This window comes from Suillus discolor, assembly GCF_016758755.1.
Source record: "Suillus discolor strain FC423 chromosome Unknown F5147scaffold_100, whole genome shotgun sequence".
NCBI lineage: Eukaryota > Fungi > Basidiomycota > Agaricomycetes > Boletales > Suillaceae > Suillus > Suillus discolor.
Genome location: NW_024541347.1, coordinates 14137 through 148252, shown reverse-complemented (window position 1 = coordinate 148252; position 134116 = coordinate 14137). Strand labels below are relative to the sequence as shown.

Genomic DNA, 134116 nt, shown 5'->3' with positions numbered 1-134116 from the left:
TGGTAGGTTTCAAACCTGCACAGTTCAAGAGAAACAGATTTTGACTCTGGTGACAACTCAACTAAGACCAATGAAGATCAACATTTGAGATGCTGTCTTTGAGCAGATATTCAAGACATGTTCTAATACAAAAAATGCATCACTCAACAGGTTTCAAACCTATAGACTTCAATGGAAACAGATTGTGAATCTATTGTGGCAATGACATGGCTAACATCAGTTGAGATCAGTTTTTGAGAAAATCACTCATGAGACAATTGTTAAGATGTGTTTTCATAGAAAATAAATTTTATCATTGGCAGGTTTCAAACCTGCGCATTCCAAGAGAAACAGATTTTGACTCTGGTGATCACTTGACAATGACATCTTTAGCAGGTTTTGAACCCACACAGACAGATTTAGATTCTGTTGTATCAACTGCTTGGCTAAAACCAGTTAGATTTACTTCCAATGAACCCAATGATTCAGAAGTGAGTCCTCGAGGTACATTTATCTGCATTTTGTCTGCTTGACTAAGACCAGTGAGATGCACTTCCACTGGACCCATTCACAAGTGAATCCTCAAGGCAGTTCTTTCAATACTATGGTCACCATAATTGATTCTTAGGTCTGTTTATCTAGCAATTGCTCTGAAAAAGTGCTGATAGCAGACCACCACAGTAGGCCAATGATGTTTGTGATGGAGGCATTACCTTGAGGGAAACCCCCACCCTGTGATAGTATTCACCGATCACAAGAACCTCCTTTATTTCCACTCCGCCCAGAACCTCACTCGCTGCCAAGCACGCTGGCAACTAACCTTGAATGAATTTGACCTAGAACTCCACCACGTTGCAGGAAGCAAACTAGCCACCCCTGACGCACTCTCCCACTGCCCTGACCACTCCACTGAAGCCTTGGACAACAGTGATGTCACGCTCCTCCCTAACTCCCTGTTCGTCTACATCCTCGACACCGACCTCGCCCAGTCCTTGAAGGATTCTTCCCTGACCCTCTCTGATCCTATCATCCTAGCTGCCCAACAAGCCCTTGATGGGCTGAATGCCCCCCCTATGAAATCTGCACTCACAGATTGGAAGATTGATGATGGAACCTTATTCTATAAAAACTGTGCCTATGTCCCTCCATCACTCTGTCACCAGATCTTGTCACTCCACCACAATCACCCAACTGCAGGACACCCCAGCCACTTTAAGACGGAAGAACTCATCAAGCGAGACTACCGGTGGCCTGGTGTGAAGAAGTAATAGTGACTGGCCAGCAAGAAAGCTAGAGCACTAATAAATCCAACTGAGTGTGGGTGCGCTATCTCGACCCAAGAGGATTGCTATGAAGCACTTCCTTCAAGTAATGTGTGAAGGGAGCAAACACAGAACGGAAAAGAACTAAGTCGACCTTGGAAAAGCGAGTTCGCTGGTAAGAGCGAAAGCGAGACCGCAGGTCCAGTGAGTGCGCGATGAGAAATGACCGAAAACGAGAGGATTCTAGGTAAAGAGCGATGGGTTTCTAGGTAAAGCGGGGTTCCGCAAGTAGCGGCTAGGTATAGATGAGGTTTGAGGCTGAGGTATAACTAGGTATGAAAATGCTAAGTCAGAAACTGAGAGCGGTTCGGATCCGCGCAGAGTCTAGGTAAGGAAACTTAGAGGCACGTTCTCAGAGCGGTCAAGAACACACAGGTTCGAAGTGAGAAGTGAACAAGGCTTGTCAATTGATTAATAATACTAGGAACGTCTAAGTGACTCTGCAAAACAAAGGTAGTGTCTGAGGGAAGGGAAGTAAAGTACTGTATGTAGCACACGAGATTTTATCCTACTGCATGAGCATCCAGAACCCGTAGGTGAGAACTGTAGCGATGAAACGAGGCAGATAAGTAATATGTAAGGAGAGAGAGTGTGGAACGGAATACACGGTTACATGTAATAACCCTTGATAGTGTTTAGTCAAACTGAGAGAAAATGAACATGCACCAACGGAGATAGGCGGACACAGAAAGGACATGGACAGAGGACAGATCTGAGTGTGGGTGTATGCCAGTTGGCTATCGGCCGAAGGAACTGCTAGAGTAGGACTGGAATGACATGGATCCAACTGAGTTTCCATAGACCTTGACATGAGTATCAAAAGACACTCGTTCCTGCTCAGCGTGGGTCTGAGCGTCACATCTGCAGGAGACTCAAATGCTAACCGTCCCCGGTTAGTGCGTACACGGGAAATAGACTTGGTGAAATTTTCGTTCGAAGGAGCACATGACCGTGAGATCTGAGAATGGAAACGCGCGTTGTGGTCTCTAGGAAAATAAGGTTTGTGGTGTGCGTGGTCAGAAATTAAAATGGAACAATGAGAAGAGAAGTGTGGGCACATTGTGGACACAGTCGCGGTTCCCTATAAAAATCCCCTCAGCCCTTCCATCTTATCTTTTCCTTCATTGATCTAACCATCATCATGCCTTTTTCTTTTGATAACATTGTTACCCCACAGGATGAAAAGCTCCAACACGCCTTTGCTGACCTTCGGGTCCAAATGGCTTCTCTCGCAGACACTATTCCTGAGGATCGCATCGAGTTGGTGATGGAGAAGGAGGAATGGTGCCACTCATGGGAGTGCATCATGGTATGTTCAATCACTTTGTTTCATATCTTCGCAACTAACTCTTCTTCCCTAGTGCGACCTTGACCAGTGCTCAATTGACAGGGAAGACCTTTGGTCTCTCGTTCCCATTGAGTCCTGAAGAAGCCGGGAAAGGTCGCCATGGTTCCGAGGCCTACAACTACTTCCGTGCGCAACTTCACATGTTGAGAGCCAAAGCCAAGTGCCAAGCTTCCAAGCATGCCAAAGAAGAATGTTGCTGTGAGGAGACTTTAGCAAGAGATGAGGATGTTAGGATGTCTGCCGGTGCCAATGACAAGCGCACTGCTGAGGAAGAAGGACCTGCCAAGGTCAACACTGGTGAGACTGGGGCTGAGGATGAGGAGGAGGAGAGTGAGGATGATGAGGAGGAGGAAGAGGAGCGCCCTAAGCGCGCTTCGCCTAAGAAGGCCACGGTTCCAGTGAAGCAGGTGAGTAACTTTCCTTTCTTCTCTTTTTCCGTTTTTCTGACTCAATTCTTTAGAAAACACCGTGGATGAGTGTCGCTCCTGCACTTGTCATTCACCAGGACCGATGCGAGCAGTGTGTGAAGCAAGATGTCTGCTGCCAAGGCCTGCCTGGTATGGTCTGCCAGAACTGCAAGGCCGCTTGGCAGGGATGTAAGCATTCAATGCATAAGGGAAAGGTATGTTTCCTTCAGTTAATCATTCCTGACTTTGCACTAACTCTTCTGTCTTAGGTCGCGCAATTAAGCCGTTGCCGCGGCCGAAGGCCATGTACTGCCTCAACCAGCGGAGTCCATGCCCGTGCCCGGACCTTCCAAGGGGGTCCTTATCCGCTGCCCACGCGACACCATTGAAGTTTTGGATGAGGAAGATGCCACGGATATGTGAAGAGCCATAGGTAAGAAGAGAAGGGAAGAGGTGGAACCGTTAGGTGATGTGGAGGACATAGATGCGGAGGATCTGGAGACCGAGGCGCTAACATGCTCCATCTACGTGCAGATGGCCACCATCCAAGCTATGATGGGTAAGGTCATGAATGATGTTGACCTTCTCAGCATCCGCCACAAGAAGCGCCTGCCGCCACCAGTAGATACCTTTCCTTTCCCATATAGAATACCGCACATTAAATGAACTCTTGGTTTGGCTGTAGTGCGGTTTGATCCTAAGTTCCAGGTTCCTTGTCCATGTCCATCGTCCAGTGTCCGGTCCTAGCTCTGCTGTGTGCCTAAGAATGAGTAATGTAAAAATAAGCGCGTGCGCATTAGAAGTTGAATCGGGTAACAATACTAATGTTTGCAGAGTACCGTCCGACTTGTCTTCTTCGGTGTGCGTCTTCCTTCCTCTATTCCTGCGGCCGCAGATGGTTATGGCTAGTGACTTTCGACATAAATGGGCGTGGTGCGCTACCTGCGTGTTAGAAGAAAAATGTACGGTAAATCATTGGGTATGCAATATAGTCCTTTGAGTCCTTTGAACAATGTCTTGTGCTTTGATATATAATAAGAGTCTTATGCACGAGGGCGCGCATAACATAGGTAAGTATCGGAAAGGGAAAGGATGAGATCACCTGGCCGAAACCTGGGGTAAAACTGAGGCTATCGTACTAAGGTATTGTTTTTGAGTTTTTCTTTTGTATTTGAATGGAACTGAAAGTAAGTAACACAGATAAAGAGTGTGGGTGATTGAGTGAGTGTGCAGATGGTAGGGAATGCGCGGGTTAAGCGTCGAACTCGGTTTCTTCATTGTTGGGTTCCTCAGTGTCTTCTGCTGCTAGATTGTTCAGTGCTTCATCTTTAGACCTGTGATACTCGTAACTGATAGTTTAGCTTCGCTGCACAGAAAATAAGGGATTAAGCGGAAAGCTGCATAACGAAGTTTGGACACAGAGCCGTCAACTTCCACTAAAAGGTATGATCCGCCCTTCGTGCGGCGCAGGACGACCATGGGTCCGAGATACCACAGCTTTGTCTTTCGATTCAGCTCATACTCGATCCTGGCGTTGCGCACTAGCACTAAGGAACCCGGTTTGAAATCATAATCCTTGATTGAGTCGTGGAACCTGCTCCTCGAAATTGTGGATTGGCTTATACCTAGCCTTTAGGACTTTCTCCTTGATATCGTTGAGGTCTTCCTGTCGCTTCTGAAGTTGACATGTGCACCATGCAATAAGGTCCATTGTAGTGAACTGAATGTGTCTGGGTAGCACTACTAGGAATGTTCCTCCACAAGGTCGAACTGGAAAGATCGGTTCTACACCTGTGAATGGTAAAGTAAGGTGTTAGACCCGTCGCCTGATGAACTGTAATGTGTTCAGGCCCAAAATACCAAATGCGTGCATTGGTACCATCGCGACTCATCCCCTTCACAACTTTTCATGATGGCCTCCCAGACATCGTAGTGACGTCGTTCTACTATACCATTAGCTTGAGAGTTGTAGGGTGATATGCAGATAGGGTGTATCCGATAGCGCGCGGCTAACTCGTCTACGGCCTGCTATGAACGTGGGCCCGTTGTCAGTAACGATCTCTGTAACAGGTCCCCACCTGCAAAGAATCTCCTCGAATATGAACATGCCAAGGGTTTTGGTGTTTTCCTTCCGCAACATCCGCCATTCCAGGGTATCCGGTGAGTGTGCAGTGCGCTTGAACTATGCGATCGAATCTGCCTGCTTTGGGCATCATGATGCTGTCAATGTGCACTTTCCTAAAGATTCCGCCTGGAATGGGCACGGTAGGAGGTATCTTTAACTTGCGCAGTTGTCGGATTTGACATTCATGGCATGTCTGGTTGTACCACTTGATATCGTCAGTAATCCTAGGCCACCAGAAGCGTAAAAGAAGGCGGTTCCTAACACTGAATACTCCCTTATGTCCGAGATCGTGGTGCGCTTGTTTAATGATCTGAAAGCACCGCACTTCTGGTACTACCAATTGATGCTTGCCTAGGAAATGCTTCTGCCATAGGTTGTTGTCAAATAGGAAAAATTTAACCGCGTAGGATACGAAAGTTTCAAAACTCTTGTCCGATAGGTCAGTGGGTCTTTTCCGATCTTCTAGAAACCGTTGGACCTTTGGTTATCCTTTCATCTTGTGCTCGCGCAGCTATCAGAGTGAGGTATGCACGGTTCATTGGTTTGCGGCATGGAAGCTAGACATTCAATGATACAAGGTGAGCGGGTTAGCGTGGATGGTACGGGTACGAGGTGCAGTACACAAATGATGTCCATCCCCACGGATTCCACTTTGTATATCCTATCGTTCAGGATTTCAAAGGCAAAGGAATATGAGCGGTCAAGCCAATCCTCATGGTCATCATCATCGGATGGATCATTGTCAGTGCGCGGTCTCCTTGAGAGTCCTGTCTGCTCCGGTATGCTTGGTAGCGGTACGTGAACAAGCATAAAGGAAAATAGAAGGATACCTGCGATCCACCTGTTGATGGTTGCATTTGGCTGGAGGTCCGGATTATTGATCATTCCTTTAACATACTTCGCATCGACCTCAACCGTGAAGTTGGTGATGCCGAAGGTATAAACGCACACCGCGCGAAACACGCAGAACAAACTGTAGAGTTCCAACTTGGCTTGTGAGTAGCTGCTTTCGACTTCCGTGAGCGATATGGATCCAAAGCGACTGGGGTAGTGCTTTCCGTTTTCTCCGACTTGCATGAGAATGTAACCTATAGCGATGTTAGAAGTGTCAACAGCAAGGATGACCTCAGTGTTCACAGGTATAATCAATCGGAAGGAGTGCGGGAGACTCAGATACTGCATCCTTCAACATCTGCATAGCTAGCTGTTGTTCTTCGCCCCATTCAAAGGGAACATCTTTCCGGGTAAGGTTAACCAGTGGCCGTGCTATCTTGGCAAAATCACGGATAAAAATGCGCAGGATTCCGCATGTCCCTAGAAAGCCGCGTACTTGCATAATGGTACGGCATTCTGGCCAATCGCGGATCTTTTGCACCTTAGAGTCTTCAGGTTCGCATCCATTTAAGGTACACTTATGCCCTACTATGACAGCAGTGGGCATGGCTAGAATGAATTTACTGGCGGATACGGTTAGACCAACGTTTTCAAGCCTCTGCAAAATGCGGTTAATAACTTCTAGGTGTTCCCATATAAACTGGCGGATGCCTGGATTCTCCGGGATGGTTTCATAAGAGCCATCAGCTCATTGATACCGAGTTTTAACCGATTTGACTGGAACATCATCGATGAACGGAAAAGTATGATCCAGAATCTCATCCTGTAGAACGAATGCGGTATCGCCTTGATATACTTGGACCGCGTTAGCGTGACCCTGAGGAAGTGTGGTTAGCCGATGCGGACCCAAAGGCATCCCGAAGGTTGTTAGATCGCGCGAGTCTATGTGCAGCGCACGCTGATCATACCCTGCCATTAGATCCATAAGACCAAATACCACGCATCCGGCAAAAAGCGAGGCTAAATGTTTAACTAGGGGAGGAAGCGATGAGTCTCGGATGGTTACTTTGTTTAGCGATTGGAGGTTGTGCACTAGGCGCAGTGACTTTCCATCCTTCTTGACTACACAGAACCAGCTGGTACGGTAGGCCGTGGTTGACGGTTCATATACTCCGGAATGAATTTTCTCTCTAATGATATGGATGACTTCGCCATGAATTGCGGGCGGGATAGGGATGTTGCGTTCGGACCAGGGGATGTGAGGGATGGTAGGAATCTTGTAGGGAGGGAAATAGGTTTCGTCGAGATGACCAGGTTCAGTTGTATCCCATGCAAATGCCATTTCGTGAACCCGGACGAGCCAGCATACAAGCTTAAGCTCTTTGGGCCATAACAAATTAGCAGGGTCTAGGTCTAGGCTATCCACGCATTCTTGAGTGAAGCAAATGCCTGGAACGAAGTCAGGCGGATGGGTTGGCAGTGTAGGGATGCCGGCCAAAGGATCGTCCGGTAAGTGCCGTATTATTCTATATTCCGCGGGCATAGAGGTTTGTACTGTACGGACCTTCTTCGCGACTGGTTTGTATGCCAGCGCGCATCAGGCTTCATTGAAAGAATATACACTGGAGAAAGCGTCAAGGGATGCGCGGTTAATGACAGAATGGGTAGAAACTAGACGAGTGTAGTCTGCAGAATAACGTGGGACGGAAGGATGAAATGAGAGATTATTGCTCCGTGAGAGTGGTTGATGCGCGGATAGTGCGAGACTAGGGTTAGAGATAGGTATAATATAGTCCAAATTGTTCGGAGAGATGAGTGGGAGAGAATTAGTCCTTGTGTCTCCCTGCGGGTTATGCAGATCATTGATACCTAAAAACCCTTCTTGCGCAGACCCGGTGGACTATGCGCGCCGCTCTTGCATCCTGGGCATTTCTTCAACCAACAATCGGTAGGTATGCGGATCATCTTTGCCGTGTTCGGGTCCATGAGTGTGATGTCTTGATCGCCACTAGGCAGATCCTCCGTCTTGCAACTGGTCAGCATAAAAAATGGGTGTCCTAGTAGAATCTTGAAATTAGCGCGCGGAACCACTTGTACCTGGAATAACATCTCGCCCGCACCAAAATCTAGCGGTAGATTCTCGATAATGCCTAGTGTTTCATTCGCACAAGGTATTCACCGATTCCATTACCAATTTGTGATCAGGCCGGAGTGGAATTCCTGCCAAGCAATTGCCAAACCGATCTCGGCATCACAATACATTCCGCGCCTTGATCAAGCATGCAGGTAAGAACTTGCCCTTGATGAGTTACCACTTTAATGCACCGTAGGGACTCAAAGTGTTCTGCAACTATGCAGCTGTCATTGCTCCTTCATAGACATCCATCGTAACACCGCAAGATGTCCTCCACCTCCAGCGTACTCGACAATTCATTGACCGAGAGTGCACCAACAGTGACACGCTTCATCATTGTCATGTCTTTGAACACCTTCCAGACATCTGTGGACACAGCGATGAGATCACGCATTGGTATGCTGATATTTGAATCGAGCATCCAATCTACCACACGCTTATCTGCGTCCTTGTCTTCCAACAGGAAGGAATACCGGTATTGGGTCAAAGAGGTGTTGGTGGGCTGAGATGCTGATGAAGTTGCGGTGGCTGATGATGAGGTACTAGGTGTATTCGTAGCGGTCGTGGGTTTTAGTATCGTAGCACTTGGGTTTGGCGGGTTGGCTGCCTTCGATCCAGAAGCTTTTACCTGAGGAGAAACTACTTCTTCAACCATGTCAGTTGTTTTGGAAGACAGCCCCGGCTTAGTGCACACGGGCACATCAACGCCATCAAACTGTACATTCTTTCCCTTGTCGGATTTGCGGGCCGCGTGATCTGTTTTGACCGCAGCAAACACTTCTCACGCTTTGGTTACCTCGTGTTCTAGGTGTTTCAGTTCTTCATCTTCGGACTCTTGGTTGTCTTCCTGGTGGCTTGCACATGTATGCATAAACATGGGTGAGTCAATACCTAGCGCGGATTCGACCGATGGCAGGGCTCGGATGAACATACTCCCTAAAACCGTTGTGTTGGCACCTGTAGCGGGTCCTTCACGTATGAAATGGTCTATGCGCTGTTGAAAGTTGCTGTCTTCCCTTCTATATGGAATACCACGGCCGTCAGGCATGACGAGTTTACCGTCCTCATTCCACTTTACTTTACCATCTTGTACATATTCCTTGCACGCTTGACATTCGCGGACGAAATGTTCTCTGCCGCAGAACTAGCAGTTGGTGCTCCACTGCTGGACACTGTACTCCTGCTTGACTATTACACCTTGACTAGGTTGTTGAACCGGTGCGCTCTGCGTAGCTCACGGCAGGTACGCCGGAGACAAGGTCGTTGCATGCGGTGTTGAGGTCAATATTGGGACCGTGGTTGACATGATGCTAGGTAATAAAAAGATAGCTGCTGCATATACATTGGAGAGCACATAAGGGTCATCTGGGTGATGCGTAGTTAGTTGAATCTCCAGCCTACGCTTGATAGCCGCGTTGGCCGCAGCATGAATACCTTCTAAGAACAGGCAGTCGCATTCCAGATCCGCTAACCTCTTATTGGTTATCAGGTGCTGTGAGATCTTGAAGAATTCTTGGTAGTACTGGCCAAGCTCCTCCTGTGAACGCATAGGAATGCGCGCATTCTCTCTGCAAAGGTTTTCAAGATCAGTGCGCAAAAAGCAGCGGTCACTCTTGCATCCGGGGTACATCGCTTTTACTTCTTTTACAAACTTGTCCCAATCTGCTCCGGAAGCCAAGGGTAGGAGGGCCCATATCTCAGTTTCGCTGGTAGACGTGTATCGAAGGGCTGCCTTGATGGTATTTGTCGGATCAAGGGACATATATCCTGCCAAGATTTCGACTTCCTCAAAATAAGGAACTAGGCACGCAGGTGTGCCATCAAACTTGGGCGCAGATTCTGCTCCCCTGAGAGGCATCCTGAAAACTGAAGACATCTTTGTAGTTAGTGCGGGTTGACGGTTAACAGTAGGAAGAGGTGTGGAAGGAAGCGGAACGGTAATAGCAGGTAAGGTATTGAGCATGGGACTTGGTAACGTAGGTGGGAGCGTGGATAAATGTTTATGTGGGGACGGAATAGGCATGGACAAAAGAGGTGTGGGTACGAAAAGGGATTGTCTTTCAGGGGAAGGTTCGTGGGATGGGACTAAGGGAGTTTCCATAGGGGAGGTTTCTAGGGTAATGAAAGGAATGCGAGGGAGGGATATATTAAATGCTCCAGGGAACGGGGAGTCCTTTTCTTCTACTTCCTGGTTTTCTAATGATGAATGTGCAGAGTCAGGGGAGTCGGAGGTGAGATTCTGGAGTACTGATGCCTCGGATGATGAACAAGAGCACAGGTTGGATGAGCCGGCTTTGGGTTCTTCTTCTATGATATCGGGTAATGCCAGGTAGAAAAGATCTTCTTGTGATAAATCCAAAGCGCAGAGATTACGGGTTTCCGTGGATCTAAGTGTTCTTGGTTCCAGCTTCAAATAACCCCCTCGCGGTAGGCTCCAATTGACAAGAAGTAATAGTGACTGGCCAGCAAGAAAGCTAGAGCACTAATAAATCCAACTGAGTGCGGGTGTGCTATCTCGACCCAAGAGGATTGCTATGAAGCACTTCCTTCAAGTAATGTGCGAAGGGAGCAAACACAGAACGGAAAAGAACTAAGTCGACCTTGGAAAAGCGAGACCGCAGGTCCGGTGAGTGCGCGATGAGAAATGACCGAAAATGAGAGGATCCTAGGTAAAGAGCGACGGGTTTCTAGGTAAAGTGTGGTTCTGCAAGTAGCAGCTAGGTATAGATGAGGTTTGAGGCTGAGGTATAACTAGGTATGAAAATGCTAAGTCAGAAACTGAGAGCGGTTCGGATCCGCGCAGAGTCTAGGTAAGGAAACTTAGAGGCGCGTTCTCAGAGCGGTCAAGAACACATGGGTTCAAAGTGAGAAGTGAACAAGGCTTGTCAATCAATCAATAATACTAGGAATGTCTAAGTGACTCCGCAAAACAAAGGTAGCATCTGAGGGAAGGGAAGTAAAGTACTGTATGTAGCACACATGATTTTATCCTACTGCATGAGCATCCAGAGCCCGTAGGCGAGAACTGTAGCGATGAAACGAGGCAGATAAGTAATATGTAAGGAGAGAGAGTGTGGAACGGAATACACAGTTACATGTAATAACCCTTGATAGTGTTTAGTCAAACTGAGAGAAAATGAACATGCACCAACGGAGATAGGTGGACACAGAAAGGACATGGACAGAGGATAGATCTGAGTGTGGGTGTATGCCAGTTGGCTATCGGCCGAAGGAACTGCTAGAGTAGGACTGGAATGACATGGATCCAATGAGTTTCCATAGACCTTGACATGAGTATCAAAAGACACTCGTTCCTGCCCAGCGTGGGTCCGAGCGTCACACTGGCATGGGCACTTTTATCCAAAAATACGTAGAGGGTTGCGCCCTTTGTCAGCAAATGAAATCCAACACGCACCCCTCCTCCCCACCCCTGAATCCCATTCCTTCAACTGCGCTTCGCCCCTTCTCGCAGATCTCCATAGACCTAATCACTGACCTCCCAGAGTCTGGAGGCTATAATTCTGTCATGGTCATGGTAGACCATGGCCTTACAAAGGGGGTAATTCTTTGTCCCTGCAAGAAAACCATCACCGCTGAAGGAGTTGCCCAACTCTTTTTCAAGAAAGTCTTTCTTAGATTCGGCCTTTACGACAAGATCATCTCTGACAGAGGACCTCAGTTTGCCTTGAAGCTTGCAAAAGAACTGGGAAGGCTCCTCGACTATGAAGTCGCCCTATCCACCACCTATCATCCCCAGATGGACAGACAGACCAAACATCTAAACCAAGAACTAGAAACTTATCTCCACATCTACTGCCGATCCACACCCTCTGAATGGGTCAAGCATCTTCCTATGGCAGAATTTGTCCATAACCACCGAAAACATGACTCCCGCAATGCCTCCCCATTCTTCCTCATAATGGGCTATGAACCACAAGGAATCCCTTATGCCTTCCCTGAATCTTCCATTCCTGCAGCAGAAGACCAAGTCAAGCACCTCCAGAAGATCCGAGAAGAAGCAATATCATGTCACAACCTTGCTATGCAATGCATGGCTGATCGGACATTTGGAAAGAAGTTTGTACCCTGGAAACCTAAAGACAAAGTTTGGCTATCTGCTGCGCATCTCATCACACACCTCCCCTCAAAGAAACTCGCCCCTAAACACTATGGCCCTTTTGAAGTCGAAGCCGTCTTGTCCCCTATCACTTTCAAGATCTGATTCCCTCCCTCCTGGAAATCACACCCCGTCTTCCATGCCTCTGAGTTATCAACCTATCAAGAAACAGAAATCCACAGACCCAATTACCCTGAACCTCCCCCTGACCTCATTGACAGACATGAAGAATATGAAATAGAAGCTGTTCTTGCCCACAAGGGAAACATAAAAGGAAAATGCCACTTCCTCGTGTCATGGAAAGGATACCCCAGTCTTCCTCTTCCTCCTCCTTCTCCCTCAAATCTCACCGCTCTTCCCTCGCCCTCTGTGATAGACAAGCCATCGTCGAGGCAGCCCTCCTATCATGCAATTGCATACTCCCTTTCAAATCATTTTTCTCCGAAGATCTTGACGCACTAGCTCAGATCACTATTTTTCGCGCTGCAGACCTCACCACCGCCTATACCAACACCATGATGCTCAATGACAAAGCCAGACTCGTCGTCTCCCAGCAAGTAAAAGTTAAATTCCTTATCCTTGCCTTATGGACAAAGGGATCGAGACCGCAATGTCTCTCCCTGACTTCCCTAAACCAGATGACTATCTCCGCTCCTCACATTATTCCATCACCTGTTCCCCTGAACTGCTCACCCAAACTGTCCCCGTTTCCCCCTTGTCCTCCGACGATGATACCCCCATTACAGCACCCCCTCACTCCCAGCTCGCTGTTCGATCCCTCAGAAAACCCTGCCAAGACCGCAAGAAGAAGAGAGAGACCCTCATCTTCGGTACTGGTTTATCCCATCCCATCTGCCCCACTCCATCTCTTCTTGACGAAGACAAAGAGTCCTCCTCTGTGTTCATCCGTGCACCCTCCGAAGAAACCTTTCGCGACTGCAACGGCATAGATTATTCCACCATCACTTGCCGCTATTGCAGCGAGGAAGGGCATCGCCAGATCAAATGCCTCAAATACTTCTGCTGTGTATGCATGAAGCATGAACCACACCATCTCTCAGCTAACTGTCCTGACCTTCATGGCACCAAGATCATTTCCGCCAAACCAGGCACTCATGCATTCCATTACCAACTTAGACTATGGGAAAACAAAAGAGACAATGAGGCGGACGAATACGAGAACCAATTCGCTAAAGATGCTGATATGGACCCAGAGCTCCACCAAAATTGTGAATGAAGTCGGAGACTTTAGACATTGACAGGGGGGTAATGTTACAGTGACCCCATCATTTTCCCATCATCACCTGCAGAACTACTCATGTACTATACTTCTTGATCCCCGTTTTGCTTCTAGCCTTCCTCATGTAGACCATGAGGATACTTCCCTTACATATATAAACCCTAGCTACCTCTTGTATTCTCCTTAACTTGAATCTACTCAGTTCTCCTCGATACTTGACTAGGACCTGAGGGTGCCTATTGATCTGGCTCTTCACGAAGAGACTAGCCTTTACTCAATCACTTCGCCAGAGTTCTACCTCTGGTCATTGTCACCCAATACCGTACTCTTGATCTCCTTTATTGGAGTTGTTATGGAAGACTCTATCTGAGTTTGTAACACGTTCGATGCATCAAAGAAGATCGGCCTTGTCTTGTTAGGCTCGGTAGGAAGATCAAAGAGGTTTGTAAGACCTGTCCTGCCTGCGAGGACAAGAAGGTCAAATGTGTAAGGCTAATTCCCGAGGCCGAAGATGCTTTGCGGGATATAGTAGCAAAGAAGAAGGCTGCAACCACATCTAAAGCAGTGGCTAAGGAGAAGAAGTCCCACAGCCACAAACCTGCGAAATCAACGGCACCATCGACCTCCTGTGTGCCCTCAAAGAGATTGGTCGGTCGTGCAACTCGTTCTGGAGCGAGGATGAGGATCATTTCTCCTACCAAGACTGATTTGGAGGGTGACGTCAAGGTTGGTCAGTCAGCTGATGTTGATATCGATATGCATGCTCCAATCCTGGAGCCCGGGAGTACCAGTAAGTTTTATTTCTGGTTGGAACTCCTTGACACTGATGTTCTTCAGATGTTCCTATTCCTGCTGATGTTGAGCATCCCCTCATTGATATCAGTGCAGAAGGTCCTTTTGATGAGGCCAGGAACAGTGGTAGGTCTTCTGCCAAATACAATCAATCAATACTGACTTGACTCAGATTTGCAATTTCCTCTGGCTGATTTTGGGGTTGAAGCAGACACCCCATTAATCGACCTCATCACTCCTTTGGAACCGGAGGTACCAGTCCCATCCATTCAACGTGCTCCTATGGATCCTCCGGCCGATGTGCCAATTCTTCCTTTCGGTGGGGACGTTGAAGATACAGCTCGCCCGCCCACATCGGTTGATGCCCCTCCTGCTGCTGCACACCCTCCTCCCATTGTTCTCCCTCAGGTCACAGCAAGAGACCTTCTGCTTGGTATGGAGGCGCTCGGGAGGAGAATGGATGACCTTCAGGTGTCCAACAACCAGGCCCAGGCTTGGCATGCGCAGATGGGCAAGCGGGTGTCTGCATTGGAGCAGGACTGGGAGAAAAAGTTTGCTCTCCTTGAGGCCAAGGTCAGCAACCTGGAGATCAAGACTCTGAACAACTTGATGATATCTGGTAACTTGGCTGGCCTCATCAACTCCATCCGCCCACCTAACAACCCCAACCCATCCTTTGCGCCTCCTGCCATCGCCGGCAGCAGTACTTCTCCTTATGGCACCCTCCCCCCATCTTGGTTCCCTGGGAATCCTCCAGCACCTGCTCCCACAGATGAGCCATCGGTGTCACATGTTGGTAGAAGGTACACTCATGCTTGGGATGAGTCGCATGTGTCGCCCAAGACATCAGACCCAGCTGGTCCATCAGATTTACCTGGTACTGCTTCGGCATCACCATCCAGTACAAAGTAGTTACATAGTTTCGATTATCTATTTAGTTGTACAATATTAGTTCATTAGTAGTCACCTCAATGACCTGCGTCTTTCTGTACATAATAGCATCATGTATTGTATCTTGGCTGCAATGGACAATGTTAATGCATGTTCCTGCCGGTATTTAAGCATTGGTTGCAGAATGTCCCTCTGCACCACAATATCAGTAGTATCAGTATTTGGGTGCAGTTCCTATGCAATGTCTTTTAATAGTTATAATCCCTGTTTGATACTTGACTATGATACAACCTCGGTATATCAGCGTCAGGGAGCATATGGCCAGGCTGATGTAATGAAGGTAATGTGAAGATGTAGATGAGCTCTAGGTAGCTTTGGAATTTGGCATAACTTCCTGTCATAGTCGGACTGCTTCTTGCTGAGTTAGCTGTGTTTCAGTTGTATAATGACACCGGTTGGATGCACTGAATGGTTGAATACCCTCCTCTCCTACATGTGAGACCCTGTTGAGCATGTATAATTCACGGAAAGTGGCCATCTTGGGCAAACCTACCTCTACTGCTATATGCACTTAGATATATTGCATGGTCGTCAAGTGGGCAGTATGTGTATCTCGGTAGGAAATGATCCCGGCTGCATATTCATTTAGGTGGCATTGGGTGAATACATTCCGGTGGGAACCTTCATAGATCAATCACGGTAGCACAATTTATTCGGCCCACCATCAATATACGTAGTACTATTGTATGGGCCCAACTGTTCACCTCAGCAGCACTGTTACCTGGGCCCGTCCCTATATCTCGGCTTGTCATCTCGGCCCTACTGTTAATGATTACAGGTGGTACAATTGTATGGGCTGAGCCATTCACTTCGGTAGCACATTTATCTGGGCCCATCCCTATATATTGCATTGTCATATGGGCCCATACATCCATTTTGGCAGCACATTTACATGGGCCCATCCCTATATATTGCATTGTCATATGAACCCATACATCCATCTCGGCAGCACATCTACATGGGCCCATCCCTATATGTCACCTATTGATACGGGCCCTACTATCCATCTCGGCAACACAGGCACCTGGGCCCATCCCTATATCTCACCTACTCATATCAGCCCTGCCATCAATATGGATACACTTATATCACATACTGGGCCCACCCTAAGGTATGGACCACTAGACCATACCTTGGGCCCACCTCAGGTGACCCGTCTCACTGGGTGGATCATCAACTTCGGGTGGCCCTATATATCGGAAAAAAGTTACTGTAGTATGTGTTATTAAGACACACTGCCAAGTGTCAGAAATGCTGCGTTTGTAAATTATAGATAAAAGTCAGGAAAATGTCGAGCCCTACATCATCGCAGATCTACGATCTCTAGTAGGATGTCTTTCATTTGCACATGCCCCTTGTCTGCGTCCTAAACAACTAATCAATAGCTGCGGATGAACCACTCCAGAAGCTACGCACTGTGTAGATTGGCACCTCTTGGTGTCACCATCACGGTCACCTCACATGTGTGATGGCATACCATATTCTTCTTGTGCTTCAAGAAATAAATTGAGGACTGTTGCAGCACAATTATTTGTGCTTATTCTTAATGCAACCACCTAGATAGTAAGTTATCAGCAACTTCAACTCGTAAATTTATAATTACATACTGTTCTGCAGTAGCCATCAATGAATCCATGAATGACAAACCCCCACCGAATTAATTTATGGTGCCCATACAGATGCCAAAGAGCATTAGAATGTTTAACTTTATATTTCCTTCTTCAAATGATTTGTTGGTGTTTGAAGTGGTGTCCAATTCTGTCAACTCATTGTATTGATTGCCATATTCACCTATGTTGTATGTGGACACCTTGTTGTTGAAGAAAACCAACCAGGTACCAAAAACCAGACTCTGGTCTACGACATTTGAATATCTTCACTAGAGCATTAAGGTCACAGTCATAAAAGTTAGAATAACACCTTTCAATACCATGTTGACACATGTAGCACTGTAGTGTTACTAGATGAACATTGACAATCTTCATAAGCTCAACATGCTTGATGTGATGTTGAGCAGAGGTGGCCTCCATCAAGAAATCAAGATCTATTATTTTTTGGGCCATCCTTGTTTTCCTGTGTTCTCAATTCTAGTTAATTCTGGTATATCAACATTATGCTCCTCTCTGTAAGATCCTGTGACAGTATCCATGGACCATATTTCTATCAAAAATTTGACTTACTCCTTGTTTACAGTTGTCCCTAGGTGTTCCAAATGTGAAACTACGCAGCCAAGTATTGTGGCTGTATTAACTAGCCATTCAATTGGAAGAGACTCTGACAAGTCAATGTCACTGTCTGGTATGAGTGCTTCAAGGATTAGAAGTGCATTTAATGAGATAACATCCACATAGAAAGCAATAGGAGTGGGGTCAGCTCCATCTGCTCAAAGAACTTAGATAGCATGATTATAAGTGCATTGGATATTCTCATGTGCAGCTTGGATTTCTGCTGCCCAATTTTTGGTTTCAGGAAGAAGCGGGAGTGACAATGGCAATAAGGGACTGTTAGCATCCATCATTTTTGTACTCCAAGTCAATGTCCGAGTCAGTTAGAAAAGTAATCATTTAAAAGTTCCACTGTGATAGGCATAATCTGCAGGTGATGTGGTTTGGGTTTAAGGCTGCATCACTCCCTGTGTCTGGTCTTATTACTAACTTCAACTCACTCAGTCCATCTCTTTGAAGCTGTTATATTCTAGTCAGCCTTCAAATTATCACAGTGATCATTCAATGACTACTTGACACCATCAAATGATCTACTTCTCAGATGGCACTCATGTCTTCCAGATGTGTGCACTGCTGCTTCACTATCTGAATAGCTTTATGATGGATTAATGTACTTGTAGGCAAGAAGTTCACTGTTCAGAGTGCATGCAAGCATTCTTGGAGATAAATCACTTGCTTTCTGAAATATGTTTGCTGCAAGCAAGGCACACAACTCGAACAGGTTGATGGTAGTGCTGATGACAAGCCTATTTGCATGCCATCACAAGTAAGTGAAAGTGTGTTCAAATTGTTTCTTTCTGTCTGTTATGACAAGTGAGAGTCATTTGGGTATGTTTCACAATAGACTCTAGGTTTGACAGCTGATACTATTATGCAGATGGAAGCCTGATGTCCTCAAAATTCCCAATGACACTGTCATTCAGCTACTGGAGCTTACACCTGAGACACAGCCAGAAAAGTTCTGTGAACAGATGTGATACATATCTTGAGAAAAATTATGCATGTTTCTACCTATTTGCCTATTGTGCAGATGATGGAAAGTTTCTGGATAAAATCACAAATATGCATAAGGATCAAATTCAGAGTAAGTTCGGAAAAAAAAGGAAAATTTGTTTTGTAATCTGCATACATTGCATATTAACTTCATTTCCTAAATTTAGTTACAAATATTAAAACGTCTCCAAGGATACAATTGTTCATGCATATTTCATGTGACATTTCCAAGGCCACAGGGAGGATTAAGGTCACATCAAACTTAAGGTCTGCCCAACTGATAAGCCCGCAAACAAATTTAAAAAATTATCATTATCTGTCAATGCAATAAATTTGTGTATAATTTGTAGATATGTTGAATATATGTACAAGTGGCCCTCTGAGTACCCCTCTGAGAGGTTCACTCAATTTAACAGGGGGACCACTCACCAATTCAATAGTCCACCACAGTATGATTACAAATATTTAACATCGACCACAGTATCCAGTTCACTACTAATAGTCAACAGATACATATGTTTTTGTCTATCTCCTACGACCATCACATCACTTTTTGATATACTATCTCCTACAACTTGCAATGACATGACCCGCACCCCAATGCAGCCAAAAGCCCACTGATGGTGCACCACCAAAGGTCAGAACATTCGCAAGGATGTCAGTCGTGTCCAAGAAAAAGCCAAAGCCCCAAGGAAAACAGTCTGTCACAACAGGCCAGTCAACACGCAGCCTGAGGATCCAGCCGACACCCTATTGTACTTCAAAACTCTGGTGGAGAGAGTCAAGGAAAGATGGAAGGCGAGAGATGATGATGTGGAGATCGTAGAACCCACTGCCAAGAGGGCACTTACAGTAAAGGACAGGGCCGTGAATGAGGAACATGAGGTAGAAATTGTAGAACTTCCTGCCGCCAAGAGGGCGTTTACAGGAAAGGAGAGGGCCACAGATGAGGATGATGAGGTGGTAACATCTTCATCCTATAGCTTGACCCCTGCCAAGCTATTAGCACACACAAGGACTTACTGTAACATCTTCTTAACACAATATGAGGGATGGAGTTTAATTATATTGGTATGGAACATTAACACGAGGCAACAAAAAATTGAGATTAAAGTGATGAGTGGGGTGAATATCAGCAGCAGAAACTAACTGGGCAAATATTGGAGTGGGGTGTGGTATGCGATATTTGTATAGACAAGTTGGGATGTCGGGACAAGTATAGAGCAGGAAACTGACTAGAATATGGACTATTGTGCAGTTAGACCTCAGTTCTCCTTGGCTATATCATATGTAAGACTCATGGTTCATTTGATTGCCTTCGTTGATAACACCTGTTCAATAAACATGTTCTCCTGTCAAGAATAAAAACAGTAGTAAATCGAAGGGAGTAGAATAGAGTAAGATGGGCTAACCGTGGCGACATCCGCATCAATGTCCATACATGAGTCCGATTTGTCCTCCAGCTCAAGTATTTCCTTTAGCGAATGATGTTAAACTGGATCACAAGGGTAGAGGGAGGTGAGGATACCATTACGACGTCCGCATCAACATCCACATATCCATCTGATCCCTCCTCCAGGTTAAGTATTTCCTGTAGTGGTTGAGATTAAACTAAGCCACACAAGTAGAGGTGAGAATACCATCATAATGTCCCCATCAACGTCCATACATCCATCTGACCTTTCCTCCAGCCTGAGAGGTATCTCCTGTAATGAAATTAGATGGCAAAAAGTAGGGTAGGTAGTCAAACTGCATGAACAGTTATGACATCCGGATCAACATCCATACTCCAGACTGATTTCTTTTCAGGCTTCGGCACTCCCTGAGCGAAAGATATCAAACTTGATTCACAAGGAGAGAGAAGACTAAGCTGTACGGACCACATACATTGCGCCTTCAACCATTTTGTATAGTTAGCAAGGACGGGAGATGATGTTAATTGTAGAGGTAGAGAAGTTATGCAGATTCTCAAATTCAATATCCAAGTCTAGAGCAAAGTATCAAAATTGATATTCAAGTCTAAAGCTAAATGGACATGGTAGTTGTGCAGATAACAAAGTTGAATGGAATCCAGGTCCAAAGCAAAGGTAAATGGTGGCAATGACAACATGCACACAAGAAATATATGGGGTGTGATATGCTGGACGAGAACATCACATTCATAAGTCAAAAGTGAATGCAGTTTAATTCAGCATCGAGCTCCCCTGGGTTCATTCCCCACAGATTTATCTTCATCCTATACCTTCTCTGGCGAAGGCTCTATCCCACCAAGTCAGGCCTAGCGCTGAGTTCAGAGAGAGCTGCAACTGTATGGTTGTATAATCATACCTTGCTAACAATTGAGTGATAAGATTGTTGAGAAATTATTGGATTCAGTACACGCAAATACTTGCATTTTATAAGGTCTTGCAACAATTGTATGAGATTCTTGGGTTGGCCAAGGTAGATTCTTGAGAGGGACTTCATTCTGCTTTAGAACAGCGATGGCGACTGAGTGAGATGTTGAGCTTGTCAGAAAGAGAAAAGAACCCACCATGTTCAAATTTGCACTTGCATTGCATTGTTGGCATCAACCAATAGTGACAAAGCTGCCAGGAAAGATTCTTGAGGTGTTGGCCCTGCTCGAGGTATGATGCTACTTTGGTGCACACCTACGGAAGGGGTTAGTGAAAGGGTCAAACAAGATTTGATGTAATGAAAATAACTACCTTCTGAGTTTTTGTGGGTGACTCAGTCTCGGCCAACAAAAGGCTTTTTACCCCTATATATGCATGTTAGTGTTAGCACTTTGATGTAGAATAAAAAAGACGACCTCAAACTTGAGGTTGACTATGGATGGAATGGACTGATGAGGGAACATGCGTCGAATAGGCCCAGAGCAGCCCAGTCATGACTTATTAGAGGAACTTGAACGGGGGTAAATGAACTTACCACCATGATCAATAGGAGATCGTATATTTGAGTAGCAGTGCACGATGCCAATCTGGCACGCATCAATTAATTGCTGGCAGGATAATGCACAATGGTTAGTTTCACAGCGTCACAGTGGTTGCATTTGGACTCACGATTTGGGGTGAATACAAATCCATAATGATGGACTTGTTGTTTTCATGGAGCAGGGACTACAAGAACATTAATATTGATGCTACACAAACCTAAGTGAGTGCTACAATAGCATTGAGATTGAGACTCTACATCAAAACTATATTAAGACTATACTATGACTACCATTAAAGTGACGAGACAACAGAAAAAGAAAATCTATAAAGTAAGGTTTGGAGTATTAAGTAGTGAACAGGAGAATTGGACTCCGCCGGAGATACCCAAAGCAGCTGAGGGGCTGGTCGGCTGAGTGGTTGAGCAGCTGTCGGCAAATTACATCAGAGTTTTGACTGACTCGAATTCACTACTTACGCAGAGAATCCCTGTTTCCTTGCTTTCTTTTCCCCTATCACAGTTGTAGTACATGCCTCTGAAGTACATGTATTTGTAGATTTGTAGTACTCGTAGATTTGTACATTACCTGTATTATTGTTGTAGTGGTTCTCAAAGTGCTGTTTGGTGATAAATCAGAGTTCAAGATGGGATTGTGTCATATCCTGTATTCCGGACCTACATCCAACAATGTTCCCACGCCTCATCCGGACCTCCGGACCCCTGTCCATGTCCTTTATCTGTCCAGATCCCTGTACCTTTGTATATCCACACATTTGGATCCGAAGCTCGGACACCTAATCTGTTATCCACTTCTCAGGATCTCCAGATCCAGCCTATGTTTCATATCCAAACCCAAACCTTAAATCAGTGCTCATCCCCTTATGGTAATCACCTGTCTTTGGTTTTTGGTTATCTCTGTTTCCATTTTGCTTATTGATCCTTGTACAAGTTTCATCATGATCCGTCTCTCTTACTAATACATTTCCACATGCTTGTACATAGCCTTACCCCTCTGCTTACTGATCTGCACAGACTTGCCTCCAGTATATGAACTCCTGTAGAAACTCCTGTATTTCCTTAGTCTGAATATTACACATATTAGTCCTCGCACTAGACCTCACACTCAGTCCTCATACTAGTTCTAGTCCTCCGACTTAGTCAATATCCATCTCAGGCCTAGGGAGGAATTCCCTAGGCCGGAGCTCTGCTCCTCCACTCCTCCTATCCTAAATTCCTCCGAGTTTCCGGAAATTCCTCAGGAACTTTCCCGCAGTCCTCCGGACCTATTCTGCTTCGGACTTTGTCCCTGCAGCCTTTCCTCTGTTTGTTTCTACTCAGGACTTGTCCTGAGTAGCCATTACACATATCCATATCAGGATGAAACCTCATTATAATTTCTGGAAGTTCCTCCAGAACTATCCCGCACTCATCCGGAAAGTCTTTCCGAACTTTCCCACACTCCTTCGGAAGTCCTTCGGACTTCCTTGGACTTTCTTTGGACATCATCTGAAATTACAGGCATGTACTCAGGCAAGGGGCGCAGTGCACGAGCTGAAGCCAAGCCCTTCGGAACCAGTCCTACCCTCTGTGCATGGTCTTAACAATTTGCAGAAAAGAAACTTCATTGAAATCTCCCAACAAGCCTAGTGATATATTGTACTTGCCCCTATCAGTCTAGAATCTTGTCCAAAATTTGATTGGGTCAGCTGCTGCCAATTAGTGCCTCCTTCAGTTGGTAATTGGTTTCATGGACAGTGGAAAATGTTTGATATCTGATTGAATTGTCAGTGTTTGTGGAGAAGATGAGAGGTGAGAACACTCACCGGCATACTGTAATGTGATTACTGCAGAATTCATGGGTGATCTGTTCTTCGAGCAAGTGTTCTCTAATCTAGCCATTGGGGAAACAGTCTGCGGGATCGCATCCATTCCTGAATAATGTGCACTTTACACACACTAAAAGGTGTGAATTTCAGAGGTCAAATTTGATAATTTGTTTAGCATTGTGTGAGGACAGCACATCTTTCTGATTGATGGTTCATCTACTTACTATACACATCTACCAGCACATAGATATATCTGTAAATAATCTAGCGAGATCCCAGCCATAAGGACAGTGAAACATAAAAAAGTGACTGCCAGCACGATGGCTGTTGCTTGAGCTAACTGGGAATAGGGCTGCAAAGTCCCAACATGAATAAGGGGGCATGGGAAGAATAGCTAAGACTTGCACTTCGTAAATTGACGGGCCTTTGGGCAACTTTGAGTTGACATGCATGAATGTCACAATAGTTGTTTGATTCGTGCATGCGGCTTCGACGCAAAATCAAGTTTGGAGGCTTCTGTTCAACGTGAGCACAAGGCTTGTACCAGAAGAATTAGGTTACTCACACGACACAGAATCACTTGCAACAATGTGTGATCCATAAGATATTGCACTAAAACAGCAAACATTCCTGTTAAAATTCAAACACCTTAATGTACTGAGCTTTCCTTGTGTTTGGAAATACAATGATTGTGACACAATAAGTCTACAAAGTCGTTAAGACAATGGTACTAAGTGTCAATACAATAACATCTTCAAACCACTATTAATCAATCAGAAATCAGAAAGTTCCGCCAGTAGGGAAAGTTAGACTCCACCGGAAATTACCAAAGCGGCTGAGTGATCATATCTGAATTGGCCTAAATCTGGTCTTCTTCTTGGTCATGTTACAAATTGTTATAGAAAATATACAAGGGAGATTTATGAAGAGCAGAGAGACATGCTGAATGAAAAGACCTTGCTTTCATTACAAAACCAATGAACCATTGATATCTTTCTTCAAGTGTGTCCAAAATATATCTTCACCATCGACACCAGACCCAACAATGTCAAAGGAAAGGCCCAAGGTAGAGGTAAGTCACACAGCAATGTAATCTAATGCATGAATTTAGCTAACAAGTGGAGGGATAGGATGATGAGGACCTTGCTAGAAGCATCTTCCATTTAACACTGGAAGACAGGACACAGGACGGGCATGTTACTGAAGCGATTCAGGTGGACAGCTGATCCACATTAGATGATACCACTAGAGCTACAAGGGAGCGTTCAGCGGAAATTCAGGATAAAGCATCGGAAGATTACTGAACAATGTCAATGATGAAGCTAGAGGAACTTCTTCCGAAGGAGGGGGCTTATCAATTGCATCATGATACACCCATGCATTGAGGATCTCCTCTATCTCCTCATGAGTGACACCATCACGTGTCTGATCAGCATCAGCATCAAGGAGTCTGTAGCGCTATGCCTGAACTAAATCCCTGACTCCACCAAAGTAAGTGGTTGTGCAATTTATCAACTCATTGTCGTGCCGTGGCATGAGCACCAGCCCCAATTTGTATGGAGCAGCCGCAGCGCCCATGCCCTCAATGACTTCACCCCACCGGTCTGCCTTCTTCAAGTCTGTTCTACTGCCCTTCAGCCCATAGAATGAGGTAATGAATTCGATGAAAATGTAAAATAGGGACTCAAGGTCATCACTGGCAGTTTGTTCCACCATCATATTTCCCAGACCCTTGTCTCTTGCAATTGCAGTTATTGCATAGAGAAGGTGAATAGACATGTATGGTATGGTGCCCTTCTGACAATGAGATCAGCCAATCATATCATATTAAACGTGGAATCTCAACTCATGGTGCCATTCAAACGAACACTGGTGCTGCCTTGTGTGATGATCTGGGTGTGGTCAAAATCGATGAAGAAGCCGTGTCCTTCATGGATAATAATGTTGTTGGGACTAAGGTCTCTGTGTAGGATGTTCCTCCTGATCATTGCCTTGTGTGCTAAAAATCAATATAAAGATCAATCAAGCTTAATTCAAACACTTGGAGAAGAGACCCACTGACTACGAAGTCTCGAAAAGCGCTTATGAGTTCTTTTTTGGTCGAAAATGTCAACAGCAGCTCTCCACAGGGGGTCAAAAGCATGTGTCAGTGATATTTACAACAAAAGCCAGGACTGAATTTGCTGTGGCAATTATGGATGCGCAATGTGGAGTCAGACTCTCCCTCGTACTTGACATCCCAAGCAGCAACAAGAGTAACTACATTAGGAATGCCCCAGACGATCTCAATAATCTTTTCTTCATGATATTTCTTTGCCTCATCCACCCAGCAATCCTTCAGTGCATATTCGACTCCATCCTTATCCTGAATGTGATAGCAAATGGTTCCGTGAGAGAAAAGACCTTGGCTTCTCCACAAAATGGCAATGATCAATAATTTCTGCCTCTGCTTGTCCTCTATCCAGCCAATCACCTGGTCCCCCACCTCACATTGCATATTCTTGCAAGAATCATTGCACATGTGCATGGTGGGATCCATGCCATAAACTTTGCTGTTTCCCAGTGACATGGTGTTTAACATGTCCACAAGATGTGTCGGATTTGCGGTGATTAGGATGAGACATGTGATAGCGAGGCCTGAGCGAGCCATGTAATGGGCGCAAAGACAGTTTGCTGCCAGGCTGAATAGGACGACAAACCAACACCAGGGTTGTTCTCACATCATGAGATAACCTTTAGTGATCACACCGTTGAACAATGGTATGCCATGGTCTGCACCAAGATCAGATTCAGTGATCTCCACACATGTGAGGATGTGCCCCCCAGCCTTTCAGTTGAACGTTGCGATCAAGAAGGACTATATCAGGCTTCTGGATATTGGTCGCATCCAGAATGGGAACATTGCAAAACTCCGGTGACCATTGCCAATGTGGGCATTTGAGATCTGCAGGCTTGAAAGGGTAGGTGGGTGAGCGATGAGGGAACATCACCTTATACGCCATGTGCATGGCCAAATAAAGGGTATTGAAGAGACGTGCCCATTTTTGCTCTGGCGTCCACTTCAGGGTCAGCTTTCTGTTTGGATTATCAGGGTTATATCCCTGGGAGCCCCAGCTCTGATCACTGGTGTCAGCTGTGGCTGATGAGGAGGAACCTTCACTGGTGTCAGATGCAGCTGACGCAGAGGAACCATCACAATCTGTCTCCAACTCCTCCGCATCTGAATCAGTATCGTCTGGTGCTTGCATCTGTTGCTGTTTCTGCTTGTTCTGATGTTTATTGAGTTGCCACTTGCGATCAGCCAATATCGGCACTCCAGTTGTGTAAGTAATTTCTTCAATCACTGATCTATGGATACTTGATTTTGGAATGATGAGATCCATGAGAGAAGAGGTGGTGGAGGGGAGATCAGTTTCTTCCCAAAGGACGTTACCTAGAAGATCATTACTCAAGAGCTTGCCCATGTGTGGCTGAAGGCGCCATATAGGAAATGCATTAGATGAGCTGACAATTGGCAAGATCCCAGATGTGGAGGTGCTCGTCATGATGATATGGCAGATATCGCATGAGAGGCTCTTGTCCACTTTTATGTTTGTTTTTATCTTGGGAGAGAAAAAGCAAGCAATATTTGAAATGATCAGTGCTTTGGACCGAGTGATTGATGTTCCAGAACTCACTAGGCACTCAGCACTAGCCGCAAGCAAATACAAGAACAAATAATACTGTTTAATCTGCATCATTGCGGTAGAACCTGTCATGATCAGTTCCAAGTTTTTGCCTAGACAACATATTATGTTTAAAGCCAGTACGAATAGGAAAACAGAAGTTGACGTAGTTATACACACCCTGTGATACAATGAAGAAATGACCAAAAAAACTCTCAGCAGATACCTTCAGGATAGGGAGAGGGAAAGTACTTTAACCTTAGGATAAGTCTAAGGACATGGCAGCATTAAAGTATGGAAACTTACCTGCTATATCCAATACAAAAAATGATATCATTATGAAACAGGGTCGCAGGCGATGCAATAGTTAGTGCTAGGAGTCTGGCTGCATGGGGGCATTCGATTGGATCTGCATGATGACACCTTAACATTAGTTTTATGCACCAAACGAAATGACTACACAACAGCATACGCGGGGTATGCACTAGACTTTAGTCACTTTCAAGACTTGAGTAATTTCAAACTTGGAGATGAGAACCGCTACAACAATAATACAGGGGACAAAGTCCGAAGCAGAATAGGTCCGGAGGACTGCGGGAAAGTTCCTGAGGAATTTCCGGAAACTCGGAGGAATTTAGGATAGGAGGAGTGGAGGAGCAGAGCTCCGGCCTAGGGAATTCCTCCCTAGGCCTGAGATGGATATTGACTAAGTCGGAGGACTAGAACTAGTATGAGGACTGAGTGTGAGGTCTAGTGCGAGGACTAATATGTGTAATATTCAGACTAAGGAAATACAGGAGTTTCTACAGGAGTTCATATACTGGAGGCAAGTCTGTGCAGATCAGTAAGCAGAGGGGTAAGGCTATGTACAAGCATGTGGAAATGTATTAGTAAGAGAGACGGATCATGATGAAACTTGTACAAGGATCAATAAGCAAAATGGAAACAGAGATAACCAAAAACCAAAGACAGGTGATTACCATAAGGGGATGAGCACTGATTTAAGGTTTGGGTTTGGATATGAAACATAGGCTGGATCTGGAGATCCTGAGAAGTGGATAACAGATTAGGTGTCCGAGCTTCGGATCCAAATGTGTGGATATACAAAGGTACAGGGATCTGGACAGATAAAGGACATGGACAGGGGTCCGGAGGTCCGGATGAGGCGTGGGAACATTGTTGGATGTAGGTCCGGAATACAGGATATGACACAATCCCATCTTGAACTCTGATTTATCACCAAACAGCACTTTGAGAACCACTACAACAATAATACAGGTAATGTACAAATCTACGAGTACTACAAATCTACAAATACATGTACTTCAGAGGCATGTACTACAACTGTGATAGGGGAAAAGAAAGCAAGGAAACAGGGATTCTCTGCGTAAGTAGTGAATTCGAGTCAGTCAAAACTCTGATGTAATTTGCCGACAGCTGCTCAACCACTCAGCCGACCAGCCCCTCAGCTGCTTTGGGTATCTCCGGCGGAGTCCAATTCTCCTGTTCACTACTTAATACTCCAAACCTTACTTTATAGATTTTCTTTTTCTGTTGTCTCGTCACTTTAATGGTAGTCATAGTATAGTCTTAATATAGTTTTGATGTAGAGTCTCAATCTCAATGCTATTGTAGCACTCACTTAGGTTTGTGTAGCATCAATATTAATGTTCTTGTAGTCCCTGCTCCATGAAAACAACAAGTCCATCATTATGGATTTGTATTCACCCCAAATCGTGAGTCCAAATGCAACCACTGTGACGCTGTGAAACTAACCATTGTGCATTATCCTGCCAGCAATTAATTGATGCGTGCCAGATTGGCATCGTGCACTGCTACTCAAATATACGATCTCCTATTGATCATGGTGGTAAGTTCATTTACCCCCGTTCAAGTTCCTCTAATAAGTCATGACTGGGCTGCTCTGGGCCTATTCGACGCATGTTCCCTCATCAGTCCATTCCATCCATAGTCAACCTCAAGTTTGAGGTCGTCTTTTTTATTCTACATCAAAGTGCTAACACTAACATGCATATATAGGGGTAAAAAGCCTTTTGTTGGCCGAGACTGAGTCACCCACAAAAACTCAGAAGGTAGTTATTTTCATTACATCAAATCTTGTTTGACCCTTTCACTAACCCCTTCCGTAGGTGTGCACCAAAGTAGCATCATACCTCGAGCAGGGCCAACACCTCAAGAATCTTTCCTGGCAGCTTTGTCACTATTGGTTGATGCCAACAATGCAATGCAAGTGCAAATTTGAACATGGTGGGTTCTTTTCTCTTTCTGACAAGCTCAACATCTCACTCAGTCGCCATCGCTGTTCTAAAGCAGAATGAAGTCCCTCTCAAGAATCTACCTTGGCCAACCCAAGAATCTCATACAATTGTTGCAAGACCTTATAAAATGCAAGTATTTGCGTGTACTGAATCCAATAATTTCTCAACAATCTTATCACTCAATTGTTAGCAAGGTATGATTATACAACCATACAGTTGCAGCTCTCTCTGAACTCAGCGCTAGGCCTGACTTGGTGGGATAGAGCCTTCGCCAGAGAAGGTATAGGATGAAGATAAATCTGTGGGGAATGAACCCAGGGGAGCTCGATGCTGAATTAAACTGCATTCACTTTTGACTTATGAATGTGATGTTCTCGTCCAGCATATCACACCCCATATATTTCTTGTGTGCATGTTGTCATTGCCACCATTTACCTTTGCTTTGGACCTGGATTCCATTCAACTTTGTTATCTGCACAACTACCATGTCCATTTAGCTTTAGACTTGAATATCAATTTTGATACTTTGCTCTAGACTTGGATATTGAATTTGAGAATCTGCATAACTTCTCTACCTCTACAATTAACATCATCTCCCGTCCTTGCTAACTATACAAAATGGTTGAAGGCGCAATGTATGTGGTCCGTACAGCTTAGTCTTCTCTCTCCTTGTGAATCAAGTTTGATATCTTTCGCTCAGGGAGTGCCGAAGCCTGAAAAGAAATCAGTCTGGAGTATGGATGTTGATCCGGATGTCATAACTGTTCATGCAGTTTGACTACCTACCCTACTTTTTGCCATCTAATTTCATTACAGGAGATACCTCTCAGGCTGGAGGAAAGGTCAGATGGATGTATGGACGTTGATGGGGACATTATGATGGTATTCTCACCTCTACTTGTGTGGCTTAGTTTAATCTCAACCACTACAGGAAATACTTAACCTGGAGGAGGGATCAGATGGATATGTGGATGTTGATGCGGACGTCGTAATGGTATCCTCACCTCCCTCTACCCTTGTGATCCAGTTTAACATCATTCGCTAAAGGAAATACTTGAGCTGGAGGACAAATCGGACTCATGTATGGACATTGATGCGGATGTCGCCACGGTTAGCCCATCTTACTCTATTCTACTCCCTTCGATTTACTACTGTTTTTATTCTTGACAGGAGAACATGTTTATTGAACAGGTGTTATCAACGAAGGCAATCAAATGAACCATGAGTCTTACATATGATATAGCCAAGGAGAACTGAGGTCTAACTGCACAATAGTCCATATTCTAGTCAGTTTCCTGCTCTATACTTGTCCCGACATCCCAACTTGTCTATACAAATATCGCATACCACACCCCACTCCAATATTTGCCCAGTTAGTTTCTGCTGCTGATATTCACCCCACTCATCACTTTAATCTCAATTTTTTGTTGCCTCGTGTTAATGTTCCATACCAATATAATTAAACTCCATCCCTCATATTGTGTTAAGAAGATGTTACATATACTACAGTCACAACTTATTGAATTGGGGAGTGGTCCACTCCATAAGATATTCTATTATATAAGAAAATAGAATAACAAGCTGAGAAACCTGTTGAATTGAGTGAACCTCTCATAGGGGTACTCAGATTGGACAATGCCCCACTAAGTGGCCCACATAGTGGGGCACTCATCTGACTCATGCGAATTTTAAGATTGTTGTCAGAATCTAACTTTAGACATATCCATGCACATATTCATAAATTTTCCTCCCTTTGCCCACCAAACACAGCCACACTCTGTCCCCTCAACTGATTTCAAACCAAGTTTCAATCTAATATATATTTGATCATGTGGCATATCTACCATTTCTATATAAATCTTGTCCCCTGCACAAACTTGTCATTAGTACTAACTCTAGAGCTGAGGAAGGAGGAGGCTCACAGAATATTAGGTCATGTTGATACATCATGCAAAGAATTTGAATGGCCTCCACAATGTCACCCTTCAAACAGTTTCAGTGCTTGGTAATGATCAGAGCTGCAGCTGAAAATGCTTGCTCACTTGACACTGATGTAGTCATGATTGACAGATAATCATGAGCTAGAGATGCCCAGACAGGGTACTGCTGGGCATTCACCTGTAACAACAAGCCCACATTAACAAGAGTTAAATACATATAAAATGACAGAACCCACCCTTACCATTGAATGATGGACATGTTCTCAGGTACTGCAGTAGCAGAGTTAAGATAGAGATAAAACTCCTTCAATCATGGTGACTGTGGATCTACAAGTGACTCTTCCAGCTCTCCATTATCACTCTCATCATCACTGGAGAGTTCCCGAAGAAGTAAGTGTACCTTACCAGTCTTCTTCCTTGGTGAATTTGGTGCTCCATGCTCGCCATACAATCTGACATGTCTTTCCTTGAACTACACTTATGTAAGGCATCTCATTCTCAACAAGAAAACAAACTCACCATTCTCTCAGCCTCACGGAGAGCATCAATATGTGTTTCTTTACCCCAGAAGCGCTTAATATGTGAGTCCTTCTGTGATGGATCAAGCACTATTAAGAACAAGAGTGAATATAAGGCAATAGTGTTCCAACAAGCACATACACATAGCCATGATATATGCATCATTGTGAGGCTACCCTGTCTTTATAGTGCATTACCGTAGGATAGTTACAAGACACGCATAATGCATTTTCGATGATAGATCATGTAATGCATTGCCTAAATTTTAAAATGAATCCTAATACATTTGGCTTCTTGCTGCTGGCAGTTTCAAATAGGTGGCACCCGCCTCATTGCCAAATACTATAAAGCCAGCTTCTCTAGGCTTATTGATGATGTTTTCCTCCCACCACGTCCCTATCATGTCTTTGTACTACGTCCCAGCAGAATTGGTCCTCTCAGCTACTCGCGTACTGGCCTATCATCCAGTACAGGATATATATCCTCACTCAGCTTCTCCCACCAGTGGTTAAATGCAAAGTCTCACCATGCATACCAGTTGTGTGAGTCATATATTCTCTTCCATCCGATTAATGTGTTCTCACAATGGTGCAGGTGAATCTGCCACAGGTCGGAAAAAGTCGAAAATACAGTTCCTCCGAGTTTGGTGTCACATTAGATATCATCCACATTGCCCACTGCGAGAAGACGCCGAAAGTCCTTGATCGACATCAACTTGCATGGGGAACAATTTTCGAACCGGTACGAGGCATCACGCGTGGCATGTGGACATTCCAAGATATAACTGAGTTTGGTACACAACGGTGTGTCTTCTTCTGATCTTTCAAAAACTTCTACAGCAAACATGACGGTCGAAGGACATGCAAAAGTAGACACTGTAGAAGAAATGAAACATAACTTGGCACCTTCCATTACACTTACTTATATCACAATAGAACTTCCTGCGACACTCATTTCAATGACATTGCATATACAATTCCTACTATTACTCTGGCTATTTAGACTCACATGTGATGTTCATATTGTTGATAATAATCTTGTTTACCATCGAGCGAGACTCATTCATCAGACACAATAGCAAGTTTTCGAGAGCAGCTTGCAGACGGTATACAAGCCTGATATTCTTCAAGTCTGGTAAGCCAAAAAATTACAAGCTAGTCTGGGAGATATCGAAAGGTATTCCAATAAATGGACACACTGGGGTGGGATAGATACAAAGCGACTGGTGACTATCAAACGAAATTGAAGGGGTATCTTGACTGCCAACCAAAAACAATGCTATCATAGGATATGTACGGATTCAATAGACCTGAAACAAGTGCTAACCGCACTTCTGTTTTCTATGAGCCGTAAGTCTTTACTTGAGAACTATAGCATTGCAAGAAAACTTACTTGTTGACGTGTTGATTGGTGGGCTTGGCCTTGTGCTTCATAGGTAGGAGCGTGATTCCATTGTTTTCTTTGCCCTCCTTAGCTCCCGTCATAGCACAGACACGTGCCTTTGATGACCCAATAGCATTGAGTGTCTGTTCACGTGTTGATGGGATGTGACGACGTGCTGTACGGTGAGGACTGCTCGGTTGCTCCGAATCAGTAGTCAATGGATTGATATGAACAAACGTGTTTGATGGAGTTCCAGTGGTAACTTCAGGTGGCCTGCTTGGAAGTCATGGTGATAGCATCTGGAGAGCTGTTGATTGTAGCAAGGGAGTAGTTGCTCTTATACCTGGAACCGTAGATGGATCCGGTAACTGATAATGGAGCGCTGCAACAGGTAGTAATGGAGGTGGAACAGTGAACTCGAGTGCTCCATTGTCTGGGAGGTTCAAATCTTGAAAAAATTGAGCGAGCTGGTAGTAGTCAAGGTCTTGTGCAGGTATGGGAGCAGATGCAACGGCAGTAGGGTATTCGAACAATGCGTTAAGTGGGGAGGGGGCACCATTTTGATCAGTAATGTTTGACAATGTAGCAATCATATTTGTTATGTCCATACCAAGAACTGAAGGGTCTAACTCCTCGAATTGAAGGAGTGTATCAGACTCATTGTAAAGGTGATCCACGTTCAAGTTGAACCATTCTGAGGTATCCAGGTCAATGCCTTGCAGGCCTGCTGAGAAGTCCAGAACAGGCGTGAACTAAATGCATTACATGAAATGCATTGCACAAAATGCATTAGCAATAATGCATTATAATGATGATCTTGTCCATGAGCAAATACACTTAATGCATTTCAAGAACTTTGTACTCACCTCCTGGGGTATATTATAAAGGTCAATGGTAGTATCTTGTCCGTCTTCATCATCACAAACATTCCCTTCATCAGCACAAATGTTCCCATCTTCGTTATCACAAATGTTCCCATCTTCATCATCGAAAATATCTTGATTTGAATCTTCGCACTCGTTCATATCCTTCCTGGCACCTAGGGCCTGTGCTGATGCTTCTTTGTTCACCGGCGACTGCATATTGTCATCGTGAGCTAGTGGCAGATGGTGAGCAATCACGGTACTCTTGCCACTGAGAGCTTATGAAAACACATACCAACAGCTTTCTTCACAAAATCTGCATAGGCGACCTGAACATCCGAGAACCCAGGATAAGAGGCTGAGAAATCTGCACCTGTGTCTGTTTCTCCCAAGTGGAAACTATGTTGATCGTTATTATTAGCATACAGCACACGATCGTGAGAATTCTGATATTTACTCGACTACAATGACCTCTCCTGTACTAGGGTTGCGTCCACCAGCAATACAGGTGAATTTCAGTCCCCCTGTCTTATGGGATAGATGACGGAAGATACGATCCAGGTGCGACCCCAATTCATCGAAAGCTCTATGGCTTCCATTAGAACAAAAAAAGAAAATCACAGAAGTGCGTACTGTATCTTTGTGTCATCATCAACTTCTTTGACTAACCCAGCTTTGGCCAGCACACGATTGTGTTTCCACTTGGCGAGCACTTCTTCGTGCTTTTGCTTGACTTCGGTGCATATTTCATCACCCTCCTTGGCATACATGATACGAGTGATCTCCTTCCGTTTAGACAGCTTATCACCATGCGAGGAAATCCCCCCCATTGTAATTGCAGAATCAGCGGCAGACTTCACGCGTGTTTCATAGTGATATTGTGAATAAATTTCGACTTCTTGTGGTGCACGAGACCCTCTGAGCTCATCAACCCCCCCATTGAATGTGTCATCGAGATTGAGCACACCATGGGAATTGCCTGAATGCGCAAGACACGCTGTATTGGTCTTCCATCAAAACCAACGCTTGATGACCTATGGTAAAATAAATTTTAACAAGTGATCATTTGTGTGTGTTGATGTGACTCACTAGCTTACGCTCGGCGATGGCCAGCTTAACAATTTTTAATTGATCAGGGGTAAGGTCTCCTTCAGCAGGGACGCCATTGCGGTGTAGACGCATATGCTCGGGCCATTGATGGAAAAAACTGCGGAAGGTATCGGCCCAAAAATTCACAAACATTTTCAGATGCCGAGCTCTGATGAACTCAGGTAGTAAAGCTTTGAGAAATGCATCCTCTTTGACTGTTGTCCACGGCTTTGGACCATGACGAGCCATGGTATAGTTGATGGTAGGAAAGTGTAAGGAAGAGAAAAAACTTGTTGTTTGGTGTTTAATATGCAGATTGAGGCCCATCCAGACCATCAGACAGATGCGAGTATGGCTGCAGGTGATCCCCACCCCACTGACACAATTCAGTAGCATCTTACATTTCATTTTTTTAACAATATATTCTTGATTTTGCTCCTACATACATATACATGTTTGAGGGGACATTCCAACCCATGCGACTTCACTGTGCTTGACTTCAAACACCCTGCGGACTTAGTTGGTACAATACAGATCCCGTTCAGCTCATCAGCACATATCCATGGTGAAGCTATTACCGGACTTCCAAACGGTCGACGTTAATGTGATTATTGCCGCACAACTGATCGTAGGAACCAGACGCAATGTGTGACCCATTCGGTGAGAACAAAGCTGAGTTAACCCCATCAAACAGCTGTCCAGTTAATATCACGGCCAGATGCCACATGAAGAGAGTTAGGAAAGATGGTGAGACTTTGCGTTTAACCGCTGGTGGGAGAAGCAGTAAGCAGTCTGGTGCACGCTTCATGCCCATGGATCCAACAGATGACATTGAGGTCGTGCGACTCCAGAACAACGAAGATTGCCTGGTCGACGACACCGAACTTGGAGGAACTGTCTTCTCAACTTTTCTGACATGCGGTAGACTCACCTGCAGCATTCTGAGAATACGTTAATTGGATAGAAGAGAATATATGACTTACACAACTGGTACGCATGGTGAGACTTTGCGTTTAACCGCTGGTGGGAGAAGCAGTAAGCAGTCCAGTGCATGCTTCATGCCCATGGATCCAACGGATGACATCGAGGTCATGCGACTCCAGAACAACGGAAATTTCCTGGTTGACGACACCAAACTCGGAGGAACTGTCTTTTCAACTTTTCCCAACCTGTGGTAGATTCACCTGCAGCATTATGAGAATATGTTAATCAGATGGAAGAGAATATATGACTTACACAACTGGTACGCATGGTGAGACTTTGTGTTTAACCGCTGGTGGGAGAACCAGCAAGAAGTCTGGTGCATGCTTTGTGCCCATGGATCCAATGGATGACATCAAGGTCGTGCGACCAACTGGTATGCATGGTAAGACTTTGCATTTAAACACTAATGGGAGAAGCAGTAAGCAGTCTGGCACATGCTTCATGCCCATGGGTCCAACGGATGACATTGAGGTCGTGCGACTGGGTATACATCCTGTGCCAGATGATGGGCCACAGCGAAACATGAGACTTACCATGCCAGGAGAGTGGTGCCCAGTTACCAGTAGAAGTACTAAAGCCAGTAAGGTCACAAAACAATAAATGTCACCCTGGAAAGTTCTCAACTTAAGTTAGAAGAGCACCTGTGATAACGAATGAGACGAACTATTAAAAGGATATGAGTCCAAGGACAAAGCTCATCCGAGTCACCACTCTGAGTCATTTTGCGACTACAGCAGCCATGAGCATGTATATTGACCTCAGAAAGTCAGGGTATAATATAGAATACCAGAAGTCTTAACACAGCGACTTTCAGGACATACTGACGCGGTGGGAGCAGAGGTAGGATGAAAGCAATGGATTATCATACATAGAGACGATGTCAGCATGATGTACATATATAGAAGTCAGCTCAATTTGATTCCGAATCGACAACTATGTCATTCATGTCACATTGTCCGTACTGAGTCTACTGACAAACTCTGTTCACAACATCAACATTTCAGCATTCGACTATGTAGAGATTCATTCAGGTGCAGTTCGTTTCAAAACCAGTCCTACGGCTGCTGCTGCAGCCTGCATTATCTTCGGCCCGACAAAGTCACAACTCGAATCTACCCTAATATTCAATTCGCTCGCCCTAACACTTATCCTGCTTTCTTTCCTCTTTTTCTGCTGGTCCTACCTCTAATCCCGTGCCTGCTATTCTTTGTCCTAGGTGTATCACTTCTTACATGGACTCCGCCAGTCATACAAGTATGAATCCTACCACCACTCAAAGTTGCTGGAGGCATGCGGATACAAATGAGGATGAGGGACTGTTGGAGTGGAGAGGGTGTTGAAAGTGAGGTGCATTTTTTAATGACTGGTGTTTATTATACTTACTACACCAGCAGCAACTTCATGTTCTCGCTCAGACCAAGTTGGGCATTTGTAGAAACTGAGGGGTGGAGAGACTCCAGTCACTGACGAGCTTTTGGACATGACTTTCTGTAGCCCCTGCCCAAACTCAGGGAATCTGGCAGTGTCTTCTGGGCAGACGACAGTAAGTTCCATATGTTTTTGTCTCATCACGCATTCATTCTTATTCTCTAGACTGGATGGGTGTGCAAGAATCACAGTACCCAAACTCAGGGAATCTGGCAGTGTCTTCTGGGCAGATGACAGTAAGTTCCACATGTTTTTGTCTCATCACGCATTCATTCTCATTCTCTAGACGGATGGGTGTGCAAGAATGACTGTATGGGCAAGCATCGGGCATGACAAGATGGGGAGGTACCTGTTTTGATCGCATACTTGTTTATTGAACCTGTCTGGTTTTCACTAAGTGTATCATCTAATGTGTAAACTTAAGTTTTACTAAATGTTTGGTCTCTTGCGGTCATTGAAATTATGTGTGCACAATACCTATCAACGTGTCAGGCATGACAAGACACAGAAGGTACTGCAGGAGAGGGTACATGATCAAACCGTCTCATTGATATTGCGGACAGAATATGTAATGAAAACAATCATTGTTAATTAAGCCTTCAACAGTATTGGGAATAGAACTGTTTCCCCTCTCGCGATTGCGTTCCTGACTGCCCTTTCACCTTCCTCAAGTGAGTCAACCTCAGCATGTACAGCATGGCAAAGTCCTTCAACCATGGGTGCTAAGTCGTGCCTAAAAACAAGACAGCAGATGCCCAAACTTCGATAAACTTGTAACTTGCCATCCACAGAAAACCCCAATGTAGCACCCACGAGTCACGATGAAGAAAGGAGGATGAACTCCATCCTTAGCACAACTGGCTGGCACATTATATAGCACACTGCAGTGACAGTACACCATACATTCATCCACCATTTGATCAGCAGCTATCGCATAGAGTCGCTCGTCCTCGTAGACTTCAACATATTCTGTATCTGAAAGAGGTGTGAAAGACGGTGTAGGGATTCATTTCTGGCTAGGCTTGTAGAGACTGTCTTTACCTTACCTTATGTTGGCACTTTGTAGCTTACATAATCAAGTTATCTTTTCACCAGTTACCAGTATGAGTCAGAGTACTCAGCAAGTTTTCATGATATTTCCTCTTCTCTGAGCCTTGAGCCTGGTCCAGAAACCCTTTAGGGTCGAATAGCAGCTAGGTTCTGCAAAACCCAACATTGTTTAGACTCACCATCTGAATTGTTGTACCTTCAACGGCGTTAAGAATATATAGATCGAGTTTAAGGTCCTTGAATCATTGCCCTGAACAATGTCAGCTTCGTAGGCAGGTGGCGCAGGTGCACCTAAAAAGTGATATGATGATTGTAGACATTTCAATGACGAAGAGAGAGCACGCACAAAAATCATTCTCAACAATGATATTAGCGATGGTAGATGGCGCAGATACACCTGAAAAAATGAGATGAGACACATTAATTCTGGGGAGGAGATAGTAAGAATGCGCACCAAAATCATTCTCAATAATGATGTTAGCGATAATAGATGGTGCAGATACGCCTGAAACAGTGAGATGAGAGATAAATTAATGACAGAGAGAGTGAGAACATGCACCACAATCATTCATGTTGGTGATGGTGGATAGTGCAGATACACCTGAGACAGTGAGATGAGAGACACAGATGAAAGAGTGTGACGACATGCACCAGAATCATTCTCAACAATTTTAGCGATGGCAGACAGCGCAGATACATCTGAAATAGTGACATGAGAAATACATCAGTTACGGAGGAGAGATCACACACCAATGGGAGGTGGCACATGCCCAGGTACCAAGGATGACAGAGTTTGAACCATGCACAGAGATGCTGGTGGTGATTGCAGGGCAGGGGCTTCAAAGCAAGACATGCATTTCGTGATCATCTCTCAGCCTTTAAATGAGGGAGTCAGTTCCGCTTTGAGACAAGTTAATGGATACCATAAGAGACCTAATGCATTTCCTGTACAAAATCCGGTTGTTGTTGAAAACTGCGAAAGTACTTACTAGATACATACTTGTACATAGTCAGAATTGCATTTCGTGTGATGCATTTCATCTGATTGCATTTTGTGTCAAATTTTGTCTCACATAAGACTGTATTAATAACCTTGATCGTTCATGTCACAAGGGCCTAGGCCCCACGACACCCGAGAGTTCCAATGATATGGTGTGTAGACGTTGCGAGAAATCATTAGCTAGATCCGCAAATTCTTTCCGCAACGACTCTTTTATCCTGAGCTACTCATTGAACATCAATAACGAGCGATGGAAAATGTATGACTGACTGTCGTATCTGTGCATTGATTAACTGTGACCTTTTTGCTTCAGATTGAAGCAGGTCATTCCAAGCATCGTCGAGGTCCTAGAACTCAATGTATATAATCAGGCACAAAATTAATACACTGCATCTCGAATACCCACCGAAAGCGCGAGACCGAGAGGAGGAATGTATTCTCTCAACCCGTAAGTCCGAAGCTTCATTTGTATGTTGCCAAGGAGTGTAGTGACATCCTGTCGCTCTATGACCCATGTACATTTGGTTGTGTGTTTGTAAGTTGTAAAAGTAGCAGATTGTTCTTTCGCATCCGTATATGAGCCGGTGAAACGGCTAGTTGACCATGTTTTTTGGACCTCAGAAAGTGCATGTAGGAGCTATTGAAATCAAAGAATGCGTGAGCTATGAGAAGTAAGCGATGTAAGTAGATGCACAGCGCGAGCTCAACGCTTGTAGTCGTTTCTGCTCATCCAAACAGATTGCATCAGCTCAGCAAATTTTTCGACACGTCTGGAAACAGTTTCGGCTTGATCTATCCAGGCAATTAGTTGTATATGATGTGACAGCAATTTTAATTTCTAACATACCCATCGTTGAGAAGGCATGGAAATAGCTTGCAATATAGGTCATGACACTGCATTCGTCTGGACGCATCGAATCACACAGGTCCTCTACCTCAAGGAGTTGCTGCATAGGCAAAGTAAGCACCTCTGCAAGTGTTGCCTAGTGTGAGCTTACTGGAACATCAAGATGGTCTGCAGCCACTTGGAATGCCAGGCGAGTGTTACCGTGTCGATCGGACTGAACAATGCAGTTAGGTATGATATTTATGGATGCCTCTACTGCTACATGCCTTGTCAAGTTTGTCGTAATCCAGGAGCTTGGGGCGATGACAATGAATTAATGCACAGCTGAACGAGTAAGAGTAAGGCAGAGGCAGATTGCAGTCATGGAGTGTACTAACAGCGCCAGCCCATCCGACCAACTTATGGAGAAGTCTTGTACATCAACTTCTTTGTAAGGCGCAGTTTTGCATTGAGCCCAAAGCAGCAAGCCTTCCTTCGCTGAAAGGCCTTCCTCACTGAAATAGTCACATTCAATGAAGCATCTTGTACAAGTTACCTTACCTGATGTCTGTGATGGTAAAACACAAAACCAAGGTCCAGATCATACCCAAGATCAGTTTCAAGTTGCCGTCATGCGAGGAGTTTGCAATGAGAGAAAACATGGGCTGCAGCCATTGAGCAAGCTTGGGGTTAGGGTTAGGAGTTCGCACCTGCAAGGTGCCAACAATTATGAGGGTGTCCAAAGCAAGAACAAATCTGCATGCTCCACGCTATTAGACTTGATGTGAGAGTACCATCTGGCAGAGTGCAGGTATTTCGATGGTTCGCGAGTCCAGGAGAGTGTATGAGGTTGAAAGCGAATTATTATTTTTTTGGGGGGGGCAATTCGGAGAACTTGTACATCTCACAGTACTAGTACAACTTGCTACACCCGGACCATTGGCATCTGTGCTAGCTTCCAAGCCGCACTATATGTATTGCCTCCAGTCCAGAGCTGAACAAGTTGTACATTTGTACATAGATGCAGTAAATCAAATGAAGTTAAATTTTGGCCGGTCATACGAAATTGTACAGTCACGTGACACACTGGCGCAGCATTTTACTTTCTCACGGTGGGAATGCTTTTTGATTTGACAATTGGTTTTCATTTGAATTTTTGAATTTCACTGTGCAACTATTTGTTTCATTTTGTCCAGTGGTGCCCCTCATAGGATTTCGTACAGGAAATGCATTAGATAGATTATTAAATTAATACAGCCTTATGTGAGACGACTCGTCGCGCATTGCGCAGGTATATAGTCATGGACAGTTCAAAGCTTCATGGACTATGATCACAACCATGATGCAATAAGTTCGGCTTACCAATGATCTTATTACTAACGATCAGAAAAGAAACAGATTGGGTAAGACCGCACTCACAGCACCTTGAAGGCGCTGGCATGTTGCGTGCAAGTTGTAAACAAGTCAAGCTGAATGTGTATCTACCTCCCAACCCTGATGCTCTGAGCATCCATGCATCATATACATTTATTTCACACAGTCAAGGATTAGCTGCACGAAGTTCACAAATTCTCACTTCACAGTCCTCATCAGAACAGCAGGTTGATATCCGGATGGACTTAGAAGAAGGACCAGCCTTAGATTATGGTGATTACACTTCGGAAGTACACAAACCTCACTTTGAAGTTGAAGCTGAAGTTGCTACTATGAAGAAACGGATTTGTACAGCGGGTGTAAGTATTTCTTGATGTATTTCAATATTTTGATTCATTAATCACCCTTCTACTAATCAGGATCACCCGCTGTTGAAATGGATAGAAGATCAAGACTTTTTTCTGCAGGAGCTGCTGTGACACGAGGGCCGCGGAGATTATATTCATGACACCATCTGCAGGAACTGTTACTCTGGCACACCACATTTTCACTGTAAGGATTGCTTTGGCACTGAGTTGTACTGCCACACCTGTGTTGTTACAATGCATGCTAAAACTCCAGTGCATCGAGTTCAGGTACGAGTCTTACAAGTTCATACTGCAGTTACTTAAACATTTCGTTGCAGGAGTGGACGGGTTTGTACTTTGTGCCTGTCTCGCTGAAGAAACTAGGGCTGTGTGTGCAGCTTGGTCACCCAGCAGGTGAATTCTGCTTGCTGCCTCAGAAGGTGGTCAATGATGATTTTACTCTCATTGACTCCAATGGAATACACGAGATTGGCCTTGACTTTTGTGGTTGCAAAACTGCCAAGAGACACACTAAGCAGTTGCTTCGCATAACCTGGTTTCCAGCAACGTCCACCAACCCACGCACCGCAGCTACCTTCCAAATCCTTGAGCAATATCATCTACTATCATTTGAATCCAAAGTTTCAGGGTACGAGTTTTACCACTCCCTTGCTCGTATGACCGATAACACAAGACTTCGACCTCAGAAGGTATGTTTTCATCTTAATATGCAGTTTATCTATCTTACACTCACTAGGATCGCTACAAGGCATTTATGCAGATTGTCCGCGAATGGTGACACTTGAAAATGCTCAAGCGAGCAGGCCGAGGTCATGACCCTGCTGGTGTGGAGAACACAGGAAATGGTGAATGCGCTGTGATATGCCCGGCTTGTCCGCAGCCTAGCAGAAACCTTCCTGACAATTGGGAAGAGGCGCCAAAAGAAACACGGTGTAGGGATTCATTTCTGGCTGGGCTTGCAGAGACTGTTTTTACCTTAGTGTTATGTTTGCACTTTTGTAGCTTACATAATGAAGTTATCTTTTCACCATTACCAGTATGAGTCAGAGTCTTCAGTAGTTTTTATGACATTTCCTCTCCTCTGAGCCTTGAGCCTGGTCCAGAGACCCTTTAGGGTCGAATAGCAGCTAGGTTCTGCAAGACCCAACATTGTTCAGACTCACCATCTGAATTGTTGTACCTTCAACGGTTTGTGTGATTTCTATCTATACTCACATGTAACTGATGATTTTCAGCTGGCTATATGGTCTTTTTCTAGCCATTGATGCTAATTTCCGACTCAAACGACGTATGGTGTCGAAAGACAGTGCTGACCCTGGCCTTGGTAATGGATGGGCATATTTCGTGGAGGAGACTGCATACAAGAGATACTTACAATCTCATAACGGCACACTACAACAGGTGAATTATATTGGTCTGTCATGAGTCACTCTGACCAGCTGTTTGGTTAGAAAAGCACCTGTTCGTCGCATAACGCAGTAAACATGGCGGACACGAAGGTATCTCAAGGTCTAGCTGCAACGGGAGTCGGTACCATTGATTGTGCGCGACATAATATGAAACTGCCAAACAGTGTTGGTGACTTGCAAAAAGGTGAAAAGTATGTCACATAACAGCTTGCGAGAAACGATTGGCATTGACTATTAACATAGATACACGAATATGGATAATCTCTTCTTTTCAACTCTCCGTGGACACGCCATCAGCACACTCAATATCTCATATGATATCGCCTGCCAGTGGCACAAGCATCTCTGGGAGAGGATGTCGGTTATGTCCCCCGAACTTCATCTCGACCATGCAGCCAAGTTCATAAGGTTTTTCATGCCAAAATTCCATCTACCGGCGCATGTTCTCAAGTGTCAGACTATGTTCTCTTTCAACTTCTCTAGGAACGTTGGACGTACAGATGGCGAAGCTCCTGAACGAGGTTGGTCAAACATCAACCCAGTTGCCTCTAGCATGAAGGCAATGGGGCCAGGCTCACGGAGAGATACGCTCGATGATCATTTTGGCGATTGGAATTGGAAAAAGGTCGTAGGACTTGGTGAGTGTTTTGCTGCGAGTACGTACAGTCACATCTCACCTATGACAGGTGTAATGCTACTTCACAAGATGGATGAGGCAATAAGGAAAGCAAGGCACATCAGATAGTGTTTGAAGAACTTCATGGAGTTTTGAAGCCAGAGACAACGGAAACATGGAAGATTGAAATTGAAGACTGGGAAGACAATCCGAATGACTCGTCAGTCACCAATCCCTTTGAAGCAAAGGTTATTCGTAAGTAGCACAGTACTCTATCTGATTGCAAAGCTGACTACTTAATTTAAAAGCCATCACACAAGCTGCAGTTCATCTCAGACTTGCCCAACTGGAAGCAGCTGAGCTACAGCAAGGGACTGATGTTTCCATGCACACTGATGTATCGCCGAGTATATTCATCGCGTCAGGAATCGATCTGGAGAGTGAACAGTACATACTATTGGCTAACTTGATTTTCATTCTAATTTGTTTGTTTTATGGCCAGGCGTCGTTTGAAAGTGTATCGCAAGAAGCAGGGTCGCCATCCTACAGATACACAATTGGGTACAATTCAACAACTGCAGAATGCATTACAAGCAAAATCAATACTTGGAGACATCTCCAAATACTCTACACACCTGCAGCACAGCTCATGGAATCCAGGGCCGAGTCGCCTACCTCAGACGTGATCGAATCTGAAAACTCCCAACTCTGGCTCCCGTCTGCTCTGTGCAGCAAGCACAAGCATTGCAATGAACGACTCCTCACAACTGAGTGGGACTTACGATACGCTCAGGCTGGAGACGCCCTCGAAGAAATAAGGCAGAGCCTTCGCCTGCAGGACTACATGTACACTTTCAAAAGGGACTGGATCTGTGGTCAAATCGCAAATACTTGTGCGCAGAATGCCCTTAGTCGTGTTGAGTCCAGGGCAATGGCTGCTGCAGACAAGTATCGTGCAGCTCTCTCAGATCTTGCACGTGTCCTCCCAAAGGACGGCTGGGACCACAGATACAAGGTACTTGACAAGAAGACTGACGTACGTGGGATGTCAGTTCCCAAATGAGGCGAAAGCGAAGGTCGAAGACAACTATCATGGATCTGGCTGGTTGAAGGAGTCGGGGATGATAAAGATGAGATGGTACAAGATAGTAAGCTGGAATGTAAGCTGTGTCAGACAAACACTAATCTTGCTTCTAGGTCTCAGGATTGAATGGTGCAAAGCTCGTGCGAGGTCCATGCGATGGGCAGAAGAAGTCGAGTTGCTCCAGGAGGAGATGCGCTGGGTTTCCTGCTTTCTTAAGTGGCATGCAACCTGGTGGAAAAAGAAGATTGCAGAATGCACGCTTGCCACTGCAGCTGATAATGAGGGTCTGAGTGGCTACGCTTGTCGTCAAGCTCAGCTTAGGGAGGATCTCACTGATTGTTTTGAGAAGAAGTGGGCAGGGTGTCATGCTGTGCATTTGGTAGGTAGTGCATTGGAGACTATGGTGGCTTGTGAAGCCAACTTAGATCTGTACCTTCCAGAAATACGAGTCCCTTGATATCTCATCTCATATGCAACTTTGTAGTACCCTATGCACCGGCATGTCCCCATCGTTTGCATTGTTCTCCACATTGTTCTCATGTCGTTTGTGTTGAGCTGTACATTGTTTGCACCGCCCGCCATTTCCCGATTTCGCATCCGTTTTGCCCGCCGCACCCAGGTCATAATGCTATTGCTTATTCTTATCAGGCTCTTGTAGTTATCATGAAATAATGCATTTCTGGCTCTTGTAGTTACAATTGCTAATACAATATGTCTAACTTGCAACTACAATAGGTAATGCATTATTACCCCACGAAGTTGTCTCATTGTCTGCAGTTCACTCATAGTACCCACAGATCTTTTTGACAGCCACATTCAAGGCTGTAAGAAAGGGCTCATACTTTGAACTCTCAGAACAAGACATCCAAGCCTTATGCAAGGCTTTGAGAGCTGACAATGCAAGCTGAAGGGTTGAGCCTTTATCAGATGAGAAACTCTGCTGTGCATTGTCAGCATGCTGAGCAAACAGTCAGTGACAAGGGAGACATATCAGCACATAACACACTGCAAGAAGGGATGTGAATAGCTCCACTTGTTTCCACTCATCATTGTTGAGCCTCAACTGGTCAATTTTTGCATGCTGTGCAAGGTTAGGCTCTTGAACACCAAGTTCATATACAAAAGTGTTGACAAAATGACAAAACATCAATGTAATGTCACTGTCAAGCTCATAGCACATACAGGTTTCATCTTCTCCATATGGTCAAGCATAACATAAATTGATGACCAGCAGACAGGCATATCAAGCAAAAGCTGAGAGGTGACAAGGCTCGTACTTGGACAGGTCTGGACATCCTTAAAAAGCTATTTTTATTGTGCAGAAGATCATGCCTTGATGACATTAGCAACAGTAGATAAAATCATTACAGGAATGACTTACTTTAACTGCAATAGCTCAGACAAGGCCAATTTCATCACATCGGCCATTCTCTTCGACTATAGATAGTGTGGGATGCTCAGGGTTGTAATAAGGGGCTTTGCTATATGTTGAGATGAGGGCCCTTGTAGTGAGGTGGATAACATGAGCCAAACACCTAGATACTTGTTAGTACATGCTCGACTCACAAAAACATACCTACCTGATACAGTGTAGGACTGGAAGTCCTTACAGCCTCCTAGAGGCTATTTTTGTGGTATCCCTCAGCACCCTATTACTTTCCTATATGAAGCATAGCTTTCCTGCAAGCCATGCATAGCGGCCACTACTTTCCCACGACGACCGCAATGTTCCCCGCATGCGCACAGCCGCGCTTAGCGGCCGCTTTTCTCGTGCTTTATCAGCTGATGTTCCGCACCCATCCATAGTCCAAAACCAACCCAATGGTACGTTATTTCATGATTATATTTACATATCAGACCATTTTCGCATCGGACCACCTTTATTTCATCATAGACCCTTATTTACATATAGCTTTACATACCTAACTCGGTAGCGCGTCGGCTCAGTTCCGTGTGACAGCGCTTAGCGCAATACTTAAGCACTAGCAGTACATATCATTCAGTAGCTTGTTTTCCAGACATTCCAGTAGCAAACTCCCATTAGCCTACAGTTGGTAGCTATTGGCAATCAGTATCCATTTACCACTTGCATCATATCAGTTATCACTTTGCTCTACATCTATCTCTATTGTCTATCATCTCTATTATCATCCGAACCCCTCGCGCATCGGCTGCTTCACAGCCGCGTCTTTCCCGTGCCTTCAGCTTTCACCTGCCGCTATGTTCCTGCACTACGCACGCGCACCCGCCGCTTTCCCGCGCTTCGCATCGGCCGACAAGCGGCACCTTCTGCATCCATTTCTAGACCTTTGCTGCACTAGCTTCCCCTTTAGGGTCAAACGCACTTGTTTTGCAAGTATAGCAGATAGGCAGTGCACAACCTACAACATAAAGATATCAGTTTGGAGCCTATAGCACCACTCTGAGTTGTAAACCTACAATGGCACTTTTTTGGGATCTACTTGATACCAGTCCCCTGCTTCACTCGCAAGGCAAGCTCATTGAGCATTGTGTCATTGTTTGAAGCATTATCACAGGTAATATGCCCAATCTTGAATACATGCACAGTTAGTAAGCAAGACTGGACAATGACAAAGCTTACCTTATGTGTGATCCCCACTCGGTCCACGATCTTGTATAAGGCTTGTCCAAGGTGTTGTCTGTTGTGGGAGTTGTTGTTAAGTATAGTGAAGCCAATAATGGCACACTGAAACTCCCAGATGCCAGGTGACGACTCCTGTTGGGATCCGAAACAGCCAAAGACGCAGAGGAATAAAAGTAGGCGAGCGCAACCTAAAACAAGTCGGACGAGCGATGCAGGTGACATCGGCTGACATTTCTTTATATATTGCAATATACTCCTATGATACTAAAATTTTCTGTTCCTATGCTAGCTAGTATAAAGGCTCGAGTGCGAAGGACACAACATCTCAGTTCTAACAAAGATACTGAGATGTATGTGTATCTGATTCTATTTACATTACGTCGAGCTCACAAAAGACTTAGCATTGTCATTGTTTAGGTACTTGTCACGTAGTACAAGAGTTCTAACAAAGATACTGAGATCATTGTCATCGTTTAGCGTATCGCGTGTCTCCTGCTCGTCTTGAAACTCTACAACTCCTTGATCCAGTGGCCAGTGGCAGCAAAATACCTGTTGACATTGCTTGCTTGCCAGGCATCACATGTCAAGTTGACTGCACCTGACACAACTTTACTCTATGCAAAAAATGTCAGTACACAAGTTGTAGTTCTAATACTAGTACAAATATACATTAAGTCCTTCCTTGAGCTTTGTCATCTGGTTCTTGAATAAATCCATGATATCACAACGTGTGGCTTTGCGATTGGGTATAATGACACCATTCATAGCACGAGATGCGACATCAATCATTTTTTTGAAGCTGGGATGGTCAACGGCCTGGATTGGCTGCATCATAGTCAACCCTTGCAAGCTCACAATCCAGTTTGAAACAGTCACTTCTGACCAGCATCAACCTCTCTAAACAACCCATTTTTTTCTTGTATGGGCATGACAGATAATTTTGGTTTGATTTTTTCCTAAACTTTCACATAGGTCCAAGTGCAAGAGCCACAACAAAACACAACAAAATAACAATACAGATGACAACTACACTGGTACACTCCTAAACCTGTGCACCCTCAGGTAATTTATAATATAGCGGCTATCAGAGTAATATTAGTATGTCAGATCAGTGCATGTAACGGGCTGAAGCCTCACAGTGTCAAACACATGATAAAAATGCCCGTTCATACCTCCCTCATTGTTGTTGCCATAGTATTCCATTGGGAACCACTGTCACGCAGTCAGCAACACGAAGTAGCCAGGAGATAATACTCAGGTCGCACATGATCCTCTGGAAGATCCTCTTTCCATGCCCTTATCATTCGGTCTTCAAGTGTCTGGTTCACAAGCTGGAAGCCATGTCGGGGAACGACAAACTGTCCAATCTGTAGCTCTGTATCGGTAACGATGCCTCGCGAGATACGAGCATACGCGGTCCGGTAAAGCCCCCTGTACAAAATATACTCGCACCTGCATTTTATTATCATCGGCTGGCGGCATATTGAGAGAGCACCCACCAACGATCCCAATCCTGCGGGTCGATGTCATGTACGATACCATCGTACACCAAAATATCGTAGGGCGCCGCTGTAGGATTCATCAAGACTAAAATAAATATAAGACATGGAAGCCACACACGTCTACTGGCATGTGGTTTCGTGACTACGTATCCAAGGAAAATAACGGGGTGAGGGTACGACTTCGCCATGATGCGTGCGAGCTCATTGCTCTGCAATTCACGGTCGAGCGGGTCTTGTTCTAGATGAAAAACATTGTATGTAAGAACAATTGACTAAGAAAGAAAGTGTGCCGAATGTACCTTGACCGTTATGTGATACGACTACAGTTACCTCTGACCCATACACATCGAGCACAGCTTCGATTGCTGGCGCGAGCTCGCCATGGGGTGAGGGTAGGAGGTGGTGTTGCGAGTGAACAATAGGGAACTAAGGGGGGTAAGCATGATTGGAAATGAGTCATTTCACGCTAACCTTCGAAAGTAGAGCAGCACCCCATGTATGCATGTTAGGGCCTGGGCCCAAATCGACATACTCAAGTTTGGTGTGGTCATTTCCCTGCATGGCTGCACTGAAGGAAAACTCACATATCCGAGGTCTTGGAGAGCGACTCGCGTCCTGATATAAGAGGGTGAGCCAAGAGCTCATCCAAAGGATACAGCACACTCACAAGTCACGATTTCCATAGACTGTCCGCTACGACTAATTAGCACACCAGCAGCTCATTGATTGGCATTATAATTCACATGTAGATCAGTCTCCAGAAGGCCAACCACGTCAAGTTTCATATCTCTTTATAGCAATGTCAGCAGCAAAGGGCCTTGATTGAATTGCCTCACCTTATCATATTTCGGATCAACCCCTGGCTGTCGTGCCCGATATTGTCGATACCAAAATGCACTGTCCATATTCCAGCGTTGATTATCCCCGTGCCCGATTTATAAGGTCTTGGTCCAACAGGAGTCCAGCGGTATATTGTTACAAGGACAGCGGACAGCGAGAAAAGTGTAAGGAGATGACGAACAAGGAAGCTCGTTGAGCTTGGAATATGAACTATGGAATTGGCTGCAGTCCTTTTTCTTGATGGCCATTCAAATACCAACGATGTTGCGACGAATTGTGCGACGAGGACCCTTGTGATAAAGTATTTCAGCGACAAAGACGAGTGTTTTTGCAAAGAACTTACAAGTCCGAGCGCTCACGCAAGTACACACCCCCTGGCACAAACGCGTAGGCGACTGTCCACACATCGGCAAGGTAGAAAAGAATCGTAACAAAGAATGCTGTGGAATATGTCCTTCCAGCCTTATTCGGCTGGGCAGATTGTCGAATGATAGTAGGGAGCAATGACATAACAAACACAGCCAGGTTCAGCCCGCCAACAAAGCCCGTCCAGTCCCTGAAGCGGTACATCACGAATGCGCTTGCGCAACCGTAACTGAACCATAATGGATTGATAAACCAGCATGCAGGGAGGATCGTGGGCAATGCAAGACCTATAGCCTGTGCAATCAAAGTGAGAGAGCCGTGAAGATGTGGCAGAGGGCCCTTGGGTTGGCTGTCTTTGTATCCTGTCCAGGACCACGCAATGATAGTACTGGGGTCTATGAAGAAACAATGGAGAGTGAAAATCATGCTGCCGAGCGCAATGGAACCTGCAAGCCATCCATGTGATGTAACCTTGCTGCTATCTTTTGAATCGCTTATTTGCTTTTCTTCCTCTGGAACGGTGAACGGGCGGGTGGCAAGTTCGTATAGCGCACAAAACGCTAGAAAAAGTCCTGTTTTGTTGTATCCTCCAGACTCTTCATTGAGCATCGGCCATACTTCGAAGTAGTTAGAGGGACTGAAAGCGCAACAAATTTGAAATGACATACCAGGATTTGTTGAGTGATTCGCGTGTTTTGCTAGAGAAAGTAATACAAGTCCTAGACCAAGGACTACGCCATGTTAGTCGTCACTGCTATTACACTACGTGATTGATACTCACGCAAACCCTGATATCCATCCTTCCCAGCTGACCAGTCGGTGGTCTGCCCTACCAGGAGCACCACATTCGCAAAGTTGACTACAATCAACCTTTGCATGGGGCTCTTCAAGGCATAAGACCCTAAGCCTGTCAGAATTGCCACCGCCCTTAACGTGACCTGACCACTGCGCGTAAGCGCCCAAGTGCGCAACGGCCCGATGCCCAAAAGCGCAGGGGAGAGCAGAACGAGCAAAGATAACTCCGAGCCCGAAAGTGCAAGTTGCCAGACGGAGAAATAGAACAGGGTAGTGATAAGGGACGTGAAGATGGACCAAAACAAGTAAGCTGTAAAGGTGGTAAATTTGATGTGACTGTGTAATCTGTTAAACTACGACACGTACACAAGTACACATCTGAGATGAAACCTATGACTGCTCGTGCATCTCGAGAGAGCGTAAGTGCAGCCTGCGTTTTCTGAAAAAACGTCCGAGGCACAGTTGCTGATACATGGCTGACCGTTTGCTCATTCTTTGATGACGCAGCTAACCCTTCTGATTTGGTTTCAGTCACACTACTTGTCCCTTTGGATGGCACTGAAGGCGATCTATGTAGTACGTCAGACATTGGTCATACAAGATGGTGTAGTTGGTTATACATGTCATCACATCCAACGCTGGCATCCAACGAAACACCGAGTACAATCTGGGGGATAATGAAAAGTTAATACCGAGCATCTGGGATATACCTGCTTATATTTACCTGTAAATTAGAAGCTTTGAAGTCAAGCTCCGTGATCGAGTCGAATAGAACATCGAGCAAGATCAAGGACCACTCGAAAAATGAATAGCGGGTATAAGCTAGATTGATCACAATTGTCAGCCCTAGCTGCGCTGAGAAAATCAGCTACGACCTCCAGGAATCCGGTATATCTTGTGCTGAACGAAGAAATAAATCATGGGTATGATTGATACGAAGAACCTATTCTCAGAAATAAGCTGCATGTGTGTATGCTATGAGGCTCGATATTCTGACTAACCCTGTTGCAACATATCGGCTGTAGACTATTGGTCAGTACATGCATACATGTATCTAAGATAATCCTCACCGTCGCCGACGCGCTTTTACATGCCCAATTGGAGTACATAGAACGCCTCCCCACATCCATGGCACGTTGCACAGGATATACGTAACCATGAGAACATCATGCACGTCATGGTCATCGTTGGACGTGATGTATACCCAACCACCGCACATCAATGTCCGAACGATACCCACAGCAAACAAGAAACCCGGCAGACTGGTGTTTGGCGAGCGCCTCAGGAAATACTGCAAAGATACAAGGGCGAAGCGTGGACCTGTGTGTGACCATCACAAACAAGCCTCACAAGCAACGGCAGCTAACTGACCAGATGTCAAAGCGATGAGAATCTGAAAAATATTGCGCTCGGGGTACCAGTCACCGATACTGTGGTACAAGCATATCGGGTTCAATATTCGAGCCAACAGAACTTGAACGTACATACGTGGCTGATACCGACGGAAACCACTCGTCAGGGTATCCGGCAACCCCGTTCTTCACGATTTTTTTGTAATGCAGTGCGCAGCCGAGTAACAAGGCAAGACCGAACGCGGCGAGCGCGAGGTACGTGTGCGTTGCAGCGACATGGGATGCATTGATAACAAGTCGTTGAGCTCTCACACCAGGTACGCTAGTGGGCGGCTGCTTGCGACCCACCATGGCCAGTAATAGTTCAACGTCGTAGTCTGCCTGTAGAACGAAACGTGTTTCGCGTCTACTTAATGTCACTAGTACTACTAGGTTCGATATTCCGTCAGTCACGTGGTTTTGATTAATAATACGTCGGCCAAATATAAACACACATGCTGTCGATCGATGCCCAAGGGCTAAGCACATGAAGATGGATTCAAGACAACCACCCCATATACCGATTACTATCTTCACTGGATTTCTTGGCGCAGGAAAGACTTCCATTATTTTGTCACTCCTTCCACTACTTCCCAAGGATTATAAAGTGGTCTTACTCAAGAATGAGTTTGGAGACGTCCAAGGTGTGCATAATTGCTGCGATCGCTGGACATTTAGAGGGAATACACATTACCTTTCAGTGGATAGCCAGCTGGCTAAACAATCCAGTTTGACTGCCGTCAGTGAGATCTTGAACGGTTGCATGTATGTCTACACTTCATCGTCTTACTCCATTTCCTAACCGACCGTATCATGCGTAGGTGCTGCGTACTCGTCGGCCAGATGGAAACGGCCCTTCACGAGATCAGAGGTACTTGCAGTCTGACTTAACATAACCTTACCGCACTTATATATATATATATCAGACAAATACCGCCCTGACCGAATCATCATTGAATGCTCGTAAGTCCATCCAAATCCCCCTAGCTTGGTACTCACTGTCATGGAGTCAGAGGATCCGCTTTTCCCGCCACACTGGCGTTCCAGATCCGTGAGCTTGAGCGACAGACAAACAACGACCTTCGACTTGACGCAATAGTTACCGTTATCGATGCCGAGAACTTCACGGGGTACGAAGATACCTCTCCCACAGCCAAGATGCAGGCAAGCTACTCGGATATTATTCTTATTGTACGTATCTCCCTCGTTATAATGAGGCAATCTCATACAAGTGCCCAGAACAAGCACGAGCACCTTGATGAACGAGCCCTAGACATACTGATCGATAATCTTAATACCCTAAATCTCGACACTCCCAAGATCAAGTGCAATGGTCGTAACGGTGTGGACCCAAACATTCTTTTTGGTATCGACTCCAAGCTTTTCAGAGACCCAATTCCAGAGGGTATCGAAGATCATCATGATGAAGTAAAGACACTCACAGCATACCGGGGATTCCTGCCGACCTGTCACAACCATGAACATCACGATAGAGAATCGTGCATCTCGCATATTGAGGTGGATGTGGATAAGGGTATGCTTGAGAGTGCTCTTGCCTCTCTAAGCAAGGAGAGCGTTTGGCGAGTCAAGGGGTTTATTCGCTTAGATTCTGCAATTTGGATCTTGAACTGGGCATTTGGTCGGTACGACCTCACACTGTTGAAAGGAGATACATCTTTTATGCGAGATGCGTCCATAAGACTCACCATTATGGGAGACAAATACGAGTTGGATCGCAAACCGATTCCAGTGGCGGTTAAGAAGTTCTGTGCCGATCTCCAAGTTCAAGTGATGTAGATTAGATTACGTATACGTGTCTAATTGAAATTTGATTACCGCCGACGACTGCAAGAGATAAGATTGGAGAACGTTTTCTCAGTTTCTCACTGCACCACACATGTTTCCAGGGCAATGCATGTTCATGAACGATGATGTTCTCCTATGTCTTTTCGACAGGTCAGTCAATCAGAGTTGACACTAGGACAAGTAATACTGACAGTACAACCATAGCATCCTCCTTCTTTCGGGCCACGGACGATGAACACAATGCCACAGACAATGTGCCCGTCCATCCAAAACATATTACGTGGTCACCACAACCCTATCCATCAGCTGAAGAACAAAAATCTTGCGACACTTCCAAATCTTCGCCGAATGATGATATATTTTACACCCCAGAAATGCTTCAAGTCCTTTCCAGTGACGACCTGTATTGTATTCTAGGTGTTACTAGGTCCCAAACAATCGACAGAGTGACTATAAGACGCGCCTATCTTTCTCGCAGCAGGGTTTGCCATCCGGAGTATGTTCCTTGTCACTCTTAGTAGTAATATCTCATTTTCACTTTGAACTCAGCAAATTTCCCGGAAATCCCGACGCGACGTCCGCCTTCCAAAAAGTCTCCGTCGCATACGATGTCCTCAGCAATCCGTCCTCGAAACGCATTTACGACTCCCGTCCTGCACACTCGCACCTTAAATATGACTTCTTTGCCCAGTCCTCGCCCCATGCGGATGAAACGCTGAAAGGTGTTCTCTTGAGCGTCTTGAGCGAATTTCTCGAAGGTGATTTTGAGATGATACGCACATTACTCAGTAAGCACATGTCTGCTTGCGTGTCTCACATACTCATGTCTCTACCTTCAGGGGCTATCGGTGACCTAAATCCATCACTTGAATTGGGTGACGACGGTGTAAACTCTGTTCTTTCGGTCCTCCTGAGTGTCCGTGAACGCGTCTTGAGTAAATTACCTGCCATACAATGTATAACTGATCTCACATCATCAACAAATAGCCTGCCGCACCTGTGTTGTTGCCCTCCACGGCGAGCTTTGTCGCGCTGTCGAGATACAAAGCGCCTTCCGCCAGCTTCCTTATTTTGATATCGCTGGCAGATCACGGCTCACTATCCAACTAACACGCATCACCGTCTCCCTACCTGTTACTCTCGAAAATGCCATGCAAGCTCAATACACCAATCCCACCTCTGTTCATCCTACGCACCATGATCGCGACAAGGACACAAATAAATTCGCCCTGCTTCCCCGGCGTGTAGTTCTTCTCATCAGGGCCATTGACGTAGTCCTGGACCGTATGGAACGGATCCTTGGATAGACTTGGCATTCTTCAAACACTGATTTTTACTGACAAATATATATGCACGTTTCATCTGTCTTTCACATTGTAGAGTTTGGCCTACCTGCATAGACTACTTTTATAGACAATACTCCTGATGTTCTGCCACATGCATGTATTCATACCACACTTGAAATGATCAAATTAATCAGCCTACATCGCATAATCGTACATTCTCCCACATATTACTCTTCAGACATGAGGATAAAATAGGTGGATTTCAGACTTGACTAGACGAGAGGGATAGAACGACGATGAAGACAAAGACAAATGAGGAGACCCGAATCAAGATGTAAAATTTGAGAAAAGAAACATTTTAGGTTCATAAAAAGGAATACAAAAAGAGAGCCTCATAAGAACTGTCCTCAGCGTGAAAGCTGAGACACGAGGAGAGAACGAACAGATACTATACATGGATAAGGTGATTAACCTTGATGCGCAAACGACATAGACCTCTGGCTCTGTGATGGATGATTCAGTAACAACCAGTGGAAAGACAGCATCAACGACTGACGACATTCATCCACACCTGATTACCATGAGGGGGCACAATCTCTTCAAGCATGTATGAATCCGACGATGGCTGGCACCCGTATGTTCCATTTGGCTGCGCCGCCGCCGCTAGCAGGTGGCTGTAACCCTGTGGGTCCTGACCAGCGTCTCCACCGGTAGCTCCGGCGTCACTATGAGGGCCAGAAACGGTACCGGGGGTAGCGCTCATCGGATTCTCAGGATAAAATGGGTAAAATAGCCCAGGGGGTACCTCTGCGAGTTTGTCCTGCGTAGTACTGTTACCCACAGATCCTTGAAGCCCTTTAACAGGGTTCGTGCTTACAGTGACACCACGCGGAAGCGGACCATAAACACCGGGCCCGACACCGCCATTTGAATAAGGTGGGTGTGACATCGTGGGAGTCCCCGGATGCACACGCAATTGCTGTTGACCACTCAACGCTGGTGATGAGAGCATCCCAGGTGAATCTGTCTCCCAATCGAGCTCAGACAGTAAGACAGGATCTTTGGTAGGTCCAACTGTGCGGAGGTTGACGTTGAGAACTTTCTCAGCGAGCTTAGAGATAAGAGGATGCCCGCCATTCAAGTCCTTTCGTTCCCAACGCCAACGGAAGCGTGGAAGCATGTCAAGTGCCATCCAAACGTCTTCGATCATCACCTGGCGTGAGAGGCGCTCGCAGTGAGACATGTGACCGTAGAGGATGACCATTGCCGCGATATGGAGAGGGATGGGAGAAACGAAAAAGGCAATGTCGGGGAAACAAATGAGCTGATTGTGGATGATGATAATGTTATGTGACGTGACGATAGCTTTAATATGTGAGTAAATCATCAAAAAAAAAAGGCAAATGACACATGCTGAAAACATACCATCGACAAGTGCCTTCGAACGGTGGTTGTAGTCGAGTTCCTTAAGACTGAACAGGGCACGAAGAAGTAAGATCCTCGCTATACCAAATTTGAGTAACGTCAGTCCTTGATCTTCTGTAATGTCCTGGACTAGCTTCTGTCGCCTCTCCAAAGGCCAGTCTTCAGTTCCTCCGAAGTACCACTTGTAGCTATCGGGGAGTTGTCTCCTGAACTCGAGCATGCTCTTGATGATCCTCGATGCGTGCCTCATGATGGTATCAGCACTCTGCCGTGAAGGAGCATAGAGGGAGTTAATGATATCCGCCTGTATCTCGGCGATGGGGTGAGAAAGAAGGAAGTGTTCAGAGAAATCAACATTCTGGCCCTTGAGTCCGTGTGTCGGGCGAGGCGTGTTGGAGTCATAGGGAGCGATGGCAAGTGGACGTCCGAGAAGAATAGAAGTGCCTCGGTCATGCACCATGACAGTACCCCAAAGCCGGATGCGTAGTTGACACTCTTCATCTGTGAAGGTGTTGGGTTGCGCCGTGGGATCATGGTGCAGACCAAGTTCGATTGAAAGGCGAACAAGACTTCCGACCAAGCGCCAAAGGGAGCGGCCTTGTCGCTGATAATTGATGGCAGCATTAAAACCCGTGATGGAAAGTTAGAATGGACATACCTCGGTGTACAGATACCAATGTAAGAGAAGCAGTGCCTGAAGACTGGAGATCGTGACACGTAGGTGAGGCTTGACGGCCAGCGCACGCTCGAAAAATTCATCGTGCTCAGGCCATATAGCAGGGAGCAGCTTCTTGGTATTAATCGGACTATCGCTGGGCGTCTTTTTGTCCTTATCAGCGATACTCCCTTGGTGATTCAACTCGCTCAACGTTCCAAGTGCCAGAATGAGGTACATGCTACAAATAAAGCCTGGATCATGTTGTACACTGTCCCCGTCGTAAAGCGCATTTAACTTGCGCTCAAAGTCTGACCGAAAGAAGACAGGGCGGTGGATGTTGAGGTGGTTGAAGTAAACGTCAACGATCTTGTTCGTCAACGAGCGATCCTTAGGCATCCATAATGTTATTGTAGAGGTGGATACCGTAGAAGAGCTACCAGCATTGCTGGTTGCTACAGAAACAGAAATCCATTTTGTGAGATCACGGGGCATCGATTGTTCCGTGATGCCACGATCACGCCCCGATGATAAGCCATTTGAGCCAACTGCAAGATCTTCCTTGTCACCTGAACCCAGGTGACTGTCGTTTACGATGAGAGGGTGAACGCCGAAGCTCTTGGCTAGTGCCTGTCAGCAAGATGAACGATGAGGGCACGAACGTCGCACAAAAAAAGACCGACCCTCGTAGTTGACATATCCAAAGACTGCGGATCTTGACCTTTGACTTCAACACTGGTCGTAGCAGCTACAACTGGAGGCGGGACTGTATGTGGCTGTTGTGGCTGTGGTTGAGGCTGTTGTTGCACCTGGGGCGGGGCCTGCATATGTTGTGGAGGAGGGGGAGGGGGAAACCCAGGATGAATAGGTCCGTAAGCGCCAGGGGGTCCTGGCATCGGCATATGTGATGGGTACCCATGCGGCATAGGCACACCGTAAGGGTATGCGGGGTGAACGAAAGGAGGCCCGTAAATCGCTCCAGGAGGAGGGCCACTTGGTTGCTGTGGGAACTGTGGGTTCGATTGAGCAAATTCAGGGGCGGGATGACCGTCGACCTCGATGCCCTCCCTCCGACATATCTCATCAAGATTTGCCATACTGAAATCAGAAATATGGCGTTTCAAGAGAGCATCGCATTGAGCGATCTGGCGCTCGATGAACTCGGTGTGACCTCTAAGAGTGAGGGTCTGTCTATGTCTATCCTCCTGCTGGCAAGGGACACCGGCAGTCGCGCACGCTGTACATTTAGGATGTTTCGAGTCGCACTGTATAATTCATCGTTGTGTCAGAAGAGAAGCTGAACTGGCGGACGGAGATTTGCGGTCGGTGTCTACCGACGGGACTTGCCTTAATTTTCTTGCTCCTGCATCGTGCGCAAGCCTCATGGGAGCGTCTGAGCCGTCTTGGTTCGGACGGTGAGCCAGCTTCATCGGAATTTGTGTCCGCCTTTCGTCCTCTCTTCTTGGAGGTTGTCGGCGCCTGTTGCTGATGAGGCTGATTAGGCTGTTGAAGCTGCTGTTGCTGTTGGTTTGGGTCCATATGAAGGGCTGAATGAAGAGACGATGGTACAAGATTGAGGTCAGTGTGCGGAGGCAGGATGTGAGTCATCTTGCACGCTGTGCTGGACGATGAGCAGGGCCTGTGGACACCTGTCGTTCGTTGTTCAGCACGAGCTCAGCGCGCTAAGTACTTGGCTAATCATCCTCCGTGCTTTGTGGAAAATGCCATAATATTCCCACGTACTTAGCCAAGTCATGTATGTCATATTTCTAATATAATCTATATAATTTCTTAGCGTGCTCTCATCGTCGGGAACCATGCCCTCACCTTCACTGCTCGGAGCCATGCACCACCAAAATGCATCAGCCTACACTCTTACTACCGTCCATCCCGATGATCCTGAAATTATGGAGTTTGCAGACGATAGAGCTCCCCTCCTTGCACCAGAATCTGAAACTGGCTCACTTTATGGAGCCACTCCTGCACATTTGCAGGCATCCCATACATCCTCCCCAAGATTATTACTCAAGGCAGCCATAAGGATGGCAGCTGTGTTTATACTCAGTACGATTCTCCTAGGTGGAACTCTGTGGTTGACTCTTCCCACCCTTGACGAGTATGTCCTTCGAACTTCCTTCTTGCTTGGCACATCTTATCGAATAGTAGAGCCGACCGGCCGTCACTCCGCATACCGAAATCATTTGTTCAACTACAGGCTCTCAATGTCATTTTGAAAAAATACCGTGACATCTACCCGTTCCGCATCGTAATATGTTATGCCATAACATATTTATTGTGAGGTCTGCTCTCTCTATGAAGTAGACAATCTCACATTTTCCTTAGCCTACAAGCGTTTTCTCTTCCTGGGTCGATGTATCTATCTATACTTGGTGGAGCAGTATGGGGTGTGCCGCGCGCGCTCCCACTTGCTTGTACATGTGTTGCTACTGGTGCAACTTTGTGCTACTTCATCAGTGCTGCGTTTGGTCCTGCGCTTCTCACCGTACCCAAGTGGAAAGCCCGTCTAGATAAGTGGTCGGACAAGATACGCGCACAAAAAGACAACACCATGTCCTTTTTAATTGTCCTCCGCATTGCCCCCCTCCCTCCGCACTGGGTTGTCAACGTAATCTGTCCCCATGTTGGCATTGGTATTGTCCCCTTCTGGATCAGCACATGGCTGGGTATCTTCGGCGTAACTGTCATACACACGACGATTGGAGGCGGTCTAGATGAGATGACGTCTGCTGCTGATTTCCATCTCATTTCGTGGCGCAACTTCTTCCTATTATCCGCAGTGGTAGTGGGCGTTCTCATACCGGTGGGTTTACGCTACTATTTCAAGCGCGAGATTGCTTCCGTAGCCGACGTAGAGCAAGGAGGGTTGGAAGAAGATTTTTCTGAAGAGACTGAGGATCATATCCTGGCAGCTGGTCCAAGAGCTCGAGTCAAAAAAACAAGATCAACACCATTGGTTGAGCTTTCCGACGAAGAGACCGATGTGTACTCTGAAGACGAAGACGATGTTATTCTAGAAGCAGGCCCAGCGATTATTATCAAGGCATCTGAAGAGCCCATACAACAAGGTGGTAGTAGTAGACGTATCGACTTCCTATAGCATGATGATGCGCAGTTTCGCTGCGTGTATTGGTATTCCTACCGTTTTCTCCCTATGCCATCAGCTAATCATATCTGTAGTTCCATGTTTAGACTGTATCTGGACTGTACAAGTAATATGTATACATGTGTTATCTGCTTACCAGCGTGTCTAGATATCATATGAGGCCCAATATTTTGAAACGCTTCGACAAATGTCATGACATAGCCACTTGGGATGGACCGGCGTTGTATCGATGTTTCATATCACCACGGTTTCTCCCCATACAAGGTCTGATGCAAAGGCAAGTACAGTTCCCTGAAATACTTGAGTTTGGATCATGGTTAAATGTCCGTGAACAAGTGGTCTAAATACCAATAATTGAAGGGATTGCTACCAAGTAAATATCCGGTAGACGATATTTGACGATGCTCTGATCCAGCAGATGAGTCTCAGAGCTAAACATTTGTGAAATATCTCTAGCTGGGTGATATGTTGGGTTAACGGTTGCTGAGCATGTAGTTGTAAGTATTAATACTTGCCAGCACTCAGTCTAGGTACGTCCGATGTTCACCATCACTGAGCCCACCTGGTGTTGCCATCATGTCATGAATGATGAATGCTGCAATTCAGGTGCTCGTTGTGCGTCCCGAGGGATTGAATATGACCTATACAGTGTCGACAGCCTATATTGTCTATCATGGTCAGTCACGATTCGACCAGCGGAAGGAACTTACTTGATTGGGGCATCACATGGAGGTGGCGTCAGGGACACGGACTCGCAAACCTTCGCTGCCCATGTTCCCCCGTTGCCTGACAAGGCATGCATTGGCCCTGCTATGCTATTTTTTTTCGCAAGAACAGTGGAACGGAGTTGATCATAAAGATCATGATGCCAGATCTACATATACAGATGATTGACCGCACCGAACTGTGTTGTTGGCAGCTTTAAATTTAGGAAGGTAATGAATTCATGTGCACTATACGCAGTTGCATGAAGTTTATGCTGGGAAATGGTTGGAACACGACTAGCAGGGAGTAATACCCCTGTGTTGTAATACTCCCTGAGACGGCATGACAGGAACATAGCTTTTCGCCCCTTCATTTTTCCATAGAGCGACAGAGACCCTGAAGTCAAGATTATCACAGACGTGCTACCTATGCCTCAGCTTCGCATCCAGTCTTCAGACGCAAATATACTGTATTCGGCATCGGAACTCCTTTTCCACGGGATACCCCCCAAGCACTCGTGTGGCAAAACTTCGGGCGCCAGGCCAGCTGAAAGCCTCATTGCAGGCACTGAAATAACAGGTTATTTCGGAACTTGACGATTATCCAGGCATTTAGAGTAAACGCCGGGAGCGTCCTCCTTAGTTGTCGGGTGATGCCCCGAAATGGTCAAGCTCGAGACGTTGCAATGTATAGCCTGGACAAAGCCAAGGCCCTGGCGGCTCGATGGCACCGTACCAACTTGTTAGGCCAATCCGACCGAAAACAAAACGCAAGACTAACAACACATTTGATAAGTAGCCCGATATCCAAATTTTAAGCAATTCCCAAACCGAAAGGAACTTGTGGAGTTACAATAAACGAGACAGTCTGCTCTCGACAAGAATCCGTGCGTGGAAAGAAAAAACAGCCATGATGATTAATTAACAGCAGACCACAAAGGGTCAAGCATTTCTGTTCCTGATTTTACAGAATTGACCAAATGTGGTACAAGGAAATCGGTTTGTCCTCGCAAGTTTCCGAAGTATATATGAGGTCGCCTGTAATATACATGCCTTGAGGTTTCATGATGTGCATTTATTCCACACATGTTGAGCTGGAAGCAAGGCTCGAGCTCAACGGCGTGGCCCGAGTACGTGGAGATAACATACCGGAGGCACGGCAAAAACCGATTAAAGCCAGTTCTCGCGGAGTGGAATTAAATAATGAATTAATGAAATTAATCATCGAAATAATTTCTCCCATCGCTAGCAACATTACCAGGAGGGATCTCGCGGATGGGAAGCGGAGAAGGACTGGAGAAAATAAGGCTAGGAAATCAATATTTTTAGAGAATGTGGCAATTGAGAATACGAATTTGAATGATAAAAAATAATAAAGATTGAAAGTCCGACGGCCACGAGCTGAGCACAGGCCAACCGAGCATTCGCTTCATGGTGTGAAGCGCCGTCTGCTTCCCACTGTGACTGCCAGCATCTCCCCAGCTGCACGCTATCCCAAGCAGCGTCCACTGCGTTAAACAGTGCCCTTGTCGTAGGTGCTAACGCCAACGACATTACAGAACACGACCTGCTCGCTGTCACCGTCGTAGAACTCATTAACTTGTATTACCCATCTTGGTGCAAGGCTACGACCTTGCATTATGGCCGATCGCATGCCCCAGTACCAAATGAATTCCTTGCAAAACTTTATCTCCCAGCAGCATATGCAACAGCAGTCTCAACAGCAGCAACAGCAACAGCAACAGCAGCAACAACAAGACCCTCAGATGGTCCCCGGGCTCCCTAACCCCGAACACAGTCGTATGTGGACTCAAATGCAGAACAACTATCGAGCTCAGCCGAATGGTGATGCAAATTCCGTTCAGATGAACTCACAAGTGAGTTTCTCCTACAATCTTCCAAAGTCATGTTCCCCCCTCTGCGCCATTTGCATTCGCTCACAGGACCCACCCCCACTCATGTTACTGATGGTCGGTTTGGGTACTGTTCTCGTCTAATCGATCACCGTATCTGCTATCATAAATTATACTATTCTGAGATTCATGCTTCCCAAGTCCAGTCAAGTCGATGCCTTGTTCAGGTCCAGTTTCCGTAATTACGTGTGCTGACTCCATATATTAGATGGCAGATCTCGCTCGAAACCAGGGGCTCGGCCATCACTCACAAGGTCCCTTGGTCCAACAGATTCAGCAGCAATTTGGTCTTGCATCCGCCCAGCGTGTCCCTCCCTCTGCTTCGTCCTTTCATGACCCTCAGTCCTCAAACCCTCCCTCCTCTATCATACCACCCAACTTCTCCTCTATGTCTATGAATACCCCACAAATGAAACCCAGCAATCCGATTCAGGCTCTGGCTAGCCGTCCGCTGCACCCCATGGATCGTCCTCCCAATCAACAAAACCAGCATCCGCCACAGTCTGCAATGCCACATCATATGCAGCAACAGATGGGCGCACAGCCAGGCTCCAGTCCGCCGAATCCCTCGGACATGTTTTCATCTTCCAACATGACTAACGTTGATGCAATGCATAGTTCTCCGCATCTGGCGGCACAACCTCTCGGGGCCCAAATGGGCCATCCAAACATGAGGGCGGCACCAGCCTCGAAGGTACCTACCCTCGCAGAGCTGATGCAAAGGAGGGATTATTTGCAATCAGCCATAAATAGCATGGAGCAAAATATCCAAAATGTACTCGCGCAAACGAGAGGTTTCCCCGATGAAACATGGACCGCGAAGCTGGAAAAGATGCGCACGGAGCTCCATAACCGCAAGACTCTCTTCCTCAGAGTTAATCAGGCTATCCAGTTGGCTTCAAATACCCCTGGCATACTTGGAGCAAATCTAGTACATCTGTAAGTTAGGTCGGCATATTGTTCAAGCTTCCTATTTACGCATTGTAGAGGTACAATGGCCTCTACTGCTGGTCGACCAGGTGTTACCCAGGGTGGCGGAGCACCTCAGCAACCCTGGCCACAGTCGTCCAGTCCCGCTTCAAATTTTGGGATGAACACTGGAGCTAGTGGTCCTTCGCAGATTCCGACGCCAGGTCAAGCCCATCCCATGAATTCACAGCTGTCCGGACAGGGTGGTCAAATGCAACGCCCGGTTGCTGTACCCCCACGCTCTGGCTCTACTCCCCAGCAGCTCCCTACGGGCATGCCCAATACGATGCCACAAAACATGCCTCCATTCAATCCCCCATCGGCTGCTAATGGTCAGATCCCGAATAGAATGGTCAACATATCGACACTCGGCGTCTCCCCTCTTGACAAGTCACACTTTGATGCTATGTACACGTCCTTTTGCAAGAGCCGTCACGTGGAGCCCAACGTGCACGTTCTGTTACCTGATAATCGTTCTGTTGACTTGCATATCCTGCATGTTCAGGTCTTTCGCGAAGGCGGCGCTCAATTTGTAAGCTCAGGACAATTTGCACTGTTCGAAGCATACTCATAGGTCACGAATCAGGTCACTCAACGTGATTGGTGGGCGGTCATAGGCGGTCGCATGGGTTTTATACAATTTCCAGGCACAGATACTGAGCCCGCTAAGAGTGGCCCCGGCATCGCACAGCAGCTTGCTCATGCATACAAAGAGCACTTGCAGGATTTCGAGAGCATGCTCGTCTTCACCGTTAGATCTCGCACTGCACAAAAAAACAATTTGTCACAGAACGGTGCTCAGAACAATGTTCCTGGAGGTGCCTCAGGGGAAATGGCCCACTCCGTTATGCGCCCTCCTCTCAATCCGCAAGCCATGGCCAATGCTGCACGTTTCGTCCATATGTCCGTTGGTGATATGCGTGCAAATGGCTTACCAGAGCAGACGGTCGCATTGATCGACCGGCACCGTTCGGACATAATGCGTTGGCACCAGCACAGTCGGTTGATGGCAACGAAGGCCAATCAGCAAGTAACCAATCATGAGGCGCCCGGTGAGCAATCGGGTATGTCCACCGCACATCAAGGAGGAGGCTTCTCGACCCAGATGTCGACTGCTGGTCCCAGCCTGGTACCCGCGCCACAACGAGGACAGCCATCTATGATGCCCAACGGCATGCAACCATCACCGATGACTGAGATGAAACCTGTTCAGTCGGGAGGAATTTTACCACTAAGTCAAGAACAGACCGCACATGCAATGGCCATCATCCATCAGACGAAACAAATCTTCTCATCCCGTGGTTCGTCACATTTACATTCTCGCCCCAGATTCTAACCCTCTGCAGGACTACAAACAATGCAACTGGTCACACTGCCAGATGATCAGCGAATGGAGTACAACCAGCTAATGGATCAGGTTCAGAAAATGACTCGGGACCTTGACGGAAGACTACCAATGTACTGGATTGTTTTGAGAGCGGATGAGATGATTCGCAGGCTCGTTGCAATCGTAAGCGCTCTCCGCTCGCATCTGCATCTTGTCACCTTAAGTACATTTTCTTTCCAGGTGTTAACGGTGGCACATCAAAGAAATCGTTTTCCAGTGGGGTCGCCACAAGTCATAATCGGTTTTCAGACTCTAAAGAGTATGTATACCCAAATACAAAAGGCAAACGAGGAATACGAACAAAGGTTGCAATTAATGAAAGCCGTCCTCACATCGCAGCAAATGGGTGGACATAGTGGTCCTCATATAAATCGACCTCCCCCACCTCCCCCGTCACAGCCTACGCCTCCTCAAACCCTTCAACCCCCCCCTGCTATAAGTCGCCATCCCTCCGCAAACCAGTCTCACCCACCTTCGCATCCTCAGCCACACCCGCCCATGGTCAAGAAACCTCCTGTGCGCGTGCCCCCAAGCCCTTCCGTCCCTGCGGCCATTGCCACAACAAGTGCTGTGCCGTCACCTACTCCGCCACCTGCAACTACGGCTTCCACTGCTCCCACTCCTCTGGCAGCCGCTTCCCCACAAACTCCGAAGTCTCCGAAGTCTAAACCGCCGAAGGCGAAGGTCCAGCGTGTTCCCAAGCAGCCTACTGCATCTCCCTCTGAACCCCCAGCAGCATTTAGCCCTGGCGTAAAGCGCCAAGCCGATGAGGATGTATCTATTCCCGCAGGTCCCTCCACCCAGCCCGAGTCTATGGGCGCACCATCTCCCAAGAAAGTGAAGACTGAAGATTGGGAGGGAGAGCCTAGCGAGGGACTCGCCAAGAGGCACCAGGAGGTTGAAAATATCAATACGGACGAGGACGCAAACGCTTTCATGGATAAGATGAAGGAGCTAGTCGCCATGACTGCCTCGACAGACGCCGGCGTGTACGACGACATCGCTCACACTCTCGACCGGATTTTGCAAGGTGCAGCTCAAGATCCAACACATATCGCCACCTCTGCATTCGCCTCAAGCATCGGTGGACCACTTTCGGAACTCTCGCCTCCAGCAGCCCCTAACGATGCATTTTTGGAGTTCCACGAGTTTATTGATTATAGTCGTTTCACTACTCTTGAAGACGAGGAAGACTCGAAAGCTCCTACCCCCGACCTCGTACCATCATCCACGAATCCTAGCCCACAGTCCAATCCGGATGCTGATCAGTCACAGGGTGCATCATCCCCCGGCAAAACTAAGATCGAGGAGCCCAGGGAAAGCAACCATCTCGATATTCTTCATATGGGAGCATTCAAGGAGATTGACGGCGGCGAGTCCGCTTACTACCAGGCATCAGATTGGAAATGGGACAGTGTAATGCCCGCACTTGACCAACCGTGGGCAATTTACCAAACTTCATGATAGGAATTATAGGGCGGAATCCTGGTTTGTTTTGTTGCTTATTTATGAATCTTCTTTTCTTTTATATGCTGGATATACTCGCTCGTCCGTGATGCCCTCCGTTACACTGATCAGACTTGTCAACTCTACGTCCTGTCATTCATACTACTAGTATCTTGGTTTCATGTTTCACTCACTCTGTATTTCTTAATGTTGTTCTGATTTGCTATCGTATCTTGCTCCGAAATCATCGAAACGTAGGAATTAATGAGCTGCTGATCTAGACAGCAGTAGTATAATGATTTTTGCGTGAAACAGTAGTGTACAGTGGTCCGTTATCTGTGTTCTCTACTTGATAAGTACTTTTCGATCAGGGGGCTTCCTTTTGGTTGTGAGTGTACTTGACCGTCGAGTATTATCAAGGATGCGAGCCTTCAGAGAAGATACAGGGTCCAATGTCGACCGAGATTGGGAACCAGGTGAAGATGATATCGATAAGCGAGGTCTCTTACTATTTCTCTCTGTTTCATACTCCATTCTAGCCCTCGCCCATTCGTCTCGTGCCTGATGCTTGGCCTCCGCATCATCTTCAACGAGTTTTAACTCCTCCGGTAAGCCGTATTTGCCTTTGATCATGTCATCATCGACGCGCTTCTGTGCCTCGATCTTCTTCTCTGCACGAAAACGCTTGCGCACCATCGATGAAAGTGCGTAAGGATCGTTATTATAGTGATCTGAAACACCCTGTAAGGCCTCAATTCGTGGTATTTGCACCTTAGCGACATGATTTTGGGCCTCGGTTGTCTTCTCGAGCGCTGCAAGGGGATCCGCGGGACCAGCTTTCCCTTCGGTATCTGCAATCTTTGTAAGATGATGATGAAGGATATGCAAATCGATACATACCGTGAATAGCAAACCCGCCGTTCTCCTCTGGGTCCCAATCTTCGTCCTTCTGACGAGCACCTGAAACCACGACGTAGCGAGTGTTCTATATGATATTAACATTGTAAAATAGAGCCAACCACGCCTGACTCACCTTCGGGTCTGTCTGGATCTCAAACCAGCCATCGCAGAGATGACATTTGCAACGGAACGAGTAGATTGGAGTAGAATAGTAGGCACCGACTTTCTTCTTCTCCGCATTATACCGGACGCCCATGCCAATGTGGTTGTTGCATGTTCCACTACAAATCTATGAAATTGCTGTTTCTAGATGCTATGATTACGACGCATACCACCAGATGTTAAAAGGAAGCTCGAAACGGGTTATAAGAATGCCCTTGTCCAGTTTACGTGCTCTGTCGCCGAGCGCATGTTTGCCTGTGAACCATGAGAGAAACAACTTTGTGCAGGAAATTGATTGTGCATACCTCTGTACGCATTCAAGCTCTGGTGTTTATCTGGATCATAATCTGGCGGATAATACTTGTTAAATCCTAAGAAAGAGAGCAGGATTAGTCGACGATCTGTCGTACGCTAATACCTACAGATCCAACACTTGCCTTGCATGACTGTTTCTAATGGGAACTCCCGGAGTTTGCCGATACATGAGCAATCTCAGTAAACCTTAATTATCTCTCTCATCAACACACAAACCTTAGGTGCGCATATCTTGAGCATCACTTTCAAACTGCTAATCATCTGTCTAGTCACCTCTGACTTATTCCAAAAAAAATAGTCCAGAATGAGTTACGTCGCTAAGGACAAGGAGTACGACGCAGCAGGCGCTGTCCCCGCTGCCAAAATTCATAAAATTCGTATTACCTTGACGAGCAGCAACGTCAAAAACTTGGAAAAATGTTCGTGCACTTCAGATTATCACAAACATATACTTAACCATTAAATATAGTCTCCGCCGACCTCATCAACCGTGCAAAGGACAAGCAGCTCCGTGTCAAGGGCCCTGTCCGCCTCCCCACTAAGGTCCTTAAGATCACAACCCGTAAGACTGTCAGTATCACGACTATATGATATACCTGTATCTCATCGACTCTTGCGTTCCTTAGCCTTGCGGTGAGGGTTCGAAGACCTGGGACCGCTACGAGCTCAAGGTGCACAAACGTCTCATTGATTTGCACTCCTCCAGTGAAGTCGTCAAGCAGATCGTGAGTCTGAATTTTTTTGTTCCTACTACCGGTTCCTCATTCTTTGATTAGACTTCTATTAGCTTGGAGCCTGGTGTTGAGGTTGAAGTCACCATCTCAGCTTAGGTATCTTCACTGTATGTATGTTTGCTGTATGACAAGGCATTGCCGTCCGACACTTTGTTCCACATCGTGAATTGTATGCTTTCATTCCGAAAAGAGCGTGTAATTTGTTGTCGTTGGGGCACCTTTTAGGCATGGTTGGCGGGAAGTTAATAGCCATCAAGTGCCTCGGTGCACGACGGCTGTATGCATTGAGGTTCTGAGATCCAATGATAATCAACTATGATGTTCTTTCATGACTCGAACTAGGATCGTGTTCTTCCTCATCTTCCTCGTCATCCGAAGTCTCCTCGTCTTCACCGCTATCCTCACCAATTCCACTCCCCTCTTCAACTTCAACTTCCTCCTCCTCCTCCTCCTCCTCCTCCTCCTCCTCCTCATCCTCAGACTCGCTCTCACTTGCATAGAACTTGTTCAAATCCCTCCAGTCCTTGGTGTCTTTTGGTGTTGATCCCCCTATGGGCGTGAGCACAACTGTTGAACCTGTAGGTGTGGGCACACGTTGGGACGAGATTGCCTGGGATGAAATCGCTTGAACCGACAAGGCAACTTGGGGTGCGTCGTCATCACTATCACGCAACGCAGGGTCAATTCCCTGTTCCAGCCACTCGGGGAGATCTATCACAGTCTCATCGTCATCGTCATCGTGCAGATGCAAACTTTCACTCTCCATCACGAGAGAAAGCGTTCCGAGTGGACGAGCGTCTGCAGAGGACTGGGATTAGTTGGACATGAAGAGAAAGTGAGAAAAGTAAGTGTGGGTCATAATCATAAACGAGCCCTTCGTCGACAAAATCAGAACTCAAAAACACACTCACCAGCCACCAGCTCCTCTTCAATCGTTCCAGTCTTTCCCTCAAATAACACTCGGGTCACCTGTTCCCTTCTCAACACCACACCCGGCCTTCCCGCCTGCTCTTCCTTATTCCAATTTTCCCCGATGCCTTCCTCATCATTACTGCCCATAATACCCGTAACTGCACCAACAAGAAGTGTCCTCAACATCCTCGCACGGTCACGCACGTCCCAGTCTTCATCGTACCGAGCTAATGTGAAAACATACTGTGCCAGTAAGACCAGTGTACGGTGCGTGGGCGCGAGCAGTATTAGTTTCGCGGCAAGAGTGAGTGTCTGAAGCTTGACTAAGGAAGCCTGGTAGGAGTTAGCATGAGCAGGGATATTATGAAGTGGGTTAAAACCCACCTCAGTGTTGAAGCTCCTCGCTGCCTTGCGCAGTACATCTGGCGCCCAGTCTGCCACACCTTCAACCGTTGTTTTCGTGCCTGTGACTGACCCGTATTGACCGACGAGCCATAGCACGCAAGCTCGCGCGTGGGGGTGCCGGATATCGTCAATGCGCTGAGCCAGCTGGGCAATAATGGAGAGTGGAGCCTGAGCTACGGAGGTCGATTCCGTGCTCGTGAAGGACAAAGGTGCAGCTGATAATGAAGTGGAGATTGATGGCGTCAGCGAGGGAATGTATGATGTAAGGAGAGCTTGCTGCGACGAGAAAGGAGTTGGGAGGGTCGTGGTTGAGGTAGAGGAAGGTGTGAGAAGTTGATTTTGGACGAGGGACTTAAGAACGAGGACTGCATTTGAGACGATGGTATCTATGCAATCATGTAAATTCGAAATATAAGGAGATTCAAATACCGCGCCGACCTTGCTTGCTGTTGATCATTCCCATGAGTGCAGTGAGGCATTGAGGCGTGGACGAGGGAACGAGGCTGGCAATACGTCCAATGGCGTGAATCGCATCTCCCACAACAGAGTCATCTGTGTCTTGAGCATAGTCCTGTATACCCCATGGGAGTTCAACAGTAAGGACAAAGACAACGACATATAATCAAATGCCAGGCGTGGAGTCAAAGGGTATTGGAAGAAAACCAAAAAGAATGGCAATTAGTAACCCCTACCTCCAAATAGGTGAATAAACGTACCATGAATTCTCGCAGTAATGTCTGATGATTGTCAACTGTGCACAATGCCAAGAGAACGGAAATCTTTCTCCGCTTCACCTGCTCTGCATCATCCACACGCACGAGAAAGCGGTTGTGTGAAGTAATGAATAAAACCTAAATATGGATACAAAGGTGGTGGATGTGCAATTCATGCAAGGTCAAGTCGAAAGGAGAATGAAATAGTCCACCGATGAATCCCATTAGCTCTTAATCCAGATCTTAGCAGAAACACATACTGGATGTGAACGTGCGACGACGAGTAAATAAGCCAGTGCAACACGCTCGACCTCACGCGACACGCTGAGGAGGCGAAGGAGAGGTGCGCTAATCTTTGAGAGCATCGATGAAGGAGCAAGGTAGTAGAATGCCCGTGCGACAGCAAGAACAACCTAATCACTTGGTCAACAAGATTTTCGTGGTGGAAGTGGATCAGTGTGCGCACGGCAGGGTTCTTGTTCATGAAAAGTGGCTCCGCGCAGGCTAGCAGCAACTTCAAATCTTTGTCAACCTCTTCACCTTGTCTCTCGCTGGCGGGAACGGGCTTGGGTAACATGGTCCTCACGTATCGCACGAGTACGCGGAGAACGTCGACCTGGCCCCATGCATCAATGTCCGGCAAGGCACGGCAGAGGCGGCGAAAATGCACGTGGAGAAGGTCGAGGCGAGATGGCGCAATGGTGTCGAGAGCAAGAACAGCAGTCCCAAGTGAAAGCGGAGAGCGATCGCGCAGAAGAATTGTCATAATATCGAGCAGAGTTGGATGGTGCGCCTGGTCTACTCTTTATACATACGTTTTGTGATTCGTGAAAAGGATATTGAACTAGGTTAGGTTAGGCTCACTTGTATACCTTGATCACGGCCAACGCAGCTGCCTTGCGAACGTATGGGCTCGGGTCTGCAGCGGACTTGCGGACAGCCATAAGTACGATGGTAGCAACAGTAGGAACACGAATTCCGCTCAGCACGCGAAGAGCCATGGCGCGTATGAGAGGGCTGGGGTCAGCGAGATCCCGCTGGAAAGTATTGATCGACAGCAATGCCAGATCAGGTTCAGATGGTGCACAACGAAGGAGGTAGATGTACACCAGCTTGCGTAGCTCGAGGTTCGGGCTGGCTACGTTCTTGACTACAGCAGGGAAATATGAGGAGACTGGCCGGTTCTTTGAGATGAGCTGAGGAGAAGCAATGTTATAATTTCTATACAGATGTTACACCGACTGGCACAAACCGCGATCAATCGTTTCATGGCATCCAGCTTTTCACGGTCGCTGCTTGATTCGAGCTGCTTTGTTATATTCTTCGCCTTGTCGTCCGCCATGTCAAACAATGAGCTCCCGCCCCGTGTTAACGACAAATCCCGGGTGTGCTCAGCTATTGTCTCTTGAATCCTCATCCCAAGGCGTGTTGCATTCTCGCTCAGAGCGTTGAGGTTGATCCCATCCATCGTTTGGTGTGGACATGCACGTAAGTCTTAAGGCTTAAGTTGAAATCGGTGTGATCATGATCTCACGTGCCACCAACACGTCGGAGTCAAGCTCAGAACTTCAATTTCATTTGCCAATAAGGCCTTACAGTGGGAGTCTGTAAATCACAGATGGTCGCAGTGGGAACTGTTCTCAAAGCCTGGAAATGTAGAAGCAGCGTACAAAGGTTCGCAGAAAATCACTGAAGTAAGCCGAGTCTATCATTGAATAGAAAGGTGCAAGAGCATAGACTATCAAGGCTCGAGTGATGCAGGGAATGTTTCGTTCTCCCTCTGCTCGTCCCACTTCGCTACCTGGACATGACAGCATATATAAGGAATCAAGCTCTGCACCAAGGTATTGAACACCTACCCATTCATCTAAAGGAACAAGAGTCAAGACGATTAACGGAACTTAATAGAAAAGGAACATACTAGGACACAATGAGTTGTAGGCGCGCTTAAATTGTTTGCATGGTGCGAAGTCTTCACCCTTGGCGGCGACGCACTTAAAGTAGTCCGTGTAATTCTGGAAGCTGTTGTAATGTAGCACGATCAGAACAAACGATGCATGCTAGAGATAAGTCGCTACTCACCAGTGACGCGTCTGGTTGGTGTTCGGAAAGCGAGCTGTATCCAACCGAAACCAGTTAGCTGGGGTAAAACATGGACCAAGGAAGAGTAGGACGCACCGTCAAAGCCAGCAGTTTGAAGGACGTATTTGCTAATACTCTGTAAGCATAGAGTAAGACCGACAAGAATAATGTAGACAGACCTCGACAGATCAGCAGCCTCAGAGTCAGACATTTTTGTGTGATGGATGCGGTCTTAGAAACTTGAGTCGGGTTTGGACGGAGTATGTCGATTAGTCAGCATGTCACCTTAGATTTCACCGTGACACAACTGCACAGTCTGCACAGACACTCAATTCCTATTTAAACGTCATGGATGCTCTCAAAGCTGAAATTGCACTCAAGCGCAAGTACGTGCAGAATGATGCAGAAATGCGTCCGTCCAAGTACGTGCGTCGCGGTGAACTTGAGCGCATAAAAGAAGAAGAAGAACGGCGAGCACGCGAGGAGAAAGAAAAGGAAAGGGCAGCGGAGCAGGCGGCAGAGAGGGACGCTGCACTAGCCAGAAGCAAGCAGAAGAAAAAGGTGATATCATGTTATCATATTTGCTGCTAGCATATTTATGGGCTGTAGCAGGTCGACACTTTCTCGTGCTCCACTTCTAACACTCCTTTACCGGAAAGTCGGGACCCAGACTCGACAATTTTAGAGGGTTTATTTAACATTCCCAACAATGAAGCCATCCGCCGACTGCGAGCCAAAGGCCAGCCGATCCGACTTTTTGGTGAAAGCGACCGCGACCGGCGCCTGCGTTTGCGTGCTCTCGAACTCATCGAAGAGCGCGGACATGAGAAAGCTGGCACAAATGACTTTAGGAAGGCACTGGAAGATGTTGAGAGTGTTGAGAGGGAGTTGAGGGCTAAAAACGATAAGGGGAAGAAGAAAGAGGACGGAGAAGTGAGCAACAATGCTGGGAGTGTAGCCATGGTGGATCTAGGGTTGTTAAAGACAGATCCGGACAAATTGTACCCCGTCATATACTACGCACTCAAGCGGACGCTCAAGGAATGGGAGGAGGCAATGGATGAACGACCAGGTATGTCTTGCACAAGTGTTAACTTTATGTCTAACAGGAGATACAGAAAACGTCAAGCGGACTCACCAGGGCAAACTGGCTGCAGCAACGCAAGTCCAATCTGCCGAGTATCTAAAGCCGCTGTTTAAAACACTTCGTTCACGAGTGAGTCTACCCTTCCACTTTTCTCGATCATTTCATTTCTTGTCTTTGTATATAATGTTCGAATTTACTTTATGCCACTCATAAAAACTTCACACATAACGTTGTTTGTTGTCACCACAGACTTTTTATTTTAAAAGTGGAATCATTGAGCTGACACTCGATTGTCTTAGAATCTACCGCCGGACATGCTTGTACGCATAGCTGAAATAGTATATTACATGCAAAAGCGGCAATATCAGAGAGCAAATGACTCGTACCTTCGGCTGTCCATTGGAAATGCGCCATGGCCGATTGGTGTTACGATGGTGGGGTGCGCATTTGTCCTCCATTCTTACCATCACGTTCGTCTCATTTAAACGACTTGCTAGTATCCATGAACGTTCCGCGCGCGAAAAGATCTCCACAGACCAGGTTGCGCATGTGCTGAATGACGAAGTCAGCAGGAAATATATACAGAGCCTCAAACGGTTAGTCTCATTTCTTTTGTATATTTCCTTTTCATTCTTGCTTCACTCCAAGTGCCAACTCGGCTGATGCATCCTCTCAGGCTCTTGACGTTCTCTCAGACAAAATACCCACCAGAGGACGTTTCACAGCTTATGGGATAGTTGAGTCTACGTTGGTCGTGTTTATGCTGCTCTAGTAGAGTGCTTGTGTGTTTATCATCTGTACTGGACATTTTATTAAGCTGATTATATATCTCATAGCTTGGCACATCCTAGTGCAAATTCTAGGGTGTCAAGATGCTATGCGTTCCGGTGACCCATTTTCTATCTGGTATCGATAGCGATCTTCATCGTCAACCCGATCACAATCGCCCCTTGCGCCCTTTCTTCCCTCGCGCCGACTCTTCGGCGGATTCAGCAAGCGCGTGTCCTGTTTCGCGGATGTGTATAAATAGCTTTGTACGGCTCTCAAAGGGTGATTTGCACACGTTGCAAACCTATAAGTATGTCAACACAATAGAACCATTGCGCGTATGGAGATGTGCAGACCATGCTGTGTTCTGCCTCGACAACATTGGCGGCTTTCTTCGCCTCTCGGAGCTTTCGTTTTTCCCGTTTTGAAAGCTCAGGCTGGGAAGACATCACTTCCTGAGAATCATCCCTACTTTTTGGTGGAGGGGAGGATGCTGGCGCATCGCTTGATGGTCTTGTTTGGGGCTTGAATTTTTTCTTTTCATCTTTTTTGCGTACTAGTTGGTCATCCTCAGCCGGGAGTTCCTCTGTGGGTGAACCGACTTCATCTTCGTCTCTGTTTTCGAGTACCGGCTCTGGAGGCGTTGGTGGGGGTAGAGGAACGAACTCGCTATCGAAGTCTCCATCCACCTCCTGGATCTCGTCGCTTTCTCCCTCCTCCGGTCCATGCTGGAGTACTTCTTCCTCTTCCCACATCTCTCTCTTCAGTCTCTCGATCTCACGCATGTGCTTCTTGCTACGCTCGTGGCTGTCCCATGCAGCTTCGCTGCGAAAAGTCTTCCCGCATGCGACACACTCCCATTCCTCTGTGTTACCTTCACCTGCCGCCCATTCGAGGTCGGCATCAGCATCATGATCCATACCCCCTGTTCTTTGCCAAGCTTGCTCTACATAAGGTTTGGCAGGCTGGGGGCGTGGAGTGGAGGACCCAGATGTGGGGGCTTTAGCTTCGGATAAGACTTTGTTGGCTTGAGATTGTGCAGCCAGATGAACCTTGTATCGCGGGTCGCGCTTGCGAATAAAAGTAGCCAGTTGCTGCGCACCGAAATTTAGAAAATGTTTTAGTAAGATGTAGCTGTAAGCAATCACTCTGATAGTCTCATTATAGTCCTTTCGCGCCTCATCCCTGGCCTTTTTGTTGTCTCTCTCCATGAGCCTGAAAGGTGTTCAGCCATATAATGCGAGAAGACACTATCACTCACCGTCGCACTCGGCGATCGGGTGCCTCTGCAAGATTCCACTGTTCCGTCCATACGAAATCCTTGAGAGTCGCGAAGTTAAGCCACGCATTGTAGAAATTGCGTGCGGCGGGCGTATTTGTTGATTTGGGTGTGGACCAAGGCCAGGAGGCGTCTCCAAAGCTGGGATACTCGATCTGGGAAATGAGGTTCTCCTCCTGTGCCAAGCGTGTAAAGAGATTGCGATAGATTGTGAAGAAGCTCTGGTGGTGGTGAGTATGAGTAGTGATCATGATATATGTATTATTGCGGTTATGTGGGGCAATGCATTATACGTGGAACGCACATTCTCGCTATCGTCAAAGCCTGACCAGACTGTCGCATCAAAAAATCGAGCGAGATGTCTGACAGTCAGCCCCCGGTCGCGGGCACGGGGAGGTGGGGCGCCTTTTCGGATGTCCTCGAAGACGGCCTCTGCATCAGGTTCCGGTGCCAGAGATGCTTTGTGAGAGTCATACCAGGCTCTTTCCTACTTGCACGGTACAGTCAGGAGCTACACAGAGGAACGCATAAATAGCAGGTACCAACCTGGTTATCACTCAACACCTGTCGATCCGACATGCGATGAGCCTTCGACTCATCCTTGAGGGTGAGAAATCGCACCTCATATGCTTGCTGAATAGCGGCGAATCTTTTGGTAGCACCTTCGACATCATCTTTATTCTTGTCAGGATGATGAACAAGGGCTAATCTTCGAAAGGCTTTCTTGAGGACAATTAGACCACGGATACTGAATCAGTGACACAAAAGTTGATGTGAGACGCATCATACCTTGATCTCGTCGCCGTTTGCCGATTCCTCGACACCCAGCAACTCGTAGTAGTCAGGGACTGCATCTTCGGATTCAGTGTTGCGTCCGGTGGATTCGCGTGCACCCATGAACGTATGAGACTGCTCTTAGTATCACTGCGATCGCAGTACAAAGATACCGCGCGCCCGTTAGAGTGTCCAATTGCTCCCGAAATCACACACGTACAGGACCCGTCGTCACTTCAAAGTTCATCAAGAATTTTCGTTCAACCGGTTGAACCAAGTCGTTCCAAGGAACTTTCCAAGCTATCCCACTAGCTCCTCGTTGTCTGCAACATGTCCGACTTCTTCAAATCGTCGTCGTCGTCTAGTTCTCCGTCAGGTATGTGACGTGCAGCTATATTCTGACTGCTACTCAGCACATGCTTTGTAGACATGACTGCAAAAAAAGAAGCCGTGATGAATGGTGTGCGCTCCGAGATTGCCCTTGCTAGCGCGCAGGAGCTTATAAACGTGTGGTCCCTACTCTCTCTACTAGTGTCCACAGTAACAAAGGCTTTCAGAAAACGAATGAGAAATGCTTCGCTAAGTGCATAGCGAAACCTGGGACCTCCTTGTCTAGCTCAGAGGAGGTGAGTGTGCTCACAGAGTTCGCAAGGTAGATGCTGACATTTTCTCACATCTAGACATGTTTGTCTCGATGCCTCGAACGTTACCTGGAAACATGTGAGTGTCTGACCAAGATACCCTGGCATGCAGCTGCTCACGGTCTCGCAGTCAACATAATTAGCAAAACCTACAGTGCCCGCTTAAGCAGAGAACGCGAGCAGCGGCAACTTAATCAGATATAGTCGGCATATTGTATCTATACCACCTCCCTCCGTCAATCGTACTTTCATTTTAGTTGTTCATCAATCTCACCTGCATGTCATTAAGGCGGCTCCATTCTCGACCCTGAAATCACGAGGCTGGCATGGAGGATTTATTACCATCTACTGTGCAAGCTATGGTGTATGAAAATGTGTCTTTGTGTTTGCGAGTAAGGTATTAAACAAAGATGTATACCAGCGTTCAACGAAGGAAGGTATGCTTCCCATGGAGCGTGGAATGACAGACCCCGTACCAAAGATGTGGAAGCGAAGCGGTGCAGGGTATTAAAATGTTAAAAGTCAACTTGCGAAGCGAAGGTGAATGAAGTTTGTACCGCAAATGAAGGCGAAAAATTATTGGGCAACCCATGCGAAGTAGCGCAAAGGTCCAGGGTGTTACAATTTTTGATCAAAGGGTTCATCTCAGATTCATATAGTAAACCAGGTATTGAGTTAATGAGGCTCAGCCTCGTGTGCTGTAGTCATTTGTGGGAGGATAAAATGGAGTTGTCAATAACGGCGGCGAAGGAGAAACGAATGGTGTCTGGGAAGAGGAACTAGGGGTTGGTCCATTGCTAGAGTATGGAGAAGTCATCGACATAGTGCCATCATACATATGATGCACTGGTGCGGATGAATAAGAACGTGGGGGGACACTATGGGTATCGGTTGGACCGTAGTCGACTGGGGATTGAGATTGTTGCGATGCACTATGCGATGACGCGGAGTTCGCATATTCCGAGAACATCGGTGAATGAGACGATAGGTGGATGGACGGGTGATTACGGCTAGAATACGGTGAGAAAGATGATGAAGCGTACGGGGCTGAGTGTGGCCCTGGGGTTGGATTGACAGGCAAGTCCACAGCGAGAGGCTGGTGACTAGGGCGATGGAGATGACTCAATTGCATGGTACCACCTGAAAAGGATCTTCTCCTTATGTGAACAGGACCTTCTGCCCTTCTAGAGTCGCTGACATCTCCACCGTACGGGTATGCGGGTCCTGTTAAAATTGCCATGGGAGGTTGGGGGACCTCCATGAGAGGTGGCGGTGGCTCCTGAGAGTAATAGGACGGTGAATGAAGGCGAATATCCGACCCAGAAGCATGGGCATTCAGATGACGCAGAATGTGTGCAAGCTGTACCGCTGAACCTATCAAGTCATGACGCAGGATCTTAGTGGCTTGTTGTCCTTCCGTCCAATCCGCACATTTTTTCCACTGTCGGGTAGGCCCAGGACTCGAGAAGGACTCGAGGTAAAAAGTTGGCGGTTGTGAAAGGATAAATGAAGCCAGTCCTGACCCTGGCGCCGCGTTTGTAAATTCCGTATGAACGATAATGTCGAAAGGAATTTCCATCTTAAAGCCATAGCCCGCCGAGTGGATGAACCACGTCAAGCACCGCTTGCCGTCACACAGGTAGGCCACGAGATCATGCTTCCCTACAGCGGTTGCAATACGACGCCACGTCCCTATAGACAAATCATTACATGGAATGATAGTCACCGCTGGTAGCAAAGACGGCATAAGTAGAGAAACCAGGCTCCAAAAGTTTGGCAACTTACGTTCGTCTTCATGTATGAGGCTATGTAACTCTGCTTCATATCCGGTCGCCAATTCTGGGGGAGTATCTGGTGGGGTTTCAGCGCCGTCCCCTCGACCCTTCTTGCCATCTTGCAATTTGGCCTTTGCGCGTCTGAGGGGCCGTTATCAGCGGTGCTTGTGCGCTGCAGAGAATTTACAGACCTGTTTTGGAACCATATTTGTGTTTGTCGTTCCTGCATGCCCAACAAATCACTGATTTCTTTCCTCCTCGCTGCGGTGGGACTTCTGTCCATCGAAAAGAAGCGTTCCAAATGGATAAGTTGTTCAGGAGTGACACGTGAACGCTTTCGCTTCTCTCTTTCCCACTTGGCACCTACGCCGCTGATGGACTTTGACCTCTCTGGACCAGAAGATGGGACTTTGCCAGAATCTGCCTCGTTGCTGTCTGATAACGACGCGGAGCTGGGTCGGACGGTCCCAACATTGACCGGAGACTGAGCTGATGAACTAATGGGAGAAGGCGAACAGTCTGACGAAGTATGGGGATTTTCGCAGTGTAAAGGATGCCTTGGCAGTTCATCCTGCCCAACATAGCCTGCACGTGCCATATGCATCCAGAGACGAACGCACAAAATGCGCTCTGGAGTACAGGTTTCGTACCCAGCTTCCAAGTCTAGCGGCAGAGGTAGGAAGCAGAAAGCAGACGATCGCAGCAAGGGAGGTTATCCCTTTTACTTGTTTATTTGGGCGGCTTTTGGTGCAGTTGTAAAAACCGGAGATCGATTGCCCTAATGTCAAGTTGTTGAATTGAATGAGACGCAATTCAGGCCCTTGTAAGGACAAGGTAGCCAGAAACGGTCAGAGAGGTGGCAGACCAATCGTACGCCAGATCAGGCGATCACGCAGCCTACTCAAAAGGCAAGTCAGAAAGGAGAATGATGGGTCGCGCAGGAAGATTCACGCATGGAAGGAGAGAGGAAGGTACGAATCAAAGCCAAAATAATGGAACTCACCGGATCGGGGTACCAACCAAGGAACCGTAGTTGGGGGAGATGTCTACTTCCGTGCTGCGACGGTTGAACTACGCATCCATAAAATTTGATGTTCTGCGTAGAAAACTCTTGTGCAAGTTCGACAGAGTGAGATGAACTTGAACGCGGTGCCCAGAGCGTTATAAAGTTTGCTCCATGGTTAGTGTTCTAAACAAGCGGAATCCTTGGGTAGGGTCATGTCCGTATGCTGTAATCCTGCTTGCAATGATGACTAGTTTGGAATGATCTGTCGGATTCGGGTAGCTGGCTGAGTTGAATCTTTGATGGGTCCCAGGAACTGCTACCATTGGCGGGCAGATACGCATGTTTGTACGTTGTCTGTCAAGCAAGCAAAGCTTACTTACCGCACCCGAACCTGCATCACGATCTAGTGTGCTGGCACTTAAGAATTCAGCTTCTTATCCGGTCTCTGAAACAAACTGATGGTAGGTGCGGCTGAACAAAAAAGTTGCGGCACCGGGAGTTGCTATGCAGTTCGGAAGAAATGATCAACATGAGAACTAACCTTTTTCGCGAATAACATTCCATGTGTCTCTTGATAGAAAAAGTACGCGGACAGTTTCGGCTCAAAAACGGGGTACTGCATCATGCCTCACTGTCTGTAGTCATAATACTTACATAACATACCAAAGACCCCAAAAATATGTTTTACAGCAAAGATTTTTGAAGGTAAAAGGATCGACTTCCGATCGGACATGTCAACGTTTTGCCTCAGGCTGTGCTAGCCTGTGATCCGTGACGTTCTCTCCCGAAGAAGCCGATAGTCTGGTTTTACCGGCGATCCGTTGATCACACTGTATCTGAAGTCAGCAAAGTTGAGTCAGATGACACGCAGACTTATGAAAACCATCTAACCGACACTGCAACACTCAGACTGCATCCTGCACAAGGTTGCCCACCGCCAGCGGTACCAAGGGGTACGTACTTACCGTCACAGTACCGTATAGGGACCGTAACCACGGGCCTGTCAGTGATCTCAGATCGAACCTTGAGGCGGGCGCTGATAGGCGCTGATTGGCCCGAAAATCCTCCGAATAAAACGTTTCACATAATAGTAACATAATAGTCATATTACGCTTCTCATCTGTACATCATGACTACTATTGCTCAAGTACTGAAAGGCCGTTGTAACAGTATAGCACTCACGCTTGCCTTAACCATCACCCATAAAAATAGGCCATCTCCTAGTAATAAAATAGTGATACTTACGCAAAAGGCTGCAGAGCAATGTGACAACAAAAGCGTTCAGTACTTACACACCCCACCTAGCGCAGAGTCATGGGACTTGAAGCAAGAAGCTCGAGAGAACCGAAAAAAAAACTGGACGTATCTCACCCAGCCGCAACTAATATCGCGGTCGCTTGGCGTCCCTGTCATCATACCCACCAGGTCCTTCACGTTTGAGGTCTCCACGGAATCCACCTCTACCTGGACCGAAGCCGCCTCCTGGTGGTCCATAGCCTTGTTGTGGAGGACCGCCAAAGCCACCGGGACCACCAGGAGCTTGAGCACCTGGAGGGCCGAAGCCATTAGCAGGAGCATCACCGCCAAATCCACCTCCGTGGTAACCAACGCCCCCGCCTCGACCACCCCTGTAGAGAGATAAGTCACAAATGAAGATTATGTTGAATGTTTGAACCAACCTGTAGCCATCGTCACGTCCACCTCGAAAGCCACCTCCACCTCCACCCCGGAAGCCACCCCGGTCCCCAAAGCCGCCACCTCGTTCCCCAAAGCCACCACCGCCCCCTCTAAATCCGCCACCGCGACCGCCACGAAATCCGCCCCGGTCGCCAAATCCTCCTCCCCTACCTCCTCCCCCACCGCCTGCAAAACCGCCTCGTCCACCGGGAACTCTTGGAGGGGGTAATACGGGTTGTTCGACTGGTTTGGGGCGTCCGCCAAGACCTCCACCAAGACGACGGGGTTTCCACCCTCTTACAGTCCGACCACGTTCGACATCGACAAGTATGCGTTTGCCCATGATATGTAAACCATCAGATTCCTTGTAAGCCGCTAAAAAGAGCTCAGTACAAATGAAAGAAACAACACTTTTACCATCATTACCTTTCATATCTCGTTCGCGTTCATAGACGATGAATGCGTAGCCTCTGCAACGACCTTTCTGGTCCCGCACAAGCCTTACCCGTTCAATGGTGCCAAAACTCTCGAACTCGCGTCGAAGGTCACTTTCGGTGGCATTTTTATTCTGCATCAAAAGGTGAGCGAAACGCACAGAATTGATACGATGATGAAGCTAACCAGACGTGAGATGAAGAGCGTCTTATATGGGTCTCCAATGGCTTCCGCATCATCTGCAGGCTTGTCTAGAAATATGAAGATGCTTAGCGGACCTATATCACGTCGACAAAAATGACCACTCACAGGTCTCCTTTGCGATCTTGAACTCTTCTGTCTTTTTCTTTTTGCGTTCCTCTCTCCGAATTTGCCGTTTGGTTTCTTCGGCCAGTGTAAATGCAGGTTCCTCGCCTTCTTCCATCCCGTCTCCAACTTCACCATTCCCCGCGATTAATGTTGCAGTTGAGACTTCCTTGAGTCGCGCTAGGATACTTGCAACACCATCAACATTTTTGGAAGTTACACGATGAATGTCTTTGCCAACTGGTCGTGCATAGGGAAGAGGCGGTCGAGGTGCAAATAGTTTTAGAAGATTTGGTGGGAGGAGATGTGTGCCAGGCATGGCAAGGTATTAAGACGGGACCTTGCGACAATGCTGAGGTGCAATTACAAGAGCTCAGTAAGCTGCTTGCTGTAAACTTTTTAGAAACGTGTAACGAGTCGTTGTGTGAGACGGCGTTCAAACTCCGCTGACTGAAACCTTGGTCTGTGCGCTGGTGCAGGTGAGTTGGTCGCCGCTATCCGTGACAACAAGCTCATTCACAAATCACTCCTCTGTATTCAGAAATGAGAAAAATACATGCTTTCCAGTCATGTAGCAAAATTTTTATTTCCCGCACGTCAAGTGCATCACGCTCTCTCGCTAGCCAAAGGTTTATGGCCTCCACGGCTTTCAGTAGACCGTACACCGTATCTTCTGCGGGTCGAGATTTTACCTCCTTCTTTTGCCACAATCAACTGTGGTCCGCTCGCAGTGATGGGCTAAAGCCTTCTGATATGACTCGCGTCCGGGGCATTGCACATGCAGTTGCAGAACCAGATGCAATTCACGTCACCCCCGCAGGCTTCAAAGAAGTTGAAGTACTCACCCCGAGACGCCTACTGAGGATTTACGCGCAGCTTGCCAAGTCACGCCTGACTATCTTGGTCGTATTGACCGCAATGTCAGGAGTAGCTCTCTCACCACTTCCTGCGACAGTCCCAATTCTCCTCTCCACAGCTGTTGGCACGGCCCTCTGTTCAGCCTCGGCAAATACTTTGAATCAACTTCAAGAAATACCTTATGATGCTCAAATGGCTCGCACCCGCCAAAGACCGTTGGTTCGCAGAGCCATTTCCCCTTTGCACGCTGCAGGATTTGCCGCTGTGACAGGAGTAGCAGGTCCTGCAGTACTGTGGTTCATGGCGAGCCCAATTACAGCATGTCTAGGCGCAGCCAACATTGTACTTTATGCAGCGGCATACACTTGGTTAAAACGTAAAAGCGTCTCCAATACCTGGGTGGGCGCAGTCGTTGGTGGTATCCCGCCGGTCATGGGTTGGACGGCCTGTGGTGGAAAAATTCTCCCATCTGCAGATTACCCAATTCACCTTTTCCTTCCTTCGTACTTCACAGAGGCACCACTAGACACGTCCATGATTGATAACCCCCTTGGCGCGTTCGCATTATTCATGCTTCTGTACAGTTGGCAATTCCCTCATTTCAACTCATTGTCGCATTTTATTCGAGGTTCCTACGCTCAAGCAGGCTACAAGATGCTGTGCGTGCTAAACCCACAACAGAATGCTCTCGTGGCTCTGCGCCACTCCTTACTCCTTGTCCCTATTTGTTCTATCTTATTCCCACTGTCAGGATTGACTACGTGGGCCTTTGCTATCACAAGCTTAGTCCCGAACGCAATTTGCGTTCGTGGTTCTTGGGCCTGGTGGCGGCGTTGTGGAGAAAAGGAAGCAAGGATATCATTTCAAAACTACCTGTGGTATCTACCGGTGATGCTGGCCCTGATGATGGTTCACAAGCAAGGGCTAGAATGGAGACGTTGGGTAGGGATGCAAGATAAGGTACCGTCGGACGGAGCAGATATACCAAAGCCAAAAGTATAAACTGTCCAATTAATCTTGACATATTATGCCTATAGCCACTGCAAGTTTTCACACGTCAGATCAAACTTACTTTCAACTCATCTACCCAAGGGCGACTCCGCTGTGTTGCTGAACTTTGCACGTGACCGAGCCACCAGCTTCAATCGTGGAACGAGCGGCTCAGCGCCTGTTTTCTGACGACGCGGAGCTTTGGCCACAATATCGGACGCGTTTTTACATGGGCGTGCTACCCCCACTTGCGCGTATTGTGGGCAACATGACTGAGACAGAAGTGGGTGTATTACCCCCACAGTCTCATGATATTGGCAACTTTGCATCTGGTAATGCTTGCAAGACGTATTTGGGGAGAGTACAAACGACGTATAAGGTCTCTGAATGCCGTTCCTTCTGATATAGTGGCATATAAGTCTTTGGACACTTATGCGTACCTGTTGCCAGCGATTTTGCGAGCTTTGCTTTGATTTCGGACGTTTGATTGGATTCGGGACGTTTTTATTTCATTGGTCTAGTTGAATGTTGAACGTTGAGCCATCGAGGAACCTAGTCACCTGAGCTAAGTTTATGCCAGTGTGAGCGTAGATGGCCAAATATAAAATTCAAAATTCAATCGTCTATGACAACATCCTGCTTGTTCTTTCTCTCCTCCCTACGTCCCTCACACCAATCTCCAGCGCTATTATGCTATACCCGGAAAACAGTGAGCGTGCATGAGTTGTTGCACGCCATGTCGCAGGTCTGTTCTGGCATTGTAGCCCGGCACGTGGTCCGCACATTCCGGCTGCTGTTGTGTACATCTGAAGTTATGGTGGCTTTTAGATATGCGGCGAGCCACATTATAGAGAGGTTCACCTTCTACTTTGTGAGCCATTCATCTGGCAGCTATTAAACCCTGATCGAGAGGACCATATGTGTGCTTCCAGATGCTTAGACATCTAATCCCGCGAGGCACACGGCGCCCGTATGCAAGGGAGTGCATCTTGAAGTCGCACGTAGTCCTCCACCATCGATTTTGAACGAGTCAGTCCGTCCCCCAGCTATCGGGTTGCTGTCCTTTACAGCTGATTATTTTGCAGCATATCGTACCTGCCACGATCGAGATAATTCAGACTCGCGTTAATCCAAGTAGTCAGATGTCCAACACATCATCATTGCATATCTGCTGACTCGGGGAGGGCTTACATTGTCAAGAAACTGAACAAGTTCGTACTTTCTGAGCCAAGTATTTGTGAAAGGGAAGCGGGAGTGTCAAGGTTGATCTGCATTAGGTTTTGGAGTCTTGAAATGATCTGCTCGTGCAAATAATGCTAGGTATGATTGAAAGTGGAAGTCTTCATTCGCGCACTGAATTCACTTGCGATGGGTGAAAGCGTAAGGCGATAGCCCGTGTTAAGAAACAAGTGCGCGTGGACGAGGGCCATATTTCGGATGGAGCACTGGCGCTGGCCAGACGCCAAAATATATGCCGTGCAATCAGATCATGGTATATTACACCTAGAACATGTGATTCAGACTCGATCGAGGGAATAAATAATTATCGAAAACCTTGCTACACCGCAATTTTTGGCTTTGTCTGTGCAGCCTCTCGTTTTATCCTCAATGCCTCCAACCTACGTTTCAGTACACTGACTTTCATGTCTGCCTCTTCCTGTGCCCTCTCCTCATCTAATAAGCGGTCCATGATCATTTCCCTTTCATCCTGATCCTTCCTCCGCCTTTCCTCGTCCGGGTCTGATTTAGCCTCAACCTCTGGAGGATCCTTCTCACCCTGCAGGGGAGGGAAACCTTCTGCCACGTCAGAAACCAGATCCGGTTCTGCAAATACAGTCGCCCGGTCATATGTCTCGTGTGCATCAGGCGCATTAATCACCGTCTGTTGGAACTTGATCCACTCTTGGTCAAGCTCTGGTTGAGTAACGATAACAGCCTGAGTGTGTGGCCCCGATTCCTTCGCGGGAGCAACTATAGAAAAGTCGACCTCTTCGTCATCCGAGTTGTCTGAAAGGGATGGCGGTGGCGCTTTTGAGGGGTCAGAGAAAAAGTCTGACGGAAACGCGCTAGAACGAGGAGTTGAGGTAGCAGGCTCGGTTTTCTGCTTCTTGGCTGCATCTCCGCCAGGGACATCTTCAACTGCCTTTCTTTTAGCGACGTTAGCCTCCTGTGCAGCCTGTCGCTGTTCCCTAACCCTCTCCTGTTCTTTAGCGCGAGACACGTTCGTACGGTGTGCTTTGCTGCCGAGATGACCGTCCCAAGCAGATGCATGCTTGATATTCGTTCCGCAGACGGAGCATCGCAACTGTCCGGTTGTCGTATAAGATGCTAGTGAATGGGTTACTCGTGCTTCCTGGCGTTTGGCTTTAAGTAGGGCACGGACGTCTGCCATGATAGAGAGTTGCTCGAAGCTAACCTTAGCAGAGGAGTTGGTTATATCAGCATACTACTTTAGGCAACTGCCATAATCCGGAGACACCGTACTACATAATGCTAGTGAACGGTATTGACAGTCACCGATCGTGAATAGCGTTGAACAGCACTCCGAGAATCCCAAGACCCTTTAAATGTCGATAGCCTGACAGTCTTTCCGCTCTGGAGTTTGTAATCGTGCTTGTTGTTCTCGCGGAGGTCTTCTAGTGACGCCTGCTGTTTCTGCTGTTAATTTCGGCTATCCTGTTCGCCTCGGCTTTTGTTTATCAAACTTGACAGCATTGCATTGTGTGGATGCGGCTACACTCTTCAGTTCGCTAGCACTGTGATACACAAACACATGCTCCCCTGCGCTGGACATCTGGACTCATCCATTACTTGATAATATCCAGCTTCTCTTCAAACGTTCGGACGGTCGGAAACTTTGGATATTTGGGAATGACAACATTAAGAATGCGCAGATGCTCATAATTTGCAACAGGGTCCCGGAATTGTCACCGAACTATGACGTGGTCTCGTAACCTCCAAAAAGAGAAAACCCGCTAATTGCAACAGATTTCGGAGCGTGGCATGCTAGTCTACTCGCGTCCTCATCGTGATGCATGTTTCATTTTTGTACAGATTCCACGCACGACACCTTACCGGACATAAGAAGACGGCCAATCGGATCGTCATCCCGCCTACAACCGTATATATGATCTCGGAGTTGCACTCTAGCCTGGCTTGTACCAGAACCAAGAAGACACCATGCCGCGATTTATGATGTGGTGTACCCACTTCATCACGCTCGTCGTTCCAATCGTCTCAGCAATAGAAGTCACAATTCCTCTTACCGCGCCCTTGGGAGCAGCACCACTTAAGGGGAACCTCGTTTCGCTTTCAATCGAGCAAGATAGGTGGAACGAATGGGCAGGGACGACAGAACCAAATACATTTTTCAACAACGTCCTTGATAACTTTATCCAAATTACGAATACTCCTCCCTTCGTGAGAATAGGTGCTGACTCGGAGGACCATACTGATTTCAGCCATGACGTCGAGGTAAATTTATTTTAATGTGAATTGGTTCGTGTGTTTAGCTGGTGCATAGTACGAAGAAGATATTTTCCCTCCTTCAAGCACAATCACGCCATACCCAGAAGCCACTAATATAACTGTTGGGCAAGGCTTCTATGATATTATCTCTCATCTTCCCAACGGTAGTTTAACTTTTCAGAGACTCTCAAGCGACTAACTTGCTTTACTTTCAGGGACGCAAGTTCACTGGGGCTTGAACTTGAGGGAATACAACCTCACGGCAGCCTACCTCGAAACTGTCGCGCTCATGAATGCATTTTCTTCCCCCGCTGTCCTAGAGAAACACATTGATCTGAAGTTCATCGAAGTTGGCAACGAGGCTGATCTCTACCACAAGCATAAGAGCCGTAACGGCAGCTGGAATGTACAAGAATATGTCTCTGAGTAAGTTTATGACGACGACTTCCTTATTAGTGCTGACCGGTATGTATATAGGTGGGAGGAATTTGCGTATAACGTATCGATAACAGCCAACCTTTCCAAGTTATCTTGCACAAAATTAATCGGAGCCGCTTTCGCTGGGTCTTCTCACAACAACCTTAGCGGTTTCTCTCCGCAAGCTATATTTAATCTGGGCATTCTTGAATCTCCTGCAGGTCAACTGATCGAGACGTATGTTAAATACAACCTTAGAATCTGGATGGCGTGCTGAATCCCATGGTTAGCATTTCGCAGCACCATTATAGTGGCTCATTCTGTACTGGCAGCGGAGCTGCGCTGCAGGACTTAATGACCAAGAGCTATATCCGTGGTAATTTATCCGCGTTTATCCCAGATATTGAGGCGACCTTGGTCAACGGGCTGAAGTACATCCTCGGGGAGACAAACAGTAAGTTATCGTCTGATAATTGTTCGACAGCACTAGACTTGCTAACTTGTTCATAGGTATCAGTTGCCACGGTGCACCTAGTAAGGTCGACAACATGAACAATGGTCGCAATAACTTACGTATGATCGTCCTTTTCACCAGATGTTAGCAATACAGCCGGCGCCGCCCTCTGGTTACTTGACTACACTTTGTATGCCACACAAGTTGGTATTAGTCGCTTGCACTTCCATGAGGGCATTGGCTACAAGTACAATTTGGTCAGTACTCATCTAAGTCAATGCGGCGTTGCTCAATCCCCTTATGAGCAGATTCAACCCGTGACGCTTAACTACTCAATTCTCGACGGTTCCCCGATTGCACCGCTGGCACCGCACGTACAGCCAGCATACTATGCAGCTATTATCGTCGCAGAGGCTATCGGGTCATCTGGGACCACGCAGGCAGTTGAAATCTCCATCGATGAAAATAATGTATCGGGCTATGCATTTTTTGAGCATGGAAGCCTCTCAAGAGCTGTCTTCATAAACACGGTCGCGTACTTTTCCGGCGCTGGTGCAAGGAATTCGACTCACATCGATTTCTCTTTCACGGGTCTCGGATATCCTCCTAACAATACGAGCGTGAAGACGCTGAAAATTGGGTATGAGCTGATTTCTTCATCGTTGCGGCCTGGATGCTAAAGCTATCTATAGCTATGCCTCCGACACCAGTAATCTGACCTGGGGAGGTCAGACGTACGAGACTAGCGACGGTAGAGTTGATGGGTCCCTAACCGTTGATGTCTTACCTATCAGCTCTGGAGTAGACTTGCAAGAGACGGAAGCAATCCTCGTTACGTTTTCTTGACAGTAATTATAATGCAGTCACCAGGACAATTATTCGCTGCGTCTTGCCGATATCACAATACATCCTTCGTACGTATCTATTTACATATACATTCACCTATCACACAAGTTCCATTCACGTTCACTCCGTTTCAATGATCCTTTAATATTCAGTGTCTAGAATATTCCTTTCCCTCAGTCTTTCCAACTAAGACTGAATTTTCCCTTCCTCGTCCCTAGCCTGAGGCTCTTCATTTTTCAGAGAGAATGGGGGGGAGTGGGTGGGGTTGTAATCCAACTTTTGTCCTTTGCAGAGTTGTACTCTATGTAGGACACTACTTTCTAACATAAGGGACCCCTGGTGTACCTTTTACATCCCTGAGTGCATGAATGCCCTGATGTGGGGTGTACCTCCATTAGTCTGCTGTTCCTATTTTAGACACACTATTCTGGTGGGAGGGGATGATTTTGAGTGCTGTACATGTTGATATACAATATTGGCTTAAACTAAACATGTACTCTTTGGTATATAGTGAGCTAGTACAGGAGTCAGAGAAGCATTGAATTGGTACATGTTGAATCTATAGAGGTGTGCTGTATCAGTCTGTCAGTTTGTGGGGTAGTGGGATCACACCTAGATTGTTCTTGAACCTTCCAGTAGTATTGACATAGCACACTAAGTGTGGCATTGCAGCTGAGTCCAAGAGAAGGAATGACATGAAGGAGGCATCATGGCCTAGGGCCCAAGTTATTACATGGCATTCACAGTAGTAATGAGGGCAGTCTAAGAGGAAGTGAGGTATGGTCTTGTTGATTCCTGAGCAATGGGGGTAGTGAGGTGAGTATTATTTTCCTATGTGATGCAGGTATTGATGGAGGGGGATGTATTACATGCATAGCACTATGTACTATCGATGGCCCAGTAATGCAAATCAGCCCGGTAATGCAACATTTTGATGTATGGCCTCAATTCACAAATAATTAAGTACCGAAAAAAATGGACTGTGTCAGTAGTCTGTAGAAGAGTTCATATGCGTAATTTGAAGAGCCTTGGCAGAGTTTTGCGTCCTGCAGAAAATCAACACTGGTCAAAATCAGACTCAATTTTGCACATCAGACAATGATTGACATGTTGCACATTTGCACAAGTATGAAATTTGGGAAAAAAAGACATGTGCATAAACTAGAACACTCCTGCTACCTATTCTGCCCCCTCAATCGGTGTTTGGAAGAGGTTTGTATGAAAGAGACAGTTGTGCAAATCATGGTGAGCTCAAATGTGACAGACATGTGACATCTCCAGGCTCACAACACATTGGTTCATTTGCACGCGACTCGCTATACAAACTATCATCAATCATATATCATATCCAGTGCCAGGTGCACACTCTAATTGTCTACAAGTACTACATTAATAAACATACACTTCCACTCATTCTATAATGCCGAAATCAGCATTATACCGCAAGGATGGTCTCAAGGCAGAGGCATATGAAGCACGCATCCAGGAAGCCATCACTGCACTTCGTGAAAAGAAATACACCAATGTTGCGATGGCCTGCCGTGAACTTGGTCTCACTGACTTTTACCACACTGTCAACTGGTGTTTTCTTGGCAAGACTAAACCCTGCGTGAAAGCTCACATGCAACAACAGCTCCTCAACCACACTCAGGAAAACATGCTTCGCAACTGGATCAAGTGGCTCGGAGCTACTGGAATACCACTGTCAAAACGTACCATTGCTCCTAAGATTGAATCACTGTGTGGATGCAAGCCATCATGATGCTGGATTGAACATTTCATTCGACGAAATCCTGACTGCACTCTTCTCCAACCTTCTGGACTTGATCCAAAGCATGCACGACAATTCAACTTTACAATTGTCAACAAGCACTTCGAGAACATCCAGCACATATTCAGCAACAGTGATATCCCTCTCTGCAACATCTTCAACTTCGATGAAATAGGCATTCAGCTTGGTGGTGGTTGCAAAACCAATGGCGAGCTCTTTTTCTTTGCACGGGGAGACAAAAGCAAGTACAAACTCAAAAGTGATGATCTTGAACTTGTCACGATTCTTGAAACCATCTGCACAGATGGGACAGCTACTGTGAAGCCCTGTTTTGTATTTTCGGGCACATATCACAGCTCGGAGTGGTATGATGCACCAGATGGAGTCCTATGATTAATCTTGGTCTTGTTTGTTGTCCTTTGCTCACAGCTACATGTGCTTCTAGGATTGCAACCACCGACAATGGCTGGACTACTGATGCTGTGTGTGTTGAATGGTTTACAAAATTTTTTGTTCGTGATGCCAAGGCACATGCAGACACATCGAAGCCAATAGTCCTTATCTACGATGGACACGGGTCCCACAACACCATTGAGTTGATCGACACTGCACTTGCAAACAACATCACACTGTACCTCCTCCCACCTCACACAACGCACCATCTGCATCCATGCGATGTCGGGGCCTTCGGACCCCTCAAGTGGGCCTGGTACAGTCATTGTGACATGATCTATGAAAAAACTGGTCAGCATATGCAAGCGAGCGACGTTGTGCGGGAATATCTAGGTGCATGGGACGAGTCCTTCAAGGAATCAACTATTCAAAAAGCATGGTCGAAGTCAGGGATCACTGTTGACGAGAACAGCCGACCGAAATGCACACCAGAGATCTTTACAGCTAATGACTTTGCCCTGAGTGTATCCTTGTCAACACAGCTGAACCTCCCAGAGGGATATCCCATTGACTGAACTAATTCCTCGTCATCTGAAGCTGGATCTGACAATGGAGGTTTGATTGACACTGATCATTCAAATTCATGTCCACTCACGACGCGCCATTCGAAACGTATCCTGGTGCATGAACCTGAAGCCGAAGCCAAAATCGAGCCTCTCCCCCCACTCAACAGTTATCCTCTCTCGGACTCTGAAAATGATGGTGACATCAGCGAGACTGATAAAGTCGTAATGTCCAGTGTTTTCAAGTGCAGGTTTGCCAAACTCACATCAAAGGCTGCAAGGTACAGACATCAGTGTGACGAGGCTACTGCTCATGCCATACTCGCTGCAAGTCACATTCACAGGCTACAGGGACAACTCAATGCAAAGACGAAGAAGAACAATGCTGGCGCACATAACATTCTTGAGCCATCATGGGTCATCACTACCAAGGAAGGTTGCATGGAAGTGCAGAAGCAAAAAGAGGCATGGGATGCCAGAGCACAGAAGGAGGATGAACGGAAGCAGAAAAAACTAAATGAGGCCATCGAGGTGCGCGAGCAGAGAACACAAGAAGGCAAGGACACCATGTTGTTCAGTGGCATGCTCAAAAGCCAGAAGCTCCCATTGCTTTGTGACATTGCATGGACGTTGGACATTTCAGAGGATGGGACATGAGATGAGTTGATCAAATGAGTCAGTGCGTTTTTCAATGCCAGTGAGAACACACACCTTCATCACGATCCACGTTACAAGGGACTATTCATGACTGGCAAGCGTGCACCAAAGCGGCCTCTCCCGGCACCTGCAGATGATGAACTACATGAGCCACCACATCAACGATGTCACTTGGGTGAAATCATGAACTCCTCTCCAGTCTTGCCTTTGGATCCTCGACTGCAACCTGAACATGAATCACCAATCTACTCATCACCAGATCTTGACACAATTAACTTGCTAAATGATACCTCAAATGGGTGGTTCATGCCATATGAGCCTCCCGCTGGACTGAGCACAAGCATCGTGTTTAATCCCCCACTGAACCATGATGGCCGTTGTAGAGACTCATGCCTCTCCTTGTGCAATATTGCAGTTTTCACCAAGGAGTATACAGCACGAACTTGTAGCATCACTCTGTATGCTTCCTACAGCTATTCCTACATGAGGCGCAGCTTTCCCGCGCATCATGCAATGTGCGCGCAACTTCCCGCGCTTCACGATGTATATGCATGCGCGCTTTCCCGCGCTTGAGCGCCCTATAGCACCAGCCATCCGGAAGCATCCATCCACTGTCCACCAAGTTCCCTAGTGCGTATATTTCCATTTCTCACATTTGCATATTGTTCCATCTTTATTTTTATCATGGACCCTTACTTACATATATCCTTACATACCTTACTCGGTAGCGCTTCGGCTCCGCATGACAGCGCTTAGGTGCCATACTTAAGCGCCAGCAGTACATACTATTACTCACTTACTCACCCACAAAAAACGACAGAGGACCGAACCACAACGAAACCCATTTACTACCTAGCGGAGTATAGTTGAAATCTATTCCTTGGCACCTCGCATATAACATCTCTCAGCTTGCATCTCGCACCTCTTGTCTAGTGTCTAATCATCACTTAAGCAAACTCACTCTTACTCTCTCTTGTTTCCGCATACACGCACGCGCATTCCCACGCCTCGCACGCACCTGCGCTTTCCCGTGCTTCACATTCGCCAACCAGTAGCGCCTTCAGCGCCTACTACTAGATCCTTGCTGCACTTGCTTCCCCTTTAGGGTTGAATGCACTTGTCGTCTCAAGTATAGCAGACTAGGCAACGCGCTGAAAGTACAACAATTCAGATGGTGAGTCTGAACAATGTTGGGTCTTGCAGAACCTAGCTGCTATGCGACCCTAAAGGGTTTCTGGACCAGACTCAAGGCTCAGATAAGAGGAAATATGATAGAAACTTGCTGAGTACTCTGACTCACTCATACTGGTAACTGGTGAAAAGATAACTTGATTATGTAAGCTACAAAGTGCCAACATAAGGTAAGGTAAAGACAGTCTCTCCAAGCCTAGCCAGAAATGAATCCCTACATCTCATGGGAACTTTGAATCATGACTGTCCCCAGTCATCTATCTATGCAAACCAAAGCTAAGCTAAACTAAGAAAACTAACCTGGGGGTCCTTAAACACCTTTTGTTTCCTTGACGCGTATGCCAGGTAAACTGCGCCAGTGAGTAAGGGTCAGGCAATGCAATAAAACGATAATCTCCAGACTTTGCTTTGAGTACTGGAGGAGCAGCGATGATAAAGTGATGTAAAACACGATGATGGTTGCATGGATGACGACGGGGAGTGGACGGATCGAAAGGGGCGAACGAGGGCTTCGAAATGAGTATAGGGTCGACTAGGATTGGTCAAGAACTGAGCAAGATATGAAAAGAATGATGAAAAAGGGAGGGAAATGCGAGAATGGCGGATTGCGGAGGAACGCGCGGACGTATCGGGAAGCGGATCGGACGGATGGAAAGCGGCGGCGAATGCGGTCAGAATGAGTATAGGGTCGATAGGTGCGCGATCAAAGGGTGAGGAGATATAGATAAAATGGTGGAAAAGGTGCAATAAAATGGGGGGCGACGGAAAACGCGAATGGTGGGCGAACGGCGTGTCGGATCGTGGCGCCGATGGGCGCAAATGAAAGCCATGAACGGGGGCTTCAAAACGGGTGTAGGGTCGAGGGGGTTCCAATGCAAAATGGGCTGGTGAAAGTGCGAAAAAGTGCGGAGGTGCAAGAGGGAGGAGGAGGAAGGGGTATGGTGCAGGGCAACAAGGGCTGGTCCTATCAAAAGCGGATTGGGGAAATGGACAGAGCCACTGAAGGATGGTAAATGGCCAAAAGAGCTAAAAGAGACAGGCCTTTGAGCACCCAGAAAACCCTTATCTCCCCTCAACTTCTCAAAACACCAAAAACTCGATAACTCCACAACTACTGCTCCAAATTCGGTGAGCCAGGGCTCAAAATGACCGGACGGACGTGGGGAATACGACCCTAAGTTTGCGAGAGATCCGCTCGGAAAACGCGTGAGAAAAACGCTTATCAATGCGCTGGGGAGGAGGACAAGATGCTGAAAACTTGGGAATATGGGAGAAGCTGATAAGGAATGACTGTGGTAGGATAATAGGCGAATTTGGGGGATGATTGGAGAGCTGGAAGAGCCTAGAAACACAAGAAACCCTCGCGGTGGGCTCCAGTTGAAGGTGAGGAATCTTGACTATAGGTGAAACGCTAAAGCTAACGGGGGTTCTACAGTAAGACCAGGATACGAGAATACGACTCGACCCAAAGGACAGCTACTGAGAGAGGTTCCTCTTTAATGTAATGGAGGGAGTCTTCGCCAACTAGACGGGTGGTAACAGGCGCGCGAAGGCGCGAGAAGATAAGGCGCGCGAAGGCGCGAGAAGATAACACGCGCGTAGGCGCGAGTAAGTAAATGCGAAGGCGCGCGAAGGGCGCGCGCGAGCGAAAGATGCGAGGGGCGCGCGCGTATATGGAAGCGTGCTTTTGAGCGATGGGGGAGAGTGTTCAAGTATAACAGATGCGCGAGCGATGGTAGAGTAGTGAAGTATAATCGGATTTCAAGTACTAAGGTGCACTTATACAATTTGCAGTATACTCAGATAAGGGAGAAGGGAAGCAAGCAAGTTAAAGGAACTTTCCCTCTATTTAAGAAGGGAGATTACGCTATGCGGCGCGCTTCCGAGCGTGGTACCGAACCGAGTAACCATATCAACTCTAAATATATTCTAAAGCCTATGATAGACTTTCTGTATGTAAGCACGGAGATCGGACCGAAGGTACGTCAATTCAGTGAAAGGGATAAGAATAACGCACCAGTAAATCAGCGAGGACATAGGACGGACGGACGGACAAGGGTACCAAGGCCTAAGGGGAGGCGCACGAGCGCGCGCGAAAGGCGCGAGTGCGTGTAAGGCGCGCGAACGAGGCGCGTACATAGGGCGCGCGCGTGAGAGCGTGTATGACTGATCCTTCGGATAAGAGCTGGAACGTGTAGGGAATTATGTGGGTAATAGGGCCGTATATTCGCATTGAGAGGCGCGAGTCTCTACAGCGTGACCTTACAACATTTATAGATACAGTCAGGACCACTGTTTGTGCCTCGCTGTATTGTTGAACCTTCACTGAAAACATTGGACATCAGACATTGGGTTTCGCATTGGCCCATCAGATATCACGCTCACTCGTCCTCCCTATGTCCAGTCTCATTGCGCTAGCCCCACTAGGTGTGTAGTTACTTGTTTTCACATCCCTAACATTGTTGACCGCATTATTACATGTATTCCCATAGTCTGCAGTACATCATGTCTTATTACATAGGACATCGGATCCGAAATATTGTGCTACTACTTTTGCCTATAGGGTTCTGGATTTCTATGTATCTACATAAATATTGGATTCCCCATAGCATCATCATCATCCAAGTAGAGGACAATCGTCTCCAACGCTTAGGGGTCAAACCCAATATTTTGTGGTTCTTAGTTGACATTGCGAATATCATCGTTCCTTCACTGTCTGTATCCGTCATCGTTATTATTGTGCACACCACTTGCTTTCCCAATGCTCGCTATCACGTTACTATTAGTTTCCAATACACCAAACCCAAACCCAATAACCCAAAACCCAAAAAACATCGGACCTGACACTTTTGCATTAGACATCATAATTATACCTTCGGACATTGTTTCCTGCGCTCGGATTATTGACCCCACATCACTCACTAACCCCAAAACTATTCCCAGACTGCAGACCCCTGGGTCAAATGCACTTGTCCCGCAAGTACAGCAGATAGGCAGTGTAAGACCACAACATAAAGATATCAGTTTGGAGCCATCTTTGTATAGCCCCACTCTGTGTTGTATACCTACACCGCAGTGCCTCATGTTTATTTACATGTACTTCGGACCTGAAATATTCTGCCGCTACTTTCACCTACGGGTTTCTGGATTTCTATGTACTTACATATATATTGGACTGACTTCGAGTATTATCATCATCCAAGTAGTAGGGAGCCGTTTCCTGATACTTAGTGGTCACACCTGATATTTTGTAGTTCTCAGTTGACATTGCGAATATTACCACTCTTTCTATCCGAAATACCTGTCCTTATCATTAATCCACATACTGCTCGCTTTCCCGACATTCACTCTCATGATTCCCAGTAACCTGCTAAACCCAAACTTGAAACCCACTAACCCAAAAACATTGGACCTGACACTTTGGCATTGGACATCATAGATATACCTTTGGACATTGTTTCCCACGCTTGGACTTTTGACCACATATCATTTCACTAACTACAGACCTATTCCAAATAGCAAACCCCTCGGGTCGAACACACTTGCTCTGTAAGTATAGCAGACTAGGCTGTGCAAGACCACAACACATTTTATATTGCTAAACACTTACTTTGTGTAGTGTCCAGCAATTGTTGTATCTCTACATCAGCTCTGACATTCTCATCCTCACAGCTCACGTTGACAACTGCACAATTACCAGCAGCAATCACTTGCTCATCGCCCAGTTCAAGAAATGGGTAGCCGCACACTATAAACTCACAGACTTGGGGCCAGTTGCATCTCTCCTTGGCATGAAGGTGACACACAACCATGTTGCATGCACCATCTCATTCTCACACAAGACCTACATTGAAGCCATACTCACCAAATACTATTATACAACTTCATAAATTTGAAGCTGTGCTCCATTTCAATGGATCCCAACCTCCCACTCTTGCATTCACAATCTCCTAAGACCCAACTCAAGTCTGCACGGATGAAGAACGTACCTTACCACAAAGCTGTCAGCTTGCTCATGCATCTTGCTATTGTGACACAGCCCAACATTGCATTCACCATGTCCACTGTGGCCCAATTTGGTGCTAACCCAGGTATGCCTTACTGGAAGACTGTAAAGTGAATCTATTGCTATCTCATTGGCACAAGAAAACTTGCACTCACCTTTGGTAGCTGTAGACAAGGGCTCAAGGGCTTCACAGATGCAGATGGAACATCGCAGGAGCACAGACACGCTGTAGGGACTGATTCCTAGCTAGGCTTGTAGAAACTGTTCTTACCTTAGTGTTATGTTTGCACTTTTGTAGCTTACATAATAAAGTTACCTTTTCACCAGTTACCAGTATGAGTCTGAGTCTTCAGTAGTTTTTTATGACATTTCCTCTCCTCTGTGCCTTGAGCCTGGTCCAGAAACCCTTTAGGGTTGAATAGCAGCTAGGTTCTGCAAGACCCAACACATTGTTCTGAATCACCATCAGAATTGTGGTACCCACAATGCTGTGTCGGGCTATGTGTTCCTATTGGACAGTGGTGCAGTATCTTGGGGGTTGAAGAAACAGAAGTTGGTGACCCTTTCAATGACAGAGGCTGAATATGTTGCAGCAATGCATGCTATCAAAGAAGCTATCTGGCTCTGATGATTTGTTAGCGAAATCTTTTGCCTGCTTACCCAGCCTACCATTATCCATTGTAACAATCAATCTGCCATCATGCTTGCTCAGTCTGGGGCATTTCATGCCTGGACTAAGCATATTGATATCCAGTATCATTTTATTAGATTTTCTGTTGACTAAGGCTCCATTTCTTTAGTTTACTGTCCTATGGACAGTATGATTGCAGATACTCTTACAAAACCCTTTCCCAGCTTGAAAGTCAAGCACTTTTCCTCCACCCTTAGACTATGCTCAGTTTGAGGGGGAGTGTTGGATATTAACCCTTTCCATGGTCACTTGGTACTGTTGGCTTATCTAAGTACCTACATATTTTTGTTTCCTTGTGCACTTCATAGCTTCCCTCAATTGACTTCACATGTCTGCTGAGGTTAGTACCATCTTCATATATAGCATGTACCTAACTAACAATATCTGTAGCTGAGCTGCTACAGGTACATACTAATACACTAAAGTTGACTTCGCATGTCTGCTGAGCTGAGCTGCTACATGTTGGATAATAGATAAACATCAGACATACTAAATGTTGAGCTCATTGTAGTGTGCAGTGAGTAGGCATTTCCTAATTAGGCAATAGGGTGCTAGTGCAGATGTCTGCACTTGCGCCAGGTACATAAAATTGTACACACTGAAAAATTATATATGTGTACTTCTGTTAATCTAGAGACTAGTAAAGCTGATATTGCTAAATGACTGCATTATTTTATTTTAAAAGTCTGACATGCCTGAACACTCTGTGATTTTTTTGGTCTGATAATCTGATGTTGCTGAATGACTGCATAACTTTCTTTTGAAAGTCTGACATACCTGAACACTCTGTAATTTTGTTGATCTAATAATCTGATGTATCTGTACAACTGATATGTGCTGATTGTTACTGATTGTTACTGATATCAGACAGTTGTCTGTCATGCAGGTAAATTAGGACATTCAGCAGAATTGTAGGTTTCCTGATAAGGAATTCCTTCCAGAATACCTCAGATATGGAACACTCCCACTTAGCATGTCAGCACTCAAAGAAGTCCATCACAAAATCACCCAGATATACCTATATCAACTGCATTGATCCCAAGATTCTGAAATATGTCTTTGTCAAACTAATAACATCATTCCCTAAAAAAGATCTAACCAGCCTATACTATCGATGGCCCAGTAATGCAAATCGATTTGCACAAGTGTTTCATGACTCAACCACAACACATAGAGCCTTGAAAGTTAGTGCAAATTATAGCTAGAAGCCTATAGATCTACTCACAAAAATCTTGAATTTTTTTTGCAATGTTACAGTACCAAGATATGTGCAAACACAACGGCATGTCCCTCTCCCTCAAATTTGCACCATGTCACACAATGTCACACAATGTCATACTTTGCACAGCATGAATGCGAACCAGCGCTCGTTCATACCATTACAGATTTAACAAATCGATTACGCTTGTTGCACCCTACAAATCAATTTGTATGTGAAATGTCATGTAAAGGTAGGAATGTATGACATAGGGCCAGGTTGTGATTGGAAAAAATGGTCCAGGGGCACCCATGAAACAAAGAATTGAACAGTGAAGGTTCAACGATACAGCGAGGCACAAACAATGCTCCTGACTGTATCTATAAATGTTGTAAGGTTGCGCGTTGCCTAGTCTGCTATACTTGAGACGACAAGTGTGTTTGACCCTAAAGGGGAAGCGAGTGCAGCAAGGATCTAGTAGTAGGCGCCGAAGGCGCTACTGGTTGGCGAATGTGAAGCACGGGAAAGCGCAGGTGTGTGCGAGGCGCGGGAATGCGCGCACGTGTATGCGGAAACAAGAGAGAGTAAGAGTGAGTTTGCTTAAGTGATGATTAGACACTAGACAAGAGGTGAGAGATGCAAGCTGAGAGATGTTATATGTGAGGTGCCAAGGAATAGATTTCAACTATGCTCTGCTGGGTAGTAAATAGATATTGTTCTGGTTCAGTCCTCTGCCATTCCTCTTTGGTGGGTGAGTAAGTGAGTAATAGTATGTACTGCTGGCGCTTAAGTATGGCACCTAAGCGCTGTCATGCGGAGCCGAAGCGCTACCGAGTAAGGTATGTAAGGATATATGTAAGTAAGGGTCCATGATAAAAATAAAGATGGAACAATATGCAAATGTGAGAAATGGAAATATACGCACTAGGGAACTTGGTGGACAGTGGATGGATGCTTCCGGATGGCTGGTGCTATAGGGTGCTCAAGCGCGGGAAAGCGCGCATGCATATACATCGTGAAGCGCGGGAAGTTGCGCGCACATTGCATGATGCGCGGGAAAGCTGCGCCTCATGTAGGAATAGCTGTAGGAAGCATACAGAGTGATGCTACAAGTTCGTGCTGTATACTCCTTGGTAAAAACTGCAATATTGCACAAGGAGAGGCATGAGTCTCTACATTGGGTTTGGTGCATATTGAGTCAGATATGATAGGGAATGATTTGGGTAATGATCAGCCTTCAACATGCATCGGAAAATAGACCTCTATGGGGCCACAAGGACTCCAAGTCCTACACTGTCAAGGTACATTTTCATAAAATAACATAAATGTTATCATTAGCAGGTTTGAAACCTGCGCAGTCTAAAGAGAAACAGATTTTGACTCTGATGATCACTTGCAATTTTATCTTTAGCAGGTTTTGAACCCACAGAAACAGATTTAGATTCTGTTGTATCAACTGCTTGGCTAAGACCAGTTAGATGCACTCCCAATAAATACATTCAGAAGTGATTCTTTTTTATCCTGCTCAAACCTGCCTCTGATTAGCTGACAAGCTGACTGACCATAAGCATATGTCAAGGTGTGCTTTCATAGAATAAAAATAAAAACAAAAAACAGGTTTCAAACCTGTGCTGTTCAAGAGAAACATATTTTGACTCTGGTGATCACTTGACAATTTCATCTTTAGCAGGTTTTGAACCCACACAGACAGATTTAAATTCTGTTGTATCGACTGCTTGGCTAAAACCAATTAGATTTACTTCCAATGAACCCAATGATTCAGAAGTGAGTCCTCGAGGTATATTTATCTGCATTTTGTCAGTTCTTTCAATAGCATGATCACTGTTGATTCTTTTATACTGCTCTTATTGCAAAAGACACAGACTCCTGCTGGGGCTCTTAACTTCAAGACCTGTTTATCTAACAATTGCTCTGAAAAAGTGCTGACAGCAGACCACCACGGTGAGTCCATGAGTGAAAACTGACAATGAAAGGATCTCACAGTGTGTTTTTGACACAGAGTTCAATATATGACCAAAGTCTTGATGCAAACTCGGAAGGATAAGTACAAGAACAATATAATTCTTTCCAAAGGTCTTGACTTGGTTGAAGAAAAAGATGAAGAAGAAGAGGAGCAGATTACCACATCAAACTTTCAAGTTTGATCCTAATAACCTGGGGAATGAGGAAAAATACAAATCTATTTATCAAGGCTGAGATTCTTTATTGTGCTTATTCAACAAGTGGTTGCCAGAGTCAACATATATTTCTCTTGAACTAAACAGGTTTGTAATTTGTATAATGATATGTGTCTTTTGCATTAACTTGTGATTCATCAAGTTCCACCATTTTGGATTTCATAGAATAAAAATATTGTTGTTGGCAGGTTTCAAACCTGCACAGCTGAAGAGAAACAGATTTCAAATCTGATGACATTCAACAAGTTTCAAACTTGTTGCACTCCGATGAAAACAGATTTTGATTCTGTTATGACAGCCACTTAGCTAAATACAACTGTGATAAGCTTGCAAGCAAACCGACCATGAGCAAATTTCAAGGTGTGTTTTCATAGAAAATGAATTTTATCACTGGCAGGTTTCAAGCCTGCGCAGTCTGAAGAGAAACAGATTTTGACTCTGATGATCACTTGCAATTTTATCTTTAGCAGGTTTTGAACCCACACAAACAGATGTAGATTCTGTGGTATCAACTGCTTGGCTAAGACCAGTTGGATTGTCAAAATGGGAATGAGACCAAGAAAATTTGGAATGGACCAATGGTAAGAATACAATGTGCAGGAGGCATGAGTCAAGAAAGGGAAGCCACATGTGTGGCATGAATCATAACAAGATGTGTTTTTTATAAAAACAAAATGACATCACTGTTGGCGGATTTCAAACATCCACAGTCTGATGGAAACTGATTTTGACTCTGTTGACCACTTGACTAAGACCAGTAAAGATCTGTGTCTGAGAAACTATTCATGGGCATTATTGGGAGAGCATCTCACTGATCTTAGCCAAGCGGTTAATGCAACAGAATCTAAATCTGTCTGCGCAGGTTCAAAACCTGCTGAAGATGAATTTGCCATCTGATCATCAGAGTCAAAAATCTGTTTCTCTTGGACTGCGCAGGTTTGAAACCTGCCAGTGATACAATTCATTTTCTATGAAAACACACCTTGAAATTTGCTCATGGTTGGTTTGCTGGCAAGCCAATCACAGTTGTCTTTGGTCAAGTGGCTGTGATCACAGAATTGAAATCTGTTTCCATTGGAGCACAACAAGTTTGAACCTTGCGGGATGTCATATTTTTTCTGTAAGAACATATCTTGAATGTTTGCTCATAGATGGTATCTCAGACATTGATCTTTATTGATCTTGGTCAAGTTGTTGCCAGATTCAAAATTTGTGTCTCTTGAACTGTGCAGGTTTGAAACCTGCCACTAACAACATTTTTGTTCTATGAAATCACACCTTGACATTTCCTTATCAAGATCAATGTCTGAGATGCTGTCCATGAGCAGATATTTAAGACATGTTCTAATAGCAAAAATGCACCATTTGACAGATTTCAAACACCATGAGGAAATGTCAAGACATATTTTTGTAGAAAAAAAGAATTTATCATTGACAGGTTTCAAACCTGTCATGGTTCAAGAGAAACATGATTTTGAGTCTGGTGATCACTTGCAATTTCATCTTTAGCAGGTTTTGAACCCACACAGACAGATTTAGATTCTGTTGTATCAACTGCTTGGCTAAGACCAGTTGGATGCACTTCCAATGAACTCGTTCAAAAGTGAATTCTCATGGCACATTTATTTGCATGTTGTCAGTTCTTTCAATACACATCATTATACAGATTACAGACCTGCTTAGTTTAAGAGAAATATATTTTGACTCTGGCAACCACTTGAATAAGCACAATAAAGAATATCAGCCTTGATAAATTTGTATTTTTTCTACTTCCCCAGGTCATTAGGATCAAACTTGAAGGTTTGATGTGTAACCTGCTCTTCTTTTTCTTCAACCAAGTCAAGACCTTTAGAAAGAATTGGATTGTTCCTTTACTTATCCCTCCAAGTTTGCGTCAAGACTTTGGTCATGAATCAAAATAGTGTTGTTAGGTTTTTTATTTGTTATGTGCATGGGAAGGTCTGAATTTGCCATACTGGTGCAGGAAGGCAGGGGTCTGAGTGAGGATAATGAATGATGCAAAGTCAGCTAATGCTCAAAGGGATTTGCAATCGACAAAGACAGACCTTCTGAGTGTGTAGAGTTTAAAAAGTATACAGACCAAAGGATCTAAAAGGGAGCACTAATCCAGACCACAAAAGAGTGAAGCTTACAATAAAAGTGGATTCTGAAGGAATCAAACCACACACTTAAAGCTGAACAATGTATGAGTAAAAGTGATATACCTCAAACATTTGCTCGTAGATGGTTGTCTCAAAAACTCATTATAACCAGTCTTAGCCAAGTGGTTGTTGCAACAGAATTGAAGTCTGTTTCTCTTGAACTGTGCATGCTTGAAATATGCTGAGTGATACATGTTTTTGACCTGCTCGGTACAGGAAAATCAGATTTTGACTTTGATGACTCCTGAACTAGCAACAATGAAGATCAAAGTCTAAGAAACTGTCTATGAGCAAATATTCAATTGAGCATGTTGCAGCATGAAAAATAAATGCATCATTTGACTGATTTCAAATCTGTAGCCTTTGATTGAAACATATTTTGAATCTATTGTGGCAATGATATGGAAAAGAGTATCTATGATGGGTTTTGGAGAAAACTATCCATGAGAAAATATCAGATTGTAATTGCATAGAATAAAAATACAATCATCGGCAGGTTTCAAATCTGCAAAGTCCAAGAGACACAGATTTTAACTCTGGTGACAACTTGACTAAGACCAATGAAGATCAATGTCTGAGATACTGTCTATGAGAAAATATTCAAGACATGTTCTCATAGAAAAAATGTGACATTCAATGGGTTTCAAACCTGTTGCATTCCAATAGAAACAGATTTTGATTCTGTCATGACAACCACTCAGCCAAATACAACTTTGATCAGCTTGCAAGCGAACCGACCATCAGCATATTTCAAGGTGTGATTTCATATTAAAAAAATGTCACAACTGGCGGGTTTGAAACCTGCATGGTCCAAGAGAAACAGATTTTGACTCTGGTGATCACTCGACAATGACATCTTTAGCAGGTTTTGAACCCACGCAGACAGATTTATATTCCGTTGTATTAACTGCTCAGCTAAGACTAGTTAGATGCATCCCTAATGGACCCATTCATAAGTGAATCCTCAAGGCATATTTATCTGCATTCTGTCAGTTCTTTTAATAATATGATTGCCGCAATTGATTTTTTTAAATTCTACTCTTATCGCAAAAGACATTAGACTTCTTTTGGGCCTCTACTTCAAGACCTATTTATTCAGCAATTGCTCCAAAAATGTGCTGATGGCAGACCACCATGGTGGTCTGATGATGTAATGTTAGAACTGACAAAATGCAGATAAACATACCTTGAGGATTCACTTCTGAATGGGCTCATTGGGAGTGTATCTAACTGGTCTTATAGCTAAGCAGTTAATACGACAGAATCTAAATCTGTTTGTGTGGGTTCAAAACCTGCTAAAGATAAAATCTGCAAGTGAACATCAGAGTCAAAATCTGTTTCTCTTGGACTACACAGGTTTGAAACCTGCTAATGATAACATTTTCATTTTATGAAAAAATCAGACCTTGACATTTTCTCATGAATCATATGTGTTTTTCCTGGGTGAACACACCTTGACATTGACTCATGTGTACTTTCATGTTGTAGCTCATGCTCCCAAACATCTGCTTTATACGATGTTTGTGAATTCACTTTTCTGTGTCCAAGAACATCTCTGAGCTCCATGTGACATGGCTCCACATCCTGAGCACAAATGCCTCAAATCATGCTTTAGGGTTTCTATAGCTTTCATCCCGCTGCCATGCAGTACAAATGTGTGTTCCATATTTGATCCACAAGGCTTCGTTGATGCATGTTGATGAGCGTCTTGATGATCGATTGCAGTAAAATCAGGTCTTATGGCTTCATTACAATCTCCATTAAACATTCTTTTAGAATAGGATTGCAAAAACTGAGACCAGAGTCGAGTACTAAAGATGAGAAAGGTTTAAACACGAGGTGGGCGGAAGCAAGAAGCATGCATCACCTCACCTAATTTGCTCATAGACTCAACTCTAGGTTAGCCTCATGCCTCAGCTATCAGCTGGAAAAACAAAAACAAAATCTGCTGTAGAGACTCATATCTTTGTAGGCTCATAGGATCCATATTTACAACTCATTTTCAGGCTCAGTTTATACAACATTATCCTCCTAACAGATTTTGACTCTGTTTCAATGTCTACTTGGCTAAGACCAGTGAGATGGAGCTCTCAGGAAAGTACGCATGAGTCAATGTCAAGGCATGATTTCATAGAATAAAAAATGTTATCATTGGCAGGTTTGAAACTCACAAAGTCCAAGAAAAACAGATTTTGACTCTGATGACAACTTGACCTTGACTAAGACCAATAAAGATGAGTGTCTGAGATACCATCTATCAGCAAGTATTCAAGGAATGTTCTAATAGAAAAAATGCAACATTCAACAGGTTTCAAACATGTTGCATTTCAATGGAAACAGATTTTGATTCTGTTATGACAGCCACTTGGCTAAACACAACTTTGATGAGCGTTTAAGCAAACCAACCATAAGCATGTGTCAAGGTGCATTTTCATAGAAAATGAATCTTATCATCGGCAGGTTTTAAACCTACACAGGCCAGGACAAACAGATTTTGACTCTGATAATCACTTGGCAATTTGATCTTTAGTAGGTTTTGAACCCACACAGACAGATTTAGATTCTGTTGTATCAACTGCTTAGCTAAGACCAGTGAGATTCACTTCCAATGAACTCATTCAGAAGTGAATTCTCAAGGCACATTTTATCTGCATTTTGTTAGTTCTTTCAATAGCATGGTCACCATTGATTCCTTTTTTCCTCTAAAAAATCACCAGAGGCAAATGCAAGTATCTTTGACGCAAAGTTCAATATATGACCAAAGTCTTGATGCAAACTCAGAATGATAAGTACAAGAGCAATTTAATTTTATCCAAAGGTCTTGACTTGGTTGAAGAAGAAGAGCAGATTACACATCAAACTTTCAAGTTCAATCCTAATGACCTGGGGAATGAGGAAGAATACACATTTGTCAAGACTGAGATTCAAAAGAGCCATCCAGTCATTATTCACTTATGTGTAAGGTTGAAGTGCACTGTATTTGAGACCTTTCATCATCATGCTCCGCTCCTCTCGCTTTTTGAAAGTGCTGTATTGCAGTCTGTATTTAATTCATCTGTTCAGCTGAGGGAAAACATTGCGAGTGACAGAGAACAGTAGACTTGCCTTGCAGATTCACTTCTGAATGTTTTCTTTAAAGATGGATCTAACTGGTGTTGGTCAAACAGTCGCTACAACAGAATCCAAATCTGTTTCAAATCTGTGCATGTGGGTTCAAAACCTGCTAAAGATGAAATTGCTAGTGATTATCAAAGTCAAAATCTGTTTCTCTTGGAATGTGCAGGTTTGAAACCTGTCAATGATAAAATTTATTTTTTTATGAAAACACACCTTGACATATGCTCATTGTCAGTTTGCTTGCAAGCTGATCAGAGTTGTGTCCAGCAAAGTGGTTGTCATAACAGAATCAAAATCTGTTTCTATTAAAGTGCAACAGGTTTGAAACCTATTGAATGTCGTGTTTTTTCTATGAGAACATGTCTTGAACATTTGCTCATAGATAGTATCTCAGACATTAATCTTCATTGGTCTTAGTTAATTTGTCACCAGAGTCAAAACATCTTTTCTCAAAGACAGCCTTAGCCATATTATTGCCACAATAGATTCAAAATCTGATTATTCTAGACTGAGCAGGTTTGAAACCTACATGGTTACTTTTTTTTTCATCAAAATATACCTTGAATGAACATGTGTCCATGGATGGTTGTCTCAAAAACTCATCATAACATGTCTTAGCCAAGTGGTTGTTACAACAGAATTATAGTTTTTCTCTCTTGGGCTTGGACTGTGCATGCATGCTTATAATATGCTGAGTCATAATACCCAAACCAGGAACAAAACAAGAATTGCACAACCCCCACCCATTATTAACACATCCTAAGCAAACCTGAGGTGAACTAGGAAGCAAAGCAAGTAGGTGATCATATGTAATATAAGGGTTCATGACATATGGCTAGCAGGTTTTCCTAGTGATATCCAGGGTGTGGCAACCCCAGAAACTGACTCACCCCCAAGAATTTGTTCTAGGTGTATGCTTTATGCATGAGCACACCAAAAAGCTTGACCTAGATCCCACCAATTGGCTATGACCCAAAGATCTTAAGCTAATACACTGGCTCATTAGGGTTCACAAACTTGTATTTGCTTGGTGTGCCTCAGAGCAGGGCCACCTCAATGAAACATATTTCCCATCCTATAAGATCCTAACAGTGCCACACACTTCATGGTCACAGCGCAACATCCTAATGCCACCTACAATCACCAGCCAAGTCATTTGCATTATCAAGGAAAAGATTTTGTCAGGCATATATGAGCTGCCAACAGCCATCTATCACTCATACTGGTTTTGTGTCATCAAGAAGGATGGCCATTCATTGTGCTTAGTCCACAACCTACAGCCGCTCAATGAAGTCACAATTTGTAATACATCAGTTCTATCTTTCCCTGACTTTCTAGCTGAAATGTTTGCTGGATATCCAGTTTATGCTAAGTTGGATTTGTATGTCAGTTATGACCAGCATGGGCTTCACATAGACTTGTGTGACATGACTACCTTCAGGACACCCCTATGGCTGCATCATTTGACTACACTTCTGCAAGGACATGCTAACACTGTACAGGTTTACCAAGGCAATATCTTGTTTATACTACAAAACAAAATACCCAAGCTCACATTGCCATTCATAGACCATGTGCCAATAAAGTTGGTAAAGATCCAATACCAAAATGTAGATGGCTCTTATGAAACCATATCTGGTAATCCAGACATCTGCCGTTATATGGGAACACTGCATTGTCATCCACCACATCCTGCAGTGCTTAGAAAACATAGGCGCATGATATCCACCACCAAGTTTGTACTAGCTGCGCCATCAGTGACTATTGTCAGCCACAAGTGCACTTTCAAAGGGCACATGCCTGATGAATATAAGGTACAAAAGATCTGTGATTGGCCAGAGCCAAAAAAATTAGTCACACATGCAGTGTCTTGCACATTTTCATCTGTAACTTCTTGTGCATTGTGCGCCTGCTGATCAATTTGACCAAAAAAGATATACCATCCAACTTCGGCAAAGAGCAGTGTCAAGCAATGCAAATGCTCAAGGACTTCATCATAGATTCACCCATGCTTTGGTGGATAGACTATGAAAGCAGTGTAGAGATACAACAATGGCTTAGCAGGGAACATGTAGTAAACTCTCAGCCAAATATAAGGTGCAGTCTGGACAGCGAGTCTGGGTTCAGAATTTGCGGTTCAAAACTGCACGTGATGCTCACATGTGAGCGGTGTCATGCATGGTATGTGATTCATACCATGTCAGTTATATATAGAGAGTGATAAGGAAGATATGAGAGACTGTCTAGCCCTCTATCACTGAGTTACCTCTCTGTTTTTCCTTTTATTTATTGTCTTATATTTTATTTCTCACTTTTCAGACTTGCTTTATCTTGTAATTTTATGAACATGTGACCTTCTGTTTATTTCTCATTGTTTATTTTTATTTGGCCTCTTTCAGCCACAGATTTGTTTGTTAAAGTTTTGTATCTCTCTATTTATTTCTGACTGTTTATTTTTATTTGGCTTCTTCAGCCACCAGATTTGTTTGTCAGCACATCATGTGACTGGGAAATAATCTGATTTGTAATAACATTCACATGACTCATCATGTTTTGTCATGATTCATCATGCTTTGTAAATTCTTTGTAAGATTACACTGTATTTGTAATGTACTTAGTAATAAGCTGATTCATCACCTGGTTTGTAAGCCACATTCTTACCAATCCATCTGATAAATCATGCTTAGTAAGGGGGTTCACAAAAGGTATAAAAGGACCCCATTTTCTCCATGAATAACAATCCTCCCACTTGACTCTTGTCTCAAACCGTGTGAGATCACTAAGAATTAAAGTGCAGGCCAACATAAGTGCCTTGAGGTAACATCTAAGATATCATTATCTACTTTAAGTTATATACTACCTTACAGGGGTTTGACTATATAACTTTCGTTATCATTATTTTACTCTAGGTTATATACTACCTTACAGGGGTTGACTATATAACTACTGAACAGCTCTCATTCTAAGCTTTACATGTATACATAAGACTCTCTCTTTCAACGGAAAGTGAGACACAAATCTAAGGACAACAAAGTTGAAACAGACTTTCTTAGGTTGAAACACGACCTACTAGGCTGAAACAAACCTAACAAATTATCCAGAACACAGAACATATTTGTTTGAGATTACAGGAAGAGGACAACAAACTAAATCCTCCCAAGAACTCACCACGTTACCTCCCACGAAGTAGAAAAGTCAGAGACCGTGGACTTAAGGACTGGCAAGAAGTCTTCACCATGTATAATTGTGTTGTCATTATACACAACTTTCATATAAGACCCTTAAGTAACAAGACAGCGGGATCAGCCAACCAAATCTGTACCATCACCATCACCTTGCCGACATGTCTGATAAATCTAGTATCAGCTCTTCACATTCCCTGTGATCTCGAGGCACCATTGATGTGGCCTCGGCTGCTGCCTCTGGAACGATCCGCAAGGCTCCCATGGTCTGGTCAAAGGCGGAGGAAAGTACCTTCCTCGACTTCCTTCTGCTCACCCTGCCTTTATCAGGTGATGGAGGCTTCAAGATGGCAACTTTCAATCAAGCATCTGCAGACCTCAAACTCAAATACCCACATCAAAGGGGTGCAGAGAAGACTGGTGTGGTGTGCAAGAATAAATTCACAGCGGTATGTTTCTATTGAATGTTTCAGTCAGCAATGTCATCTCATGTTTTTATAGCTCAAGAAAGTGTATCACACTATTGTCGAAATCAAGTGCACATCGGGTTTTATGTGGAGTAACAAGCATGGGGCAGGTATTATGGATCAAAAAGATGATGTATGGGCATGCTTTACCAAGGTACGCATTATCTAGTGCTGCCACAGTCCGGTTCTCGTCGGTTTGGTCCATGGTTCTCATGTCAGCCAGAACTGGACCAGTGTAGCACTTGAGCTTGCGCTAGGCTCCTATTCAGCTATTTTCCAATGCATGTCAAATGCCCATCACACACAAATCACTTTCCGATGTTATCTGACACTCACCCACTCAATCTGATGTTTATCCACTAAACCCGATGCTAATCCGCTAATCTGATGCTAATCCGACAAAACACGATGCTAGTCTGATGGACCCGATGTTTCCCGCGCATCGGACCCGATGTTTTCCCACGCACTTGTCCTCCCTATGTCTTGTCCTGTCATATCTATCCCCACTAGGTGTGCAGTTACTTGTTTTCACATCACTAACATTGTAGAACATGTTATTACATGTCCACAGTACATTGTGTCTTATTACATCAGACATCGGACCCGAAAATCAGTGCTACTACTTTCGCCTATAGCACTCCGAAATTCTACATAGACACTATATATTTCACATACCTGTCATATCCCGCGTTCCGGACCCGGACCAATCATGCCCTCATATCTGAACATCTGGACATCCAGATCCGACCTGTTGAAGGTTCAACGATACAGCGAGGCATGAACAATGCTCCTGATTGTATCTATAAATGTTGTAAGGTCGCGCGTTGCCTAGTCTGCTATACTTGAGATGACAAGTGCGTTCGACCCTAAAGGGGAAGCGAGTGCAGCAAGGATCTAGTAGTAGGTGCTGAAGGCGCTACTGGTTGGCGAGTGTGAAGCGCGGGAAAGCGCAGGTGCGTGCGAGGCACGAGAATGCGCGCGTGTGTATGCAGAAACAAGTGAGAGTAAGAGTGAGTTTGCTTAAGTGATGATTAGACACTAGACAAGAGGTGAGAGATGCAAGCTGAGAGATGTTATATGTGAGGTGCCAAGGAATAGATTTCAACTATGCTCTGCTGGGTAGTAAATGGGTATTGTTGTGGTTCAGTCCTCTGTCGTTCTGGTGGGAGAGTAAGTGAGTAATAGTATGTACTGCTGGTGCTTAAGTATGGCGCCTAAGCGCTGTCATGCGGAGCCGAAGCGCTACTGAGTAAGGTATGTAAGGATATATGTAAGTAAGGGTCCATGATAAAAATAAAGATGGAACAATATGCAAATGTGAGAAATGGAAATATACGCACTAGGGAACTTGGTGGACAGTGGATGGATGCTTCCGGATGGCTGGCACTATAGGGCGCTCAAGCGCGGGAAAGTGCGCATGCATATACATCGTGAAGTGCGGGAAAGGCATGCGCGCGAGTTGCGCATTGCGCGGGAAAGCTGCGCCTTATGTAGGAATAGCTGTAGGAAGCATATAGAGTGATGCTACAAGTTCGTGCTGTATACTCCTTGGTAAAAACTGCAATATTGCACAAGGAGAGGCATGAGTCTCTACACTGTGTCTGTCTTCCATGCCTTATCCCTTTGTATGTTCCTTCTCCAGTGAGACTATACTCATTTTCCATACCTCATTTCATTTCCGCCTTTATTTTCCTATGTTCTCATTTCCGTCTTCATTTACTATTTTCCAATAGACTAGTGTTTGACTTTTCTATATGCTCCATCCACAGCCTTGCATAGCTTCGGACTGTGCTGACTGATTCTCCGTTAAGTCCTCAGTAGTATATAAACCCTGTAGAATCTTTGTACTTCCTCAGTTCGAATATTATCTTAGACTCTGCTCATTCCCTCCTCCATCCGACTTGAGTTTCTCCTCTCGTCATCCTCCATTAGTCTTAGGATCGACTCCTATAGAATTCTCACCTCCGCCTCTACCTCTGGTAATCCTCCACTGTTTCCTTTCTAGTTCAGACATTGTCCGGATTAGCCTTATCCCTTGTTCCCGAACGTCCGCCGGAATTCCTGTGCATCGGACATCGGACTCCGGACTCGTCTGACAACCTTCGGAAGTTAGGGGCATGTACTCGGGTAAGGGGTGCAGCGCATGAGCTGAAGCCAAGCCCTTCAGATCCGACCCTTGAGCACGTTCTTAACAGTACCTCCTACCTATTTACTTACCTTTCTACCTCTGAGTAGGAGGAGGTCATCCGATATTAGTAGTTCTTAGCTGAATTCTGCAATATCATCCATTCTTTATCCGAAACACTCTGAAACATCTCACAGTACCCCACCATTTGCTATCCCTGACATTTGTTATATTCCTGATACAAACCCGATGCAAACCCGACACAACCTGATGAAACCTGCTGACCTGAAACCCGAAAACATCGGAGATGATGTTTTTGATATCGGACTCATAATTATACCTTCGGACTTTGTTTCTCGCGCTTCGGATTATCTTCATTTTCATATAACTGATTATTCTAATACCATACAGCAAGCCCCTCAGGTTGAACGCACTTGTCTTGCAAGTATAGCAGACTGGGCTGTACACGACCACAACACATTTTTTTATATTGCTAAACACTTACTTTGTGTAGTGTCCAGCAATTGTTGTATCTCTACACCGGAAAACAGTTCTGGGTTCAATGTCTTCCCGAACTGTTCTATTTTGGTTCGGCCTTCCCAAACCATTCTGAACCCTTGTCAACTTTGACTTTGACAATGTCAGCCTCAATGTCAGCCTCAATGTCAAACCATCGTCTTCGGGATTTGCACTCCTGATTAATCAGGCTACCTTTAGCATTTTTCAAGGTAAGTACTAATTAATCACAATTTTCTGACCTACTGACATGTGCTTAACTATGTCAGACAATTATGATCCTCCTTTTCACTTTGATCAATCTCCTTGCTCCGTGCACAAAACAAGCACCGGACAGCGAAATTGTGAGTTGTCTTCCCTGAAAATGTCTCAAGATGCATGCGCTCTCAATGCTGATGGCTCCCTCAAGGATGCCTCCAATATCATATTCTACAATGATCCAGATGATAACGCACCACTACTGCAGGCCCCATCTTCAGCTCAATCTACTGCAAAGGACACCTTCTCCGTTTTACTCCAGGCTGGACACACACCAGCACTAGTCACAGCTGGTTCGCAGTGTTCCACTCACACCTCAAAGCCCTCTGCTCGTGTTTGGGATGCTGATAATGCAGCCACAGTGTCTTCATCAAAGAAACATCCATTATCTGACACCACTGATACTCCAGTGCCCAAGAAAGCCACCATGTAATTTTTGTCTCCTCTGGACTCTGATAACGAGGACGAGGATGTACCTTCTTCTCCCCCTAACCCAGACCTCGTCCCTCAACCAGATGATGAGGATGACAATGATGAAGCAGACACTCAGACAGTACATGCTTCTCAAATACATTGTTTCTCAGCTGACACGCATATTTAGGTGTCCAAAAGCAAATGCACAGCGGATGTCCATACCATATTTACTTGCATTTCTGATGGATGGGCCTGCAACTTGTGCAAGTAAGTTGTCCATCTATTTTTTCAACTGTTTCTTACTTTGTGTAAGGGCTGCTGGTGAACCTGGCTCAAAGCATACATTTTGCAGTGGCACTTCAACATTGCGGACACACATTGTTCGCAATAAAAGGACCCATTTTCAAATGTACAAGCAGCACTGTGAGGCTGTGGGCATCACAATGCACTCTCGCACGATTCCGCCTGGAGAAGATCTTACTGTGACGCAAACAACTCTCGACACCAGCCTTATTTTGAAACCGCCCATGTTTACCAAGGAGGGACTACTTGAATATATCATGGACGCACCAGCCACGTTCTCCACACTGCAGTTGATGAAGGCAGCCTATTGGAATGGACATACATCAGCAGCAGTAGAGGCAGAGGTGCATGCAGCTAATATGTAGTGACTAGCTATTCAATGTCATGTAGATGCACCTTTGATCCCCACCGCAATAGATAATGCCCTTCAAGGGCCACCATCATCAGTAGATCCTGACTCCCTCGAAGTACCTGCTCCCTCTACATTTCTGTCCCTCTGCCGAAGGTTCTATTGACTCGGTATGGACAAGTATTAGCCATGGAAAGCGCAAATTCAGCGCAGTTTCTCCTGCATCAATTACGAGTTCCCAGAAGCACAGTCGTCCGCCATCTGCCATGTTGTTAGTGCAGCAGGAGGGTACTGAAACGATAAAGAGCCTCATTGAAGTCGTGTGTGAGATGCAGAAGAACCTCGTGTTAGCACCACCACAGCTGCCAGTGCAATCACAGCCTTCCATGCATGTTGGGAGTGCTATTTTTTTACTCAACAAGTACACAGACCTAAGCGGTAAAGATCACTTAGCCATCACGAACTTTTTAGCCAAACATGAAAACCAAGCAATTATTTTTTATTCATTGGATGAGGTGACAAGGCTCAAGTGGTTGGAAGAAAAATGAGTGCTTTGCAGTGGTGTGCCATGGGCAGCAGTTTATTCACAGGACCATATGATTGTGTAGCGTGCTGATCATGTTTTTTTACAAAATTTGTACAAAATTTACAACTATGGCAATGGGAGTCCCCTTCATTCACGTTCCTCAAGATAGTCAGCCCACATTGCTAGTGCTATTGCCTCCCAACGAGCATCCGCTTGTCTCCGCTCATGAGTATCCATGGGTCCTTCAGAAAGCATCCCATATCCTACAGCATCATCCTCCACAAAATCATATTCATGGTCAAGAGCGAGATCAAAACTTTTGGGATTATACCTTTGCATAAAATTGTGAATAGTGCATAGTGCTGCTGGGATCCAGGCCTAGATATCCATGTTGTATTCAGGTGCAATTGTCAAAACACGCCATTGTCGCTTCAAGACACTAAATATATGTTTGACAATGTTGCATAGTGCCGCGTGTTGTAGATTAAATAGTTCTTTTGAGTCCTGTGGCCTATATAATTATTTAATAGCAAAACAGATGTAAAACAAATCAACTTATGCAAGGTTTGCTTGGTGCCATTCTTTCAAGTGATATTGCACCCCCTGATAAGGTACTAGAAGCGCATCACAAGTACTGAAGCCTGCATCAGCGAGAAGGTACTTGTGTGGAGGCATATGCAGATCATGATAGCACGCATCATTCCAAAGGGTTGCATCAGCAGCTGAGCCGTTCCAGCCTGTGAGCAAATATGTGAAATAGAAATCTAAGTTGCATACAAACAGGCAGTTTTGCAAGAGAAATCCCTTCCGGTTACGTAGGTTAATGTACTCTTCAAGTGGCGCAAAGATGTGGATGTGAGTACCGTCAACAGCACCAATACACTCATTAAAGAATCTGAATCATGGGTCCATGTGGACTGCTGCAGAAACAGGGGTGTTGTGGTTGGGAAACTGGACATATGAGGTGTAGAACGGAGGTGATGAGAAGAACATAAGGATGCACTTGAAATATCTGCAAAAATCAGCATACTACTAGTCTCAGATGATTAATGTACGTACCTAGTAATTGTGTCAGGAGAGTGCTGGAATGATCTTGCCAAGCTCCTTCTCCAATGACCCCCAATTGTACGACAGCAAGTAAAGGTGGTTGCTCATATGAAGCAACTCTGATTCTTATGTCTGGGAGTGCTGATGCATGTCAATAAGTGTCTCTTGGTACTTATTGTTCTGTTTTTGGAGCTGAGTGTTCTTGAGCCAGAGCTGCACACCTTTGGTGTGTGCTTTGTCCAACTGGGCCTCAATGTTGAGGCAAGGGCACTTAGGCTTGGGTGCAGAATGAGAAGCAAGCGGCTTCTTTGTGCACTGGACCATGATAGTCCTAGGCCCATCAGTGACCTCCCCACCAGTAGTCCTATCTGCCACAATCTCCATCTCTGATTCACCAGCATCTAGCAAAGTGACAGTAAAGGCAGCGACAATAGGCACAGTGGATTGTGTAGAGGCCAGCACCTTGCACTTCAGTGCAGCTGGTGTGCGTTCCTTATTCTTTGCAGCAACTACTCATCATGCATTAGCTAAATCAACCATCAAGAAACAGTGCAGATTTACCAAATGAACAAGCTTCCCTGGTCTTGATGCAAGGGTTAATTCATTGTGGTGAAATTCATGGCTAAGACCATTTCATATAGAAAAAACACGACATTCAACAGGTTTCAAACCTGTTGCACTTTAATAGAAACAGATTTTGATTCTGTTATGACAACCACTTTGCTGGACACAACTCTGATCAGCTTGCAAGCAAACTGACAATGAGCATATGTCAAGGTGTGTTTTCATAAAAAAATAAATTTTATCATTGACAGGTTTCAAACCTGCACATTCCAAGAGAAACAGATTTTGACTTTGATAATCACTAGCAATTTCATCTTTAGCAGGTTTTGAACCCACATGCACAGATTTGAAACAGATTTGGATTCTGTTGTAGCGACTGTTTGACCAACACCAGTTAGATCCATCTTTAAAGAAAACATTCAGAAGTGAATCTGCAAGGCAAGTCTACTGTTCTCTGTCACTCGCAATGTTTTCCCTCAGCTGAACAGATGAATTAAATACAGACTGCAATACAGCACTTTCAAAAAGCGAGAGGAGCGGAGCATGATGATGAAAGGTCTCAAATACAGTGCACTTCAACCTTACACATAAGTGAATAATGACTGGATGGCTCTTTTGAATCTCAGTCTTGACAAATGTGTATTCTTCCTCATTCCCCAGGTCATTAGGATTGAACTTGAAAGTTTGATGTGTAATCTGCTCTTCTTCTTCAACCAAGTCAAGACCTTTGGATAAAATTAAATTGCTCTTGTACTTATCATTCTGAGTTTGCATCAAGACTTTGGTCATATATTGAACTTTGCGTCAAAGATACTTGCATTTGCCTCTGGTGATTTTTTAGAGGAAAAAAGGAATCAATGGTGACCATGCTATTGAAAGAACTAACAAAATGCAGATAAAATGTGCCTTGAGAATTCACTTCTGAATGAGTTCATTGGAAGTGAATCTCACTGGTCTTAGCTAAGCAGTTGATACAACAGAATCTAAATCTGTCTGTGTGGGTTCAAAACCTACTAAAGATCAAATTGCCAAGTGATTATCAGAGTCAAAATCTGTTTGTCCTGGCCTGTGTAGGTTTAAAACCTGCCGATGATAAGATTCATTTTCTATGAAAATGCACCTTGACACATGCTTATGGTTGGTTTGCTTAAACGCTCATCAAAGTTGTGTTTAGCCAAGTGGCTGTCATAACAGAATCAAAATCTGTTTCCATTGAAATGCAACATGTTTGAAACCTGTTGAATGTTGCATTTTTTCTATTAGAACATTCCTTGAATACTTGCTGATAGATGGTATCTCAGACACTCATCTTTATTGGTCTTAGTCAAGGTCAAGTTGTCATCAGAGTCAAAATCTGTTTTTCTTGGACTTTGTGAGTTTCAAACCTGCCAATGATAACATTTTTTATTCTATGAAATCATGCCTTGACATTGACTCATGCGTACTTTCCTGAGAGCTCCATCTCACTGGTCTTAGCCAAGTAGACATTGAAACAGAGTCAAAATCTGTTAGGAGGATAATGTTGTATAAACTGAGCCTGAAAATGAGTTGTAAATATGGATCCTATGAGCCTACAAAGATATGAGTCTCTACAGCAGATTTTGTTTTTGTTTTTCCAGCTGATAGCTGAGGCATGAGGCTAACCTAGAGTTGAGTCTATGAGCAAATTAGGTGAGGTGATGCATGCTTCTTGCTTCCGCCCACCTCGTGTTTAAACCTTTCTCATCTTTAGTACTCGACTCTGGTCTCAGTTTTTGCAATCCTATTCTAAAAGAATGTTTAATGGAGATTGTAATGAAGCCATAAGACCTGATTTTACTGCAATCGATCATCAAGACGCTCATCAACATGCATCAACGAAGCCTTGTGGATCAAATATGGAACACACATTTGTACTGCATGGCAGCGGGATGAAAGCTATAGAAACCCTAAAGCATGATTTGAGGCATTTGTGCTCAGGATGTGGAGCCATGTCACATGGAGCTCAGAGATGTTCTTGGACACAGAAAAGTGAATTCACAAACATCGTATAAAGCAGATGTTTGGGAGCATGAGCTACAACATGAAAGTACACATGAGTCAATGTCAAGGTGTGTTCACCCAGGAAAAACACATATGATTCATGAGAAAATGTCAAGGTCTGATTTTTTCATAAAATGAAAATGTTATCATTAGCAGGTTTCAAACCTGTGTAGTCCAAGAGAAACAGATTTTGACTCTGATGTTCACTTGCAGATTTTATCTTTAGCAGGTTTTGAACCCACACAAACAGATTTAGATTCTGTCGTATTAACTGCTTAGCTATAAGACCAGTTAGATACACTCCCAATGAGCCCATTCAGAAGTGAATCCTCAAGGTATGTTTATCTGCATTTTGTCAGTTCTAACATTACATCATCAGACCACCATGGTGGTCTGCCATCAGCACATTTTTGGAGCAATTGCTGAATAAATAGGTCTTGAAGTAGAGGCCCAAAAGAAGTCTAATGTCTTTTGCGATAAGAGTAGAATTTAAAAAAATCAATTGCGGCAATCATATTATTAAAAGAACTGACAGAATGCAGATAAATATGCCTTGAGGATTCACTTATGAATGGGTCCATTAGGGATGCATCTAACTAGTCTTAGCTGAGCAGTTAATACAACGGAATATAAATCTGTCTGCGTGGGTTCAAAACCTGCTAAAGATGTCATTGTCGAGTGATCACCAGAGTCAAAATCTGTTTCTCTTGGACCATGCAGGTTTCAAACCCGCCAGTTGTGACATTTTTTTAATATGAAATCACACCTTGAAATATGCTGATGGTCGGTTCGCTTGCAAGCTGATCAAAGTTGTATTTGGCTGAGTGGTTGTCATGACAGAATCAAAATCTGTTTCTATTGGAATGCAACAGGTTTGAAACCCATTGAATGTCACATTTTTTCTATGAGAACATGTCTTGAATATTTTCTCATAGACAGTATCTCAGACATTGATCTTCATTGGTCTTAGTCAAGTTGTCACCAGAGTTAAAATCTGTGTCTCTTGGACTTTGCAGATTTGAAACCTGCCGATGATTGTATTTTTATTCTATGCAATTACAATCTGATATTTTCTCATGGATAGTTTTCTCCAAAACCCATCATAGATACTCTTTTCCATATCATTGCCACAATAGATTCAAAATATGTTTCAATCAAAGGCTACAGATTTGAAATCAGTCAAATGATGCATTTATTTTTCATGCTGCAACATGCTCAATTGAATATTTGCTCATAGACAGTTTCTTAGACTTTGATCTTCATTGTTGCTAGTTCAGGAGTCATCAAAGTCAAAATCTGATTTTCCTGTACCGAGCAGGTCAAAAACATGTATCACTCAGCATATTTCAAGCATGCACAGTTCAAGAGAAACAGACTTCAATTCTGTTGCAACAACCACTTGGCTAAGACTGGTTATAATGAGTTTTTGAGACAACCATCTACGAGCAAATGTTTGAGGTATATCACTTTTACTCATACATTGTTCAGCTTTAAGTGTGTGGTTTGATTCCTTCAGAATCCACTTTTATTGTAAGCTTCACTCTTTTGTGGTCTGGATTAGTGCTCCCTTTTAGATCCTTTGGTCTGTATACTTTTTAAACTCTACACACTCAGAAGGTCTGTCTTTGTCGATTGCAAATCCCTTTGAGCATTAGCTGACTTTGCATCATTCATTATCCTCACTCAGACCCCTGCCTTCCTGCACCAGTATGGCAAATTCAGACCTTCCCATGCACATAACAAATAAAAAACCTAACAACACTATTTTGATTCATGACCAAAGTCTTGACGCAAACTTGGAGGGATAAGTAAAGGAACAATCCAATTCTTTCTAAAGGTCTTGACTTGGTTGAAGAAAAAGAAGAGCAGGTTACACATCAAACCTTCAAGTTTGATCCTAATGACCTGGGGAAGTAGAAAAAATACAAATTTATCAAGGCTGATATTCTTTATTGTGCTTATTCAAGTGGTTGCCAGAGTCAAAATATATTTCTCTTAAACTAAGCAGGTCTGTAATCTGTATAATGATGTGTATTGAAAGAACTGACAACATGCAAATAAATGTGCCATGAGAATTCACTTTTGAACGAGTTCATTGGAAGTGCATCCAACTGGTCTTAGCCAAGCAGTTGATACAACAGAATCTAAATCTGTCTGTGTGGGTTCAAAACCTGCTAAAGATGAAATTGCAAGTGATCACCAGACTCAAAATCATGTTTCTCTTGAACCATGACAGGTTTGAAACCTGTCAATGATAAATTCTTTTTTTCTACAAAAATATGTCTTGACATTTCCTCATGGTGTTTGAAATCTGTCAAATGGTGCATTTTTGCTATTAGAACATGTCTTAAATATCTGCTCATGGACAGCATCTCAGACATTGATCTTGATAAGGAAATGTCAAGGTGTGATTTCATAGAACAAAAATGTTGTTAGTGGCAGGTTTCAAACCTGCACAGTTCAAGAGACACAAATTTTGAATCTGGCAACAACTTGACCAAGATCAATAAAGATCAATGTCTGAGATACCATCTATGAGCAAACATTCAAGATATGTTCTTACAGAAAAAATATGACATCCCGCAAGGTTCAAACTTGTTGTGCTCCAATGGAAACAGATTTCAATTCTGTGATCACAGCCACTTGACCAAAGACAACTGTGATTGGCTTGCCAGCAAACCAACCATGAGCAAATTTCAAGGTGTGTTTTCATAGAAAATGAATTGTATCACTGGCAGGTTTCAAACCTGCGCAGTCCAAGAGAAACAGATTTTTGACTCTGATGATCAGATGGCAAATTCATCTTCAGCAGGTTTTGAACCTGCGCAGACAGATTTAGATTCTGTTGCATTAACCGCTTGGCTAAGATCAGTGAGATGCTCTCCCAATAATGCCCATGAATAGTTTCTCAGACACAGATCTTTACTGGTCTTAGTCAAGTGTGTCAGAACTTCTTTTATGGCATTCTGATGGATTAAAATGGCCTAATGACACGGCCCAATTATAATTATAATAGATTATGATCAAACAGTCAACATATTAATAAGCATTATCATGTTATTTTCATGTAAATTTTAATGGTATCACAATCAAGTCACAGTGTCATCTCCACGCCATAACAATTGTATTTTGACGACATTCTGACCAGTCTCATAAGAAGGATGTGATGAGCATTTCAGATTTTATTATCATTTTAATGGCATCACAACTAAGTCATATTTTCATCTCAATGTCGTGACAATTTCATTCTAACAACATTCTGACTGAATCGTGATGATCTCGTTATTAAGGATTCAATGAGCATTACTATCACACTAAATATGAATTCTGTGAAAAAAGATGACATTTCCACTATGGCAGAAAGACTGTACATGGCGTAAGAAACACGAGGTAAGGAAAGCGGACATTGGCCCCAGGACCAACTGAAAATGCTGTATGGCACCATCCAGGCAAGAGGTCATCTTGCTTGCCATGTGTTTCGCAAATTGTTCATGGCTTGCACTCAATGATTGACTGCATTTGGCATTCGGTCAGAAAGAGCCAACAAAAAAAAAAAGCCAGTGACTCACATCAAGCAATACACATTGTGATAGAGTTGCCTGTGGACAAGGGAGTTTGGACCAAACATTGAAGGGTATTGCATGAGACCACAACAGATGGGTTTTGTCTTTGGCCTGTCAGACACGGGTAATAAGGCAGGTGTAGTGAGCGAGACAGTGACATTGCAGTCATTGGACGATGAAAGTGAGACAGTCGCAGATATGGGTGGTGGAAAGGGTGCTCATGTATAATCAGACAAGGGTGTGAATGAATGAAAAAAGACTCACCTCACTGTCAAACACGCAAATGAAGCCAAATGTCGATGCATTTCACTGACCATCCCTCCACACCTCGTTGATTCTGAGTTGCCCTGGCATCAGCTCATTCTGAAGATAAGTGAAGAAATAGTAAGTTGGAGGTGCATGTCGAAAGTAAGGTTTAACAGGAGAATGAACTCAAGTAGAGATGGTGGTTACAGAGAGAGTATCATAACGACACATGAGTCATCCCATTGCCATGTAAATGTATGATCATGTGATCAGTTTGTCATCATGATGTAGTGCCCACTGTACTAACACTTAATAGACTGTCAGGCGCTGTAAGTACAAGCGTTAAGGATGTTATTGGAGACGCTAACAACTGTGCCCAATCACTTTGATCTCATCCGATGGATCGCTGATGGCTGCAAGTAAGTGTGAGAGCAAGATAGTAAAATAAGAGATTGAGATAGGTGACTCGGAAAACGAGTGTGTAAGTGGCTAGGATTGAAAATTCTAATGATGGCCATGATGTACCCGATAATGAGCAGTGCAATCTGCTGAAAGTGACTGAAGGAGGTAGGAAGTATGAAGGTGTGGCTGATGGCAGGGTCTGGCAGAGTATGGAGGAAAAGCAGGCTTTGGTGGCGAAGGATAACGATGGCCATATGAAGGCATGGGCGCCAAAGCAGCTGGAGGAGACGGAAAGGGATTTGTGGTAGGAGGAGGGGTTGTCTTTGAGGGGGAAGGGAGAGTGTAAGTCGGGTAAGGACCTTGACCTAATACGAAATCCTTCTTGACCATGTCCTCAAACTCCCTCGGCGTTCCCACTCCAGATACTGACACATCTCGCGCTCCATCTGGTTAATTTCGCGCAATTAGAATATGCCCTGCGCCACAATACTCCAGGATTTTGATGCGAGCATGAAAGCGGACATGAAAAGACTGCTAAGCGATGACGAATTACCCATCAGAGAAGCACTTGAGCATGAAAGCACACCAACTCCAGCACCAGTGTTTGAGGAGAAGCCAACAATAACCTATGTCCTGTGTGTCATTTTAGTTCTCAACATTATCTGCCTGCTGACCACTTCATTAGCCGCGGCCAAAAAGCAACCTTCCATAACCCCCAATATCATCCTGCCCCCGAAGTTCTTGAGGCATCTAAACTGCCAATTGATCATCCAGACTTTGAAGTGGCTGCTTCGTCCTCGCTGTCCAGTCATTCAGTGCTGCTTCTGTCAGACACCTCAAGAGTAACGTCTCGAGAGCCACAGTCAGAAAAAAAGGGTTAAGATCTGCATGATAACGACCAAATGGAATAGTGATTGCTTGCGACCTATATCAATTGAACTCGAGCGCTGACTGGTACATGGGAGTCGGTGTAGGACTTGGAGTCCTTGTGGCCTCGTAGAGGTCTATTTTCCGATGCATGTGAATGCTAATCATTGCCCAAATCATTGCCTATCATATCCAACTCAATACGTACCAAACCCGAAAACATCGGACATCAGACATCGGGCATCGGGTTTCGCATCGGCCAATCGGACATCACGCGCACTTGTCCTACCTATGTCCAGTCTCATTGCGCTAGCCCCACTAGGTGCATAGTTATTTGTTTTCACATTGCTAACATTGTCGACCACGTTATTACATGTATTCCCATAGTCCGCAGTACATCATGTCTTATTACATAGGACATCGGACCTGAAATATTGCGCTACTACTTTCGCCTATAGGGTTCCGGATTTCTATGTATCTACTTAAATATTGGACTACCCATAGCATCATCATCATCCGAGTAGAGGAGAATCATCTCCGACGCTTAGGGGTCAAACCCGATATTTTGTAGTTCTTAGTTGACATTGCGAATATCATCGTTCCTTCACCGTCTGTATCCATCATTGTTATTATTGCACACATTGCTCACTATAGCGTTACTATTAGTTTCCGATAACCCAAACCCGATAACCCGAAACCTGAAAAACATCGGACCCAACGCTTTTGCATCGGACATCGTAATGATACCTTCGGACATTGTTGCCGTGCTCAGATTATTGACCTCACATCACCCACTGACCCCCAAAACTATTCCCAGACTGCAGACCCCTGGGTCGAATGCACTTGTCCGCAAGTATAGCAGATAGGCAGTGCAAGACCACAACATAAAGATATCAGTTTGGAGCCATCTTTGTATAGCCCCACTCTGTGTTGTATACCTACACTGGTATGGTAATAGGTAGGAGGCTAGTCTGAAAGCTCAAGATGCGTCAATAAAGTGACGAGAACTATTTAGTAGAGACGGTATGACAAGAGGAACAGCGAACGTCTTGCCCATTTAAATCAGCCTTCTGATCTTTTCCCCGACGTCCCTTGTTGGACTTCATAGTGACAGCCACTGAGCTTTCAATAGCTGGCTTCAGATGGGGTGCTGCTGTCACTGTAGCAGCTAAGGCAGACTCTGAACTTGTAGCACTTGATCCAGGATTGAGTACCGCACCCTGAGTTGAGATTGATGGCATGACATCAGAAGGCAGGGGGGGTTCATGTTGCAGGGGAGAAGCTACCGCAACAGTATTTGAGCCTGAGGATGCAGTCAAAGAACTTGGTTCAACAATGGTAGGATAGTGCACATGAAGGCTGTCAGGGCCAATGGGGTCTTCATCCGAACTGCTATCTGAATTGTCCAATGCTGCCATGACACAATCAACCATGTCTTCAGGCTGGCCTGAGGTATAGTCCTCCTCTGCCTGAGCAACATTGTTGAAGACATAAGTGTTGATTTGTCCCATGATGGCTTTGATGCGTTCATGGGTCCACTTGACGATGAAGAATCTTTTCACGGCACGGAAGACAGTGTGGTAAGGGATCGAAGAAATGGCTCCAATACCATCCCCGGAGAATTCTTGATCTGGGGATAGCATGAAGATTATCTACCGAATATGATGTGTGTGAGGAATGATAGCTAGATGAGAAGGGGTGAAAGGGTGAGAAAGGGTGAAGTGGGGTAAAACTCAAATAGACCTCTGGATGCAAGTATAGATTCGGCCCGAGGGGATTGCTACTGAGAATGATTCCTCTGAATAAAATGTGAGGGGAAACTTGGAAACTAGTAAGGGTAACTGAGGATGAAAGAGCGCGAGAATTTGCGCCAATGTGATGCGAGCGCGAGTGAGCCGCTGTAGAGACTCATGCCTCTCATTGTGCAATATGGCAGTTTTCACTGGGGAGTACATGGCACGAACTTGTAGCATCACTCTGTGTGCTACCTGCAGCTATCTCTATATGAGGCGCAGCTTTCCCGCGCAACGCGCGCCATGCGCGCGTACCTTTCCCGCGCTTCACGATGTATATGCGCGCGCGCTTTCCCGCGCTGTAGCGCCCTATAGCGCCAGCCATCCAGAAGCATCCATCCACTGTCCACCAAGTTCCCTAGTGCGTATATTTCCATTTCTCACATTTGCATATTGTTCCATCTTTATTTTTATCATGGACCCTTACTTACATATATCTTTACATACCTTACTCGGTAGCGCTTCGGCTCCGCATGACAGCGCTTAGGCGCCATACTTAAGCGCCAGCAGTACATACATACTTACTGACTTACTCTCCCACCAGAACGACAGAGGACTTACTGGTTACTACCCACTATTTACCTAGCAGAACATAGTAGAAATCTATTTGTTTACACCTCGCATCTCTCTTCTCTTGTCTTACATCATATCATCACCTGAGCAAACTCACTCTTACTCTCTCTTGATTCTGCATACACGCGCGCGCATTCCCGCGCTTCGCGCATTCTCGCGCCTCGCGCGCACCTGCGCTTTCCCGCGCTTCGCATTGGCCAACCAGTAGCGCTTTCAGCGCATACCTCTAGATCCTTGCTGCACTCACTTCCCCTTTAGGGTCGAACGCACTTGTCGTCTCAAGTATAGCAGACTAGGCAACGCGCGACCTTACAACATTTATAGATACAACCAGGAGCATTGTTCGTGCCTCGCTGTATCGTTGAACCTTCAACGTTGAAGGTACAACAATTCAGATGGTGAGTCTGAACAATGTTGGGTCTTGCAGAACCTAGCTGCTATTCGACCCTAAAGGGTTTCTGGACCAGGCTCAAGGCTCAGAGAAGAGGAAATATGATAGAAACTGCTCAAGACTCAGACAGACTCATACTGGTAACTGGTGAAAAGATAACTTGATTATGTAAGCTACAAAAGTGCAAACATAACACTAAGGTAAAAACAGTCTCTGCAAGCCCAGCCAGAAATGAATCCCTACACCGCCGAAAAGCGCATTACGATGTGTGGCCGTATAGCCGAGAGTTTGGTGGGGCGCGGAAGCGCACGGCCGAGCTAAATGATAAATGCGAAGGTTTTGCAAGTGCGTAAGTGATGCAGCGCGGCGGCGGAGCGAGGAGAATGTTTGTCGATAGAAATGATAAGTAAAATGTGAGCGTTAATGCGGCCATAGGAGGCGCGCGTGCGGTAGTATGCCGAAGGTTTCAGATTTTCAGTCCAAGTGTTGCGTGCAAGTTGGTGATAATTTTGATGCGGGAAAAGATAGATACATGAAGATTCATAAGTACTAAGTACATATATATGAGAGCGCACGAAGCACTGTTTGGAGCCGAGTAGGTAGCGGTAGTATGGAAACAGGGTCCATAACGCAAGTAATGAAAATATAAATGAGATAGTGTCAGAAATAAAGTCAGTCTAATGCAGATTGAGATAAGTACGCACCAATGGACTGGCGGAGGACATGGATATGACATGGGAAGGACGCACGACGGAGCTGAAGGGAAGCCGATGCGAGCCGAAGTGCGCACGTGAGTCGTGGCCATCGGCCGATAACGGAAATGGTGTGTGCCGCATTAGCTATAATGCGCGCTATGTGAGGACCTAAGGGACACTGCAAAAATGGCCTCTACAAGGCTACAAGGACTCCAAGTCCTACAATGATATCAGTCATAGGTAGTGCCTCTGAATCATTGACATCAATACATACAGAAGTCACACCAAATGAAATCATACCAGGAGTGCAGCTGTTGAGTTTCCAAATCTTCGCATAGGTAGGCTGGCCACCACGCCCCTTGGGGAACAATGATTAAATCAAATATCTTTTTTATCTTTAAATGACATCTTGCCGCACACTGAAACCTTGATAGCCTTTCAAAGAAAGATATGAGTAATTGTCCTATGGTTGAGTCAGTGTATTTTACCTTTGTAATTATCAACCAGTTTCTGAAAATCTTTTTCTCGTTAACAATGTTATCAGGGTACAGTACCGGTGCTTTGAAAACATCGAAGGTTTTCCCCTTCCCCGCCTCCCATCCAATCATATCTGTAATTTGCTGGATGGAAGCACGGTCATATCTGGCAACAAAGTACTCAGGCGACATGTTGAAGATGCTACCTGAAACAGTACATAGACCATTGAAGAATGATGATTGTGCCTGTTGCATGCCTGTTGCAAACTGTTCCATAAATCGTCAACTCATTTACAACTATGTAAAATTTTAAGTTACATACCAAGTTAAAGAATGAATTTGTTCGCATTTGAGGATGCAACTCTTGATCGATTGAGGCGTAGAGCTCAGTGACAAGGGCAGCCTTCTCTGTCAATTTCTTTGCATAATGTTGCGGACTTGTTATATCAACCAGAGGATCAGGGCAGTCTGTCTGAAAAATGACCTTGTCAGGCAGGAACATCTCCATCGTCAATGCATACTTCTTGGCCAAACCCAAGATTAGTTTGTCGATGATGGTCTCAGACATTATGATGGACGCTGTAGTCAATGGCGCAGATGAAGGTGGCGCAGATGAACACGAGGATGTGGTAGATGAAGGTGGCGCAGATGAATGTAAGGACACAGTAGATGAGGCCGGCAATGCAGCAGCGGGTGATGTCTGATTTGGTGAGCGCCTGCAACGTTTCAACTGCTGCGCTGCTAGTGTACCATTGGTTGCATTCAGCGCTGTGTTATGCTCTTCCAACTTTCCTTTCTCAAGCTGAAGTTGCTTGATGTACTAGATAAAATGAGTCAGGGAGTGGACGAGAGTTGACGAAAGAAACAAGAGCCTACCGCTTGAAGGTGCTTTGTAGACAAATTGGTGCTTGGTGGTGCCACAGGCTGTGGGGCATCATCATCTGAATCATGCCCTGAATCTGACCATGACAATGTGTTATCGGAATTGTCGAGGTTTGAATCAGAGTCCAGTGGAGAGTCCAACATGAGCTATATGCAAAGAGAGAAATGTGTGATGTGTGAGCAGCCCAGATGCTGAATGAACAAATGAATCATGAGGTCTTTATATACATTTTCCGGGCAACCCTAAACAGTTTAGAATCAATCTGTGGTATTACTAGTGAATGAGATAATGATAGACACGAGTTGATTCAATAATAACATACATAATACGATTTGACGCAATCGCTTCAGTACACAAGTCATTATTAGTGAAATGGATCATGGAAGCTGTGACCTTGAGAAGAAATGCTGGATGAAAGATGCATGTCCAAACATGAGGCAACACTGTTATGACACACTTGTGTCAGTAATATCAACTATGCAGCTTGATGACCTACTTAATGCATGTTATACCTAATAATATAGTGCGTATTGCAAGCCGAGGATCACAAAAAAGATAAGTTCTTTACTCAGGCCGCCGCCAAAGTGTCAGGCAAGTTAAGCTTGCAGAGACTTGAGCCGAAGAAACATGTCTGCATCAACTGTGTCAATGACGAAGTAATCACCTTGTTTCCCAGGATCGCTGGCAAGCGCAGCCCCTTGGATAATCGACCTTACAGAGATGAATTTGGGAGATGACTGAGGTTTGGCTCGTACATGCCATAGTCCCAGGTCAGTATCATGTTTTCTACGGACACCAATTCCAACATCATATGGATGTATGAGCGCCAGTGAAAGATTGGTTTCACCAATTGAGCAACCAAACATGAAGATAAGGCGAGCAAAAAATGGTTGATTGTTGGTTTGAACCATAACACAATCATATCGCGGAGATCCAAAGAACTTGGGGTTACATCAAAGGAGGTCTTTGCACTGGCGCCAGTTGACCATAGACTCGTAGTTGACTTGCAGATATTTGTATCCAGTAATCTAAATATCATGTTGTGAAGCACAATTTTAGCGAGTAGTTAGCAGGGTGAGTTGTTGGCATACCTTGTTGTCAGCCTGCAAATGAATGCGCTTGTCATCTGGTAAAGGAATGTCATTACTGGGGAAGAATGTGTTCAGGAAGGCGTTGAGTTTGATTCAAAAACCAACAAAGGCCCTGTCATCTGCATGCGACTGCTCGAGACTTGCAAATGAGATGTCACCTTGCGCCAAGCCTAACTTTATGTGGGTGCAGGGAGCTGGAGCCACAGAAATTGCAGGATTTTCTGTGTCTGCATCTTCTGTTGTTGGGAGGTTGGCTTTCCAATTGTACTTGTCCAACTCGTCGAGTTCAGAACGCATTGATGTTGAGGTTAGTAGCCAATGATCATAGCGAAGAATCTGAACCAGTTCTTATTAGTTCATGTTAATCCAGTCCTGTTGACACACGAACCTGTGTAGCAATGTCCTTGAAATTTGTTTGATTGCGGTAGATGTCCCTCACAGGGCCGTGCATCTTCTCGTTTGGTTTTGTGTTGTAGTTTTGTGTTGTGCCTTTTGCTAAGATATCATCAAATAGATGCGAACTTGCATGTTTCTTGGGGAAATTCCAGTCCTTGCCTGTTACAGGCTGTGATTTGACAATATACTCCTAATCACAGATCATAGGTGAATGGTCGGGAAGTATTGCGAAGCATAACTTGCCTCCATCAGCACTGAAAATCTCTGCAGAGCTTGTCTTCCTGCAGAAATTGTATCTTCAGTGTGAACCTCAAATCCAGTGTAAATGTCGGGATTGATATAGTGGTGTATGCATCGCAGAAGCAGATAGCCGAGCTTACTCTGTGAATGGCGGAGGATCCTTTGCGCCGCAAAGATAGCCATCTGAGTCTCATTAGCACAGAATTCAGCTTCAGTTGCAGCTTACCTTCAATATGTCCTCGTGATGTGAAGTATCATTGAAATTGACCACAACTACCTTCAAAAAGAGCGTCAGGTTAGACCACCGTGGAAAAGCATCATAATTCGCATCCATCTGCACAACAGCTTCTCGCCCTAATTCAAGTATCCAGAACTGAAGCTCCCTCCATAAATGGTGCCTCCAAAGCCCTCCATGATACACATGCATGCGATCAAAGGAGAGTGCTCAGTGAATGTCAGTGAGCAGCATTCTCCAGAAGACATTCTGAAAATCATGTCTGTCAGTGTAATATACACAAAAGACCTTGCAAACCATACTTCAACATCACGCAGCGAGTAAGTTTTGAGTAATTTTTCCCTCTCCTTCTTGGATGTCTTCGCACGGGCCAACTGAAGGGCCTCCTCAGACTCAGCACTTGTCTGTAATCGAAGTTCATGAGACAAGACGGATTGCTCGTCTTGAGGGACCAAGCAGATCGGACATGGAAATTTACTTTTCAGTCCACAAATCAATGCCATTACACATCTATCACATGGCATCAGCAATATCACAGCAAACTTGAGCGTTGTAAGACTCACTGTTCTTCATAGTCGGCACTCAGAATCAAAATCAAGGGCCAAAGCAGGCGCTGGATGGCATCACCACACTCAAACAAATATCCTGTCCTTGAGATCTGTATGACGGACTCTAGAAGTTTCAAAAAGGACTCATGCCAAACGGCATTCTTGAAGTCCACAAAGCTGCTTTTTCCTGCATGCTCTGGATCCTCTGGCACCTGCTCTGACATCAGCATGTGTATGAAGTAAAACTAAATACTAACAATAGGCAGCCAACCTACAATTCAGCCGCCACCAAGACCAGTACAATTCCAGATTTCGACAGGCAGGTTTAGATAAAAGCCAGTGGCTTTGCCTCAGGTGGAAGTTGTGACTACACAATGCGCAGTTGCATGTCATTGGGCATACAAAGTGATCAAGACTTACCTGTGCATCCTAGAATGCGTCAGCAGTCCAAGGTTCATCAATAAAGCGTACAAAATGCATACCATTGAATTTGTATAGGCGTTGTGCATCAAATATGAAGTGCGACACAAGACATCGATCTCGCAACATATCAAGAGCCCATTCCCAAAGAGGATGGTAGTGCATATCAAACTCGTGCACCTTGTTTTGATACAGAACCGAAACTACATCAACTTGAAACTTGATAAATTACTTATGTTTTAGTTAAGTGCGTCTAATTGAACTTGTATTTGCCTACCGGTGTGAAGCATTGGGAAGCAGTTGACCACAACTCCTGGACTTCATCATGGTTTTGTAGTGTAAAGGTTTCATCCCTACGTGCGGAACGATGAATGAGACTAAGCAGATGATTGGTTTGCTCTGCGGTGAGTGCAGCTTCAAGGGCAATTTCTGCGACCTCAAAATTGAGCCATGTTTGGAATGGTTCCCATGGTGCATGATTCCAAGGTACTGAAGCTTCTGTGGGACGTGTGCGAGGAAAACAGCGAAATGATGAATGGTGGATGGAATCTGGCTGTGAGGATGATAATCAACCTTGATATCATCCAGCTGCGGTAATGGTTCCTGATCTGCAGGATTTGCATCATCGTAGTGGCTCTGAAGGCCAGGCAATGCCATATTAAAATCTGATATCAATGATTGATGACTTCGAGGCGTTGATCCTTGCATGTCTGACACATAAAATGATTGATCAGTTTTTGGGAATCCACTAAACTATGCAAACATACCAATATTATCTTCTGCAGCTTCATTCTCGTGATTGTGACGCTGCGTCGACCAAATTTTGATTGGATCAACTGACAATAGTATTATTCGAGTGATCAATGTGAAAGCAGATTATTAGTTGAGTGCTGACTTACCTGTAGATGACGCCGCACGTCGTTTGGACCAATTGTGAGCCTTGTGTTCTGTGCAGTTGTGAGGTGAGATATGTGACAAAATGAAAATGGTGTGCATACATACGTTTCTTCGCCGTCGCTTCTTTGATAATCACTTTGACCTCGTCATCTTCTTCTTTCTCCCGTGCTAGCTTCCTACATTTCTTTGCATGCGGCACCAGTCCACGAGCTCGTACTAGTATTCCACATATGTTACACTTCACGTTGTTTGATGTCCATTTAGGAGGCATCGAAATTGAAATCGATGGCACAAAAGGCGAGATGAGGACTTGCGGGGAATTTGTGAGCAGTGAGAAAGAGGCTTGACAACAGAT

At 45.3% G+C, this 134116-nt stretch overlaps 35 protein-coding genes across 35 annotated transcripts in view; 16 read left to right on the top strand and 19 right to left on the bottom strand.

Moving 5' to 3' along the window:
* Nucleotides 1-2442: 2442 nt before the first annotated feature.
* F5147DRAFT_658065 (uncharacterized protein) lies at nt 2443-3489 on the top strand (the record flags this gene model as incomplete). Its single annotated transcript, XM_041434372.1, has 4 exons — nt 2443-2610; nt 2697-3056; nt 3110-3245; nt 3326-3489. The coding sequence occupies 4 exons, from the start codon at nt 2443-2445 to the stop codon at nt 3487-3489; spliced, it is 828 nt and encodes a 275-aa protein (XP_041286378.1).
* Nucleotides 3490-9383: 5894 nt separating this feature from the next.
* F5147DRAFT_780191 (uncharacterized protein) lies at nt 9384-10250 on the bottom strand (the record flags this gene model as incomplete). Its single annotated transcript, XM_041442418.1, has 1 exon — nt 9384-10250. The coding sequence occupies one exon, from the start codon at nt 10248-10250 to the stop codon at nt 9384-9386; it is 867 nt and encodes a 288-aa protein (XP_041286377.1).
* Nucleotides 10251-12876: 2626 nt separating this feature from the next.
* Nucleotides 12877-15210, top strand: F5147DRAFT_658064 (uncharacterized protein; the record flags this gene model as incomplete). Its single annotated transcript, XM_041434371.1, has 5 exons — nt 12877-13293; nt 13730-13809; nt 13926-14296; nt 14344-14424; nt 14471-15210. 5 exons carry the CDS (start codon nt 12877-12879, stop codon nt 15208-15210), a joined length of 1689 nt encoding a protein of 562 aa, XP_041286376.1.
* Nucleotides 15211-18160: 2950 nt separating this feature from the next.
* On the top strand, nt 18161-19706 carry F5147DRAFT_658063 (uncharacterized protein; the record flags this gene model as incomplete). The annotated part of the gene is made up of 8 exons (XM_041434370.1): nt 18161-18240; nt 18352-18437; nt 18505-18558; nt 18707-18734; nt 18818-18916; nt 19074-19124; nt 19181-19538; nt 19662-19706. The coding sequence occupies 8 exons, from the start codon at nt 18161-18163 to the stop codon at nt 19704-19706; spliced, it is 801 nt and encodes a 266-aa protein (XP_041286375.1).
* A 992-nt stretch (nt 19707-20698) lies between these two features.
* On the bottom strand, nt 20699-21950 carry F5147DRAFT_658062 (uncharacterized protein; the record flags this gene model as incomplete). The annotated part of the gene is made up of 7 exons (XM_041434369.1): nt 20699-20773; nt 20857-20957; nt 21001-21118; nt 21176-21228; nt 21399-21471; nt 21533-21589; nt 21882-21950. The coding sequence occupies 7 exons, from the start codon at nt 21948-21950 to the stop codon at nt 20699-20701; spliced, it is 546 nt and encodes a 181-aa protein (XP_041286374.1).
* Nucleotides 21951-24688: 2738 nt separating this feature from the next.
* Nucleotides 24689-26775, bottom strand: F5147DRAFT_658061 (uncharacterized protein; the record flags this gene model as incomplete). The annotated part of the gene is made up of 5 exons (XM_041434368.1): nt 24689-25027; nt 25099-25229; nt 25391-25911; nt 25979-26002; nt 26036-26775. 5 exons carry the CDS (start codon nt 26773-26775, stop codon nt 24689-24691), a joined length of 1755 nt encoding a protein of 584 aa, XP_041286373.1.
* Nucleotides 26776-28213: 1438 nt separating this feature from the next.
* Nucleotides 28214-29465, top strand: F5147DRAFT_658060 (uncharacterized protein; the record flags this gene model as incomplete). Its single annotated transcript, XM_041434367.1, has 7 exons — nt 28214-28282; nt 28575-28631; nt 28693-28765; nt 28936-28988; nt 29046-29163; nt 29207-29307; nt 29391-29465. The coding sequence occupies 7 exons, from the start codon at nt 28214-28216 to the stop codon at nt 29463-29465; spliced, it is 546 nt and encodes a 181-aa protein (XP_041286372.1).
* A 1959-nt stretch (nt 29466-31424) lies between these two features.
* On the bottom strand, nt 31425-31784 carry F5147DRAFT_780186 (uncharacterized protein; the record flags this gene model as incomplete). Its single annotated transcript, XM_041442417.1, has 3 exons — nt 31425-31586; nt 31634-31722; nt 31775-31784. 3 exons carry the CDS (start codon nt 31782-31784, stop codon nt 31425-31427), a joined length of 261 nt encoding a protein of 86 aa, XP_041286371.1.
* A 1516-nt stretch (nt 31785-33300) lies between these two features.
* F5147DRAFT_780185 (uncharacterized protein) lies at nt 33301-35217 on the bottom strand (the record flags this gene model as incomplete). Its single annotated transcript, XM_041442416.1, has 7 exons — nt 33301-33768; nt 33883-34112; nt 34175-34278; nt 34337-34465; nt 34513-34876; nt 34904-34913; nt 34969-35217. 7 exons carry the CDS (start codon nt 35215-35217, stop codon nt 33301-33303), a joined length of 1554 nt encoding a protein of 517 aa, XP_041286370.1.
* Nucleotides 35218-35729: 512 nt separating this feature from the next.
* On the bottom strand, nt 35730-36673 carry F5147DRAFT_658058 (uncharacterized protein; the record flags this gene model as incomplete). Its single annotated transcript, XM_041434366.1, has 6 exons — nt 35730-35852; nt 35900-35909; nt 35952-36137; nt 36205-36322; nt 36486-36523; nt 36594-36673. The coding sequence occupies 6 exons, from the start codon at nt 36671-36673 to the stop codon at nt 35730-35732; spliced, it is 555 nt and encodes a 184-aa protein (XP_041286369.1).
* Nucleotides 36674-40133: 3460 nt separating this feature from the next.
* Nucleotides 40134-40861, bottom strand: F5147DRAFT_748194 (uncharacterized protein; the record flags this gene model as incomplete). The annotated part of the gene is made up of 5 exons (XM_041440035.1): nt 40134-40222; nt 40278-40334; nt 40540-40601; nt 40655-40771; nt 40818-40861. The coding sequence occupies 5 exons, from the start codon at nt 40859-40861 to the stop codon at nt 40134-40136; spliced, it is 369 nt and encodes a 122-aa protein (XP_041286368.1).
* A 759-nt stretch (nt 40862-41620) lies between these two features.
* On the top strand, nt 41621-45564 carry F5147DRAFT_748193 (uncharacterized protein; the record flags this gene model as incomplete). Its single annotated transcript, XM_041440034.1, has 15 exons — nt 41621-41989; nt 42116-42265; nt 42316-42687; nt 42735-42761; nt 42795-42928; nt 43234-43399; nt 43450-43598; nt 43651-44045; nt 44123-44278; nt 44332-44470; nt 44526-44584; nt 44605-45070; nt 45095-45171; nt 45221-45467; nt 45495-45564. 15 exons carry the CDS (start codon nt 41621-41623, stop codon nt 45562-45564), a joined length of 2976 nt encoding a protein of 991 aa, XP_041286367.1.
* Nucleotides 45565-48697: 3133 nt separating this feature from the next.
* F5147DRAFT_724368 (Frag1/DRAM/Sfk1 family-domain-containing protein) lies at nt 48698-52974 on the bottom strand. Its single transcript, XM_041439038.1, has 22 exons — nt 52704-52974; nt 52587-52645; nt 52286-52535; nt 52217-52234; nt 52091-52158; nt 51940-52037; nt 51836-51882; nt 51582-51784; nt 51202-51525; nt 51089-51151; nt 50398-51037; nt 50051-50344; nt 49958-50003; nt 49882-49907; nt 49799-49829; nt 49686-49745; nt 49514-49640; nt 49333-49452; nt 49212-49281; nt 48978-49164; nt 48850-48924; nt 48698-48793 (listed from the first exon to the last, which is right to left on the bottom strand). The coding sequence occupies exons 1-22, from the start codon at nt 52916-52918 to the stop codon at nt 48755-48757; spliced, it is 3060 nt and encodes a 1019-aa protein (XP_041286366.1). The 5' UTR covers nt 52919-52974; the 3' UTR covers nt 48698-48754.
* Nucleotides 52975-53089: 115 nt separating this feature from the next.
* F5147DRAFT_724361 (CobW/HypB/UreG, nucleotide-binding domain-containing protein) lies at nt 53090-54448 on the top strand (the record flags this gene model as incomplete). Its single annotated transcript, XM_041439037.1, has 5 exons — nt 53090-53250; nt 53308-53477; nt 53533-53569; nt 53620-53797; nt 53846-54448. Coding segments are annotated over exons 2-5 (826 nt in total), but the record flags the coding sequence as incomplete, so codon positions are not given.
* Nucleotides 54449-54484: 36 nt separating this feature from the next.
* Nucleotides 54485-55981, top strand: F5147DRAFT_25267 (DnaJ domain-containing protein). Its single transcript, XM_041428846.1, has 5 exons — nt 54485-54562; nt 54617-54908; nt 54962-55200; nt 55252-55347; nt 55400-55981. The coding sequence occupies exons 1-5, from the start codon at nt 54535-54537 to the stop codon at nt 55717-55719; spliced, it is 975 nt and encodes a 324-aa protein (XP_041286364.1). The 5' UTR covers nt 54485-54534; the 3' UTR covers nt 55720-55981.
* On the bottom strand, nt 55898-59577 carry F5147DRAFT_724353 (fungal-specific transcription factor domain-containing protein). The gene is made up of 6 exons (XM_041439036.1): nt 59126-59577; nt 58462-59043; nt 57782-58408; nt 57124-57727; nt 56255-57063; nt 55898-56201 (listed from the first exon to the last, which is right to left on the bottom strand). The coding sequence occupies exons 1-6, from the start codon at nt 59384-59386 to the stop codon at nt 56166-56168; spliced, it is 2919 nt and encodes a 972-aa protein (XP_041286363.1). The 5' UTR covers nt 59387-59577; the 3' UTR covers nt 55898-56165.
* Nucleotides 59578-59595: 18 nt separating this feature from the next.
* Nucleotides 59596-60896, top strand: F5147DRAFT_780178 (uncharacterized protein; the record flags this gene model as incomplete). The annotated part of the gene is made up of 3 exons (XM_041442415.1): nt 59596-59894; nt 59945-60073; nt 60122-60896. 3 exons carry the CDS (start codon nt 59596-59598, stop codon nt 60894-60896), a joined length of 1203 nt encoding a protein of 400 aa, XP_041286362.1.
* Nucleotides 60897-63008: 2112 nt separating this feature from the next.
* On the top strand, nt 63009-67600 carry F5147DRAFT_620166 (uncharacterized protein). The gene is made up of 6 exons (XM_041432601.1): nt 63009-63483; nt 63728-64458; nt 64507-65020; nt 65075-65786; nt 65835-65998; nt 66056-67600. Exons 1-6 carry the CDS (start codon nt 63247-63249, stop codon nt 67337-67339), a joined length of 3642 nt encoding a protein of 1213 aa, XP_041286361.1. The 5' UTR covers nt 63009-63246; the 3' UTR covers nt 67340-67600.
* On the bottom strand, nt 67601-68846 carry F5147DRAFT_724343 (DUF572-domain-containing protein). The gene is made up of 6 exons (XM_041439035.1): nt 68821-68846; nt 68689-68754; nt 68554-68638; nt 68355-68502; nt 68222-68306; nt 67601-68172 (listed from the first exon to the last, which is right to left on the bottom strand). The coding sequence occupies exons 1-6, from the start codon at nt 68825-68827 to the stop codon at nt 67667-67669; spliced, it is 897 nt and encodes a 298-aa protein (XP_041286360.1). The 5' UTR covers nt 68828-68846; the 3' UTR covers nt 67601-67666.
* A 78-nt stretch (nt 68847-68924) lies between these two features.
* Nucleotides 68925-69622, top strand: F5147DRAFT_724338 (ribosomal protein S10p/S20e-domain-containing protein). Its single transcript, XM_041439034.1, has 4 exons — nt 68925-69117; nt 69168-69268; nt 69325-69423; nt 69475-69622. The coding sequence occupies exons 1-4, from the start codon at nt 69003-69005 to the stop codon at nt 69526-69528; spliced, it is 369 nt and encodes a 122-aa protein (XP_041286359.1). The 5' UTR covers nt 68925-69002; the 3' UTR covers nt 69529-69622.
* A 123-nt stretch (nt 69623-69745) lies between these two features.
* On the bottom strand, nt 69746-72930 carry F5147DRAFT_780174 (adaptin N terminal region-domain-containing protein; the record flags this gene model as incomplete). Its single annotated transcript, XM_041442414.1, has 9 exons — nt 69746-70230; nt 70344-70677; nt 70729-71135; nt 71188-71320; nt 71466-71600; nt 71723-71875; nt 71929-72265; nt 72327-72658; nt 72715-72930. 9 exons carry the CDS (start codon nt 72928-72930, stop codon nt 69746-69748), a joined length of 2532 nt encoding a protein of 843 aa, XP_041286358.1.
* Nucleotides 72931-73203: 273 nt separating this feature from the next.
* Nucleotides 73204-73755, bottom strand: F5147DRAFT_748184 (cytochrome c oxidase subunit VIb; the record flags this gene model as incomplete). Its single annotated transcript, XM_041440033.1, has 5 exons — nt 73204-73259; nt 73384-73484; nt 73545-73578; nt 73641-73672; nt 73724-73755. 5 exons carry the CDS (start codon nt 73753-73755, stop codon nt 73204-73206), a joined length of 255 nt encoding a protein of 84 aa, XP_041286357.1.
* A 79-nt stretch (nt 73756-73834) lies between these two features.
* Nucleotides 73835-75521, top strand: F5147DRAFT_24971 (Prp18 domain-containing protein). The gene is made up of 6 exons (XM_041428833.1): nt 73835-74105; nt 74157-74616; nt 74663-74760; nt 74931-75070; nt 75129-75227; nt 75308-75521. Exons 1-6 carry the CDS (start codon nt 73893-73895, stop codon nt 75366-75368), a joined length of 1071 nt encoding a protein of 356 aa, XP_041286356.1. The 5' UTR covers nt 73835-73892; the 3' UTR covers nt 75369-75521.
* A 47-nt stretch (nt 75522-75568) lies between these two features.
* Nucleotides 75569-77575, bottom strand: F5147DRAFT_748182 (DnaJ-domain-containing protein; the record flags this gene model as incomplete). Its single annotated transcript, XM_041440032.1, has 8 exons — nt 75569-75703; nt 75756-76493; nt 76548-76614; nt 76661-76899; nt 76983-77165; nt 77225-77242; nt 77300-77401; nt 77468-77575. 8 exons carry the CDS (start codon nt 77573-77575, stop codon nt 75569-75571), a joined length of 1590 nt encoding a protein of 529 aa, XP_041286355.1.
* A 52-nt stretch (nt 77576-77627) lies between these two features.
* Nucleotides 77628-78401, top strand: F5147DRAFT_724317 (Tim10/DDP family zinc finger-domain-containing protein). The gene is made up of 5 exons (XM_041439033.1): nt 77628-77828; nt 77880-77959; nt 78010-78078; nt 78133-78172; nt 78224-78401. The coding sequence occupies exons 1-5, from the start codon at nt 77783-77785 to the stop codon at nt 78295-78297; spliced, it is 309 nt and encodes a 102-aa protein (XP_041286354.1). The 5' UTR covers nt 77628-77782; the 3' UTR covers nt 78298-78401.
* Nucleotides 78402-80834, bottom strand: F5147DRAFT_724314 (uncharacterized protein). The gene is made up of 3 exons (XM_041439032.1): nt 80060-80834; nt 79879-80009; nt 78402-79821 (listed from the first exon to the last, which is right to left on the bottom strand). Exons 1-3 carry the CDS (start codon nt 80470-80472, stop codon nt 78779-78781), a joined length of 1587 nt encoding a protein of 528 aa, XP_041286353.1. The 5' UTR covers nt 80473-80834; the 3' UTR covers nt 78402-78778.
* Nucleotides 80835-82975: 2141 nt separating this feature from the next.
* F5147DRAFT_553603 (uncharacterized protein) lies at nt 82976-83611 on the bottom strand (the record flags this gene model as incomplete). The annotated part of the gene is made up of 3 exons (XM_041430454.1): nt 82976-83119; nt 83173-83237; nt 83296-83611. Coding segments are annotated over 3 exons (525 nt in total), but the record flags the coding sequence as incomplete, so codon positions are not given.
* Nucleotides 83612-83731: 120 nt separating this feature from the next.
* F5147DRAFT_643336 (protoheme IX farnesyltransferase) lies at nt 83732-85192 on the top strand. Its single transcript, XM_041433119.1, has 2 exons — nt 83732-83771; nt 83834-85192. Exon 2 carries the CDS (start codon nt 83836-83838, stop codon nt 85150-85152), a length of 1317 nt encoding a protein of 438 aa, XP_041286351.1. The 5' UTR covers nt 83732-83771; nt 83834-83835; the 3' UTR covers nt 85153-85192.
* A 1136-nt stretch (nt 85193-86328) lies between these two features.
* Nucleotides 86329-87571, bottom strand: F5147DRAFT_724306 (uncharacterized protein). Its single transcript, XM_041439031.1, has 2 exons — nt 86695-87571; nt 86329-86643 (listed from the first exon to the last, which is right to left on the bottom strand). Exon 1 carries the CDS (start codon nt 87530-87532, stop codon nt 86699-86701), a length of 834 nt encoding a protein of 277 aa, XP_041286350.1. The 5' UTR covers nt 87533-87571; the 3' UTR covers nt 86329-86643; nt 86695-86698.
* A 504-nt stretch (nt 87572-88075) lies between these two features.
* On the top strand, nt 88076-90507 carry F5147DRAFT_724302 (glycoside hydrolase family 79 protein). The gene is given in 10 exon segments (XM_041439030.1): nt 88076-88098; nt 88112-88614; nt 88664-88772; nt 88824-89034; nt 89086-89262; nt 89316-89479; nt 89536-89559; nt 89621-89736; nt 89788-90119; nt 90172-90507. The coding sequence occupies 9 exon segments, from the start codon at nt 88321-88323 to the stop codon at nt 90323-90325; spliced, it is 1581 nt and encodes a 526-aa protein (XP_041286349.1). The 5' UTR covers nt 88076-88098; nt 88112-88320; the 3' UTR covers nt 90326-90507.
* Nucleotides 90508-91796: 1289 nt separating this feature from the next.
* F5147DRAFT_542232 (uncharacterized protein) lies at nt 91797-92087 on the top strand (the record flags this gene model as incomplete). Its single annotated transcript, XM_041430262.1, has 1 exon — nt 91797-92087. A coding segment is annotated over one exon (291 nt), but the record flags the coding sequence as incomplete, so codon positions are not given.
* Nucleotides 92088-124665: 32578 nt separating this feature from the next.
* On the top strand, nt 124666-125137 carry F5147DRAFT_786985 (uncharacterized protein; the record flags this gene model as incomplete). The annotated part of the gene is made up of 2 exons (XM_041442945.1): nt 124666-124891; nt 124942-125137. Exons 1-2 carry the CDS (start codon nt 124728-124730, stop codon nt 125135-125137), a joined length of 360 nt encoding a protein of 119 aa, XP_041286347.1. The 5' UTR covers nt 124666-124727.
* A 993-nt stretch (nt 125138-126130) lies between these two features.
* On the bottom strand, nt 126131-126766 carry F5147DRAFT_780159 (uncharacterized protein; the record flags this gene model as incomplete). The annotated part of the gene is made up of 1 exon (XM_041442413.1): nt 126131-126766. One exon carries the CDS (start codon nt 126764-126766, stop codon nt 126131-126133), a length of 636 nt encoding a protein of 211 aa, XP_041286346.1.
* A 2206-nt stretch (nt 126767-128972) lies between these two features.
* Nucleotides 128973-130077, bottom strand: F5147DRAFT_658038 (uncharacterized protein; the record flags this gene model as incomplete). The annotated part of the gene is made up of 4 exons (XM_041434365.1): nt 128973-129038; nt 129064-129318; nt 129374-129871; nt 129928-130077. The coding sequence occupies 4 exons, from the start codon at nt 130075-130077 to the stop codon at nt 128973-128975; spliced, it is 969 nt and encodes a 322-aa protein (XP_041286345.1).
* An 810-nt stretch (nt 130078-130887) lies between these two features.
* Nucleotides 130888-134116, bottom strand: part of F5147DRAFT_764362 (uncharacterized protein) — a gene marked incomplete at its 3' end in the record, with an annotated part of 3353 nt that continues 124 nt past the window's right edge. The window contains exons 1-14 of the mRNA XM_041440699.1: nt 133867-134116; nt 133764-133811; nt 133632-133700; nt 133438-133574; nt 133142-133417; nt 132927-133083; nt 132865-132873; nt 132460-132661; nt 132185-132406; nt 131888-132059; nt 131414-131590; nt 131184-131361; nt 131026-131060; nt 130888-130962 (exon numbers count right to left, since the gene is read on the bottom strand). The exon at nt 133867-134116 is cut by the window's right edge and continues 124 nt beyond it. Of these exons, the coding sequence (XP_041286344.1) occupies nt 130888-130962; nt 131026-131060; nt 131184-131361; nt 131414-131590; nt 131888-132059; nt 132185-132406; nt 132460-132661; nt 132865-132873; nt 132927-133083; nt 133142-133417; nt 133438-133574; nt 133632-133700; nt 133764-133811; nt 133867-134032 (1923 nt within the window). The 5' untranslated portion in view covers nt 134033-134116. The remainder of the gene's footprint in view (nt 130963-131025; nt 131061-131183; nt 131362-131413; nt 131591-131887; nt 132060-132184; nt 132407-132459; nt 132662-132864; nt 132874-132926; nt 133084-133141; nt 133418-133437; nt 133575-133631; nt 133701-133763; nt 133812-133866) is intronic.

Excerpts from the sequence above, each read along its gene's own strand:
- F5147DRAFT_724368 (XM_041439038.1), bottom strand. The coding sequence starts at position 52,918 with ATGGTGGGTCGCAAGCAGCCGCCCACTAGCGTACCTGGTGTGAGAGCT. Across the intron at positions 50,004-50,050 it reads TTGATCCGAAATATGATAAG|AGATATGAAACTTGACGTGG; the intron begins GTGAGGCAATTC and ends ATTGCTATAAAG. Across the intron at positions 49,165-49,211 it reads CCGCAGGATTGGGATCGTTG|GTGCGAGTATATTTTGTACA; the intron begins GTGGGTGCTCTC and ends AATAAAATGCAG.
- F5147DRAFT_25267 (XM_041428846.1), top strand. The coding sequence starts at position 54,535 with ATGATGTTCTCCTATGTCTTTTCGACAG. Across the intron at positions 54,909-54,961 it reads AGCAGGGTTTGCCATCCGGA|CAAATTTCCCGGAAATCCCG; the intron begins GTATGTTCCTTG and ends CTTTGAACTCAG. Across the intron at positions 55,348-55,399 it reads TGTCCGTGAACGCGTCTTGA|CCTGCCGCACCTGTGTTGTT; the intron begins GTAAATTACCTG and ends ATCAACAAATAG.
- F5147DRAFT_724353 (XM_041439036.1), bottom strand. The coding sequence starts at position 59,386 with ATGACTCACATCCTGCCTCCGCACACTGACCTCAATCTTGTACCATCG. Across the intron at positions 58,409-58,461 it reads TGGATATGTCAACTACGAGG|GCACTAGCCAAGAGCTTCGG; the intron begins GTCGGTCTTTTT and ends TCTTGCTGACAG. Across the intron at positions 57,728-57,781 it reads ATTGGTATCTGTACACCGAG|CGACAAGGCCGCTCCCTTTG; the intron begins GTATGTCCATTC and ends ATCAATTATCAG.
- F5147DRAFT_620166 (XM_041432601.1), top strand. The coding sequence starts at position 63,247 with ATGGCCGATCGCATGCCCCAGTACCAAATGAATTCCTTGCAAAACTTT. Across the intron at positions 65,021-65,074 it reads GCGAAGGCGGCGCTCAATTT|GTCACTCAACGTGATTGGTG; the intron begins GTAAGCTCAGGA and ends GTCACGAATCAG. Across the intron at positions 65,999-66,055 it reads TTCGCAGGCTCGTTGCAATC|GTGTTAACGGTGGCACATCA; the intron begins GTAAGCGCTCTC and ends TTTTCTTTCCAG.
- F5147DRAFT_724343 (XM_041439035.1), bottom strand. Across the intron at positions 68,639-68,688 it reads GAGCTTGAATGCGTACAGAG|GCAAACATGCGCTCGGCGAC; the intron begins GTATGCACAATC and ends CATGGTTCACAG. Across the intron at positions 68,503-68,553 it reads CTTCCTTTTAACATCTGGTG|TGGAACATGCAACAACCACA; the intron begins GTATGCGTCGTA and ends ATAGATTTGTAG.
- F5147DRAFT_724338 (XM_041439034.1), top strand. The coding sequence starts at position 69,003 with ATGAGTTACGTCGCTAAGGACAAGGAGTACGACGCAGCAGGCGCTGTC. Across the intron at positions 69,118-69,167 it reads CGTCAAAAACTTGGAAAAAT|TCTCCGCCGACCTCATCAAC; the intron begins GTTCGTGCACTT and ends CATTAAATATAG. Across the intron at positions 69,269-69,324 it reads AGATCACAACCCGTAAGACT|CCTTGCGGTGAGGGTTCGAA; the intron begins GTCAGTATCACG and ends TGCGTTCCTTAG.
- F5147DRAFT_24971 (XM_041428833.1), top strand. The coding sequence starts at position 73,893 with ATGGATGCTCTCAAAGCTGAAATTGCACTCAAGCGCAAGTACGTGCAG. Across the intron at positions 75,071-75,128 it reads ATTGGTGTTACGATGGTGGG|TATCCATGAACGTTCCGCGC; the intron begins GTGCGCATTTGT and ends ACGACTTGCTAG. Across the intron at positions 75,228-75,307 it reads TATATACAGAGCCTCAAACG|GCTCTTGACGTTCTCTCAGA; the intron begins GTTAGTCTCATT and ends GCATCCTCTCAG.
- F5147DRAFT_724317 (XM_041439033.1), top strand. The coding sequence starts at position 77,783 with ATGTCCGACTTCTTCAAATCGTCGTCGTCGTCTAGTTCTCCGTCAG. Across the intron at positions 77,829-77,879 it reads GTCGTCTAGTTCTCCGTCAG|ACATGACTGCAAAAAAAGAA; the intron begins GTATGTGACGTG and ends CATGCTTTGTAG. Across the intron at positions 78,079-78,132 it reads CCTTGTCTAGCTCAGAGGAG|ACATGTTTGTCTCGATGCCT; the intron begins GTGAGTGTGCTC and ends TCTCACATCTAG.
- F5147DRAFT_724314 (XM_041439032.1), bottom strand. The coding sequence starts at position 80,472 with ATGCATATGGCACGTGCAGGCTATGTTGGGCAGGATGAACTGCCAAGG. Across the intron at positions 80,010-80,059 it reads CAAATATGGTTCCAAAACAG|ACGCGCAAAGGCCAAATTGC; the intron begins GTCTGTAAATTC and ends ACGGCCCCTCAG. Across the intron at positions 79,822-79,878 it reads CCTCATACATGAAGACGAAC|CGGTGACTATCATTCCATGT; the intron begins GTAAGTTGCCAA and ends CTTTGCTACCAG.
- F5147DRAFT_643336 (XM_041433119.1), top strand. The coding sequence starts at position 83,836 with ATGAGAAAAATACATGCTTTCCAGTCATGTAGCAAAATTTTTATTTCC.
- F5147DRAFT_724306 (XM_041439031.1), bottom strand. The coding sequence starts at position 87,532 with ATGGCAGACGTCCGTGCCCTACTTAAAGCCAAACGCCAGGAAGCACGA.
- F5147DRAFT_724302 (XM_041439030.1), top strand. The coding sequence starts at position 88,321 with ATGCCGCGATTTATGATGTGGTGTACCCACTTCATCACGCTCGTCGTT. Across the intron at positions 89,035-89,085 it reads GTACAAGAATATGTCTCTGA|GTGGGAGGAATTTGCGTATA; the intron begins GTAAGTTTATGA and ends GTATGTATATAG. Across the intron at positions 89,263-89,315 it reads GCAGGTCAACTGATCGAGAC|CATTTCGCAGCACCATTATA; the intron begins GTATGTTAAATA and ends TCCCATGGTTAG.